This window comes from Chanos chanos, chromosome 8, assembly GCF_902362185.1.
Source record: "Chanos chanos chromosome 8, fChaCha1.1, whole genome shotgun sequence".
Classification (NCBI taxonomy): Eukaryota; Metazoa; Chordata; class Actinopteri; order Gonorynchiformes; family Chanidae; genus Chanos; species Chanos chanos.
This window is the reverse complement of record NC_044502.1, coordinates 30255548-30399726: the sequence shown is the minus strand read 5'-3', so window position 1 is coordinate 30399726 and position 144179 is coordinate 30255548. Positions and strand designations below refer to the sequence as shown.

At 40.3% G+C, this 144179-nt stretch overlaps 6 protein-coding genes across 14 annotated transcripts; 1 reads left to right on the top strand and 5 right to left on the bottom strand.

Annotated features, from left to right (window-relative positions):
• Positions 1 to 19463: 19463 nt before the first annotated feature.
• On the bottom strand, positions 19464 to 20717 carry adra2db (adrenergic, alpha-2D-, receptor b). Its single transcript, XM_030782640.1, has one exon. It carries the CDS (start codon positions 20715 to 20717, stop codon positions 19464 to 19466), a length of 1254 nt encoding a protein of 417 aa, XP_030638500.1.
• Positions 20718 to 35100: 14383 nt separating this feature from the next.
• Positions 35101 to 39861, bottom strand: LOC115818534 (heterogeneous nuclear ribonucleoprotein A/B). 6 transcript variants are annotated; one of them, XM_030781921.1, is made up of 9 exons: positions 39828 to 39861; positions 38785 to 39096; positions 38020 to 38188; positions 37763 to 37921; positions 37521 to 37676; positions 36841 to 36934; positions 36548 to 36718; positions 36369 to 36454; positions 35101 to 35827 (listed from the first exon to the last, which is right to left on the bottom strand). In XM_030781921.1, the coding sequence occupies exons 2-8, from the start codon at positions 39075 to 39077 to the stop codon at positions 36384 to 36386; spliced, it is 1113 nt and encodes a 370-aa protein (XP_030637781.1). In that variant the 5' UTR covers positions 39078 to 39096; positions 39828 to 39861; the 3' UTR covers positions 35101 to 35827; positions 36369 to 36383. The 6 variants fall into 6 exon arrangements, with proteins under 6 accessions (XP_030637781.1, XP_030637783.1, XP_030637784.1 ...); XM_030781923.1 differs by having other exon boundaries at positions 36554 to 36718; XM_030781924.1 differs by having other exon boundaries at positions 37545 to 37676.
• Positions 39862 to 41381: 1520 nt separating this feature from the next.
• LOC115818320 (guanine nucleotide-binding protein subunit beta-2-like 1) lies at positions 41382 to 46344 on the bottom strand. The gene is made up of 8 exons (XM_030781674.1): positions 46142 to 46344; positions 45261 to 45432; positions 44786 to 44933; positions 44185 to 44280; positions 43550 to 43660; positions 43185 to 43325; positions 41660 to 41770; positions 41382 to 41460 (listed from the first exon to the last, which is right to left on the bottom strand). The coding sequence occupies exons 1-8, from the start codon at positions 46248 to 46250 to the stop codon at positions 41395 to 41397; spliced, it is 954 nt and encodes a 317-aa protein (XP_030637534.1). The 5' UTR covers positions 46251 to 46344; the 3' UTR covers positions 41382 to 41394.
• Positions 46345 to 48748: 2404 nt separating this feature from the next.
• col23a1b (collagen type XXIII alpha 1 chain b) lies at positions 48749 to 109403 on the bottom strand. Its single transcript, XM_030783063.1, has 29 exons — positions 109367 to 109403; positions 108831 to 109015; positions 108351 to 108420; positions 68737 to 68772; positions 65098 to 65105; positions 64160 to 64186; positions 61898 to 61924; positions 61534 to 61560; positions 60187 to 60213; positions 59845 to 59871; positions 58335 to 58394; positions 57119 to 57235; positions 55183 to 55209; positions 54999 to 55025; positions 54817 to 54870; positions 54218 to 54271; positions 53789 to 53824; positions 53366 to 53410; positions 53114 to 53158; positions 52835 to 52924; positions 52382 to 52435; positions 52144 to 52209; positions 51838 to 51864; positions 51649 to 51717; positions 51159 to 51221; positions 50681 to 50707; positions 50526 to 50579; positions 50333 to 50419; positions 48749 to 48823 (listed from the first exon to the last, which is right to left on the bottom strand). Exons 1-29 carry the CDS (start codon positions 109401 to 109403, stop codon positions 48749 to 48751), a joined length of 1548 nt encoding a protein of 515 aa, XP_030638923.1.
• Positions 109404 to 110005: 602 nt separating this feature from the next.
• Positions 110006 to 117146, bottom strand: clk4b (CDC-like kinase 4b). 4 transcript variants are annotated; one of them, XM_030781658.1, is made up of 13 exons: positions 117029 to 117146; positions 115991 to 116148; positions 114128 to 114356; positions 113310 to 113400; positions 112849 to 112915; positions 112483 to 112599; positions 112119 to 112285; positions 111735 to 111829; positions 111501 to 111630; positions 111194 to 111276; positions 111004 to 111083; positions 110736 to 110826; positions 110006 to 110383 (listed from the first exon to the last, which is right to left on the bottom strand). In XM_030781658.1, exons 1-13 carry the CDS (start codon positions 117029 to 117031, stop codon positions 110234 to 110236), a joined length of 1461 nt encoding a protein of 486 aa, XP_030637518.1. In that variant the 5' UTR covers positions 117032 to 117146; the 3' UTR covers positions 110006 to 110233. The 4 variants fall into 4 exon arrangements, with proteins under 4 accessions (XP_030637518.1, XP_030637520.1, XP_030637519.1 ...); XM_030781660.1 differs by lacking the exon at positions 117029 to 117146 and adding an exon at positions 116267 to 116315; XM_030781659.1 differs by lacking the exon at positions 117029 to 117146 and having other exon boundaries at positions 115991 to 116202.
• Positions 117147 to 137057: 19911 nt separating this feature from the next.
• LOC115819836 (rho GTPase-activating protein 24) lies at positions 137058 to 140574 on the top strand. Its single transcript, XM_030783346.1, has 7 exons — positions 137058 to 137151; positions 137435 to 137642; positions 138051 to 138183; positions 138301 to 138374; positions 138521 to 138642; positions 138910 to 140008; positions 140337 to 140574. The coding sequence occupies exons 1-7, from the start codon at positions 137058 to 137060 to the stop codon at positions 140572 to 140574; spliced, it is 1968 nt and encodes a 655-aa protein (XP_030639206.1).
• The last annotated feature ends 3605 nt before the right edge of the window (positions 140575 to 144179 follow it).

Below are 144179 nucleotides of genomic sequence, written 5' to 3'. Positions count from 1 at the left end.
GGGAGGCACTACAGGGATTTAACAGTCTTTTCTTCTCATATAGCTTTGTTTTATTTCGTGTTATGGTCAGATAAGATCTCATATTATTTGTTGTTTTGGTTTGGTTTAATTTTTGGTTAGTTTAAATAAATTATTAATTAATTTAAAATAATTCTGTTGATAGCTGGTGTTTTGTTTTGTTTTTTGTTTTTTTTAATTGTTGTTTAAACTATTATTTTAAATGTTCCTTTTATAACAACTACAACAAAAAAAACACAAGTAATGTGATTCATGAACTGATGAATATTTATGTTATGCTTAAGTTCACTGAGGGAGATATGAAATGTAAGTTGAATGAGCTGCAAAAACAGAACATTCATTTTGTCAAATTGTGTTTAAAATTCACTTTGGTTGATCAGATTGGCAATTAGGGTGAGCATCGAGCACAAGAGGGTTTATGAAAAATGTCTTTTAATTTTTAGATACAGTCAAGGGATACATGCAGTTAAGGGTTCAAAAAAAAGAAAGAAAGAAAGAAAGAAAGAAAGTAAAAAAGAAAGAAACCATGCCAATGTAGCATCACTATGTCTAGAATGACAAATTCACATTCATCTTTAAAGAGGAGGAACAGTATACCTAATTGCCAATACACTGAAAGCAAAGGTGAAATTCCACTGCTGTAACACAGGTCCTTATTTAAGGACCGGGCTTGTTTCTCGGTGAAAGAAGAGGTAGGAGGGAAAAACAAACCTGACCCAAAATAACAAATAAAGAAGAAATAAACACATGCCAAATCTGTCAAAACAAAGTAAGACACACTTCCTACGTTCTAAACCTCCAGTTAACAAGGGCCCACAGTATACCAGGTACAGTCAGTACGTGACTGGAAATAATCACAAAATAAAGAACCCATAAAATAAGCAAACATCCAGGAGAACTACCAGCTAATGTAAACCTACTGACGGAGTATAGCACCAGCGTCGGTCCAAGACAGTAAGAAATCCCATACCCTTCACTCGGCCTAGCATTTATAGAACGCCAGCAAAATTTGTAATTCACATTAAAAATGGGGACTGGCAGTGGTGTCTGGAGTAGCAGTAGGAATCTTCTGTCTTCCACAGAGCTGTATTTGGCATTAGCAAAGGAAGCCCCCATTTGAACTCTCAGTCGATTCATCATTTATATCACCAATAAACAGTGAATGATAAGGTGACAGCTCAGCCTCCCACTCATAAGAGATCTGTGTAAATGTTATGACATATGTCTTGATATGCTGCACTTTTCCAGAAAATTCATGCAAATTTCTTTCTGAAAAAAAAAAGGCATCATTCAGAAATACCAGTGACAATAACAGCTATGCTGCCATTTAGTTCTTCCAACCACCAGACACAGAGAAATTAAATAGAAAATGATAGTTAGGATAAAATTGCAAGTCTCTGTTCCTAATTCTCACCTGTGAAACCAATTGTCCTGCCCTGTTATCACAGGGTCATATATCTGACATTAGCACTGTTCCCATCATGAAACAATGCTATATAACAGACCTGAGCAGCCAGTAGCAAGGTAGAGCACACCAATTACATTCTCCTCCATTGGAATTCTAAAACAAATACAAAAACAGTATAATCTTACTAAAATGCACATAAGTTAGACGAAGACTTTCACTGACAAAATTTGGTTTAACAATAACAGTAATAACAACAAAATGTGAGTCAGAAGACTACAAATAAGTCTAAAGTACCTGCCAAAATACAGACTGTCTGGCCTTTTTGGATAGCACATTATCTATGGATTTGAAATGTTCTTTTTTCCCTCTCCCTCTCTGTCAAGATGTGTCTGAATTTATTTAAAACCAGACCTCTCCAGTCCACACAGGCGGTCCTGTCAGGTGAAAAGAAGTCAAAAAAGTGGTAAAGGTTTTATTACACATTCAGACCACAGTGCAGGGTGAAGTTTGGCAAAGCTGGCTGACATTCACTCAGAAACCTCTGAAAAATTTAGCATGCATCCAGAGCACTTTCACGTTTGGAAACCGCATGACTGGATCCAGTAATTCTCTAAAAAGAAAAAGAAAACTTGACATTTCAGTGAACACTACTACTTATGGACGGTAACCGTGTTTCTTTTATACATATAACATCGAGATTCACCAACATTACAAAGTAAGTAGTGGATTTTTTTTATCCAAAGTTCACTGTGTAAAACTGCACGTGGCTTTCTCAGTTGCACACTGTATTTACCATCACCACCACCATAATGGAAAATTCAAACGAGGGACTCAGCCGAAACTCCAAACACTATGTAGCGGTTTGATTGAACCTCAGATTTAGTGGTGATAGCATTGTAATGGTATAAATGAGGCCTGTTCATTTTTACATTTTCTGACACTTTCATTTGTTATATCTGCAAAACTGCAAAAAGTCATATACTTCTCATTCAGCTGCTCAGATTTATTTATTTATTTTTTTCCCCTAAAGGGAGATATTTTCTTTGTTCTCATGAGAAGTATTCCTTCTGTCTCTCTCTTAACATTAAAACTATACAATTAATTTATGCTTGATGTACTATTCTGAACATCCATGTGATGAAAAATGGAGGAACACATGTCTGCTCTATTATGGTGACTATCTGAGGCATATAGTACTTTGCAGGGCACACAGCTCATTGACAGTTTTTGTTTGTATTGATGAGGGCAGCTGGAGCTTGATGAAACTTGCAATGTCCATTGATTTATCTCTGCATGTCTGAACAGCCGCCTCCTGTTCTCTTTACTGTGTAAGTCTTTTCACACTCTCATTCACTTGTAAGTTTCCCCTTTAGAAACACCGCTAATTGATCACCTACATGTTTTTTTTGTCAACCGGAAAGTGACGTGGGACGTAGTGAACGTTTCCTCTCTCCTTCTTCCTCTACTTTGATACTGATAATCTGCTTGGCATGTGTCACAATCCCTGCCTTGAGGAGTGGAAGAGAATTCTACATTCTGATAATATTCTCTGGCATAGAAGGGGGATATGAGGACAGATGTGAGCTGTGTTGCTTTGACTGCGGTGGAGTAGTTCCCAATTTAGACCCCCATTTTGACTGTAAATGTTCCAAAGCTTAAGTAAGGGCTTTCGTAATCACCCGGTAGCTTGACTTCAAGCAAGGCTTCAACTCAACTAATTAACTGCAACAGCTTCTCCTACATGTCTTTGAAAGGTTGTATGAGAATGTGTTATTGCCACAAAGCACCAAAGGAACCACTAAAACATAGGGTAGGGTAGGGTAGGGTGGCGTAGGTGAGGTAGGGTAAGGTAAGGTAAGGTAGGGTAGGGTAGGGTGGGGTGGGGTGGAGGGGGGGGGGGGCGGCTTGTCACTTGTTCAGTATTTTGTGAAAGGTCAGAATATCACTGCATTAGGCTCAGAGAGTGGAAATATGGGGAAATTATTTTGTAAAAATGCAGATGTACAGTATCTCAAAGGGGATTACGATGCATCATGTGGTCACAAATATCAAGTTGGCTTGAAAAAAACAAACAAGCATACAGCAGTTAGAGTTACAACTTTTCAAGCCTTCATTGTCATACAGCTAACATACTTAGCAGATATAAAGTTTTGCAGTAATAAGTAGAAAGATGTAAAAAAACAGAGTGGACAGAAAGATGAACTGATGAAAGAACTGAGTGAGAGTAAATGAACAGTAATAAGATCGATGGACCAGTAGAAAAGAAAAGGTAACAGTACAGTTCAGTAGCTCTAATACTTTTATATGTATGGTAAGGGTAAGGATTGCGGTAATTCGCCTAAGTGTGATCAGTGTTTACATAGCAGATATACAGCTGGCATGAATGAATGGAAATGCAGAAAGGATAGGATAAGGGATAAGTTTTGTAATAGTTATTCAGTGGAGTATGTGGAATAGCAAGGGTAGTCAACAACAGTAGCAGTTAACCAATATCTTCTAGAAGGGATGGATGAACCCATGGACGAAGAGGAACAGGATAGCTTTTCAGTTTTGAAACATGTATTGAGTATACAGACTAAAACATTAATTTTAGTTATATATATATATATGTATATATATATATTTTTTTTTTTTTTTTTCATTGACAATGTTTGTGTAGCTAATAAATTAAAATGGCTGGACAAGAGTAAGCCTAAAAACGAGGGTGTGCAGGGAACAGCACTGTGGCCTTGAGTAAAAAAAATGTGTTGAATTTGTCACGCAGAGCACAGACAAGTACGAAGAGCATGTTGAAGGGTGTGGAGCAGTAAAAATGAGGTAACAGTGTGAATGGAGTGATGGGAAAATGAAAGGGTGGAGGGATAATGAGGTGAATGGAGTAATAGAAAAGAAATGACATGGCAGCTTTTTTATCATGAGATGTGTTGTGAAAATATAATAATGACAGGAACTGTAGTCATAGATTTATTAAGGGTGCGACAGCTGTTTCTTCTTCTTCTTCTTCTTCTTCCTCTTCTTCTTCTTTCTGTCTTTCTTTCTTTCTTTCTTTCTGAATGGCTATAATGTTTTGACCTTACAGCAGACCCTACCAAGATTAGCAGGAATATAGGTCTTGGGGTTATATGGCAAGATTATGGGATGGATTAGTCACTTTGTTGCGTAACAACGGACAGTTGAATTGGCTGAGCTTTGAAAGGTAAGCTTTGTTGCCCTGTTTCTGTTTTGTGTTTGTGTGTGTGTGTGTGTGTGTGAGAGAGGGAGAGAGAGAGAGAGAGAGAGAGAGAGAGAGGGATATCTATGGTGTGTTGTAGCGCTTATGTGTGGAATGTACGCCGTGTAAAGTGTGTTTAGTTTTTAATATGTGAGGAGTGTGTAGTGTGTTTTCATTGTACATGTAGTATGTGTTGTGTATTTGTGTATGTGGAATGTATTGTTAGTTTTGTAGTTCTGTAGTGCTGACATAGACTGTAAGATATACTGTAAGCAGAGCAATGATCAAATTGTTATAATAAATGTACTTTTTATTAACTGTTCTCCCACATACAGATAATAGGAAGGATGAACGACTGAAGTCGTGCAAAAGATGAGAGAGCGACAGTTTTGCTGAAAAGAGTAAAAGGAGTCTGGAGCAGATAAAAAGTGTATACACACACTGTAGAGCAGTTTAAAAAGTATAACAGCGAGGAGAGATATGGAGATGGGAAGAGATATACAGCAAGGGCGAAGAGATAGTGAGAAGGAAGAACTGAGGACACTGGATCAGACAGGTTTGTTCTGGAACATAAGAGAGTTAGTCGACTTTCAGTACTCTATGTATTGCTTAAGCTGGATAAGACTGAGGAGTGGGGCAATTGTGACATCATCAGCTTCAGGAATGTGTAGGAAGTGTCAATTTCTGAATATCCTACTAATCCGAGTTTATACGAAAATTTCCATCAAATATGTTGCCACATCAACAAAGATAGCCGAGTAATTCTCAGAAAAGCAATAGCAACAAACTTCAGTGCGGGACAGTGATACATGCCTAATTTTAAATGAAATCCATTGGAGACACACAGTAAAAAAGATGGGTAAAAAAAAGACATAGCAGGATGATAAAGAGGGGACTGAGATGGGCTCTGAGCATCTTTAATTGTGTTGTGTCATAGGTCAGAAGCCTGAGTTTCTGTACATCTTCTGTGAATGTAAGTGAATGTTAAAAACTACTGAAAACATGTTTGAGTCATAATATGTGTTTTGCCTGTTTATTGTTTTTTTTTTGGTGGTGGTGGTGGTGCTTGTATTTGATAGACCTAGGCTGTTACAGTGAAAAGAATAGATGATTCTTTCACAGTTCAGATATTACTGACTGATTAAATCAGGGCAGAGAGGTGTGTGTGTGTGTGTGTGTGTAGGGGTGGAGTGTTTGTAGTGTTGAATGGCCATTGAATGGTTTCTGTGTGTTGTGTGTGTGTTGTGTGTGTGATGTGTATTGTATGAGCTGTTTCTATGGCTTATAAAGTTTTCAGGAATGTGTGTAAAATATATATGTAGTCTTTGAAGTACATTAATGTCAGTGCTAACATGCTTATTGCTGCTTATAACAGCCTTTTGATGGCTTGGACCCTGTTGACTTGTTACTATAGCAACGATATAGAATGAGATATTATCAGTGAGCCCACTTCTACAAGGTAACTTGATGATAAAACAAACAGTAAGACACCATGTAATACCAAATTAATAATAGGAATAAATAATTAAATGTTAAGTTTTAATTTTCAGGTTACCTAGTTCTGGTCAACTTAATTAAGAGTAACAGATTTCTGTCCTAAAAAAAAAAGTTAGCTTTTTCAAGCTAACTAAATAGGAAGAAGAAAATGAAGAGAACAGTAATTTGTCCTTTACAACAAAACTTAATTACAATGGCAAAAAAAAAAAGAACATGAACAGCTGAGTTGGTGCTTGACAGTCATTTGAATGCCTGTCTGATGAATTATATCTCTCTTTCTCCTCTCTCCAGCATCTTCAGTAACAGGTCACAGTATTAGAGAGGCATGTGTACAGAGCTCGGCATAGAAGCAGAGGTCTTTGTTTAAAAGGAATGTTCTTGCAGCAGAGCTGGGCAGAACTTCAAAAAGCCGCCTGCATCATGGTGTGCTATTATAAGATATGACTCTGTGAATATTCATGAAAGTGCTGTTGTGGCAGCTTGGCATTTCTGTGGGCACAGGTTTTTGTTAGAGAGTCTGTGTGTGTGTGTGTGTGTGTGTGTGTGTGTGTGTGTGTGTGTGTGTGTATTGAACTGTTTTTGGTCTTAATTGAGCTCCAGGCCTGTCTCACGGGCTCCCTGTTTGCGCAATTGTTTTGCACCATATGGCCAAAGCAATCAGCAATTTTTATACCCTGGCCTCTTTCCACAGACACCTGTGAAAACAGCTTTTTCATTTTTTCCCCCCCTCGTTTATTTACTTGTTGATGTTAACTGCTGGACCAAGAGCTGTGCTCTTCCATTTTTGAGAAGAATTTTTATGTCAACATTCCTTTCTTGGGAAGGCAACACGTGCAAACGTTTTATCAGCCAGATCGTTATCTCATCAGTTCGATCTTTATCAGCAGGTTAATCTACGGTCTGATTTACCTAATGCGCCGGTGGTTCTGAGCACAGACGCTTTGTGAAATCTCTCATTTTTTATGCGCCTGAAAACTTCAATTGAGTGTGTGGGTGAAGGGGCATGTCCTGCATCAGCCACATTTCCAATCTCAGGAAAAGATGAAACGGTTTGATACATGTCTTCACACCAGTGAGTCATCTCTGTTACACCTGATTGATGGTGTAGATGAATTTTTAATCTCTTCTCTGCTAAACTCATCTATTTCTCTCTGTAATATCCTGAAAGGCCTGGAGACACTGTCAAATTTCTTTGTTGTAAAAGCTTAATAGCAAATAATTGAACGTTTGATTTTCATAAAGAGATCATAACGGAGATTATTTTAAGGACGCCTAACTTGCATTTTATTGTCGCTAATTCATTTTAACGCAGTAAACCTACCACTTAATTTGATAAGGTAAAGAATGGGTTTTGAGGTGTCAGTATCATTTTCATATCCACAGTCGCTCTTACAGTTGCACATACTTTTGGCCCATAGCATTCACATCACACCTGTTTCTGTGAAAGGAGTGTACTTTCACAAGAGAGAGACGCGGTCTTCAGATTTGTTCTCTGGCTGAACTACATTCTGTGGTGTGACAAGTAAACTAATTTTAAAATACAATAATGACCTCAGAAAAACTGTGTTGACATCACTGTTTTGTTTCATTCATCTGTAGCAGCAACATATGTTGAAGAATACAACCTTAAATCTCTCTCTCTCTCTCTCTGTCTCTCAACATGCTCAGTTTATCTACAATGTTTCGCAGTCATGTTTAATTAGATGTACTAAATCATCTGCCAAACATCAACAGTGAGCTTCCATAAAAAAAAACACACCTGCACACCATACACTGCTAAGAATTGATCAGTAAAGCTTAGAAATGTGATTTTCTTCTAACTTAAAGCATTTTCAGTCTTTTCAGTATTGTGTCTGTTTGTTCTCCATTACAAACAGCGTGAGGGTCGTGACTGTAGAGCCATGGTAAAATTGCCTTTTCTTTTCTGTTATCCCACTTGGCACGTTCCTCGCCACTTACACAGTCCCTCACTGAGCTTTGCCTTCCTGTTTCTTCATCTCTCCTGAGTGTTTTTTTTCTCTTTCTCTTGCCGGGTTTCTCTCTCTCTCCCCTTCTCTCTCTCTCTCTCTCTGCTCGCCATGAGCCTTTGAGATGGTGTGACATCTCGTTTTTGTCTTTGATCTGCTCTCCTTTCATGTGTCAAGTACCTCTTATTATTCTTTTTCTCTTTGTCTGCATTGTGCACATGCCAGCACTTTTACCGAACACAAAACAAGTATTACAATTGGCCAAGGCAGCTCTACAACAGAGTTATAGAGTACTCAATGTGACATGATGATTTTTGGATTATTTCTGATTTTTAAAGTAAAATATTGTGAGCACCTGTTGTTGATGATCCTAAAACTTGATCATGCATACACTTAGTATTTTCAGAACAAATTATTACATTGTGTATGAGTAACTGTCAAAACAAAGGAAACGCAGATATATATTGCCTTGTTACAGAGGGGGGGTTTGGCCACCATGTGCTGCTAGAAGCATTTCAGTCATGTCTGGGACACTGCTGTGAGGGGCGTGATACCGCTCTTTCATGACAAATTCCATCAGTGGTGTTTTATTGATTTTGTTGAATGTGCTGTCTTAAGGCACAGCTCCAGAATCTCATAAGTCCAGGGTTTTCAACTGGGGACTGTGGCGGTACTGTAGGGGGTTGGTGAGATTGTGATGAAAACATCAATGTCAAATTAAATTCAGTTTGTCAAAATCTCAAGAGGGTACTTGTGGAAAATAATTTGCGATGAAAGGGTTCAGCGAGAAAAAAGATTTGAGAACCCCCTGTCTTGAGGTGATCGAGTGTGTTGTAGTTTGGGGATTTAAATATAAATCACCTATTATTTAAATAACTTTCACTTTCATCAAACAATTCCATTTTTTTTTAAATGCACATCATATTGTATGTCATCCATGAAATTAAATAATCAGACACAAAGACAAACATGTCATAAAACCACTAACCCACACCCCACAGGACCTTGGTGCTCAATGAGTGAAACACTGCAAACAGGGTATCATACAGCAAATGAGCACCCAAACCATTTCCTAAGCCATTCAGTGATGACTCAAACCCTGTGGATTAGTGTACAGTTATCCTGGAAGACACAGCTCACATATGGATGAAAATGTTTCACCAAAAAATGTGGAGATTGCTCAGAATGGCTTTGTATTTATTTTGTATTTGCTGGTGGGTGCTATGCCCTCTAAGAGGTTTAGTGGACTTAAGCCATTTCAGCAAACTGCACCCCTATTTATAAAGAGAGAAGCCAGGACTCAGTGGGAGGCAACTAACTGGGCCTGGAGATATCTGTTAGCACGTGCCACAAATGCACAAATCCAGTTGTTGAGTATTGCAGAACATCTGAATAATGAGCCATGTCAAAAGATGTAATAAAATATCCCTCTTCTTTTCATCCTCCAGCTTGATGAACAACCTCTCAACAATAATCAAGGACCTATTTCAGAACGATGTATCAGATTAACATGTCTTCTCGGTCAAGTCTCAGAGGAACTGCAGACAACGCGAGTATGGGTTCATCTTGTCCCGCAAATAAGTTCTCCCCGTCTTCAAGCACAATGTCTCCCATCTTCATTGCACTAAAGCTAGATGTATCACAGCAATGAACTGATTTTGATTGAAAGTTGCAGCATAGTGAGGTAATGTTCTCAAGTGTGGCTGCTCTGGTTTGCTGCTCTCTTTGAAGATATGACACGGCAAGCAAGCTCTCGCACTAGCATCACCAAAAAAAAAAAAAAAAAAAAACCCCTTGGAGCTTCAGTGCCGATTTTTCTCTTGCATCTCAGTTTGAAGCTACCTCTGAACAGACACACGGTGAAATAGCAGCAACTCTGCACTCTGGAATGGGCACTTCACGCTAATGGTGAAAGAAGGAAAGACACCAGTGGAGTCAGATATGCATGTAGAAGATTGTTACACACATCTTTTCTAGTTCTGTCTGCCTTACCAGAATGTTTAGTAGCTGTCTGAGGTCAACCACAAAGTCACCTTTCTCTGATCTTCACACTAAGCCTAGAAATCTCACGTGTGCCTCTGGTTCAGTGGTGTGTTCAGATGTACTTGCTCCTACTGGGCTTTGAGATCTGAAGGATTAAGCTCTCACTTGCTCAAATTCATACCCGTGGGAGACAGAATCTCTTTAGCATGGGTATTTACAGATTTGGTCTCATCTAAGGCAAGAGAAACTGCAAAGAGATCACCAACATCAACTTGTCAGTCAGTGTCAGGTCTATTGCTTTTATGTGCCCTATTTCTCCATCTCCAACTCCATTTACTAGGCTATCCTCTTTGATCCCCTTATTCAGTCTCACTAACCTCTTTACCTTCAGCTGATAGCACTGGCACAATATTCCATTGTCTCTCACAGTGGGGTCTATCCTTCCCAGATGGCAAACATCCATTGGATCAGCTCTGGCATTGGTTGGCACAATAGCAAGTGGAAATCTGGGTTGCTAAGCTTGCCATTGATGTGAGTCACAAATGTCATTACAGATGCACAGATGCTCCTAATGAAACTTCCTGCTCACACCCTGAGATTAATGTTTGAAGTCAAGTGATTCGGGGGTTGCTCTCCGTTTTGCTTTGCGTCTCGAACCAGTGCACAGATATCAGTGCTGAGAAGATTGCACTGTTCACCACGGTTGACTCCAGCTGATGGTATTTTTCCCTCAGGCTTCCATGCTTTCATCACTTTCACCACCATTCCATTATCAGCATGTTGAGCAGTTTTCATCACTGAAACCCCTGCACCAACAGTTATCAGCCACCTCTTCCTTTAGCAGTGTTAACCAAAATAATGCCTGACTGGGCATCCTAGGAACTTTTATTGCATGATGCAACATGGGATGTCAGTTGTTTAATTGACTGAGGAGCCACACCTGTGTGGAAGCCCCTGTTTGCAATATACTTTATATGCCTCATGTGTTTCATGTATTGTTGCATTGCATTTAGCTGTACATGTGTACTGATTCTATTGATTTATCAATATTACATTTACAGGTAAACCTGTAGATAATTCTTCAGTTACACCATGTAAGTAAATTAACCTTATAATCAATATTCTGACACAGGGGCAAATCAGGGGTGGCATGGTGGTGAGGGGCAGCGCGGTGGTGCAGTGGGTAGCGCTGTTGCCACACAGCCAAAAGGTCTCAGGTTTGATTCCTGGGTTGGCATCCAGGGTCCTTTCTGTGTGGAGTTTGCATGTTCTCCCTGTGTTTGTGTGGGTTTCCCCCAGAAGCTCCAGCTTCCTCCCACAGTCCAAAGACATGCAGGCTAGGTGAATTGGAGACACTAAATTGCCCCCTGGTATGAATGTGAGTGTGTTTCGCTGTGTGTCTGCCCTGTGATGGACTGGAGACCTGTCCAGGGTGTTTCCCTGCCTTTTGCCCTATGAGCGCTGGGATAGGCTCCAGCAACCCCCGTGACCCTGATTAAGATAAGCAGCTTAGATAATGAGTGAGTGAGGGGCAATTCAAAATACAGTGTTTTACTGCACAGATAGACATATTTATACAGAATCGCACCAAACTCTATCATATCTCTCCATGTTGTTCACACCAAATTTGAGAAAGAAAAACATTCAGTCATGAAAACATTATTAGATCATTCCCGACATAATAGGTCTCCATGACAATACAATGCTCAACACAGTTCAGTTGAGTTATCAGAGCCCTCTCTTTGAATATGTAACATATGTTTGGTGTGGACTTGTAAAATGCTCCATAACGGTATTGCTCCTGGAATTAGTATCTAGAATCATTGGAATACCAGGCTCATTTTGCAGCAAAGAGCAAAACCCGAGACAATACTTGCCCGGTCATATCTAGCTGCTTCTGTTCCTGGGGCAACTGAATAAACTTTGTGAGAAGTTTTGTTTTTAAGGATTCGTTTGCTCTCAGTTTAAATCCTGATAGATTTTCTAAGCACCTTGTGCTGCACAGAAGAACATCTGAAAACAGGCAAAGATAAAGCAACATCGGAGAGATGATTCAGGTTTGGGGGTGCAAAGACACATGTAAATTCAGTGCTTGTCTTTTGGAGGAGATCTAATGTTGAATGTCTATGGAGATGTTTTTTTTAAACATAGCTTAATTTCCATGAATTATTCATTTGATCTGATGTTACTAGTCTTATGTACAAATTATTTGTTTATGTGGTCTTTTCAATTGTTAGAGGTTTTCTTCAAGGTTTCCAAAACGATGTATATTTGTGTAGTGTTCTTTGGGAGACCATGAAGAAATAGACATTTGTGCGTTTCACTAAACACTACTAAGATGTTTACATTTTCCCATTAGTGCTTCTACTTGTAATGCTTCCTTATGGCAGTGCCATATGGCAGGATTATTACTGCCACAGCAATAATGGGAATCAAAAAATAAAATAAATAAATACATACAAGATTCTGGAACACTGAAAACATCAGAACTGTAAGCATATTTGTCCAACCGTATTTCTGTCCACAAACATTTCCAAACAGCTGCCATACAATAAACGTTTTTCTTTACAGGCTCCTACGTGAAACAGTGCCTTATGCCACACTCCAGACACACACAACCTAACCCAAAACACCATCCTGGCAATCTGTTGAGAAACTCTTGAGTTTGCCGGATAAATTTAGTTTGTAATGGCTTAAAAATAAAAATATAATGAAAAACAAACAAAAAATTTTAGTACATATGGCATATTATGCAGTATCATGTTGTTTCATTCGAATTTTATCATAAAGCAATGAAATATGGATGTTGTCTGTTAAAAGGACAAATGCAAATAGCAGGCTAACAACACCCACCAAAGTAACTAGCCAGCTAGCAATCTCATGCCGGTGTGCTGTGGGCCCCAGCTGAACATGTGATCTGCCCACAGTGGACCCTCTATGGTTGGAAAAGAACGTGGGAGTGAAAAATGGCCTCAGAATTTGAGGTACATTTGGAAAGCCCACGTTACCAACTTTTCTCATGGGCTTACCCCTACAGGCTCCATAATAAGTCTCTGTTGGCCTCCACTGTACCCAAATCTACTACAAGCAACCTGCTGTACACCCTTTATGGATCCTGCGGGTCCATAACCTATATCATTGGGGTATTTGCAAGCCTATTAATCATCCAAATGCAATGAGAACTTAAATATAACATGAAACATTTCATATGTTTGTTACTTTTTCCCATCCTAAGGAGATATCGTACAGATAAAATTTGTAATATATATGTAATATCTACAGTACACAGCTATATATATATATATATATATATATATATATATATATATATTCACACACACACACACACACACACATACATACATATACAAATAAATATAGCTGTATACTGTAAATAATGGGTAAGCAAGGAGTCTGCCACTTATGTTGCCTAGAAAATATATAAATATCAGATGAACATAAACCAATATATCACACAGTTTAAAACATAACAGATAGAGACTTAACTTATAGATAGCAACAGATAACAATAGACAGATTACTTTAGATGTACACTGGCATAAAAACATATGCATTGCAACAATTAAAACTAATATTAAAACATATTTATATGAACTATTAAATCCTGATAACCATAACCTTAAATAGAAATAAATAAGACAGTACGAAATGTGTCTGATGGAGTGTGTAATTCTTGCTTATTTTGATTGTATTAATTCATATTAAGGAAAGTCTCTTCCCTCACCATCTCTGTCCCTTGTGTTTTTAAGACACAGTTTTACTGCAGTTTCAACTTATGAGGCTGTGCTTCTGACTCGTCTTAGAACACTAACTTCTCTGAAAGAGAGAAAGGGAAAAATGAAAAACAATAGCCCAGAGGGAAGCCCTTGAGAAAGACTGCTGTTTGAGACACAAGGACATAAATCTATCATTGCGGTATATAGAATAAGAGGTTCTATAGAGTTTGTGGGCACAGAGGAGACACGAGGACGGCTACATTTTAACAGTGGTTAATAGAATGAGAGGTTCCATAGAGTTTGTGGGCGCGGTGGAGACACGATGGTGACTGCGTTATCTATATGATATGGACCAATGCAAAGATCTAATGGGATGGTGGGTTGACTGGCATTTGCATTTGTTCATTGACATTTTATAGAGTGGTATCATGACACTATTTGTTAATTATGTCGGCCGAATAAGGTTTTATCCTTTCATATGTGGCCTTCAACACGTCGATGCATGGTCACAGATGTTCAGAAATGCTGAGAGTTGGCAGTAGTTTGTCCAGTGTTCCTCTCATTTAGTTTTATATACAGATTCTATCACCCATTCTTTGTCTGATATATACACACATGCTCTCCTTTTCTCTCCCTCTCTTATGCACACACACAGAGGTGAATATAATATTTATATCCAATTTCCTACTCAAATACACAAATGTACATGTCTACATACGTTATGGCCTTACATGTACAATGAGGATGTCTTATGCCCTTATCCCTTCTCCCTTAAGGGATTCTGTAAAAGTTAAAGACCTTTTAAATCACTTGTCTGGTGCTATTTTTCAGGGAGTTTTTCCTCACCCTTTTCTTTGTCTCTGTCCTTGCCACCTTGACACAAAGGCTAAAAATCTTGGTTAGATATGGTTAGAATGCCCAATTCATTATTAAGGTTAAGGCGTACCTGTAATAGGAAGATTTTCTCAGTGTAGTCACTCAACAGAGGAACTTTATTTGACTCCAGCCTGACTGAGCAACTGTTGTAGATTGTGATTTGATAAAACTGAGCAAAATATTTTTGAGGAGTAACACGATAGGCAAAACTGCAGCTCACATATGTTATATTTTATCTCAATTGGATACAAAATACAAACTCAAACATAACATAGTGTAGAAAGACAGCAAGTTTTACACTACACAGCTAAACAAACTTGAGCCAGCTTTACTTACTTTAAATTACTTTGCTAATGATTTCTTTACAGTGCACTCACTAGACTTGTTTTAAAACATATTTCACTCACTAGCCTTATGGACAAATTAACTTCGAAGCCATTCAGTACAGAGGAAAAGGACTGAAGATACTTGCCTCTTAGATTTATGGTATTACAGCTACCAAAACTGGATGAACAATTTTTTTCTAGCATGAGGTCCAGTCATATTTTCAGAATTGTTTTCAACTTAATCATCTTCGCCCCAGTGGCATCCGTGATTTACAGGGGAGGGTTTTATTAACAAAGATTTTTCTTTTTTGAACACTCTTCTTGAAATATTATGTGCTTAGCTTTGTGTGTTTTATTTTCATACCAATATATTAGCAGCACAGAGTGTCCTGTCTGGTACAAGCATAGGTTTACAGATTTATCTCTGACATCCATTCACCTGTTGATACACATGCCCTTAAAATACTACAGAAAATACTGCTATTAAACACAATTCAAGGATACACTACAGATTATCAACTTACTGTTCAAATTTGGGCAACTTGGGCGACAGATACTTTGAAAGAGAGGAAAGTTTCATTCCAAAGCTCTAAGATTATTTCTTATTCTTGCCTTTACACAGATCCTCAAATACTGCAGATTAGATAGATGACATGAAAGCACTCTGGATGGATTTGCTGCTTTGGTGGCTGGTGATTTCACCAATTCGGCTGATATCAGGAGCAATGTCTGAAATGGAGCAAAGGTAAGATGGGCTCACTTGGTTGGAGTCCTGGAAGTGGGCCACTGAGACCTGCAGATAGTGGTCCAATTTTTCTGATGCAGTAGGGGGTGACGGAGGAAGATTTTAGAGGTGGAAAAATATCTTTAAATATCTCGTATTGAAATGTTACACCACATTGGGTGGCAGAGTTTATGTTTGACTGGAACCTGCCAGGCATTATAGTTATAACAATTAAGAAAACGGCCTTTATCCCATTTAGAGAATGCTGGGAATTTGGCATTGCTCTACCTTGCATCATATCCAGCAAAGTAATAAAATGTGGATTGCCTGGTGCTGCTCTCACGAAAGCCATTCTTTGAGAAGTATGAAAATGTAATAACTAGGCTTTACTGAGATGTTGTGGATGATTCAGTTATCAAAGAAAGCATTGCTTCTGTTTTGAGACCAAGCTCTTGGTTATTTAAGAAAAAATAAAACAACTATCATTCATGTCTCTTGGGTTAATAAAGAGAGCTGGTCTTTGTCCAACTCTGCTATCTCTGTAAGACCATGAGAAATTCCACAGGACGAAAAAGATTTTACTGTTGCCTTCTTGCTGTGTAATACAATACAATGCTGTCTCTCATCAGATTGGTGCAGATTGGAACACCCCTGTTCTCCCCCTACCCTGACCTCGTTCTGTCTCTCACAGAAAAAAAGTGAAACAAACTCTCATGTGATGCCCTCTCCCCACCAGCCACCAATGAGCTGCATCTAAAAACCACAATCCTTGTTTCTGTGTCTCTTTGGCATGTCAGTGCTTCTAAATTTATTCCCTACCCACACGTGTTTCTCTCTCTCTTTTTTTTTTTGCCAATGCTACAACCATTTGCAATCACTGGCTAATGAAATATTTATCAATTTTATTATCAAAGTCTTGACAAAGTGTGTTATTAAATGTGTCATCCTAAACATGGTTCTTTTTTTTCTGGTACTTTCTTGAGGTCCATTTTGGAGCAGAATCCTATCATCCAAAATATCTCTGTTATCCTCAAACTGACCTGAACATTGTAACCATCATCTCTTACTGTTGAATCATTAATAAAATTCTTTGTCTTGCTCTTTTAAGCATATATTTTTAAATATAAAGGATACTCTGTGATCATCCATTTGGGGGAAAGCATTTATTACCCACAATTTCTCTGAGGTGACAGCTGCATTATAACATTCCTTTGCCTTCAAAAGCGGGCCTTCAAAAGTTCACTAGTTCACTCTGTACATTCACTGAAGAGTTGTCCTACTTGTGCAGTCATGACAGAGGAGGTTTTTGTCTGTGTTCTCAATGCCATGTACAGGGAGGATAAGACTTCTTATGACAAGACTATGCCCAAGAAGCGTGAAACCATTCTGGCTGCTTCTTCTTTTTTTTTTTTTCAGATATAATGAGTCCGACCACCGAATTCCGCTTAAGCCTCCGTGGGAGCAGCTGATTCCAGCTCCAGAACTGGGAGTCTTCATCCTGAATGAGTTTTCCACAGGATAATAGGATCGCGTCTCCTAGTACACTGGATCTTTCCTTTCCTTTCATGTAAAACTGCTGTCATCACAAATAAATTGAAACATATGGGCAAATAAATGCACACATCAGAAAAATAATAACATATAGTAAAAAATGAATGTAAACTTATGATGGCGTTCAGTGCTTTATTAATAACATTAGAAATCAGAACACGAACTCCTATGAGTGATATAAAATTGCACTGCAGCCCCAGGCCGTAGCACAGATTTATGGTTTCTTCAATGTGGCAGCATGTACAGTGTATTTAGCAGCATATATCTTCTCTTGAGGTTCTCAGTCAGCCCAATGTGTGATATTCATTTCATGGAAAGAGCTCTATTCACAGTTAACTCTTAAGATATATAAGCAACAGGCAGAAAAGAAAAAAATCCAGTCACTTCACTGCCACAAGTGAAAGATGTGAAAGTCCTCCTCTTGGTCCACTTGAACATTTGCTTTTGCCCATGGTTTTGTTCTGTGCTAGTGAAGCTAAGGTTTAAAATGTACACAGCTAACACGTTCTGAGGTGTTCTTGAAAAGACTTGAGTATGCATTTTGAATAAATAATAGACGGTAAAAAGTATTTTCATGTTTTATCTGGGCTGCAGTTTGAAACTTCAGAAATAGTCTCAACGGATCAGCATTGGCAAGTTGTACAGAAATGACGGAAAAACAACCAAGCTACCGTACCTACCTAAGCCCACTATACGCAACTATAGATACTGTTTATATCAAGTTTTTCTTGCATAAACAGCTCATGAATCGACAGACATTGGTCTGGGGACAATATGAGTATTCTCCTGAACAAAGGCCCACTTCCCACTTAGTCTGAGGCAGAACAATAGAGCCCTTGAGTGTCATTTAAACAGGCCCTACATGTAAGAGTCATTATATCTTCACGTGATAATAAATGTCATACGGCAAAATTTACTTGACAAAGCATGAGCAGCCTAGTCTTAGGCTAACCTACATCCATGCTATCTCAGTCACAAGGTCACTTAAATTCAAGCCTAGCAAAACATATGACACCTCAAACACAGTGACATGTTAAGAACTTAAATCGAAACACCGAACAAATTACACTGGTGTTTAATATGTACACAAACACTCAAGATGAATTGCTATGACCTCAGTTGTTTTGGGTACTGCATCCAAATAGCTGTGTTAACTTTGATAATATGCGATATTATCAGCACATCGATGTCAAAGTACACAGTGGCCTTGGTTGGGCTCTCAGGACCAAGGACAGTGACTGGGCAGGGTGCTGTTCTGTCCACAAAACTTTTGGTTTCTCTACGATTCAGATCTGTGAGTAGTAAAATATACACTCTTTTTGTCGTAAATGCTTGTGGTTTAAGTGCAGAAAGCTTATAGCATTCAATTATTTTTATAGACAGAAAGGAGACTAAATATTTGCCAAATATTTTGAGCCCATTTTTGTAATGTTAGGTTTGCAGACATCTGCGAAAACTGCAGCGTCCACGGTCTCATACAATAGCGAACTTATTCATAGCTTCCAAAAGCACACGTGACTAAATATTATTGGCCCTGAAAGTGGAGCTGGCTAGAGGTTTCCATCAGAATGGTTCAGCTTCTCTTCTACTGACTTCTGTCTGCCACGGAAAAGTTAAAGCTGAAACCAAAGTACAGCCTTTTGCTGATTTGCCATGTGTAGCAAACACTGAAGGAAAGTAATTGTAGCGTAAAGTTATACGGGTGTCCTCTAGTCCACGATGTCTAATACGAATTTTAACTCTTTGTGGAAAATAAATGAGCGTTTAAACAGTATATCTAAAAGTATTGAGATGTACTTATCAGATATGTACTATGCATGTTTTTAATTATTTTGCTCATAATCAACTGGCAGCTATCGTAGACCCGACATCCAAAGCAGATGTATATTACAAAAGCTACCTTACCTCCAGATAATGTAAACACTTGGAGACATATGTTTATGAGAAAAGTATAAAACATACTACGATTTTGTCGTTATATTTGCTGTATTTCAGGTGATGTGTTCAATAGAAATATAAGTTGATGGATCACCCTGCGGGGACAATGCTGCTTAAAACTTGGCATAAGCTCACGCAACACATTCATACTCATGTGCTCACAGCCAACACGTACGCTCGCAAGCACGCACACGAGCGCAGAAACGCCCGCGCACACCTTGTGCACACTATTGGCGATTAGAATTCTGGCAGATGATTTTCTTGAACGCTTTCCGAAAGTCCCTATTAAAAATTGTGTATATTATAGGATTAACGGAACTATTGCAGTATCCGATCCAGAAGAACAAATTGAAGAGAGTGTCTGGTATCGTGCAACTTTCTCTACATATTGCATGGAGGCTGTAAGTAAAAAAGAAAGGAAACCAGCAAAGTACAAACACCCCCATGACTACGGCAAGGACAAATGTGAAGCGTTTCTCGCGCATTTGTGCTAGTTTAGTCTTTGACACGGAGGGCTGTCTAGTCCTTGGCTCCTGAAAGAGCTTCGCGGTTCGACTGGATGGCCACGAAACACCCCCGTTTTCTTTGGGGCACACGTTGTTCGGCTCCGCTTTCCTCTTTGTGTAGAAACGCGAGATACTCTGTTTGTGGCTCCGAGTGACGCAGCTCTCCTCCAGATCGATGTCGTCCAGCTCACCTTTCCTGTTATTACTACCAGAGCTGTGACTACTTGGGCTCTCCACATCAAACTTGCTCTTGCGCACGAAGCAAGTCTCTGACTGTGAGGGCTGGCGCTCCATGCAGTTCTTGGCGACGAACACGGTCGCTGCGCGCTGCTTTGCCACCCTGTAGATTTTACAATACACCAGAATCATGATCAAACCTGGGGCAAAAAATGAGACCACACATGAAGAAAGTATGTACCAGGTCTCGTTGTTGAGCAAGCACTCCAGCTCTTCGTGCTTGGTCATGATAAGTGGCGGAAAGGAGATGACCGCCGATATGACCCAGACAACGGTGATCATACATTTAATTCGTCGGGGTGTCCTCTTCAGGTTGTAGCTCATCGCCTTGGTCACAGACCAATATCTGTCCAGACTTATGGCACAAAGGTGGACGATGGAAGACGTGCAGAAGAGGACGTCCAAGGCAAGATAGAATGCACACCAGGTGCTGCCAAAGTACCAGTACCCCATGACCTCATTGGCAAGGGAGAACGGGATGACCAAAGTTGCGACCAAAATGTCCGCAGAAGCCAATGAGACCAAGAAGAGATTCTGTGGCGCGCGGAGAGCTCGACTTGTGAAAACGGCGACCACAACCAGTACGTTCCCCACGATAGTAACCAGAATGATAATTGTGACCGCAACAACAATGAACACGGACACATATTGTGAATGTGGTGGAGGTTTCGGCGTATTTGTGCCATTGGTATCCTCTGACGAGTTCGGTGCGGCCAAAGTTTGGTCTGCTAAATCCATTCTAAATGAATATTTCCGGTTCCCTCCATTTCATTACGCATTCCAAAGAATGACCGCAACTTCCAATGGATAATCTCCCATTGCGTTTATCAGTCGTAATAAGTCATGCCGTTTAACCAGTGCAGTGACAACACCCTGTCTAAGATTTTTTCCACGGTTATAGACGCATGTTCCCAATGATTTTAACTGTGGACATTCATCCTCTCTTCTGTTTCGTGCGCACTGGATGGTTCAGGGTGTATCCAACCCCCTCGTGTTTTACCAAGGCATCTCTAGATAGGCGACAGATGAGGAATTTAACGAGAATGACAGCCCTCAAGGAAATGGAGGTCAGTTCACAAGCTTCCCACTTCCCACTTCATTTTCGTCGTTGCGCACTGGACGCGTTCCCTGATGAGTGAGCGACTGCTCGAGTAGAAAGGGCGGTGTTATCTAAAGCAGAGAGAGAGAGAGAGAGAGAGAGAGAGAGCGAAAGAGTGTGTGTATGTGTGTGTTAGCGAGAGAGAGAGAGAGAGAGAGAGAGAGGCGGGTATTATATGAGACGTATTGTTTTGACCATTCCCAATTCTTGAGCTCACAGGAATATCAGCTGAAGACGGATTCTTGCCTTTGCGCTCCTATGATGTCGCATTGTGATGTTTTCTTGTAATGAACACGTGCTCCCTTGGAGAATGATTTACGATATTGAGAATGGGAGAGGACAACTTCATTCCCTATAAATATTCAGGCCTAATTAGCACGCCTTTCACCATTCATTTAACCATGCAAATAGGAATTTCATTCCACCACACTGTAAGGCTGATAGTTGCTGAAGACCTAGCACGAGACAGTTCGAACAAAAATCCGACAATTTAACAGTGTCTGATCTCTTAATGAAATCAGAGCATTGAGGTGCTACTGTGTAAATTATGATATCTGTAATATATATCCTTCAATACATAAAGGATACATTATCCTTTATATATTATCTTTCAAATAATCAAAATGTTCACCAAACTATTTATTTCAGTCACTGAAAAAACAAGGTATCAGGGTGGGTGACATTCTACCTTGTACCCTCTCCTAGCAAAAATATCAAGCACTTATTTCAAAAAAGTGTGTTGAATTGTCTTTGGTGTTAATAAATGTGCCACTACTCATATCAGATTAGAGGCTTCTATGGCTAGTTTGATTTTGCTTTAATGTTATATTTCACAAAGCCCAAAATGTGGTCTGACAGGGTATTCAGTCACAGCAATGTTGTCTTCAAACCAGGCATTTGTGGTCTTTGTTTTATGCAGAATTTTAAGAACAAAAAGCCAGTATCATAAAAAGGTTTTTCACAGCATCAGTGTTGGACTAAGCTCCCTTGGCTCTTTGTGTACTTTCACCCATGTGTGACCCAAATGTGCTACTCCACCAACACACAAGAAAAAAAGGCTGTTCCATTATCTATTATAGGGCAGAGTGCTCATCTGAATTAATATTGTACTTTTCAGAAGTGCTTTGCTGTTTGTTTAATTTAAGGAATGTAGTGAACTATCACACAATTTTGAAGTCAACCCGAAGAGCAGTGAGATTCGCTTTAATTGCTTACAACGTGTAACTTCCCAAAGACTGAACTGCAATTAGAGATGCTTACTGTTTCTTTTTGAGGAGAAGGCTATGGGGAGAAAAATTCTAAAAATGTTTGACAAAACACCGATTTGCTTAAGTGTAACCTTCATTCATCCAGAAAATAGAGTCTAATATTTATGTGTAGATGATTGTTCTCTCATTCAGATCAATTTTGTTGTGCCGTGATGAAAAGAAAATGATTTAATTCTCAGTTCATAGGAAATATTTGTACTGTACGGCTGTTTGACTGTGTGCTTTTTGGTTCCAGTGGAACTCCTGTTCCAAGCATACGTACTTAATCCCACATGTAAGTGTCAGAAACTGACAACCACATTCACATTAAAGCCAATATAACACAGAAAGAAAGAGGAAAAAAAAAAACAAGAGAAGCACTGCATTTTAGAGTGTTTCTGCATTATTGATGGTTGAAGTTTGCTGTTGAAGTTTGCTGACTCAAGCACTCACTGTGTATGAATTCTCCCTCCATCCCCTCTTTTTTTTCTGATAGGGCAATAAGAAGTGCATTTGCTTGTGCACTATCAGTGCTTTGAAACAGAGAAGCTCCACAGTCTAACTGTGATTCAGAACCCAATCATCCTTTGTAATTTATTCTGGTTTTCAAAAGCAGAAGCTCTTGTGCTCATTGCTATGATCTCGTCCAGTGACGCTGGTCAAGCGTAGCACAGACAACAAAAGCTGAGCTTATTTTGTCATTATTCTGACACAGGGCAGGATATGGTGTTATAAGGTCACAAAGGTATGGATTATCCGTGAGTGTAGCATCACAAGTTTTGAATATATCAATATCATGTTTTTTCTCCTTCACTCTATATGTCCCCCTTAATCTGAACGTTAGTGAGAAACTCCACGTAACTGACTCCGTGTGTGTTCAGTTGTTTGATTTGTGAGATTTTTTTTTTCTATGCTCCTGTCACACAAATCTTTTACGGGATTTTTTCAAGGTCACAGAGAGACGAGAGAGACTGAAAGAGAGAGAGAGAGAGAGAGAGAGAGAGAGAGAGAGAGATTGTTAGACAGAGAGAGAGAGAGAGAGAGAGAGAGAGAGAGAGAGAGCGAGGGAGAGGGACAGTGTGGGTAGGAGAGAAAGGGTCTATAAAAGTCAGCAATAGTGAATTCCCCCGTGGTTTTGATGGCTGGCTTAGTTTACTGCTTTGACAGATGTTAGTATTCTGTTCAGCCTTTTCTCCAGATTATATCTAACTTTAATGAACCATGGGATGCACACAACATTTCTTTCAAGGACCACATCGCTTTTATGTATTTTAATCCATGGAAATTTCTTCTGTCTCTAAAAAATCTTGGTTGAGTTGTTTAGAAACAAACAAATTAAATGTTTTTTTTTTTTTTTTTTTGGAACACAATGTGAACAAAACAAGAATGCAGCCTGTTTACACTGCCCTATAATAACTCCTCTTTCCATGCTTACCGTTCAGAACTGCTTGCTCTCTCAAATAGCACCCTGTGAGAGACAGGGATATAAAATCTACCACTCCATTGCAGTCTATAAAAAGGGTAATAACTGAGAAAATGCAGGGTAGTCAATGCTAACAGAGTGGGTAGATCGCTTACGGTGAGAGGAGGTCTCCTTGTCAAGGTGGTGGGGAGGTAATTACTCCCGTAATGAGGATGATCAAAAGGAGTGAAAGGGGAATAGCTTTACTCAGTAGAACAAGATTTCTCATAGGGACTTCCGTTTCCTAATCAGTTTTTGATATTCCGGCTGGGCTCTGACTGACATCTGATTTAGGCCATGTCCTGGAAAGAAAGTGTTTGATTAAAGGAATCAAGTTTGAAACATTCAAAGAAAGCGGTTGTGTAGTGGCTAGTTCCCTTTGGTTATGCATTTTTATCTAGTTTGATCTTATATGCAACGATCAGTGGGCAAACATTACAAATAATAATTACAATGGCTTAGAAATGGATGCGTGCTATGAGTTATGTTACAATTCTTGATATTCCTTTAATTTTCCTCTTGGGAAACTAACCCCAGAAGAGGCAGTAGTGATGATTACCAGACACATGGGACTGGACTGGGAAACATTGGTGAGACATGCGGAGGCAGGAACTTGGGATTTGTCTGAGCAGGCAGTATATAGCTAGCCTGCCTGCTCTTAGCCTTTTTTCTTTTTGTATATCTCAGTAAGCAGAGACACTGGGAATGATGAGGGTGAATAATATCAGTGAGTCACTGAGCTTGTTTTTTTTCTCTTTCTCTTTCTCTCTCTCTCTCTCTCTCTCTCTCTCTCTCTCTCTCTCTCTCTCTTTCTCTCCATGTATGTCACCCATAGTCATTTCGTGACTTGTTTCCAGTGTGGCCAATGTTGCACTGCGTATGAAGCTACCCAGAAAAACACTGAAGCCTAATGCTAATATATGTGTGAGTGTGAAACCACTGGTTTGTGACTCACTCTGAGCTGAAACTGTAGTGTTTATAATGTCACCGCATGTGGCGATGGGCATGTCTGAAATATAAGGGGAAAAAAAACAATTGAATGATGGGATGGAAGCCCTGTCAGATATGTTTTGGACAGATATGAGAGATGAAATATGATAAGATGAAAAGGGGTACTGGTCGTGACCCATCTGAGAAAAGCACAGTAATTCAGCCACAAGGCAAATTAAAAAGTTCACCATGTGGCATCGCTTACCCGCCCGTGTACTTTCAGTGTGCTGATTGGTTCGCAAGATCAAATGGATTAGTAACACTGGCTGCTGATTGGTTTCTCAAAGCCCAGCTTTTCTTCAATGATCTATATATCTAGACCGTGACATTGCCTTACTTATGTGTGATCCAAGGTTTAATGTTGGAAAAAGAAAAGAAAAAAAAGCCCAAGAAGACACAAAGTCTCAGAATATGTTTTGAATATGTCTTGTTTGAATATGTTGCAATAATTTTAATTGTTTATTTACAGCTATTATGTTTGAAAAAATTCCTTACAGAATTGGTTTGTATATACTTTTAAATTTTATTTGAACATCAAGTAAATTATTATTGACTATCTGCTCCGCCGCATAATGTTTTGTGTCAGAATTTTGTGTCATAGTTTATTGGCATGTCAGAACTCGACATATACCTAACTGCAAAGGCTCCTGTTTGCTAAAGGACTTCTAAAGGTGAGATTACAGGAGTGTAAATGCATCAGGAGAGAGAGCAGAGGGGAGAGAGAGACAGAGAGGGGGGGTGGGGGGATCTGGCAGATGCCCTGTGTAATGAGGAAAAAAGTTGACGTTCTGAACTGTTTGCCATAGACTTAAACTTGACCTCTTACCTCCTTTGTGGAATTCTGTATCTACTGTTGCCTGGAGGGTAGCCGTGGGGTTAACCACGTAAAGTTTGTACACAGACACAAACAATGTCATTGTTCGGTGTACAACGCAGAACCTCTCTTGTGACTTGATTTAATGTAACAGCTGCTCATATGTTAGAGAGTAAATTGGTAAAAAGGGGAGAGAGAAAGAGAGAGAGGGTATCTTGTTGATGCTGTTGTGTTCCTGAGTTGTTGTTTTTTTTTTTGCGAACAGTTTGTTTGGCAGACGTTACATTAGGCTTTTACTGATGTGGATGACATTTTGAACAAAAGGTCATACGTACATTATTTTGTCAATATTGGCAGTGTTGGGGGCAGTGTGAGGCTGTGTGTGTGTGATAAGGTACATTACAACCACTCATGAAGTGACACTCATCCTAAATATTACAGCCATTGAAAAAATATATTAGCATTCATTAATGATAAATATCATATCATATGCAGTGCTCTGGATTCCATTGTTGACATGGATATTTCCACTGAAACATGACTTCACTGGTTTATTTTTTAATGAGCTTGGGCATGGACTGAGGATATTCAGGACTGTCAGCATGAGAAAATGGAAGCTACCAGCATCTGTTTTCTATCTGATATATTTATATCTGTCACCTCAGGCCTAGCAGATTATCATTTCCGTCAGCTTTCAGGGAATACATCCATCGCATGAATATGTATTGAGAATTGAGAGGGTGCATTTAAAAGGAGAGGTTTGGAAATTCAGTGGAGACAATAAAAAAGATAATGTTTCAATGTCAGAACTTACCATTAATCATTGAATCATCAAACCCTGTCAGCCAGACACAAAGACAGCGGGTCAGACGGACCGGGGGAGGGCTGCTCACCTACTTTTTCTTTTTTTTTTTTTTTTGAAGTTTTCAATTGCCGTCACCGCAACTTGACCTCGGAATCTTTTCTCAGTAATTAGAATGAGAGCACATGGTCTGACACCACACTTTACCTAACATCCTCAGATAATTACGATTTAAAAGAGTAATATCAGAAGCAAAGTAGAAAACAGCTTATAGTTTTAATGATGCTGCAACTTCCACGCTATTCAAATGTATTCAGTGCGAAGCAGCAGGACTCTTCCTCCATTAAAATGCCTCTTATGACTGTTGATATGAATCGACCCCTTTCCAGAATTTGAAAGCATACATCTGCACAGTCAGCTATGGAAGAAATCACTCTAGATGTAAGACATGAAAGGCCCTTGAAGTGCACTTCGGTTGTATAGCGTTCCGATAACGGCAGCTCCTCCAGAATTTTAATAGCTTGACGCTAGTGTGGCAAGTGGGCTAAAAGGGAAATGGGGACTGTGTGGGTGTAGTTAGTCACTGAAAGTATGTTCAGTATCAGAAGTTGAAAAAGATGCTTTCATTCAGAAAGACACATCTGAATCAACTCTTCCCTAAATTCTTGTGATGTTAATAAAAAGTAATTGTGCTGCGGCTTTGATCCGCCATTACAACATTTGGTTAAGGGAGTGTTTCGACATTTTGTATTATTGCCATTAATGGATATGAGACACTGAGAATAGTACCTGTCATATTACTAATCTCAGAGGGTAGCTGCGGTGTCAGATCAGGATCTCTGAGGTTGTTATGTTGTGGAACATTTTGAACTCGTGAATTTACAGATGCAATTTCTGACTTGGGTAATGTGTCTCAAAAAGTGTAATTGTCCAGACTTAGTTCTATTCCACCGTAAGGTTTTATTGTGTGTGTGTGTGTGTGTGTGTGTGTGTGTGTATATATATATATATATATATATATAAAACTTTTGGAGGAAAAAACCTGTTAAAGTCTCTATAGTTTCGTGAAAAATAAACTGTGTGTGTTTTTCATATGTGATATGGTAGTTATTCAGGGTTCATTTAGTGGTACATATCCCATACCTGACCTATGACAGATATGAATCAGTGACGTAAAGGTGTCATTACAAGTGAATTCATCACATTAATTTTTAATTATATAACAAAACCGAGTGTGTCTATGTGCAAACCAACCAAATTTTAACATGAATTATCAAAGATGCTAAAACAAACATCTTTGAAAAGGTACCGTTCAACGTGAATTTGCCTACAGTAGCAATTTGTTTTTGGTCTTGCCCCCATGTCTCTTTCCCACTGTTGAGATTGAAATTGAATTGTTGGAGAAACAAGATAAAAAGAAAAAAGGAAATCATCATAAATTATAAAGATGATAAAGATTATAAACTGTATACTTCTTAACACAAATAACCCATTTCAGTTCATTATGTTTTTGTCAGAATGTATTATTTAGTAACACAATGATATTTGTATTTCCCGCAAATTACCTGCAAGGTGGTGCTGATTTTTGCCTTTTTTTTGGGGGGGGGGGGGGGGGGGGGGGGGTGAGAAACATCTTTCATATCCTTAGCCAGGGGAACACTGTCTGGTTCAGTTATAATCAGAGTGGAGACTGACAGACTTATGGCTTGTTAAAGCATCACTGTGACACAGTTATGTGACAGCTACCTCATCAGGAGAAAGATCCCGAGAATCTAGAGCTTGTTTTCCTGCTCCAATCTGTTGGACCACATCCAAACCATGCAGATGGTCCATAAGATGTCAGTAAAAAAAAAAAAAGAAAAAGAAAAGAGAACAATGGCCCTGACTGATTGATGGGTGCATATTTAATTTAAAAAAAAAGCAGAAAACATTCATACCACTGAAGACCGTGTGCATGCACTACACACTACATACTGAAATTGCCTAATGTTGAAAGAACATGTATATATATATATATATATATATAGTTCATTTGTATTCTTGTGAGCATCTCCAATGTTAAACTACCATCAAAAGTAAGGACACCCAGCGGCTCTACCTTGTCAAGTCTATGATTGGCCCCTTGTGGTATTTTGCCCTCTGGGGACATGGCTGTCTTTCCTATGCTTTAATGTGACACTTCTTCAAACACAGTGTTAATAATGACATTTTGAATACATGTTGATTGACATGTGACTCAATAAAATACATGATTATGATCATTTATTATTATTTCCTTTCAATCCATGAAAGTTACCAATAATCCAGTTATACACTGTGGCCTAAAACCAGCCTTTTTCACCACTTGCATGAGCCATGAAATGATGAGTTGCCACTACCAATTTTTTTTTTTTTTTTTTTTAAATGAAGAATTCGTTAAATACAACTTTGGACTTATTTACCACTTTTTTCAGGGTCTTAACCCTCCGTAGTTGATCCTTTCTATCTTTTCGTATTTCTCATGACGGCTTTGGACTGAGCATCACTTTTTTTTACTCCCCAAAAATATTTATATCCCATGTGAGTCAGAAATCAACGGAAAGGCACTGCTGGATGATGTGGGTGTCAAGAGAATGATTAAATGTTCCACTTTCAAAGGATTGTGTGCGCCTGCCCACCCTGTCATCTCTTATGGATTATCCTCAGCACTGCTAAAGCTCCAGATCTGTAGCGGCGAACTTTTCCTCTTCATTGGCATGTGTGAGCTACATAACATGATGTTACAAGATATGAAATATGGTGGAAAAAGTACTAAACAGGAGTTTAATGGTGCTTGGGGATGATTTTAAAGATGTGGTTTTCTCTGTCTTTGCGGGTGCTATTTGATTCCTAATGTTCTGCCATTGCCCGTGGTTCTCAAAGAAGCAAATATAACCTGTGGAATGTTAATCATCTCGTAAAATTCTTGAGAGTATTTCATATTTTTCATAATTACGTTGCTTTAATGCTGCAGATCTGCTTCAGTTTTTCTTCTTTTTTAATTTTAGGGTCAACTTCTTGTCTGACAGTTTAATTGCAGATAATGGTCCCTGGCACACTGAGGTACCACATAACCAGACACGTTCAGTAATTATTCAGTAAATGTTTGACTCATACCTTTTCAAGTCAAACTGGACATTTTTAAAATGTTTTCATTAAATAATGCTCAACTTTAAATTTTCTCCGTCTTATGGGACCGCTGTTGGACACGGTTTGCTCTACATTTAATTTAACTGAGTGGAGGCAGTGGTGCATTGACCAGATGTCCCTGAGAAGTTCTCACACAACTCTAAAACTCAATAAAGGCTGTCCTCAGGTGCTCCTGAATGTCTTCAGACAGTAATCTTGACCTGTGACTTTTCACAGCACTGAATGAATGTGTGAACCACTGTCTGTTACAGCATAGACAGTCCCTCTCTCGTTACCTGCATTATCTTCCCATTCCTCCCTCTGTGTGTATATGTTAGATAGTGCAGGTGCATGTGTAGATTGTGTAGGTTTCAAATGTAACCAAAGCCACTGCACTGTTGTGGCTGGATGCTTGAATTGTGTCCCTGCACAGCTGATTAAAAATGACAAACTATTTTGTAAGTGGCAGTAACTATGCAGAATTTTTAAAAAAAAAGGAGAAAAAAAAATCCTACACTTGTATTAAAAACTGAGGGAATGCTGAACCCAAAAAACCTTATTCAGATCAGGGAAGGCCTGGTGTTCAGTCTTTTTATCGATGTCCCTTGAGCCTCCATTAGGGACTGCATAATATCACTCTTCTGCAAAGTTCCTTTTCAGGAAAGCTCTGCAGAATCTCCAGTATGCACTCCTCATCAAGTATTCAGCTGGTGATTGGATTCCTGAACAGAGTAAAGTCATGGACCCCACGGCACGATGAAGTACCTCAGCAGATTTATATAGAGTCACAACTACTTCTTCCACAAGATTAATCCTTTTCTGTTCATTAAATACCGTAAGGCGGTTTTGGTAAGTGAGTTTGGGGAGCTCTGACTTTAACATTATTTAAAAAAAAAAAAGTTTTTTCAAGAATTTTAAGTCACATTCTGAGGAATTATTCCATTGAAGGTGAACACAATTCAAAGAGTTAGGTAACCAGTATCTGCAAATTTAATGATTTTTATGATAACATAAAATGGTGAAGGGGAGACTAGTGTTGCTAAAAGCCTCATCTCTTCTTACTTTTAAGACTTGATGTCATTAATCCGTCAGAGTTTCCCGCTCTGTTATACTATTTAATTAAATCCAATTAAAATTGGGCACCATTTTATATCAGGGAATTTTACAGTTTCTCTGTCAGCTGTCTTTATGTGCATTTTATTAGCATTGAATATTGTGCGGTGAAAAAGCTGGTACTCAGGTATCTGATGTAGTCCTCTCAACTCGTCAGGGTACAAACTCAATGTTGAATAAGCCTTATACTGCCCCCCAGAGTATGTTATGCATGGTGCATCATATCACCACGATTTCTGGGAGGACAGAATATTAATTTGGTGCAGGTAGTAAAATGGGTTTGGTTAACAGGCCTAATATGGGTTTTGTTAGTGCCCAGATCATCTTCTCACAAAGGCTGGAAAAATAATGGATTGGTTTGTCATTGCTGTCCAGATGAAGAATGCCAGGGCAGTCAGTTACACGAATTGGTGGCTACAAACAAATAAAATAAAATGTCACTTTTTGGTTAAAATCTAAACATGTCTAAAGTGTTTCTTGTACTTCCAGTTTTAAACAGACAAATATAAAAATAAATCAGAGCACGACTTTCCAGGCTCGACATAGCACAGAAAAAAAAAGGTAATGGTTGAGATGAAAGGTTTTATCAATAGATGTTTTTATGGACACATTAATCTGATGAATGACTTCCTGCACAAAGACTTTTGATATTTCAGGACGTGGGCTTTCTTCAATGGGCGTTAGCACTAAAACATTGATGTGTACCTGCCACTACCCCTCTTGAAGGTCATTTTGGTGTCAGAGCTGGTTTTAATAACATAAATAATTTGATATTAAGCATGAGGCTTAGCATCAGGCTCTGACATAAGAATCACACTGAACTCTCACCATAAAATATTTAAAGTCCTTCCTTGCTGGCCTTCCTGTGAATTTGTCTTCTGTGTTTAAAAAATAACATGAGAAATTCAGTAGATTATAGAAAAGTAGAAATATAGATATTCTGAAATGTCTATCACTATGTATACTGCAATGTGTTGAATGGATATGGATTGTCTAAAATATATCAGTTCAAAAGATTGTATGTTAAATGTGATTAGGGATTATGCACTGCATCTTGCAAGTGCTCTTAATATAATTTAATTTTACAACTTTTCACAACTTTACATAATGTGTTTTTCACATTCTGTTATCTCATTTCTGTTTTGTTAATAATTCTCCACATAATTACCATTTAATGTGCATGATAATATTCCAAATGATTACTCTTTGATGGGAATGACTGTGCAATTTAAAATATTTTAGATATGGAAAATACAAAAATCAGATACTGTTCATTAAAATGAATGAGTAAGTAAATAAATTCTTTCACTAAAACTGAAATGTCAACATAAATAATTTAATATACCACACAATTAAATTGCTCAGCATCATCCATGAGAAAGCCATTGGGTAGACTAACATTCTGGTGAATTGTGGAATTGTCCTGTAATGAGTAAAGTTGGGATTTAGGTTAAGGGAACTCCACCTAGCAAAGAACGAACGGGCAAATTGGACCATGAAATCAGAGATGGTAAATGTGACCTTTGAAAGGTCCCAATTACTTCTACAAATTGCTGTTTTGATCAGGCAGAGGGTAAAGACAACTTATTCAGTGGTGCCTTCATTTTCTTTCATTAGCTCCTTTATTTCCAATGTGTCTCTCAATATAAAACCTCCTGTAGACTGAAACATTGTTCAATGATTACACTGTTGCAGACAATTTTTTAACATCAGAGAGAAATCTTGTTTAGCTTAATCAGCTATGTTGTCATCACAACATTAGACCACTGTGAAATTCGGTGCAAAACACTTGGTGCAAGCCCTACCTTTGTCTGGGGTGCTGCAGTGAAATGAATCTGCATTAATTGGTCAGTAGGGCTATACTTCAGGTGCTGCTTTATGAATAACGGGAATAATTCACCTTTAAAAACGACGAAACTCTTTTGAGTCCTCAGTGTTACAGTGCAGGATACTGTGATGAGCATCTCTCTTATGTAAACGCAACCAATTTTATGTTGTTAAACTTGAGCTGACATAGAATTTTAATCTAAAACCCCAAAACAATTAAGTAAACTTCAACAAATACTCAAATGCCAGGGCCTGCTACTGGCTTTTGATGTATGATGTTAACAGATTTAATTATTAAGCTGGCTTAAAATGTCAGTTTAATGTTCTTTCCATTATTAAGTTTGCTTGAACCATCCTCTTTCTTCAACTCAACATTTCATTATTTTTTATTTGTTTAATCAGAAAAGCAAATTGACTGTTTAATGTCTTTTTAGTAGTAGTAGTAGTAGTAGTAGTAGTAGTAGTAGTACTGCAGAATGGACTCAAAAAGCCAATTTGCTATGAATTGTAAATAAACGTCCTATTACATCTTTCAAGTGATTTTCCTATTCTTATTATTAACCGCACATATTACACAAATGTCACCCCCGCAGTTCATAGTACACATACACAGACAGAGACACACAGAGGTTCATACACAGACAGAGACACAGAGGTTCATTTGTGTTCCTTCCCTCCATCTTATGCTGATGCTTGGCATTAAACAAAATGTTCCATTTAGTGGCTGGACTGGAGGTGAGAAACACTGTCTAAACTTCCCTTAAAACCCCTCTTGGGATTTTAAGGGTAGAAACACCAGACTTGGTAATAACCTTCATACTATTGCCCCACAGTACGCTTCTACTTTTCCTGCTCATTGCTTACTTGTTTTTTAAGCTACTACATCCACAGTTTTGAAGGTAGAGCCATAAAACTAAGTGTGCAGCTTCAGGCTATGATAATGTGGGGATGTGCTCATTTCTGAGCTCCGTTGCCTCTTTCATCATTTTTAATTCAGCCCTCAGTTCTCCTCAGAACTTTGTTCCTTTTGTTTTATCTAAACTGTAAAGCTAGGCCCACAATAATTCTGCTTTCCATGCCTGTGCTAGTTACTGTTGCAAGTGCTGTTCATTCTGATAGGTCTCTTGCTTTTTTCATTCCTCTTTTCATCTCTTTTTCCCATAGACTTCCTGTGGCCATCATTTAAGACAACTTCCGTTCAGTATCACAGCTCTCTATTCGAGCCCTCTGTTAGTCCACTCCAGTACCTTCTTTTTCATCCTTTTCTCTTTAAACTCCCATTTGTCCCGTCGCGCAGTTTCACGTTGTGCTTCCATATTCTATTCTTCTCCTTACATCTCTCTATGGTTTCACAGACATGGATTTTTATTGCCGCTTTGAAGTCCTCAAATGACCAAAAAGCTTAATTCAAGTTGCGCTTTTATTACTATAAAGGCTAAGGTTTTATAGCTGTTACAGCTTTCTCAAATGAGTTTAAACTTTTCACAGTATTCACCGTAGACAATGTGCCAGTATTAATTTATTGCGTGCAGGGAAAAAGGGAAATATAGAAATATATTAGCGTGAAAGTTATTAAGCGTCAAAGTAGATAAATGAATAAATGTTGAAATAAACAAATGATTATTTCACTTTTTAAAACATTAAATGAATGAATTATTCAGTGAAGAAATATGCTGGAAAAGCACTTGAGATTGTAAATGTACTACTAGCACATAGTCTAACATGAAAAAAAAAAACTGTTCACCTATCTCAGGATGTTTAAAACAACAACAATTTAGAATTACTTAAGCGTGCAGCGACCTATAGCTGGGCCATTCAGCTTCATTTGTCCAGCTTCCTTATGTGTCGGATTGGACTGCTGCTCCTTTGACATGACAGTCTCACACTACAAATCTTTAAAAACCCTTTGTACAATCCATGTGTTACAAAAAAGTTTCCAAAACTGATTAGTCTAAGGGACCAATCTAATTTTCGAGTATTGACCCTCAATTTCAGTTTTGTAAAATCAACACCATTATGTTAATGTTTTCTTTATCCCCATTATCTTCTTTAGTGAAAGCTCTACTGAGAGGGTATCACTGGTGTGAGCTGGTTTCACAAACTTTGATTACATCACACCTCCCTCACTCACTAAAATTACTATAAAACACCCTGAGATTAGTCACAGATGACAAACACAAGATCTGTTCAGTGTTCTTAGAAGAATTCTGACTGAAAAAGTGATTGCTCCATTATATCTGAAACATTACTTTGGAATCGTCAGGTTCTGGAAAAATTCCAAACACTAAACACCCATGAGCTCTGCATTTTCAAGCGTTTGAACATCAACTCCAAACCATTCTAAATAATGTTCAAACAGGTACTACCTCAGGAATTTGGGCCACTGAAAACAATGCAAAGAACCCCCCCCCCCCCCCCCCCCTCAAAAGATGCCTTACTACTTCTGAGGTCAAGTAAACAAACCAATTGAAGATTCAATGTCAGCCTTTGAGTCTACCGGAAGATAGCTAAAAAAAACAGGAACAAGAAACAAAACAAACAAAAGCAAATGACCATTAACATTAACCAGTTAGCCAGAGAGAAGCAGTAGAGAATCAAATGAAAAAAATTGAGACAGATATTATAAACAAAATGTTTATTTCTAATAATGTCAAAGACACCATAGGAATGAGATTCCGGTCAAAGGCTGTCAAGGCCTCTTGCAATTTTCTTTTGCAGGCTGTAAGATACTTTATCAATTACCATCATAGCCACTTAAACGCAGGTCAAAAAATCCAAAGCTAAAACTTCAAACAAAAAAAGGAAACCAAAACAATAGAAAAATGCCAATTGTCTACTACCCAAAATGCTGACATTCACTAGACATCTTACAATGAAATCGATCTAGCTCAATCCCTTTTAAGGTCACCCCTCCCCCTACTCTGTACTGGTTTGCAGCCATGCAACTTGCAGCGACTGTGGAAAAAAAAGCAAATCTAGAAACACTGGAAAAAAATTACTCAAAATGGTTTTATTTTCAAAAAGCTCTGCTGTCTCCCGATTCTCATTTACGGCAAATCCAGTTTGACATGTAAAATACAACCATACAATACATTAGATTCAAAAAAGGTACCAAAAAGTACAGTAAAAATACCACTTCCACTGCTGGAAATGTATGGACAAAAAAAAAAAAAAAAAAAAAAGGATAAAATAAAAGAGTGGAAAAAGTGACGTTGCTTCCCCTTATTCATCAGCTGTCTGTACAAATTGAGCAGGAGTATGGTTATGCCCAGAGGGAAAGAGTCGGGGTCCGGCGTGGACTGCTGTTGCGGCTGCACCATTGGCTCTTGGTTCGACTCACTTTAATCCTAAACGAGACCACACACACACAAAACAGATATGATGTGCCGTGCACCGTGCATCAACAAATAAACTAGATCACATTGGTTAGGTGTACAGCGGGGCATAAAAAGCATGCTTTGAAAAGAGGGGGGGGCAGGGGGGTTTTAAAAGGAAGCGCAGCCCGTTAGATCACATGCAGCAGAGAGAAAAATACAAGTGGTTGAAGCGAAACATTCAACTGTGTTCACTTGCAGGTCATTAGGTATGAAGCAGGCATAGACCAAAGTCCCTTGAATTAATAGCCAATACAATACAGTCCACCGCCACCTCAACCCTTATTGATCAAGTAGTGTGGTTGTAAATTTTTTTTTTTTTTTTTTTAAACAGCCTTCCAAAAGGCATGATAAATTTGACTTCAATTTCTCCTCTTGCTCTTAAGTACCTATGGATATACCCCAATCAAATTAGCAAGACACAAAATTTAGGTAGTCACAGCCCAAATAGCCTTTCTAACACTGTCTGAAAGCTACGCTTTACTGCATGGTTACAAAATACCAAAATGCATACCTGCACTACATGTGATCAGTATGGCTTGTAGCTACTCTGGTGGCCTCCACGTCTTGGACTTTTCCCATAGCTTGTATTGCCCTGGTCTGGAGGATGAGAGAAAGAGGGAACTGGGTGCTTCTGCGCAAAGACAAGTTATATACGGTGATCTGGTAAAAGCTAATTAGGAAGGCCCGTACACTCACTGTAGTCATATCCTCCTCCGTATCCGTAGTAACCAGATGAGTAGTCATAGTTGCCATAAGCCCCATAGCCGCTGTAGCCTTGCTGGCCTCCGTAGCCATAGCCTTGGTTTCCATAGCCCTGGTTCCAATAGTTGTTGTAACCCTGGTTCCAGTTCTGGTTTTGGCCTGAGGAAGATGGGAAGAGATGAGTTCCAGGATTGTCCACACCCTTTCCATTGTTCACTGGTGCAGACAAACTGCTTTGCTCAAAGTTGAACTGTGATCAGGAGAGACACAATGTCACTCACCACCTCGACCTCGACCCCGTCCGCCGTAGCTGCCGCGGCCACCGTATTGCTGCTGCTGATACACCTCCTTGGGCTGGGCTATTTTAATCTCACACTGGAACAGAAACCGAGGCCGCACACATGAAAACGGACAGTTCTACCAAGCAAAGCAGACTCTAGAGAGGCATGCTGTTGAAACACGGTTAAACACACAAATGTAGGCCCTGGAGTCAAGCAAAGACAGTAAACTAAACTGAGGATGCAAAATGTAAACTCTACACAAAGTAAACCCATTTTGTAACCAATTAATACAATTGTTACTAAAAACTTAATGAGGCTATCTGACTGGACCCATATTTACCCTGGCAACCAAAAAGTTCTTCACTAAAATCACATCAAAGGGATTCTCCTATAGACAACTTTAAAATATTCTATCCATATTTCAAAGAAACCACAACGAACTAAGAAAGAGTCATTTACTGTCTTTCAGAACATTAACAATCCATTACTACCAGTGAAAAACTTTTACCAGCTGCCTGTGTAAGAGAGAGTCCAGACAGTATCAATATCCAACTCATTATTAAGGTCCCACAAAAGCTGTGCGTTTAGCATGCACATTTTAAATGTACCCACCAGAATATGTTTAAGTGCCCACCCTTCCCCCCAAAAAGTGTTAAAAGTAAAAATTAAAGTATACATACAAGGTCTTCCTTTCCGTTTGTTACCTTGCTTCCACTAACATTATGGTACTTCTTTTCTAGTACTTTTTTGACAGGAGATTCCTCCTTGAAAGTAATGAAGACAAACCCCCTTCTTTTGTTTGTTTTTGGGTCTGTGGGAAGTTCGATAGATTCGATCTGAAAGAGCAAAGGGGCAGGGAGTTGAGCAAGGCATGGAAAGAGAGCCACAAAGACATCTTGTAATCAAAACAAATGTGACCCACCTCTCCGAAGGTACCAAAGTACTCTCGAACTTTCTCTTCTGTTGTCTCAGGATTAAGGCCTCCGACAAAAATCTTTTTGACTGGTTCTTTTTTCATCGCCATTGCTTTCTTTGGGTCAATCTGTCGTCCATCTAATCTGTGCTCCTTTTGCTGGAGTACCTTTTCATTAAAAAAAAAAAAAAGTTTTGTATTCAAGACGTGGGAAATGTTTACAAAATTAAATGTTATTGTATTGTAGTCAATAAACAAGCCCGTACCTTCTCAACACTAGCTGCATCTTTAAACAGAATGAACCCAAACCCACGCGACCGTCCTGTGTTCGAGTCCATCTTAATTGTGCAGTCAGTCACTTCCCCAAATTTTGAAAAGTAATCTTTAAGGTCTTTCTTGCTTGTGTCCCAACTGAGTCCACCAACAAACATTTTACTGTGGAGAGAAAAAAAAACCAAAACAAAACATTGAGGTACTTCTGAAACATAAACATTACCACGGCCCCTCAAAATGTGAACACAACTGCACTTCTAAAGAGCACTTCAACTGCTGACAATTATAAACAGATAACAAAATAAAAGGGCAATTAATACAACAATAAATGAAAATAAGAGTCATCACGAGGACGTAGCCATAATTTTTGGTGTCAATTATCTCCCTTACAACGAATACATTCAGGGCAAGCCCTACAGGAAGTGGCAGAAACACTGCTGTGTTATAAACTGCACGCAACCTGAACAGAGTCCGGAGACCGGTGAAATAACAAGCTTTCGCCCGTAGCTGAAAGATTTGATCATGCTACCGTCCACCCATGGTGTTGGTAAAAGCTCCTGAGCCATTTTTTGGTGAAAATTATTATAATGCTAATATACTGTATCCGAATGGCGCTCCAGAGCAGCTGGATAGCGTTTGCCCATCCCCCATGCATTAGCACATGGCGCCAACAAAGACCGCAGGAACAAAAGACCAAAGCAAGCGATATTTCCGCAAGGCTCTGGAGCCAAAATAAATGCTCTAAAAACTATTCATACCCTGCATCTTCTTCTCCTTTACTCGCGTCAATCTGTCCTCCCTCTGTTGCTCCGTTCTGTGACTCATCCTCCACCGCTGCCTCTTCGCCCGTGAGCGGCTGTTGCTCTGACTCTTGATCTTGCTCTTGCTCTAGCTCTAGCTCTGCCTCTGGTTCTTGCTCCTGTTCCTGCTCCTGCTCTTGTTCTTGCTCTTCCGTCTCGGGCAGTTCTGCCGTCTCTGCTCCATTTAAATCTTCCTCCTCTTCGTTCCCATTCTCGGAGGTTTCCATATACTGTTGTTCAACGTCAGACATTGTGGTCGTCTTTGATAGCCTGGCGAACAAAAACGGAAAAGTTACGGCCACATCTCAGGGAAGATTAACGCGTATCTATGCAGTTAGCTTGTTAGCTAGGATACAATCAATAACTCCACTGTCCGTATGAACTACCAATGCTAACATACTAGCTACTAGCTTATTAGCAGTTGCCTGGCAAGCCATTTAGACTTGGGTTTCCAACCAACAGCAGAAGACGAAATGGTAAACAATTAAATTCCGGAGCAGCTACGTAAACAAAAATAACTTTAGAGAGTGCGACGACGTATCAATCATCATGATAACATTTAATAAAAATGATAAAATATTTTAAGCAAATTTATATACATGTGCCTTAATATGCAAGCTAGGCCGCGGTATTGGTGGTTACCAGTGCAGAGACGTATGCTAGCGCTAACTTCGAATAGTTACGCCTCAGTTGGCATTCGCTCTTCTCGATCATGCTAAGCTAACCTGGCGTCAATTCAGGAAAGTTAGCTAATGCTAGGGTTACTATCTTTCTAACGTTAGCTTGGTTTAGCTTGTGATGCTATTGTTAGCTTTTTGAGTATTAGCCACCATGGCTAATTAGCTAGCTACCTGAACAGCTTCGAGGCTAGAAAGATTCGCTATCTCGTACTCTCCCTCTGCTTGGAGTAACACCATGCAAAAAAATATCACTGGGCGAAACTCTCGAAATGCATGCCTTGGCGTGAATATGTCAGTAAATATAAAACTAGCTTACTGTACCAAACTCCGTGGCAAAAAGCCGCTCTCCAAGATGGATTCTCTGCTATACTGCCAACTCGTGGCAAACTTTATACCATCGGATCAGCGGAACCATGAAATAAAACAAACCATGATTTGGTGTACTGAGATGACAGGCACTCTATAGCGTCCTCCTATTGGCTAGTGGCATCAGAACGCCAGCCCCCATTCGTTTTCTTATGCGTACTTTTCCCTTGTACAATCAACTTAGCACAAGATGTTCCAGCCGGGACGAAAATTGAAATTGTTCCTACAGTACTGCGATGCAACATGTGCTGCAAAGAAAGCAATACATGGAACCACAAGTTTTACGTTACGACAAATACGGTTAAAATGCTGTGTAATTCTCCCCAGTATAATTTGCAAATTAAGTGCATAACGCACATTTATGCTGTTTAAGTGATATAATTTAATGAGATCTATTCTTGATTCAATCAAAACAAAACGCACAAAATATCATTCCGTGCAAACGCCGCACTAAAGGCCATCGTGATTTTTTTAGGATTCCATTATAACAGATTGCTTGTGATTTTTACTTATTACAGTATTACGAATTACGAAAACAACTGTTTCGTGCCAAAAGATTATAGTTCCAAGAAAAATAAATCTGTCGAAACGGCCTTCTAGCAGTTGACTAAACGCGTCTTCCACGTCCTGTTTTTATTAACGGTCAGCCTAGATGTGTTCTAATTTCAAAATGTTTCATTCCATATGGGTAGACCGGCTGCTTCTTTGACACTGTATAAGTCCCTTGAGAGCATGCAATGGAGTTAAAGGTGTTGGCAGACCCTGCAAGACAGACGCTACCCACGGCCATAATTCAGCTAAAAGGGACGTCTAATTTGCATACTAGGTTTTCACAACCATTGGTTTGATCTTCATCTATTACTAGCTTTACAAGGTAATTAAAGGAGAGATGTCATGTTAATAAACATTCTTAATTTCTCACATTGTTGATGGAAACTCCCGACATCCAGACTCAGATGCAAAGTAATGAGGTCATCAGAGAGGTCTGATGCTAATTTAGCACAGCCATATAACTTTTACCAACATATCCATTCCCATCAAATAATAATTTAGTGCCAGATGTGTTAAGGGATTATTGTGGCACTTAAAAAACAAAATCATTTGGCATAATAAATGCATTTTTATCCCAACCTTGTATGTTCTTGTCACTCTGGAAGCATGTATGAAATTAACTATGCAGGTCTAGACATGCACAATGCAGGACATAATAAATTATTGAATAATGGTAAATTGCATTAACCCAAAAACAAGCATTACTTAGGAAGAAGAGAGACATCTAGCAAAGACACAACAACACATCCTATCAACCGTGCCCTAGCCACAGGACTTGTCATTTTACACAGCAACCTCAAGTCAAGACAGAAGTATGCAAGAAGATTACAGTTAGCATTAAGGAGAAAAAAATACAAATAATAAACAAGATAAACGTGTTCAGTTTTTTTAAATTTATTTATTTATGCTTATCCAAGTTCCACATCTTTCTTGAAAAAAAAACAAACAAACAAAAAAAAAAAACCAATCTTTAGCGGGTTCCGATGGTAACCTGCCACACTCTGATGAGGTTGTCAGTGTAGCCAGCAAAAAGAGTCTGGGGGAATGGGGGGGGAACAGATATAAAAACAATAGTTTTAATTATAGTTCTTCTAATTTGCCCCTTTCAAAAGCACACACTTGCATTTAAAACCTTAAACTTAAACACCATCCATAGTTACTGGAAGCCACCAACTTGGGTGTTTAAACCTTTGCCAAGACCAACTCCAAAGGGACTGAGAGTTTTAGGCTCTTACCTGCCCATCAGCTGACCATGCCAGAGAAGTGCATTGAGCAGGCTCAGCCTTGCTGTTGGTGCTGATCACCTCAGGCCTCAGCTCATCCACAATGATCTTGCCCTCCAGATCCTGTGGAGGTGAACAACAACAGAACTTGTAAGAGGCACAAAAGGAAAAGTGCGATGGATAAAACAGTATGAGAGCAGGATCTATTAAAAAGCTCACAGAGGACATCATGGAGACTACATTTAACATTCAGAAGCCACGTGACCATCCATTCACACCCTGTGATTGAAATATCTTTCCACCAAGACAGTTGGAGACTTCAAATGTTCTGTTGATGAACGCAACCACGCAATGGTTCGTGAGTTTACAACTCGGTGGCCAGTTTATCAAGTGCACTAATCTAGCACCCAGTCAGACCCTCCTTAAGCTTCCCACCCATCTTCAATTCTTCAGGGTACGGATTTTCCTATGTATTAGAAAGATTACACCAGAATGCTGGTCAGTGGTGACATAACGGCATCAGGCAGCTGCTGCATATAGCACAATAGTCCTGGTGTAAATAGCCCATTCTCAAAGACATACTTTTGGGTCTGAGACCTGGAGATCAAACAGGACAATCCAGTAAAATGAACTACCTGTCAGGTTCTTCAATCTATTGACATGATAGCTGCTTTTTGACACGGCACATGATCCTTCTAGAAATATCCACATGACAAAGGGTAAAGTGTATCTGTGAAGAGATGCAGCAAAGGCATGCTGTGTCTTCAGACTGCGAAGGGACAGAGTGACAGGAATGTCCTCCCAATATTACACCACAACAGCCTGCAATGTTCACACCTGGCTGTACAGGACCGTGGCTCCATCAATGTACACCAAACCCTGACTCTGCCATCAGCAGACAGGAGATAGGATTCGTCGACCCAGGCAATGTTTTTCCACTATTCTAGTTTCCAGCGCTGTTGACTGCATGCCCATAGAAGCAGCTTCTTCTTGTTTTCAGTTTGCAGAAGTGAAACCTGGCGTGGTGGTCTGCTGCCATAGCCCATCCGTAACAAAGAACGATGAGTTATACTTTTTGAGATGCCCCTCCGCACGCTATGGTTGTGCTGCATTTTAATCTACCCTTTTATGGTATACCTCACACAATTTCTGAACTACTGTTGACTGGATATTTTTTTGTTTGTCGCACTATTCCCAACAAACCCTAGACACTTAGACCCCATCCTGCATGAAAAGCCCAATGGGGCAGTTGTTTCTTTGATTCTATAACATTTGTGCCTGGCACTGATAACTAAACCATGTTCATTCACTTTTTGCCCATTGTTAAAATTGTCATTAGATGTCATATTATTTAACTTACTGGACTATTTTGCCCACTGTAGTGTCCAATCACACGGTAACTGTACCATTTGATGACTACCTCTGTCAGTTCTATATAGCAAGCCATGGGCATGTTACTCTATCTTAGGGAGCAATCAAATTGAGTGCATTGAAAATTAACAGCATTCAGATAGAGAGGGAATGAAAGCTGATATACCCAGATCTTGATGCTGGGACCAGTGGCAGCACAGAGCCAGTATCGGTTGGGGCTGAAGCACAGAGCGTTGATGACATCTCCACCATCCAGAGTGTAGAGGTGTTTCCCCTCATTCAGGTCCCACAGCATAGCCTGCCCATCCTGTAGGGGGAGACAAAGCAACTCCAAGTGGTTTAGCTCAACCACACCAAACAAGTATGTATTCCAAGGTACCCTGGATAAGCGATGTATTTTTGTTTAATACTGTAGATGAATTGCCACTGAAGGGCACTGAAGACTGAAATGAACTCAGTTTAACTTAATGGCCATTCAGCTAGGACTTGACTTGTGGAGACGCTAGGCTTGAGTTCAATGGCTTTGCATACTTTTCCTCCAGAGGCACACAGGGAACCATCAGGGGAGACAGTCACTGTGTTCAGGTATCCAGTGTGCCCAATGTGGTTGGTCTTCAGCTTGCAATTGGCCAGGTTCCACACCTGAGAGCACGCACACGTGCGCGTACACACACACACACACACACACACACACACACACACACACACACACACACACACACACACACACACAGTACAAACAGATTAATATTCACACCTTTGGCATTTATGCCACCAGCAGGATTTCCCAGTTAGTCGGATGACTTTAGTCAAAAGTGAAAGCTGTCCAGTAGGAATGTTCTGTAACAATTCTCCTGTAGGACAGGTGTAATTTATTCCCTAAGCTATGTGCTTAAGTTCTGCTTTGTTGAAAACATGACAAACAGCTAGTCAAACAAAAACATTTTGTTGTCCAAGAACCTCTTGAATTTAATACTATGATTCATGTGTACCATTTCAAAGGTTAGTATGAAACAGTCAGTATGAAAAGTCACCACACAAAATAAAGTCACCAAGATTCATCACTTCCCTGTATATATAAAAGAATACATTTTAACAGAGTAGCCCTTCAACTTTTGTAATGCCGTATGATGTTTACTTAAGATGTGCATACTGTTGTTGTTTACCTTGACCATCTTATCCCAGCCACAGGAGACAATAATAGGATTACTACTGTTGGGGGAGAAGCGGACGCAGGAAACCCACTCAGTATGGCCCTCATCCTGACAACCAATCAAAACACAAGCATTCAGAATTCCAACAGCACAGTCTTACCAGCGAGGCCAAGCATACACTGTGCACAGGTTCCGCACCATAGCAAAGGACAAAGCTTTCTGTATGTTAGTAAATATTCGTGCACTGTAAGGTCTTGAGCTTTGCCTGACTTTTGCAACATTTCCCTCTCTTACATCTGAGGACAATATGTAAAAATATCAGAGATGCCCTTTTAGAATCCGACATCATCTAATATGATTGCACATGATATGCAAAGAATGCCACAATAACTGGTCTAGTATTTGAAATCTAACAGCACTACCAACGGCAGCACATGCGGCCCAAAGCAGTGAATGTGAATCAAGATATTATTATTATTACGAGATATATTACAACTGACTATTTTGGCTAAAACATTTCCACATTGTACTGTGTCATGTGAACTGGTAAGCCCTTTCCATTGGTATTTGTAACTGGCCATTTTAGACTGCACAGGTTGTCAAAGGAAATCACCTGAATGGTGTACTTGCAAACACCCAGAGTGTTCCACAGTTTGATGGTCTTGTCCCGAGAACCAGACACGATTTGGCGGTTATCAGCAGAGAAGGCCACACTCAGCACATCCTTAGTGTGCCCGACAAATCGGCGTGTTGTAGTTCCCCTGAAAATGTCAGGGAAATGGGTGTGACAAAGGCATGGATCTAGTGTGCGCCCGCACGCACGCACACGCGCGCGCACACACACACACACACACACACACACACGTCGTCCCACACCTTATGTGTAAGAGTGAGTAGACTTGGGAGACTGAAAGATAATTACTTGCCTCCCATTTGAAACACAGAACATGAACAAGACATCTGCTGCAAACTGGGAACAAGCAAACTTCTACGCAATGGATTTTCCTGATTACAAGAAGGGAGTCGACTCCACGGTGAATGAATGATGATGAATGAAAATCCAAACTGAGACCCCAACTCAAACTCACGTGGTAAGATCCCAGAGTCGCAGGGTCCCATCCCAGGAACCAGAGAGGGCAAACTGGCCGTCTGATGAAATAACCACGTCGCTGACAAAGTGCGAGTGACCACGTAGGGCACGCTGGGGAATGCCATAGTTGGTCTCATCACGCGTCAGCTTCCACATGATAATGGTTTTATCTACAAAAGAACATCACAGATGTGTAAATGGAGCAGAGTCATTCTTCCAAGAACCACTGTGATTTGGGTGTTTACTGGTTCAACCTGGCATTTACTGTACATACAGAAATATTAACCAAATGACAATATAATCGGCCACTGTGGAAACCTTTCAGTGCCAATTTAGTGCCATTAAAACTGTCACTGGAAATATTCCCAGAAGTATATTAAATACCTTCATGAATTATAATCACAGGACTCTACAGTTCCACAATGTTTTCAGTACATTCAGCTCTTAGGCTAAGTCACCCTCTGACAGAGTCTGTTTACAGACTCTGTCAAGTAACTGCAGCACGACAGCTAGGATTCCCAAGCATCCTCTTAAGGCCGAAAGTTAGTACAAGTTCAGTTTATCCCGTGCACGAACGTTTAAAAGTGCACTATACAGTCAAGCAGTTTAAGCTGAACGCCGGGAAACAGCGTTTTTGCCAAGACATTTGTTCAATTGAACAAAGTTGTATTCGTCAACAGCCAGAAACCTGCAGTGCAAATATGACATTTAAGCTGGATGCACGGGATTCATGACTACTGGCGCTAAATACTGAAAAGTACTTCTATGAGAAATACCATAAAGCACAGTGATATCTGGTCTGTCAGTACGTAGCAATGAATAGGCGTGTACAAGCTCTCCAGGCTAACCGGCAGAAACTAAAGGCTAAAGCCGGGTTACCTCTGGACGCTGACAGAATCATGTCGGGAAACTGAGGGGTAGTGGCGATCTGGGTCACCCAGCTACTGTGGCCCTTCAGGGTACCCCTCACGGTCATCTGTTCCGTCATTTTGGTGAATTTACACCGTGCCTAAGTGGGTCGATGGTGTTGGATTAAAGTAGAAAGCTGGTTAGGCCTGCTCACTCAGACATTTAGGCAAAGAAAAGGGACGTGACGTCACCGGACATTCGTGTTAACTCCGAAAGCAATGAATGCTGGGGCTTTGTAGCTACTGTGAATGTAGTTCAAACGATTGGAGGCGTAGTGGGTGTGTAGTGTCAGAATACTAAACTACGGATCACACTTTTACTCGAGTGACTGAGCTGTCTTCCAGTCTCAGCAGTCTGTCGTCTAAGCAGTCTAAACTGCTGTCAATATTGCAGATTTCTAGAGTAGATTGCACTGTTATGTGTCAGTGTTACAGATGTTGAAATCTGAGCAAGGGACAGTGTTTGGATCAACGTGAATAAACTGCTTCAAAAACGGCACAGTTTCTGTCCCCCATTTGGATCAGTGTTTCCCGTTTCGGATCATCTCCAAGCGGGGAACATCCCGGGTGTGAAGCGAATACAATTATCTCCGCTCCAAACTCTTTTTGCCCTTAGGCATTGTACCTACAATGTGATTTACTTATTAAGATCACATCAACGTAAAATATAAATAAAAATATGTATAAACACATTCATCAAGTCTTGTATCTCATCTAGGAATATTTTCACAATTTCAGTGCTGTAAGGGGGAAAAAAATCAACTAAAGTTCAATTTTAAGGTATTTCAGGGATGTTGGAAATATTATGAGTCCACAAGAAGCAGTATTGACATGTGGCCTTAACAAGGTATGAGGAAACCTTGACACAAGATGACACCAACAATAACAAAGTAGTTTTCTCACAGTTTTGTGCTCAACACTTTATTTCCATGCTTCAGCCGATCCAGAATATGTGGTGAACGATGTGGAAAAAAAACCCCATTTGTTTATTAACCACATAACAGGTATCATAAATCGAAAGTTTAACAGCTTGTGAATGGGGTGGATTTTGGAGTTTCTTTATCGAAAACAAATCATTAAATATTTTCAAATTTATTGTTAATCCACAATGTGGTAGGGATACACATAATACATACTTGAATAAATGGATTGCTAAGAGGAATACACGCATTAAATGACACAGTATCTCAAAAATTTAATTTTATATACATGATCTAAGATATTACAATAATTATAAACCTGTACATCAATTTAAAAGAAATATTCATCCAGCTACAGCCAATCCAAGACCATCTTTTCTTTCAAACACAAGAGAAAGAACAAAACCATTCTTTTTCCTTTTTTGGAAGCGATTAGATTTGGATGCCATTGGTAACCAAATACACAAACACATTTCATTAACCTTGAACAAATCATTCACAGGCTATTTTCATAAGCTATTTAACATGTACTTAATATCAAAAGTGGTGCATCATTTGTTGACAGAATAGTCAGATATTCTCATTTTAATGACAGTCAAGTTTTTTTCCCTCCTGAGTACTGAGGAGTCCTTAGATGGACATGACGTCCGTTGCTGATTTTGTCGCAGTAACGCAGCACGGCTCTGTCACAGAGAGCAGTCATGGGCTTCACTGCAGCGGTTTGGGTGCATCTTAACCTGCTCACCCACTGAGGGATGCCTGCATTTAGTCCTCTGATTTAGTGTCTCCTTCTTTCAAAGCAAACAGTAATTGGAATATGGCTGGAGTTAGTTATACTTTTCTTCTATTGGTGGCCATGCAAGTGATACATCCCAGTGTAGCATTGACCTGGAGACACAGTCTGTTAGAGGAGAAATGGTTAACCTGGTTGAGGATCCATCCTGGCATCAAAGGCCAGTGGCAGCAGAGTGAAAATGAACCAGTCAAGAGCAATGTTGTGGGTACACCTCCTCTCCTTTTAAGACATCATGCTTTTCAAGCCTTTAGCTCGCTTGCAAGGGCATCTGACTCCCAGCCCTGAGGTCAGTGGTTTGAGGCCGGCTTGGGAAGAGTCTGTTACAGCAGCGTTATCTGTCCTTCTCCCAAACCATTCAGTTTAGTGGCTATGTTTTTTTTTTTCTTTGCTGTAACTGAAGTCTCTCCACATTTTTGATTCGCTTTCTTCTCTCTCATATTCTAAACTATAAGAGCCCCTTTTGTATAACCAAAGAAGAGTAAGAGCCACAAAATGTGTATGGGCTTCAGATTTTTTTCAAAGTCTTGTATTAAATCTCAATATGATAAAGGAGAATATTATAGAAAATCAGGAAAAAGCAAAATATATATCTATATGTACAGATCCATACGTCCACGGTGGTTATCACTAAAAGAGAACGAGAGAGAGAGAGAGAAAAAAACTGTTAGAAAACGCTAGAAAAGCAGTAAGAACAGACTGTGCTTTCACAGGCTAAGTACTCAGTGCATTTTACAAATGATCGTAATAGTCAAACTAAGAGGATCTCATGCACTACCTTACAAACTGTTACCTCGGTAACTCCAGCAGCCATTTCAACTCGCTGCCATTAGTAAGATTAGTCACTCAAGGCTCACATGTGGCTTTACTGAACAATGTATAAAACACACATTATACAAACCTTATGCCAACACCCTGGTATGGGCAGTCCATCTCTCCCCTAGAAATAAAAGAGAGAATAAAGATCTGAATGGTCTGAATGAAGAGGGACAGGAGCAGGACAGGACAGGTATCACACAACATCACCACCACCACAATCACCACAAACAAACCACTGAGTATTTAACAGGATTTCTCGAATTAGCAGCACCCATGAAGAGCTATTTCATAACTCATAGTACCACAACACCAAGCCATCCATGCTGTCACAAACAACATGCCATTTGCTTTCATGTTGTGGAGGTAAATCACTACATGAATACATGACAATGCAAATGACGGGGTAATTAAAAAAAAAGAAAAATGAAGCTTGATAAAGGCTTAAATCTTTTGGGGCTGTGGTTCCCAAAAATAGCTGATCTTGGCAATCTTATTTGGATTACAAATAAATATTAAATTTAAAAATAAAGATTAATAAATATTCATTGAAAAATATTCGTTCATAAAATCGTGCACCTATCTTGTAATGCTAAATCATATCTTATGTGGTAACACCAATTCACAGTTTACAACTTTGCAACTAAGAATTAGTGCCTAAATTGAAGTATAGACAGTGAGGATGCATCTCTTTAGAACAAGTCCCCCATTATTAAAATTAAACAGCCTTTATTTGAGGTTATTGCGCTGCAGAAGATTAAACACAGCACTAGTGAAATTTTTAATCGGTTGCTATCATAAGTCATAAAAATAAAGGCTGCTAAATTTTAAGAGTGGGTGATTTGTACTTTTTCTGTGTTGCGTGTGCTGCGTGTACACTCCATCTTAAACATAATTTTTCAGCATCTCAGCCTCTAATTAGCACCCCCATAGAAAACAGAGTTAACAGAGTTACTGTTATTGATCCAAATGCAATAATATGTTATTGTTCGATGCCCTGGTTAAGAAAGACATTTCCTTTAATCCCAATTCAATTATATATATGAGTTTGTGAGTGATTAATCCCAAAAGATTATGATCCTTTTAAGTACATGAACAGGATTTGTCCCTGGTGTAGGTTGGCACACCTTTATCAACAGGTATCACAGCATTCATGAAGTACTGAAGGCCCTCGAGGACAGGGAAAGCACCCAGAACAACAGGGTTATCCACAGGGAAATGAGGTGAATAAAGGGAAGGAGAAACACCAAGAGTGAGAGAGAGAGGTACTATACCAAGGGGCAGGGGGTGTCTGGAGGTAGCCCCTCCTCCCCACCATGTTCTCTGCACCCGATGGTGCCCTGTCAAATTCATTACATATTCAACATTCAGTATTCAAATTTATTAAATATATGTGGATTCCCTGGCACAGCCAAGCACACGTGTTCTTGAAACACTCCAGCATCTGAGTAAATGCTGAAATTAGGTTTGGCCTTCCCAATAACACAACTGGAATATCTCATTGATCAGTAAGGTGGACTGGTGTCAGAGTGCCACAAAACCTTAAGGAATATACAAGGAGTAAATCCAAGTTACAAATGTAAAATATGGAAGAGTAAAGAGGGACTACAGCAGATGTGGTTCAGATACCTACCACAGGACATGGTTGGTCCAGTCCAGGAGGTCCTTGCTCCCCTTTTTGGCCTTTAAAGCCCTTCTTTCCCTGTAAGCCTCTTTCACCCTGTGAGCAGAGCGAGAGAAAGAGGAAAGAAAGTTGCCACACAAAGAGTTGCACATGTTGTCCAGGGATGCACAAACAGGAGAGGAATAAAGACCAGAGTCCAAACCTTCTCTCCTTTCTCTCCCCTGCTCCCTTTTTCCCCTTGTAGTCCCGGAAAACCCTGGCGTGAGAGAAAGTCGGTGTCACAGGTAAAACAACAGTAACTGACAAATGGCAACTGAGCAGAGAAACTGTGTTCATGAAAACTCTTAGCATACTCACGTCCAGTCCAGGTTCCCCTTGCTTTCCCTGTGTGCACACAGACCCAGAAGTTGACATTTTATTTTGTAATAAATTGAAACTGAATTCAGCTTCATTCAGGACATGAAGCTCTCAAGACAGAGAGACAGTGTGGAGAGGATTCATAACATGGCAAAACTGGGATTACGTAATAAAAGTAAGACTCCAATACTCTTGAATCAAGATCCCCCAAAGTACACAGATCAATGCGTTTCTGGACTCTAGGCCCAAACACATGAACACACAAACACACACACACACACACACACACACACACACACACACACACACACAGACAGAGAGAAGACAGCATTCAAGCTTTGCGCCTAAGCGCTAAATTCCCCCATTCAAGAACTTTAATTAATAACTTGCAACTGATGTTTCATTGTTGAGCAAAGGCCAAAATATGCTGTCCAATTAGTTTCTAAGAGCTGATAAATTCTAACTCAGGCATACCAACCTTTTCACCTTTTGCTCCTGGCAGGCCAACCAATCCTGCTGAGCCCGGAAAACCCTGAAGACCCTGTGCACATGTAACGTCATTACCATCCTCCACTTTTGAGGAGCTAAAGATTGAAATTTCCCCTGGTCTACGACCATGTTTCTAAGCAGCTGTGGGCTACCCACTTCCTAGAAAACCAATTACTGCACCTGCCTTTGACCCAACCCTCCAGAAATACCCACGAATCAGCTAATCAAAGTCCTGAGGAAGCCCAGAACATTCAATTAATTTGTTTTTAATTAGAACCAGAACAAAATCCTGTAGAACCTCCTGACCTTCTGTCCAGAGGTTTTTAACTCTACCCCTCCCTGCTGGAGGTACATTATAGTTGCCTGGGCTGGACACCGAAAGGAAAGTTTTGTCAACATTTCATGGGGTTGCGCAGACAGCGATAATGATGGAAAAGGTCTGTACGCTATGGAAAGGGTTTCAGAGCAGAGAAACATACCCTTGGTCCAGGTGGACCTCTCTCTCCCATGTCTCCTTTCTCTCCTCTCACCACTTCACCTGGTTCTCCCTGCGTTACAACACATATAACTTACAATCCAGCAATAACTGGATTTAAACATTCAAAATGTTATCTCTACACCTCCTCACTTGTAATCCTGGAAATGTGAAAATAGACTTAAGATCTTACCTTAGGCCCAGGCATTCCATGATGTCCCTAAACAAATTAAATCAAAACATTTTGTCACTTTGGGTATGTTCGCGAGTTTTGTGTATAAACCACAAAACAATGAAGACAACCAGTTGCTAGGTTCACTGGTATGCTATGATGAGCTATGACTACCAGTTTATAACTTGCTCATTTTATCATGTCTTTGATATTGGTAATGGTGATGCCTAACTGCAATACCGAGGCACTATCTCTCTCTAAAGCACCCCCATGAACCAGGCAGCTGTAAATGTGACATTAGCATCCACACCAGTCTTTCCCACTTACCATAGCACCCTGAGGCCCTGGAGGGCCAGGGGGCCCTGGGGGTCCAGGCAGAGAGATTATCTGCGCCTAGAGAGTGAGAGTGAGCATGATGATGAAGTGATAATCCTTAACAGTGTAACATTACCGCTTTATACCAATGGGACACGGACTTCAAGAGCCTGCACATTTCATAGTCGTCCGTATCAAATAGCCTGTTGTATAATATGTTAATCTGTGTCACAGAGACTAGGAAACAGACCAGACTGTCCTCAATCCTCGAGTCCCCCTTCTCTCCTTTCTGTCCGTCAGATCCCTGAAATAACAATGTTGGAAATGTCAGCCTTTAAAATATCCCATGTAATATATCAGTTAAGAGTTTTCCTATGCAACACCACAATGGCTACATCCCGAGAAGACTCTTTGCATTCGATGGGTACATCTGTTGCATGGGACCGTGCGTTTTGGAGGCAAAACAGGGGCAGAGGCTCATGTTCTCTCAAACACTTGTCTCAAAATAAAATATATTAGAATGTCTATCTGATGCGCAAAAAAAATTCCCATTATTCTTAACCTCTCCATTTCCAGGGCTTCAGTTCCTCTGGTCTCTGTCCCATGTTTGGGATGTAACCTGTGAGTGTGTGTGTGTGTGTGTGTGTGTGACTGTGACACTACACTAGGTAATACACATGTTGCAGTCCAATATAACACTCACAGATGTCCCAGGCAGTCCAATCTCTCCTCTCTCTCCTTTCTCTCCCATGACTCCTTGCTCTCCAACATCACCTTTCTCCCCTTTAAGGCCCTGCAGAGAGAGACAGCACATGAGGCCGGGAGGGTTAGGACTTCACATCAGTTTGAATTTTCCTTTACATCTCACTGACATCAAGAACACAAGAGTGAACATCCACGTCTTTTATCTCAGTCAAAGAAGTTTTATTCCACTAATATGTATGGTGGGATGGAATAGACTGTATAGAGCCCACAGTTTTACCTCTCTCCCTTCAAGTCCAGGTAAGCCAGGCAAACCAGTATCTCCCTGTAACCACATACACACACACACACACACACACACACACACACACACACACACACACACACTTCAATTCTTAAAAACAGATCAGCTACCACATGCCTCAGCGGAGAATACATTGTTCCTGTATAACTGTATAAAGAACATGCTCCATGGTCTGAACACTGTTTGTATTTACAAGTAGATTATACACTATGAGAGAGAACTCCTCACCTTTGGACCTTGTTCTCCAGGTGGGCCTGGTGGACCAGGGGAACACTACAGAGATCATACAAACCATGCATCAGCAAAACAAAAAGACAGGAAAAAAACACTTGCCATTGGGATAATAGTGTAAAGTGCTGGAATCGATTTAGGAAAACAAAAGCTTACCACATGCAGGTGGCTCAACTTTTCTGTCGATTCCAAATTCTCTGTGAGACCAGAAGCTCCTTTCTCACCAGGTAAACCCTAAGACAGAGAGAGAGAACGAGAGAGAGAGAGAGAGAGAGTGAGAGAGAGAGAGAGAGAGAGAGAGAGAGAGAGAGAAAGACAGAGAGAGACAGAGAGAGAGAGAGAGAGAGCAAGAGGTGAGGACCAACACCACTCATACAATGTGTGGACAGCTCTTGTTTCTCTTCATCAATTCCCACTCACCGGAGGGCCTGCGTCTCCTACATCTCCTTTCTCTCCCTGTAAGAGGGATCAAAGTACAACACACATTATTACATACAGCACTACAAATCCACTATTAAGTTTAATACATCCTACATTCTACATATTTCATGTCTCACATTTATTGTTGTGTAAAGCTCTCGGCATGTGCGTGTTTTAGAGAGATCCCCCACATACGATTCAAAACAGTGCTCTTCAGGAATGAACAGAAAAGGAGAGACAACCAGCTGTGTCTTGCCTTTCCGGTCTCATATTTGTGGTTTGTTTGTTTTTCTGTGGGTTTTTTTGTTTGTTTGTGTTGGTGTTGACACTGATCCAGAGTTTTGAAAGAGGTCAGTAGACACAGTGCATCACAATGGGTGCTGAGCTCTGAATTCCTCCTCCATCAACTGACAAATGTGGATGTTTTACCTTCATCCCAGGATTTCCATCCATTCCTCTCTGTCCCTCATCACCTTGCCCTCCCTATGGAATGTATAAGAGTTCAGAGTGTGCATTTTCTAAAAAGGATCTAAAAACAGCACTGATAAAATACAGTTACGAGTACATGTCAAATATTAATAATTACTGAGGAAATACAGCTATGTCTCCATGTCCAACATTAATAATTACTAATAAAATACAGGTATGATTACATGCCTCACATTATTCATTGCTGATAAAATACAGTTATGATCACATGTCTAACATTAATAATCACAGATGAAATACAGTTGTGATTACATGTCTAACATTAACAATTATTGATAAAATACATTTGTGATCACATGTCTAATATTAATAATTATTGATAAAATACAGTTGTAATTAAATGTCTAACATTAATAATTATTGATAAAATACAGCTGTAATTAAATGTCTAACATTAATAATTACTGATAAAATACAGCTGTAATTAAATGTCTAACATTAATGATTATTGATAAAATACAGCTGTAATTAAATGTCTAACATAAATGATTATTGATAAAATACAGTTCTGATTACATGTCTAACAATAATAATCTCACCTTAACTCCAGGAGAGCCCTGCGGTCCGGGCAGGCCATCGGCTCCAGTCTCCCCCTGTATGAAGGACAATATGCACGACAAACATGTGAGCTCATCCCTCTGCTCAGTTAATTTACCCACTGTAAACAGAGTGGTAGCCACAAATAATTAAATACAAAACAAAACTATTTAAAATTCCTTACGGGTGTGCCAGGAGGCCCTGGTGGTCCCTTTAAAATAAAACAGAAAAACAGACAGGGTTAAGCAAAAAGCCAGCCCATTTACATTTACGTAATGTCCATGAAATGATTCATGTCAAATCATGTTAGTGAGATGAAGACAAGAGAAATGAAACAGCACTGAAAAATCTGTAATGTGAGTAACTACCTCAACGCCATCTTTTCCGGGCATGCCCTGATGATGAGAGAGAGACAGAGAGAGAGAGAGAGAGAGAGAGAGAGAGAGAAAGAGAGGATCAGTAAATAAGCAATTATGTTTATGAGATTATTTGGAGATGGCACGCTCTTCTACCGAGTCTCCACTAGGTGTCAGTCTTTTACAAACCTTTGGGTTCCATTCTCTTGGCCACAGACTTCTATTATAGGCAGGTTTTTCCACTACCCACTGACATTCTCTTGCCACTAATGAGTACAACTTAAATAGTCTAACCCTAACCCTAACCCTAACCCTAACCACAGAAACACCAGCAGTAGCCACATAATAGCTACTCCTGGCACTTTTACAGACACACACACACACACACACATACACACGCACACGGTCTGTAACAGTCAAATTAACTAATGTGTAATGTACATATTCATATAATATTCATATATCAGCTTGAGATGTCAGACCCTGTATTGTCAGAGTTAAGGGAGTAATGAGCGATGGACGGCATCCATAACATGTCTTCATGTATGAGTAAAATGCCAGTGATTGTGAATAGGCAATACACAAGTTTCCTTTGAGAACCAAACAAGAGTCGGTGATGTATGTCAGTTTAAGGCCCCCATTGCGGAAGTGAAGAGCATCACCGGGAAAATGCATTATAAGACACACACACACACACACACACACACACACAAACATATGAACAAACACATATTTATGTGCTCACACACAAGTTCATAAGATGCTCAGTTTTAATTCAGCTGTGTCATCATTTTAATCAGTGACCAATAAGCAGAGAGGTCCTGGAGATCACTCAGCCCTGCGCCTTGGCACCCCAGAAACCCAGAAGCCCACACACTGGTCCTCTGTGAATGAATTGGAACTATGCTAATCTCAACTGTCTGTCTACAAGGTCATCCTCACTGCAGGGCTGTACTATGCTTTGTGCAGGCAAAAAAAGCTACTTCATGTCCATTATAAAAACAGCATAAGCACCAAGCTCCCCAGAGATGGAATAGGACATCTTAACTTGTTCACTACACCTTTAATTACAAGGCCCAGTACTTAGTGTCAGACCCCCCAGCTGCTAATGAGGGACTTTCACTTAGTAAAGATAAATACAATTAGAGAGACAAGCACAGGAATCAGCCCCGGACCCCAAGAACATCTGCTCTCAATATGACTGGCACAGTGAGCTCTGTCATCTGCCGCATTACCAGTCACAAGGGCCTCTGTGCCTGGTTCTCAGAGACAGTCCAAAAAAGGTACAAGCACGCTGTCTTTCATTTATATTTATAAAATGAGGAACTGTTCAGTGGTGCTGGGTGGTTTCTATTTAATGCAGAGTAAAGATACTTGCAGAAAAATGACAGAATGGATGTCTGTCACATCTTAAGGAGGTGAATATGACCCAACAGGGGTATCCGATCTGAGTACAAGTATACCAATATTGTTCTCACATACCATCAGTTAGGGTCATTTTCACGGAGATAGAGACCGAAAGTAACATTAAATTATCTGCAAGGTGCAAATACAACATTTTTTAATGATTCTGTGAATATCTGGAAGTGAACCCTGAATGTCTCAGAAGTCAGCTGAATTGGCACAAAGTGTGAGCGTGGCCATTACTGGATTTAGGTCTATGAGTTCAGTCACTCTGCCCCACTGTGGAATGCAACACCTGTGCAGCTGAGAGAGTGTTTTCTTGAGTATGTGTGTTTCTCTCCGCCTCTGTAAGTCTGTGTCTGCGTGTATGGGTGCGTGCCTGTTTCTGTGTGTGTGTGTGTGTGTGTTGTGTGTTTGTGTGTTTGTGGAGGGCAGGTGTTGTTTGACCCATGTCTGATATTACCTGACTGACTGATCATGAGAGTGACATCAGTTTGAAGAAGAGAAGGAGGAGGAAGAGAAGTAGGAAGAACTGCTCTCTTACTGGCTCTCCTGGGGGACCCTGGGGCCCATCTCTCCCTGTGTTTCCGGGAGGCCCTCTGGGACCTGGAGGACCTGGAATCCCTGGAGGGCCAGGAGGTCCTGCCTGACCCTGATCACCCTGCTCACACACACAGAGAATGAGAGAGAGGAGAGAAATAAAGGTATACAGAGAAGAAAACAATACAATCATGAAACCATCAAATCTTCAGAAGTGATTCCAACTCCTTTCCATAATTCCTGTTTGTTACAATTGTGGTTGGATTTTTATTTGAGCGGGCACACTGTTCCTTTATGTCTGAGAATGATTTGATCCATATATTCTTTTTTCCCTGAAATTTCAAAAAATGTTTACTTCATCTTGAAGGTAATTTGTCCTTAATGAGATTGAAGGCTGCCAGGGATTTGATGCCCCAAAATGGCTTATGGTTTACACTACACGTTGACTGGCATTTCATAGGCAGCTGTCTTTGCCAAAGACAGAGACACACAAACAGTTCCAGATTGCCGGTTAAGTGAATTTTTGTCTAAAAAAGGATTTCTAGGTAGTGGTTATCCCCAAAAATAGTCATTAAATGGCAACTGGGATTTATCAAACAGTAAGACTGGCTGGAAAAAAATATTATTTTGGTTTGCCTGTTAGCAGGAATTTTGAGAGGCATGTTTTTCTCCCTTAATGCTCATAAACAAAGCATTCATCTGATCTTCTTTTCCTCTGTGACTATGCTACTCTCTCTTTAATTCAGAGCAGGCATCTCAACACCAGATAGAGCCAGAGAAAGCTAAATAGAGATGGTTAGGGCCAGATGTTAGGAGAGAAAGCGAGAGGGAGAGAGAGAGAGAAAGTAAGAGAAAGATGTCAGAATCGTGCTCTACCTTTAGAAGTCGCCTGTGAAATGTGTGTTGGTCACCTGTGACTGTGAGAAAGCCATGGTCATATCGTGGGAAGACCATCTAAAGCCAGGCAGGCAAAGAAAAAGAGGAAGAAGAGGAAGGGAGAGATTGAAAAAGTGAGTAAAAAGATAAAGAAATTAAATAGTGAAATCTGAAGGTGTAAGACTCACTGGAAGGCTCATTCTGAAATGGAAAGAAAGAATGAAAGACTGAAAGAGCGAAAGAGGAATTTGAAGCTTTAAAACCCATGCAGAGTGTTAGAGGAGAGCAGCAGCGTATGCACTGTCAGAGCTCTGGCCTACGACAGGATCACGGGAGGAACAAACCTTCACAGTGAGGATCTGATTACTGAGCAGGCCTGCGGAGTTAGGGTACGCGGGAGGTCCCTGGGAGGGGGGGGGGGGGGGGGGGGGGGGGGGTAGAGGCGAGAGAGGAGGGTATGAGAGGATCAGAGAGGGTGACACAGAGGGATGGGTAAAGGAGGAGGTGCAAAGGAAGAAAGGTGAAATGGGTTATAATGGAAAAATGTGTAGGGGAAGGTTACCTCTGAAGCATGAATCTCAACATGGGGTATTACTGATGTATGTTAATATGATGATGGTCTACATTAAGGTCAGGGTATAGCCATAAACAACAACCATGCTCTTCACTTAGATTTGAGTTATTACCTCTTGAGCTACTGCACACCTCTCACATAGCTCTGGATATGATTAAGTGTGACTAAATAGTACTGGTACCACAAGGAACCACAAAATTTGTGTTGGTATTGTGGTTTGCAAAGGATAACATTGAATTCTTCCAACAGAGACACTCATTCCCCTTTGAGAAGTCCCTGCTGTTTCTCTCAAATGACAATGCCCCTTTGAAGAGTTCAAACAGCTTACAGAATAACTTAGCCCTAAGCTACAAACTAACACATATCTGAAAAGGTCATGTTTGGAAAAAAGAGGTTTGTTCTTGCATCTAAAAAGGTCAGTTTCAGGAAAATAGTACTCTTTTTTGGTGCAGCGTCTTATTCATTAGATAGTTCCTGAAGGTACAACAGAATCATGACAGTGGCACATGAACAAGTCCTCGTGATACTTTCACTGAAGGTATGTGCGAAGGCAAAAAGTCACCAGTAAAAGTTCACTCTTGGAAATCCCATCCACCTGCACTCAAACCTCAATGTTACCACGCCTGCCGAGACATTTATAAGAGAGCTCAGACTACCATTAACGTGATTCTAGGTCATGTTGGGTCAACACACCCGAAAGAGCTTTCAGTCAGGGTCACGCTGTAAAGTTTACACATTTTAGAGTAATTTAGAAAAAAAAAAATGAACAGAGAGCAACACAGCTCCACGTCACGATGTCTACGTTTTTCCTCAAATCACTATGTGCCTTCTTCAGTAAGCTTCTGAAGGCAAGGAGGAGAAATGATACAGACCATACAAAGCATATGATAATCACTCCTGAAAACTAGCCAACTAAGTCGCTTGTTTCTAATAAAACCCAGTTAGAAAGCGGTGAAAGTTTGGTGAGGAGGTGGAGGGAAGGGTTGGACCACAGGCGCCAACTGATGGCTTTGGATGGTTCTAAATATAAGTAGGTGTAAGAGCCTGCTGTATCTCTCTCTCTCCAGACTGGGCCCAGTGTAACGTTCTTTTCCCCCCTGTTTGTGGTGGATGGAAAAACCCATGGGACGTATAACATGCAGGACTTAGAGGGAAGGGTAAAAGCTGTTAGCACAGCATGGGAGGATAATGTTTGAGGGCTATGATGACAGACAGTGGTTGGCCAGGCTCTCTCTCTCTCTCTCTTTCTGTCATGTTTGATGTTTTTGATACACACTCACCCTGGGTCCCATGTCTCCTTGGTCACCCTTCAGAGGGTTAGATATAAAGAAAAAGAGAGAGAAAGGGAGAGGAAGAGAGAAGAGTTTGAGGGGAGGGAGGGAGGGTGGATGAGGCAGAGAGAGAAAGAGAGATAAAGAGAATTAACTGTGACTTCTGAACTACTGTTTTTGAGGATATAGAGGATATAGTGACAACTAAAGTATTCTTCCAGCCCAAAGTCTATTGGCTATAAACATGACTATAACATGGTTTCTAACAGTTGGCTTTATTACTGTAAAACAATTTCCACAACTGTATCATCATAGTATGGAGAAGGGATGCAGTCTGAAGTAGGTTTATACCTTATCTCCTTTTGGGCCTGGAAATCCCTGGCAATGAAAAAAAAAACAAAAAACAGAATCATCAACAGGCATCCGAAAAAGATGGATGTTATCTGCATTTCATAAAATTCAGTAACCCACCTTGGATTTTCAAAAGGTCTCAACAGCTTTTAAGTTAATTTAATTATTGTAAGTCGCTTTGGCTAAAAGCGTGTGCTAAATACCAAATTGTAAATTGTAAATTGTAATGGTAACAGCAGTGTGTCACTTTTTTTTTTTTTAGGATAGAAGTATGAGCTTGTGTAAGTCTCCAGGTCCTGTTTTAATAACTGCTGAAAGTATGTAGAGTCTCCACCAACTCTATCTAAACTGTGAGGGGTAGAGATTTTCTATAAGTAATGTACCTCTATATTCTCTCACATATCATGTACTATCGTTTCATAGAATTTGAGCTTGTGTATTTGTATTTGTGGTTAAAGCCATTGTCTTTGTCTTTTCTAACCATCAAACAATCAACTCTGCACGGATTAACATTTCATTCCGTGGATGTGGCACATACAGCTTCACTCCCAAGTGCACCCTTTTGACTTTCATTCATTCTTAGTGATGTGACTCAGCGGTAAGACCAGAGAATGTGGTGAGATTGCCATGCGATCTACTGCTTTTGTCTCCATAAGAGGACTGACATGAATAATTTACAGTTGCTTTCTTCTCTCTCACAGATGGGAGGAGTTTTCAGCAGTCCAGAGATAAACAATTAGCGTTTGAAGTGCTAATATAAGCAATCTAAAGCCAAAATGCTCACTAAATGCTTCTACTGGGGCTTCGTTTTTTTTGTCCAGGCCGAGAGAAGTGATTGCCTCCAGGTGCAGAGCGTCTATCCATCAGAACCTAATTAGCGATTAATCATTCACGTTAGCTCGGCCGAGTATTCAGTTAGTGCTTCTTAAAGGTAAACTGTCATTTGTATTATGTGGGAATAAAGGCAATTGCTTGGTTACGCCTGACGCCCATGTTTACACTGTAGTGCACTGATAGTGACCTTTTGAAGAGGCTCGTTTGAAGGGCACAGTCCATTCCCAGCGCACAAGGCAACGTGCACTTCTGCTTGTCTACATCTGGCCTCTCTCACGTAAACACAAGCGCATGTGAGGGGGTGTGAGGAGGGGTACACTGGTTAATGCTAGGTAATGGGACACAGGCCTCCCTGCCTGTGAGTTGGGGAAGCTGAGCTGTGTATACTAATTTCATCATACATCTTCTTGTTTAAGTGAAGCTGATGACAGACAATTCAATTATATGCATCTATTTTGGTCATATTCAAGTTCAAAAAGTTGTAATCAGTTTTATTTGAGACTTAAAACATACCTGGCTTCCCTTAATACCCGGGAGACCCTATTAAGAGGGGGAAAAATGAGGAGTTAATATCAGCTATTTTAAATTCATAGAATATTGTTATATATTCATTATGTCCTCGCTTCACATGAAAATTGAATTCCTATTCAATCTTTTGTTGCTGCTCTGCACAGAAATGTGTCTCTTGACTCAGGGGAACAGCCAGACCTCTGAGTAACCGTAACCCCCTGAGTCAAGAGGGGATTAGATCAGAGAAAGAGGCTGCAGAAAGAACGATTAAATATAGATTTGAAAGACGAATCACCCGGACACTGTACGCACAGTGCTATGTAACACAGGGAAAACAGTTCAGCAGAATAACAGAATGAGTACTTACAGGCTTACCGTCCATGCCCAACGGGCCCTAAAACACACACACAGAGAAAGAGAGAGTGAGAGAGAGAGAGAGAGAGAGAGAGGGAGAGAGAGAGAGAGAGGGAGAGAGAGAGAGAGAGCGAGGGTCTTATTATACACTATTTAATGAAATAAAATGTCACATCCTGACCTTCTTTATGACTGAAACATCTACGAGCCGTCAGGAATAACATGCGTCCTGTGCAGTATTATAGCATAGGATTACAGACTATAAAGTGAACCATGGTATTCTGGGAAAATTTCTAGTTCTCTGCTGTCTGGGAGACAGTTTTTTTTCCCACATCTCTTTTTTTTAATGTTTTAATAAATATGTGTTTCTCAGTTTTGGATTTATTTAAACAAAGGCAAAGGGGGAAAACAATTTACGGATAAGACGAAACTGATGAGTAATCAAGATAGTAGCTGACTGCATGAAATAATCTTTCCCTGAATATAAAATTTACAGTCTCTGAAGCTGTGATTTATTTGTGCTCCTCATAAAAAGCTATGGTAAGACTCTCCAGATGTGTGTGTGTGTGTGTGTGTGTGTGTGTCTGTGTATGTGAGAGAGAGCAAGTCTGTCTGCGCGTCTGTGTTTACACTACACTGTCAGACAACATTGCATAAGATCAAAGGAGTGATCCACTGAGGACGGAGATAAACTTCTCCGCTTCTTCACTGGAACTGACCTCAGTCTCTGTAGAACACATTAACACGGCAGTGGTGCTGCACTAGAGATTATTACTCAACACTTCACTGCTGTGAGTCAGGGTATATCCATCAACACAGACTCAGTCATGATTTGGACAGTTAAAAAAAGGTTGCTGTTAACTTCAGCTGTGGTGCTGAAAGGACCAAGGGAGATCTAAGTGATTTGATCCAAGCAATTGTAAATCAACTGTTAAAATCATGAAGCTCAAAGTCTGTGCCAATGTCCAGTGCAACGCAACTACAAAATGCAATCATATCACTGAACAAAGAAAGAGGGCATGGTTTGGAATGCTTTGAGATGTCCTCAGCCAATCATAATGGTGCAATGTCGACAACAGATAATGGGAAACAAAGCTGTCAAACAAATTCACAAATTAACGTCAGCTTAGCAAGGCTGATGATCAAAATGATCCAGTGAAATTTCACACTGTTGGACATTTGCCTTGTGATCCAGTGGAACTGGATACATGTCTTAAGCAGCCTGGCAGAGAAAAAAAAAAAAGCTGTCTGGCAGAGCAGATAGATAACTCCTTCAGCTTCAGAATTTTCTCTTCAGTGAAAATATCCACAGAGACAATCCTGTTTACTGTGACAAGAACACTACGTTTCTGTGTAATGAGTAAAAACCTACTTTTCCAAATTAAATCAATAGATGTGTTCTTCTCGTGCCCATCTTACCATAACTGCACTATTTAAATCTAGTTCAGTAAAGCTCACTGCCTGGAGGGGCAGAGTGTGTCTGTGTGCGTGTGTGTGTGTGTGTGTGTGTGTGTGCAGCACTGGCCCACGAGAACGAAAGGTGCTTGCTATGACCAAGGGAGACCTTTGAGTAATTGGACACTGAATATGAAGCAGTAAATTTCTCATTTTTAAAGCGCTTCCAAAAACAATCCAAAAAGAAAAAGAATTAAAAAAAAAATCATCTGTGTCTAGAAAAATAAAAAATGCCATAAAACAGTTAAAGTGGAATTGAAACAGAGTCACTCCGCCATTGCATAGGAAAGTACTTCTTGTGTACTGTTCTCCATTACATTAGGTTGGTAAGGTTTCATTGATGTATACATGCATTGTGATTGTGTGTTGGTAATTTCTGCCTTGACTGACCAGGTAACTCAAACTCAAACTCAAGTGTACTTGATCTGGGCAAGAAGAAAAAAAATCAAACATAAAATGTGAGAACCACAGACACTCAGAAAACCTGTCAACACACATATTGAAGGGTGATTCTATTTTAGGATTATGTTAACAGTCTCCTTCACATTTTTTTCAGTGACACTGATCAGCAGACATGAAATCATCACGTGATGTGTTATATGTTAGGAAATAGTCCCCACAGCTGTGAAGAATACCTTATGCTTCTCTACCCAGTTCTTATTCTGTCCAGCAAGTGGCGCCCTATGGTTGTCTGAGAGTTACAAAACCACTGTATGTAGTCTGATCTATCCACAGCAAGAGAGTCATAATATTTTGTAAACATTTGTTGGGTATAGATAGAAAATAATTGCTCAGTGAGTAGATTTAGGGAGACATTTACCGGATATCCGTCACGTCCGGGAGTGCCCTGGGAGGATTAGTAAAAATAACACAGGAAAAAAAAATCAGGATTAGGATTAGACGTTGCAATTTTAAAAACGAGCATCTCTAGGACTGATCCAGCCCTCAGCATGGTGCCACGACTCACTCTCCAATTCTAGTGTGAGTGAGACATGGCCTAAAATGACCAATAATCCATCATCATCTTGTACAAACACTTCATATTACCAAATCTTCTCCATGTTAATCTGGTAATCTGTGTGAATGAGTTTATGCCAATACTCTATCACATCAAAGACTATTAATGAATTCTGATCATTAACTGATTGATTTCAAAGGGCTACATATTTAGTAGAACAGAACAGGGAAGAAAATTAATTTATTTCCCATTTTACTGGTATGGTTTTAAACCGCTGCGAGAAGAATGATGATTTGTGACATAACGATAAGCTTTAAAAGGCTTTGTTTTAGTGTTGGGAGAACAGACACACAACTTTTGAGCTTTGAACTTTTCAGCACTATGTGTGTGTGTGTATGTGTGCGTGTAATAAGAGATTGGGGTCAAGACTGTGAAATCTTTGGTGCTAGGAACATTTTCTTTGTGACTTGGGAAATGCTATGACAAAGATGTTTTTAAGACCATGGACGTGCTGTGAATGTAATGTTCTTGTTTAGGAAACCGGGGGAAGAAAATCCACTAAATACACAGGAAAAAATGACATGTCTGGCAAAAGTTGTGCATGACCAGTTATGCCATATGCACAGTTGTTTGTTCAGATTTTACCTTGTTTCCAGTTCATTCCACCATTACAAGAGCTTGGACCGTAGATTAAACTGCTAATGAATCAGATGAAAAAACTGGATGCAGCCATACCCCACCTGCCCACACTTACAAACATCTGCTCTGAATGATCGTCCCAAGAAAAACAGGGTACTTACAGGAATTCCTGCAACACAATAAAAGACAAAAAAAACATTACTATAAGGCGTATGAATGTTCTCTGAAAAAAGAAAATGGCGGCAGGGCTTTTGACAGTTTGCTCTCTCACTGTCAGTAAGTGTTAACACAGTAAATTGGATTTTTGAAGTACCACTGACATAAATGAAATGTAAGTTTCTGCTCTCTGCTTTCACAAAACCCAAACAAAACAACGTCTCTTCTGCGCTCAACGCTCATTACTTTCATTAGAGAAGCCTGCATGTTGTTAATTAAATCTCTTTGGGCGTTGTTAATTACAGAGCTAATAACACTATCAAATTATGGCCCACATGGTATGCCTTTTCAGGCTTCTCCTCCAAGTCTGTTGACCTGTGATCTGATCATCTGATTATTTAGCCCTTGATTAGTTGGATATGGTGTTAATGCTGGACCACAACTAAAAGACACAGAGCTACGGGAACCCAAGGGAATGGCATGAGAAACACAGCTGTGGAGGATCTATAAGGTTCAAAATCCTCGATCAGAATCTCGATTTCAAATACGATAAGAGCTAAAAGAAAAAAAATTACAGGCATCTCCACAGCACAAATATTTAGCATCTTTTTCCTTTCTAGTCAAATATTTCCTTCAAACATGTGCTTCTGTGGCAGCAGGATAAACCTGGATTACATACATATAGGCACAGAGCTTGGATCGCTGATGGTCCGATTAATTACATGGGATTGGTGTGTGAAAGCAATCTGTCACAGAGTTTAAAGCTGTGGGTCAAAGTTCAAGAGCACAGATCCAAATGAGAGAACATAAACTTGTGTAGATTTTCCACCAATCTGAGGATTAAGGGTCTCCGTATCAACACCATCCACTCAGATCAGCTGCTCTGTTTTTCAAAGCCAGCCTTGGCCCTCTGACAGAATTACCAGACCCAAGGAACATGTGGTTTAAAAAAATGACTGGATGCAGACTATACATACAATATTAAATGCACATGAAAAGAAAATGAGAAACATTTAAATGTAATGCGGAAACAACCATGATCGGCAAACAGAAAACTTTTGGAAATATTAACATCCAAGTTACATTTTACATTCTTACATTAACAGCTTTTCTGAAGGAATTAATTCAACTTTTTTTCCAAGCTAAATGATATCCGCTACACTGAGATTAGATACAATCAGGAATTTAAATGGAAAAGGCAGGGCCTCGCGAGAGATTATGAGGCCAAAGATGACTCTAATAGATTTACATGATGGTAAAGTCATAGCAGGACACTAGATAGATAGAGAAAGCCATCTGGTTAATTTCCTACAAGTCAAGCCTAGTGTTCTCTGATTCTGTCTACCAGTCATGATGCTTTTAATAGAAGACACATGAGTAGGTCAGTCGAGATGCTCTCTGTCCTGTCTGGGGTCTTCGGAGATCTCATATCTCTGAAGGAATGTGACCCTGAGAAGGGGCTGGAGTGTATGCATGGCTTTTTGGGTGGATGCGGAACCTCCCTGCTCAGCATCACACGCACACCAGACTCAACACATAAACAAATGCTAAGTCTTAGAGACGACCAAACAGACAAACCGTTCATGCACAGGATACTCTTTTGCATGCCCTTTTGCTGCAGTCACAGGAAAGCTTGAGAGTTTGAGACAGAAGAAATGATTTGTGTCTGTCTTGATGAAATGGGAGGGGCTGAGAAAGAGAGAGAAGGACAGACAGGGAGAGAGAGAGAGAGAAATCCCCTAGTGTCATATCAGGTCACTTTGAGTCCTGAGACACGAGAGAGAGAGAGAGTCTTGTTATGGAGATGCTGCTGTGCTGTGCTGTGTTTTGGAGCCTGTCAGAACCTCCCTTTACTAGCAAAACCAGCCAAAATCATCAAACAAAGAACAAAGGAACAAAGACACAGTTCTTCCATCTTCTGTCTCTGTGTCTATATGTGTTTTCATTAACTTGCTGCCCCCACAAAGTCTGACAGGTATGTTTTGTTTTTTTCTTTTTAATTTTTGAGGAAAAAAATAATCTTTTCATAGCAGCCTCCCCACCCTCATCCCCCTTACGCATTGATGATTTTTTGGTTCAGGACAGATGACGATGTCCAGGTGAGGGCTGAAAGTGAGTGTGTTAAATTGGAGGTGTTGGTACAGGGGTCAGGATAAGGCTGCTCCTCGCAGGACCACCAGGGAAGAAACCCGTGGCAGCAATAACAAAGACAGTGATTTAGAGTCTCTTCCCTCTACACACCCACCATTGATCAGGGGCCGCCGAACATTTGGAGCCCAGACACGGGCTCCAGGAGGAGCACAGCACTGCAAGGATTACCAATTCGGTGGTGTATCTGAGTTTAGCTCCCATCTAAACTTAGCTGCTTATCTCAAACTCCACATATGGTGGTCTGGCCCCAAAAGTGTGTAGGATCTGTCTCTGGGAATTTGGCATATATATCATAAGTGGGAATAGACTGGTCCACTAGAAAAGATTCAGTGCTAATTCCACTAAGAGTAGTACTTGAAAATACATTTACAAGCACCGAAAGGAGAGATGAAAGACATTCTAGGTAAATGACCGACAAGGTTAACTCATTTGCACTTGGATGTTACAACTGCCAAGTGTCTGTTAAGTATCTTACATCCTCCTTATGTACCCTCTCCCACACAAATTCAGGTCACCTGTATGGTTATACTGATTTGCCATATTCAACTGCATAAGAGATTAAGAATTCGATGCTAATCTCTCCTCTGCAGTACTCTAAATGCTACGCTAGGATAACTTTGTTTTGAGCCAGAATGAAAATGTGTTTAGATACATCATATACAGGAAATGCTTGTGTCTGGACATGTAGAAGCATCCATCATGGACTGGCCAGTTTGGAGCTGTCCTCTGTCCTCCGACATGTTGAGAGGTTTCTCCACAGAAACAAACAACATAGTTGTGATGTGACTCAAACATAGGGTGTGCTTTGCAGTCATCTACTGGTTGACACGGTAGTGTGACAATGTCAAGTAAATCCAATGCCTCATAAATATATGACAGCTATGAACATACTCTTTTGTTAAAAATACTTTGAAGAAATACAAACTAAAAGAACACCAAACACAGGATAAAATAAGAGATTTGGACCAAATAACTGAGCAAAAGTGTCTCCCACAGAAAGCACAGGAAGGTTTTTTTTTTTTTTTTTTTCGTGTCTTGGACTTTTGGTTTTCAAACAGCCGAAATGACTCAGGGTTTCAGTGGTATCACAGCATGAAGTGTAGGTCTCTTTCAAACACTTGAGCTGCGTAAAATTATTCAACTTGATAAATGTTGCACTGCTTACAGATGAAGCACTGTGTAATGAGGAAAATAAATGATCAGAGAAAGAAATCACAGCTGCTTTCAGTCCTGCTTTTCGCACAGTAAAGGCATGAGGGAATCTAAGCTGTTAGCCCTCATTTAAAGTAAGCAAGGAGAGAGAGAGAGAAAGAGACAGAGAGAGAGACAGAGAGAGAGAGGACTTACAGCTGGCTACCTTTATGTCAATTAGACTTGACGTAAAGGTAGCTAACCTGTTAATCCTCATTACGGGTAAGCAAAAGAAAAGAAGTCAAGAGACTGAGAGTGCATGAAAGAGAGAGGAAAGAGAAGACAACACAGAAGGCACTCACCAGGATTGCCTTTTCTCCCTCGTTTCCCAGGAGGTCCTGCAAAAAACAACCAAAAAGAATCACGAATGTTGTTCTTTGCACATACCAATGAATCATGAATAAGTTACGAGTTAGACAGTGGAAAGCAATAAAATGGAAAAATGTCTCTTTGGCTCATCAATAATATTTGTTAGAACATTATACTTCAGCTAGAGCTCGCCATTATTTGGGTGTGTATAAAGTTCAGATGAGTTCAACATAAATCAAATGTATCATTCTGTATTTTAGCACACTTAGTCCCTGATACATTCTTAAGGTTGGCAATGTACTTAGTTTCTCTTGCTAAGATGACTAGGAGGCTATCAGAATTCCAAAATCTTCCCTTCCTGTCTATTCCATAGGAAACCCATTATCCTAACACAGAATCATTCAAAGACAATTTGGCTTTGGACTACAAATGAAAGCCAGTACGCCGCAAATGCATTTGCTGGTTGGAGAGCATGACCTGTTCGATAAGGTTCAGAGAAAGACTCTGGGTATAGGTCAGATAAGACAGGCCATTGCTGATGCAGAGCTAAACCAGTGGAAAATGACTGTTTGGTTGGTTGGATTACTGATCCTACACTACAGTGAAGAGATAACATCTCCAACCAGCCTGAGGAGGTTTAAATATGATCATCTACTCAGCGTGAGAAAAATTGGCAGAGCTATTTCCCATTGGTGGATCCAGACTGGCCGATAGATTGCAGAAGGGAGGGAAAGACTTCCTTAAGAGCATCCACGCCGAAGATAAGACGGGGGTAGAAGAAACTTAGCCTGACAGACATAAGGAAGTCTACCCCCCACCCCTCCCCAAATCTGTAAGATGAGAACGGCCAAGAATGACATCACGACCACCAAACAAACAAATCTTTTGCCACTGTCACTCTACCTATCTGCCTGAGGCGGAGGGAGTCTTAGGGAGCTCCTGAAAGCAATTTGTCTGTATTAAGGGAACGGACACAAACTACAGATCTCACATCAGCTTCAAGAGGTTTCTAAACTCTGGCTTTAACTGTATTGTGCTAATTTGAACTGTTCATTGAAACTTGGTTTGATAAATGTGATGCTCCAAAAGTTTGAAATTATTAAAGAGGACACCATAAATAAACATGTTGAACTGTTTACTCTGCGATCCCGAAACTGTTGTGTAAACAGTGTCGGAGAAAAACAGGTGCTTTCCATTTAATGTAAAACACATGGAGATGCAGACGTCCCAGTGGCTTTGACTAAGGCTCCTCATCCTTAGCAATCTAATAAAAGGCTCAACGGCCCAACGCCAGACTGAGCTGTGGATGCCATTTGGATTGTTAACTGTGTATCTGGAAAAGGACGATGTGGGATATGGCAAAAATGTAATATCATACCACATCCAGGTCTTTTTCCACAATATTCAAGACCATATCCTAATGTCGTAAATTTTTTTTAAGGCTAGCTACTGAACAGGCACATTAGAGCCAGCAACACATTAGACCCCCATTCAAAAAAGGATATAAAAAAATGGAACAGAAAAGGGTCATATGACATGAATTTATATGATTTTCTATTCAGTAGATCTGCAAAAAACTCTCTACCAAAGTGTATTGGTGCACCATCAAAGAACTGGTTGTCATGTGTGCAGTTTGACTAAGATGCACTGTGACAGGATTAGCTGAAATATCATTGTCAAAAGTAGACTGCCTGTCAAATTTAGCCATCTTTCCTAAATTTTGCTAATTCATAACAAACAAACGGCGCAGACCACAAATCTTTAGATAGGAACAAAGAAAGCCTTGCTTTTTGACATCTAATTATTTAATTAATGACTGATTAAGAACATTAAAGTAATATGAATTGGCAGTAACGTTTTGCTAAAACCTTAATATATTCAACTTTAATATAGTAGTCCTTACAGTAAATGTTCCAAGCAGGACAACAGTATCCCCCATACATAAGTAGACTGTGATAATCTATACCAGTGGCATTATCGATTATCACCCTCTGAAGAGTTTTGATCCATTTGATTTTCTGAAGCAAACACATGTTCTAGTGAATTCAGGCATCATCATTAATACTTACATAGAAACCTTGTCAAGAACTAGAAAAATTAGAAAATTGTAATGTGCTTCAGGAAAAGTCTAAGGAAGGGGTGGGGCGGATATGAACGGAACTTTTACTGGGTTCGTGGTTTGTTCTCTCATTTACTGGAAAGGGACTGAACTTATCATTCAAACGGCATATCATTAGTAGCCACATGAACAGATGTGGTTAGTAAAATAGGGAATAACAGGCTGCCTGATAGACACACTCCATAGCAGAGATAAAAACTGCTGGCATGCCTTCATTCACTGTCATTTAGCTGCATGCCATAGTAAAGAGCATGCCAGGAAAAAGAGTCAAATTTCTTAACTTTCAGACTTTACTAAAGTATTCTATGGTATACAATTATTTTAAGCTTCTGAAAACTAGTAATATGACTTGAAATTGTCACTGGATCCAACGTGCACCAGTAATCAGCTGTTTAGTTATTTCATGTACCCACAATTTTAGTACCCACTAACCCTCAAGTCAGCGGTACTTGCTTTATATAATGGTGTATTAACCTAAAATGCAGGGGGAGAGAGCATCTCCAAACCTTTCAGCTCATATTCTACAACATTACTGCATTTCGTGCAAGCTCAGAATCCAAACCACTTGGATTAGGATCTCTTGAACCCCCCCCCCCCCCCCCCCCCCCCACACACACACACACACACACACACTCTCTACTCTCTTTAATTGAAAAATTACTATCAAGACTGACAAGAGTGCTTGTGAAAATGATGAAGTGAAACATTCTGTCTTTTTGCCAAGTAACATGCCTTTAGAAGAGCACAACACAGTCCTCACAGCTAAAAATGAAGAAGAAGTCATTTTCACATCATTGTATATACCCCACTTAAGCAGAGGGAACTGTATTACCAAAACAAACACTGAGTGAGTGTGTGTGTATAATATATCTTAGCAGTTCATTTGATTTCATCTTTAAATGTGATACTAGTTTGGCACTGACAGAAAGAGCCAACATACGTGTGTAACTGTATATTGTATCAGCTATTTGAAAACCAGCTAAGAACATAGGAAAAGAAAATGGAGAGCACGTGCAGAGGGCATGGGTGTACCATGATGTATGAAGAGAACTGGATCCTTAATGAGCAAGGTCTCTGAAACCCATTTTACCCTGGAGAGTACCAATATGGTTAGTATTTCAGCAGCTATTTGTGAGAAAAGAGTACTTTCCACACCAATTTTATCGGATCTGTAGTAAATTCATCTTCAATAACCCTCAAGTCACTCAAGTAAACATTCTGTGATTCACTGGCTATTCTCCAGAGTGCAACAGATGGCCAAACCTGATCTAGAATTGCATATAAAGGTTTTTGGCAAAAAAAACATACACACACCACATTTTATATTACAGCTCTTGCAAAGTTGACATTAGGCTTGCTAAATATACACCGCTTCTATAAAACACAACCTTTCCTCACACCTACCACTATGGTTTCTTATCAAAAGTTTACTTTAACATAATCTTCAGACCAAAAACAAGCATAGCGGACCCAAACAGACTGAAAGTGGAAAAAATGGAAATCATAAACACCAACAATCCAAGTGCAGTGATAGGTAAAACAGATGACTTTTAGCGCAAGTTCCAGTTTACTGAAATACCACAGTGTTTTCTTAGGTTTCTTCCTGTTAAAGACCCTGTAAGTTAATACAGGTTGTGATGTGGTAATGAATAAAGTTTGAATTCAGGTTTCATTTCTGCAAAGTCCTGCATGCCATCTGCAGATACATTTTACTACAAAAATAATGGTTTCTATGTGATTCTCACATTTTTCTGACAGTGAGAGAGATCTCTCATTATTCTTCACTTTTGACACGTTTCTCCCGGTCTCCTTTTTCCTTTTTCCATTAGTCCAGTGCTTTGATAACCGGTTTCCTTAGGCCCTGAATGACAATCAATCTTATGAATCCATACATTTTGATCAGCCATTGGTAGCTTTGTAATTCTTGGTTCTTGACCATGAAAGGAACCTGTTACAAGCCCTTTTGTGATGGCTCAAAGAGGTCCTTTCCTCAAATTCCTGCATAATCCATCTGTTCACAGTTCAGATTTACAAGAAAACTCTATGGTCAGAGGCACAATAGCGCACCCACAATAGTCATTTCAATGCATTTCCATTACCCTAGCTCTATATCCGGTAAAATGTTCATTACACACCCAAGACCATTAAGTGATTCCTTTCAAAGTACACATCTGAAACTGAAACTACCAAAAAAAAACCCTACAACTGGTTAATGAAAGCAGGCAAACCAATAGCAGCCTTCTCCTTTGAAATGTCTGAGACCAACACAGGCGAGGATAAAAACAGCAAAGCCACCAATCTCTTGAGATAACATTTACACACGGCTTTCAAAAAGCGTTAGCTTAATTAATACCGTCAAACAGTTCAATTGCAAAGTACTGTCAGGTGTGTCCAAAGCTTGAGCCACCATCGGTATTAGATTAAGAACAATGTCAGAGCTGGAGTTAATGACGGTTTCTCGTTGTTATGCTGAATTCCGTCTGCATTAATTGAACAGGTGTTCTGTGTTAAGATGTTTAATTTGGTACAGTTCAGAAAAAAGCTTATTTGGCACAAAGGGTGTGAAAAGAGGGAGGAAAGAGCAATAAATGGCTCCAACGTTCTCCACCCACTTTGGATCAAATTCAGACCAGACTGAGATTAAACCCGCTCGTCCACATCTTAAGATAACGAAGCAGGGGAGGCAGAGTCCCTGCCAACACCAACTAATGGGAAAAAATGACTTACGGAGGAAATGATTTCTTTTTTTTTTCCTTTTTTTTTTCACTTCTTTGGATTTTTGGTCATGTTTCTCGCATCCCTAAGCGATATTCAGTGATTTTCACAATGACTCCATCGGCAATACCCGTAAAATGTCGTATTGCAGTGTTTTAGTGCCTTTTTGTGCTTTAGTGGCACAACACAGCAGTGTTTTAACGTTTTAAAAGTGTCCAAGGAGAAGAAGAGAGACCATGATCTCAGAACGGGGCAGTCAGACATCTCCAGGAGTAATTCAGACATATCAGCTCTCATCATTCTGTTTCGTAAGGAAACCAAAGCATAACCTTGGCCAGAGTCAGTGTCTCAGGACTGGTTGTCTGCTTTGATTAGTATGTTATCATTTTAACTGTGATATCAGCCCACTGTTACTAAGGCTCAATAAATATGATCGACTCAGTGCAACCTCAGAAAATCCACATCAGATGTGAAACTCCTTGTGGAACAGAATGTATTTTTTTTAACCTGCCTGTTTGTGTTGTTACTTGGGCTGTTGTATAATCTCACACTGTGTAAATCTTAAAGTAATAGGGTGCTTCTAAAGGAACATAGTGTATGCAAAATTTATTCTGTAAAAAAAAATCATTGCTAAGCTCAGGAGATGATCTGAAAGCCAGATTTGTCCAGTCCTGATACACACTAAATGTCTCCATCATACAGGTGTCGTTTTTTCACTAAACTTTCAAGCAATCATTCTGTTTTTCAGCTAACTTTAGCTGACACAGGATATTATTACAGGCGAGACTTCTTTTCAAATAGGTAAAGACTGCGGAGATATAAGTTAGCTCCGAAATTCCTTTTCAGATAAAGAAATTGCAGCTGTTCTCCCCTCTGATTTTCAGATCCAATTCTTGTCAATAGGCAAGGCGCCACTCACTGAGACAGAAATCAAATATCTGGACAGGACCCATCCCTATCTCCTTCTCTCTCTCCCTCTCCCTCTCCCTCTCTCTCTCTCTCTCTCTCTCTCTCTCCTCTGTTTGTCGAGTAATTGATAGCACTCTTTTGATTTGTCTAATCTAATTCATCCATTATCCTGCAGGTACTTACAGAGACTGAAAAACAAACCACATCAAAAAATCAACCTGATCTAATTACAAGTACAGTAAACTAATTAAGTCCCCCCCCCCCCAAAAGAAAGCAAATGGCAATATGATAATCTATGTCACAGGAGAAAAAGCGGTAAAGCAGAATTCCCACGCAAACTCTGCTACCTTAATGTTTATTCATTGTATAACATTTTTGGCTCGTTGTCATTGTCTGAGGAGCATGTGCTCGAACAATGTGCATTGGACATACCACAGAAGGTCAGCAGGTCATCAAGCCTGTCTCATAGAATGAGTGTCTTAGTTAAATACAGTGAAGATCTGTAGACCGCAAGATATTATATCCAACTTCAGGAAACAAGAAAAAGGTCTATTCTTTCCCCGAGGCTTGGTTTGCGAATCACACACACACACAGTTTGTTATGTTCTTAGTATAGTGGTCGAAGTGGTTGGAGCAAAAAAGAAAAACAGTTGGAACCTTATCGTAATTGTTTATGAACGGCCTGGAATTATTTTAGCTAAAAATAACCTGACCTGCGTTGAGTCACAGTGTGCTAGTAAATCTTAATGATATACAGGAACAGACAAACTTCAAAAGCGCTATGTAGGGAAACATTCACTTGTTTTTGTTACAATAATTTGTGATAATAAAACGTGACACATGTTAATCCCACACTGTTATAAGGTTAACAGTTCCAATGAGGAATTCCATATGCGCTATCCCCAGCTGTAACTGTCATTTAACATAACTTCCATTGGATGTTTAGAGGACAAAAATTTAAATTTTCGGAATTTAACTCGTTCATTTAATGAGACCTAAGACGCAGTCTTTTTTCTTTTTTTTTTTTTATTGACGCTCTGTGAAAGAGGTTGGAAAGAAGGCAGTAGCTGATCCAATTTCAAGTGGTATTGATTTGGCTGATTATGCTGCTCTCGTTAGGGTTGCATACCTTCAGAGAACACACACACACACTCACGAACCTCTCAAATGACTTTTTTCTTGTTTTTGTTTGAGACATGAAATGTAACCAAATAAGCAAGACACAGAAATGTTTTTGAAGCATTTATAAATTTGTCGGGGGTTTGGGAAATCCACAGACAGTTGTTTTTGGCCACACTTTGTACAAAAAAAAGCATGTTGAATTGATTGTGTTTATTTGTACTTTAGCTCAAGGAGGTAACAATAATTATGTTTCTCAATAAAGCATGACCTGGCTCTGTCAGAATACTTGATTAAAATTATATTTAGCATTTCTGTTGTAAAAACACACTGACAACAGTATTACAAATTCTGATTGATTCACGCCTTGGAATCTTATGTGTATTTCAGAGAATGCGCGCATTATGAAAATATGAAAGGCAGGTTGTGTGAAACTAGTCGGAAATGAGAAGATAACACAACTTTAGGTGGAGTGCAGGTTGAAATGGTCTAGTGAGCATGTGGATGTGCCAATACACCCCAAAATGAACAAATTTGAAATTATGGCTGTGTCTGGATGCACTCCAAGTAGACTACAGTTCCTCAGAACAGGGCCTTGCCTGATATAAAATCAGTCATACTTATTAATATCTTGTTTGGCTCGACACCCTGCATAAGTAAAATAAGACTCAATTTCTATAATGTGTACAGCAAATGCAGGGGTCACTGACTGTATATGTTTTATGTTAGATGCATATCAGATCCACATCTCTTGTTTTAACTGATCAAGGCCCCCAAAAAGTGATACAAATACAAGACTGGAAATATTTTACCTCTGTAGTCAAAGTAGTCCAAACATGCTGTCATATAAAAACAGGGAGATTTAGTTTGTGGAGACTGAGCACTCTCTCTCCCTTCATCACTTTGTCTTTCAGGGAGTTAGAGACTTGGAGCTCCATAAAAACTTACAGAGGACCACTGGTTAGCTATATATATATATATGTAAAAACAAATAAAGGAATCAAGAAAAGTTTTACTGGAGATACATGTGGTAAAACATTAACCAAAACATAAAAACATAAAACAACTCTTAAAACGCACTCTTGAAAAACTTGTCAAATATTTCAATGACTTTATACAAATCGAGCTGATATATTTGCTTTGGAGATACTATTCACTGTACTCCACTCACTCCTGGAGATTTGGAGATCAGAGGGTGTTCTTAAAGCCAAGAAAATATAATTGGTCTTACAGATGTCTTTGATACGTGATCAGCATATGTAATAATCTGGTACAAATGGACCTGTCTCAGATAAAGGTTACCTGTGACAATTTTCAGTTTAAAGAGCATATTTTGACAGTGCTACAAGAGGACAGATAGGTATTTAATGTACTTTTCATAACTGGGGCACTACGGATTCTCTATGAATTGGACACTTCCACAGGACAAATAATGGCTCTTCTCATGTCAGACTCTGGCTGGGGTGCTGTCAGATTTAGGAAACTCAATCCTGTGTTATGACTGTCCCAGATTAAAGTTTGAGTTGATACAGGAGTAAGTCACTCTACTCCCTGCTGGGCTGGCACTCAGGCTGTAGCATAAGGCAGAAAAGAAAGAGACCAAAGCTGCAATCCATCAACAGACCTGTGGAAAAAAAAAAAACGCTATTTCTTCATGAACCAAGAGTGATAAATTGTGATAACGGTCCCCAAATCCCCACCACGCTGGTCAGTTGATTTATATCTACATTATTTTGAAATCCTGTTCCCTATAAATGGCAAGTCTTTTTTTAACAGTCTGCTTTTTCTCAACCATTCAGACCACCGCAATATAGTACAACAAAGATACTGTACATTGTGTCTCCCAGTGGCTTGAAACCATGCCATTTCTGAACCTCACTGCTTCTTGTATCTCGAACACTCTGCTGTTGTTCGGATGAAAAGAGGCAGGTTTCACTGATGCCTGAAAAACAGGAGACCAGTTTGTGAACTTACTAGGATATTTTTCAGAAAAACTTGACACAAGCACCTCTCCTTCAAAATGTGGTTTCAGTCCCCAAAAGCCAGGAAACTCAACAAAACCCCAAGGACTAAGCATCTGACTACACAAAACCAATGCACATTATGTCACAGAGTAAAGCTCATGTATATTTATTCAAGGTATTCCATGGGTATTCTTCAACCAATAGTCTTTCCCACCATTGTAAATCAAAAGCTTGTTTTTCAGAAAGCGAAGTTGTGGGAAATAATAAGAGGGGCGCATAAATGTGAAAACGTGCCTGTTTACTACAGGAGCTCTCAGGTCTCTAGAGGAGGCTTGTTATTCTGAAAACAATGCCATTGTATACAGAATGATCTTCCAGTGAAAGTAAATCTGCTCCAGTTGTAAAAACATTCCCTTTCCTCGTTATACTGGCCGACAGCTGAACATTTCTGCTAAGCTATCGCCTAAAGATACGGTCTCCCAGCAGTCCAATCGTGGCTGTCTCCGTTATAAGCCATCTCCTCTTGTCCCCAAGTAACACAGTCACCACAGATGGAGAGAGGGGAAAGGGGCCACAAGAGTGTCTGGTGCCAAGAGCGTCAGTCTTGCTTGTCGTTTTAACTGTTGGGATGCTGTGGATTTGGGCCAGGGTCCTGAGGGGGGAGGTTTGTGCTCTGTGGGCATGTCGAGGGGTATACAGAAATCTCCTAGACCAGAATGAGCTCTGTCTGAGCATAAACAGGCAGAAGAAGACAAGAACAAGGCACAGGAGGCCAAACTGACCGAGAGCTCCATTTGGTTCGCAGGTCATAAACACCACCCCAAGCTAAAGACATCGCGCTAAGAAAGGAATGAGAAAGGTCTGAACTTTAGTCTGCTGCAGATGAAACAACATCACTCTTTACTTTTGGAAAAATGAAATTACAAGAGTCAGACTGTCTGCTCATAAAGCCAATGATTGCACTAAGTTTCAAGAATCAGATATTGGAAATGTCTATTCCATGAGCCAGATGTAGATGATCCTCCTCTACCCAGAGAGAAAAGGGTATGTTTGATTGGGGAAAATAAGTAGAGATTTATCCTGTCAGACCAAATATGAAAATCTGTTAATTCAATCTTTTCTCCTTGCATCCAGGGCCAGTAAGGCTTGTGAAAGTACATTTTTACCATTTCAAATTCCCGAAGAGCTCCAACCTTGTCACTGAGTAAAACAATGCAGTCCCTTTATGTGCTAAAACTTTGGCCTCCATAGCTTCATCAAGATGGCTCCTGGCTTCGAGCAAATCTGTTCTTTGGCACTGCTGAGTTTATTTCTGCACAGTATGTCACCCGATTATGACCTGATATTAGAAAACAGTCTTTTATATGATTAGGTTGAACTAAAAAGTTCAAATATCTTTGGTTTTCTAATTCCATCTCCATTATTCAGAAAAGAAACCTTATTTCTGGCATTGTGAAATTGTCCAAAAAATCTTAATAGATGATGTAAAGTGCATTAACCTGGTGACCAAGCTGCAGCGGAAGAACAGCGTTCAAACTGAGAATTAACCCAAGCTTTGACTTCACCTGTGCCTTTCTTTCCTGGTGTAAAAGACACACTTGAAAACATGCACACACATCAAAAAGAGAATGACAATGGAGTTTCAGCTAACATCAGAATTTTCATAATGCCATAACAAGGCATGATGACTCTGCGTTTTAAGTGAAACCACTCGACAAAAAGACAAACCCCAAGCACAGTTTATAATTGAAACCATGGCACAGAGTGGACTACTTCTAGTCTTTGGAGATTTATGTGAGTCTTTGCCATCAACCCAGCACAAACGTAGCCACATAATGAAGGTTTAGAGGTATGTTTATCTAGTTGAACAATACTATCCATTGTGTCCCTTCAAGCACACTTGAGACTGACTGTAATTGTAAAGTATGCAGTTCTCAATGTGCCTATGACTCTCTTTTTCAGTGGTTCCAGATGCCGAACTGCAGCTTTAGAGGACAAGTTATGCACCTATTGTAGGAAACATGAATGCTAGTCATTGCAGAGAGATGATCGCTGACAGACAGCATCATAGAGAGGTGAGGTGAGAGGCTGTACCTAACAAATCTGGACCTAAACACATCTGTTGCTACTCAATGCAAGAAATGCAAGATGCAGTTTACATGCCAGAGAGAGCTTCATCTTTAAGACGTGATAAGGAGCAGGTCCATGGACAAGTAGTATTCGGTACAGTGAATTCAGAAAGGGTAGCTGTGGAAGCATTATGCTGAGCGTGAGGTTATTCAAACCAGTGGATGAGTTTTTAGCCACAAAAAATCTTGCACAAAATCATTCGTGACATTACAAACAAAGAGGTCTGGTTATTGAGTCCCTATCCACTCATTTTCCCTGTCTATTGCTGTTGTTTTCAGTATCTGAATGGAGCTGATATTATTTCAAATCTCAAATATATGGCCTGCGAGTTAACCACGGTCTTGTCTGGCAATTGTGTTTCTTATCATCCAATTATAATCCATTTGTGTCCATGTGTGACACAAATAAGGTTTTTCTCTGATTTATGTGAGAATATGACGGCTGTATCTGATCTGCTTTCTGACGGAAAGGGAGGATAACAACATATAAAGCTGCACTGCCTTACTATTTACAGCACAAGAGTAAAGGCAAAGCAATTGTTTGGCACTACATTCCGTTAAAAGATGAAATGTTTGTGAGTTTAAGCTATTTTACACATCTCAGATACATCTCTAGTAATTCACCAAGGTTGGGTTTGTTGTTGTAACCCTAACTGCCAGGACTTTTTCCGATGAAATCACTTTCTTCTTTCAGTAATCCACAGATATTACATAGATAAGGGTAGGAATTTAAAATGTGAGAGCAGAGTGGAGAAAAGCAGAAAGTAGCTTTTTCTTTTCACATCTTTCCAGACTCTTCATCTTGTGTCTCAAAGGGAGCTATTGGAAAATCAATCAAAGGATGCCGTTCAGGTTGATTTGAAGAAAAAACAACACATAAAAAAGTGATTGCATGGGAAAACATATGAGCCAAAGTTTAGAATCAAAAACATCTCAGCTGACGGATGTCCAAACAACAATTTTGAATGAAAGAATGATTCCTTTTCCCCTCTTTCTGTTTTACCCAAGTTATAATTCATACATTGACTTGGTAAAATTACAAGATTGTGAGAACACAACATAAAATCAGTCACTTATCAGGCTCATAAATGTCGTGATTTAATTACAAGGCTCTGAAAATATGTATCAACAAATAAACTCCAAAATGTCACGAATGAGACAGACTAAATAAAAAGTTCTCGGATTTTATAAATACTTGTAATTCATGCTACAACATCAGACAATCACAGAAGAAAGACAAAGTCTACTAACCAGTATAGTATGCATATGATGCTAGGTGCACATGTACTCTGAGATGAAAGGCTTTGAGTGAGTAACCAAGTGTTCATGGTGGGGTCACTCAACACTCCAGCCTGCTGAGAGTTAGTGTTTTAAAAACACAGCAGTGGGAAGGAAGTTCCCCCTCATCCTTTGTTACACCTCTGCAGGGGGAGTAACCACCAGGTTTTCCTGTGAAGTAACTAGGATCAGGCAGCAATAAGAGTTAAAGCATTTAGGCTGGTTGTCCCATGAACAGAAATACTTTGATAAAACACTGTTTCTTATCAGTGGGTTCAACTCTAATATTTCAATTGGGAAGTTGGAAAGTTTGTTGGTATTCTTTTATGGGCATTTTGTGAAAATTATGTCCACCACAGTTTTAATAAAGATGGAAAGTACTTGATAAAAGTAGCACAGTAACATAAGCTTAGGAATGTTCAGTACTTAATGCACTACATCTGACATCTGACAGCACTTTACGATAGAGATAACCAAACGAAAACATGAGCATTGGTTCTTTTCATTGAAAATATCTGTGAAATGTTGAGTTCCTCCAGTCTTGTAGATCATCTGGGACTTTCTTCAGCAGCAAACCCTCCCATTGCAAGCCAAAAAACATAAGAGTATAAGCTAGCTCTTTCAGTACGTCTTTCTTCAACCCTTTTGAGTTTGATCCAAGTGAGAGTTACTCATATCTGAGGGTGATTATGCTAAGCTGCAATGGAAGAATCCTTGGGTGCTGACCCCAACAAAGAGATGACTGTTTGGCTTGAAGACATTAGAACTTCAGGTGAAAGATGTCACTGGACACAGTCTCTGACTGAAATGTTGCTTAAACAATTGGCAAAAATAAGTAATTTAATGTTTTAATTAGAAACTCCTACATTGGACACACTTGGTCAGCAGAAGTGATGTTTTAGTTTATGAAATCAGCTTGATTGAATCTATGAAAAACAGATATTAATTTATATTGTCATTATGTAAAAGTTGGTGTCACTATTCATCCTCTTATAAATTGACCTGACAAATGATTTTGGCTTTTGTTTTCCTTGAACTATTTGTCTTCAGCAATGATTCCACCGACTGCCAGCTGGCTGTTCAACTGCGAGCAACCATTTGTTAAGGTGAGGATGAAATATAACATGCAGCTGATTTCACATATGCCTGTATACAAAACTATAGATCACATTCCAAACTATAAAATGCTGTTTGGAGGATATCATGCTCAGAGAGAGAATCATGCCATATTTTAAAACTTAGAAACAGGATTATAAAGAGAATCAGAGAGAATGATCGTCCTGTAGGACAACTGTGGTAGGTGATTTTTGAGACACTGTGGTGAAGAACATAGGGTTTATGTTTGCAGCTGAGGTTAAGTAGCATGACTTGTATGGCCCACTACAATGGTACTTTGAAGGAATATGGAAAAAATGTATACATTCCAACTTATTCCCAGCAACACAAACTATAGAACAATGGAGGAAGCAGTGCCAGCTAGTGCAAATAAATCATCTGAAAACAGCTTTTATATCCTCTTTATCCATCCCCAAAGAGTTTACAAGCAGGTCAACCACAAGACCACTCTGTCTCCCTGTTGACCTTCGATCTCACATTAGCAACAGATGCAGCGCCCACAGAACAGTACAGTTTGAGCCCCCTGAATGTTGCCATCATACATCAACACAAGACAGGAGAGAGTAACACGAAAAGACAAGCAAAGTCTTTTTTCATCAAGTTATCCTTCTTAGGCACAGGCAGCTGGCGTCTTTTGTTCTCATCTTAGGGCTTTAATCGAAAGTAGAGCACGGGGTCTGTCCACACCACGTCAACTCAAACGGACATGTCAGGAGAGCAGACTGACAGTTTATAAATTGAAAGTGCGTTTTTTGAAAACTCGAGACACACAGATGACTACGTGTTGGGGGGCGGTAGTGACGGAGTAGGGGATACTGTTGTCTCTCATTTCTCTCTGGTCTCAGTTCCGCTGTTCTCCTGGCAGAAGTGCGGCATTGCCGAATGAAAAGCAGGAGAAAGACCACACAGGGCATCTGTTTCATGAGGAACCATTTAAGAACGTGTTAGAAATTCCACTGTCTGTACTTCACAGGTCCTCCTTATAACCCCCCACTCCCCAACCCTTTCCTAACCCACTGGAGAAAAAGAAGACTCAAAGCAGCTCCCCCTTAGGAGACAAAAGGACTGAGAAAGTTTTGCAAATGAGTTAAGAGAGATTTGACTCTTTTACTGTGTTAAGCTAAGCATGACAGGAGGAGAAATCTATTGATTTTCAAAATTTACAAAATAAAAGCCCCCAGACATATGGGTCCTAACTGTTCTGCGTTTTCAGGAAAGGGGGAAAGGATATGAACACAAGAGGGAGCCTTCACATATTATATACACGGCAAGATAAGAATCCATGTAGAGAAATTTTACACTCAACGATGTTCAGCTTAAAGCTTCAACATGACAAAAGGACTTTAACTTATCAAAATATCTAAGTCACGTTTTAAAAAGGTGTGGATAAGGTGCCCTTCTTATGTGAACCAGAGATGTTGTCTCGTAAACCATACTGAAGTTAACAAGCTGAAACTCAGGTGAAATTCAAAAGGACCAATAAAAGCAAAGAGTGAATAATTAGGAGCAGATGGTTTGAAAATGGAGCGCCAATGCATTGGACATTAAAAGAACTTCTTTCCACATGTTATCCTGTAACAGATAATAAAGCAGCTCTTTGGGTGCCCAAGGTTATTGGGTGGTAAAGTTTTTACACTTTGCTCTGAATACTAGATGAATTATAAATTATAAATCCATTTATTAGACAGCATGAAGCCTGCATAATACCTTATAATGCCAGTAGCATTACAAGCATTGTAGGTCATGAGGAGTTGGACAATGCTGTCTCATAACTATGAAACATATGCCAGGTGGGAAAATGTGGTTTATACATTCAGGGACAGTGTAAAACTCTTGTTGTAGGGTCCTTTAGACAGAAAGGGAATATATTCACCTGTCTGTTAAGCCATTCAAGTGCTTATATGAGATCTGGCCTTTGTTGTGGCGTTGAAAGAAAGCCACAGTTCTTGGTAATGTCCTCCCCGCTTTCAGGTAATTGTTTAGGTTTAACATTCTTTATGGATACATACTGTTATAGAGGCATGCAGTAAATAACGGTACTAGGTTCTGTTAGAAAATGCTCAGCAACTTTTAAATTCTAAAATGTTCAAGTTCTCTGTAAATCTGAATATGCCGGCACAGTTAGCTTGACTATTTCATGAAAGTTACCTCATATACAAGATCTAGATGTTACTATGCCACTTCATACTATATTTTACATTGGGAAGAAAGCACTTTGTAAAACTGTAATGTTTGTTGAGGTCAAGTGTGCTTGGATTAACACGGAGTCTGCCACACTACCATCACTCAGTGGCCTCATGATAAGGACAGGCACAGTGTGTGGTCCTCCATTTAAGATTTGGTGTCTGTGTATGTTTGTCCATGCACACTTTTGTCAGTGTATCAGTAGTATTAATGTAACTTTCCATTGTCTAGTGCTCTGAGCTCAGTTTTCTTTTCTGTAGATTGAAATAAGACAAATGGTTTGTATATCACATGTATCTTTGGAGATATATGCATCCACTTTATCCACACTGTTAGCGGTGACTGTAAAAGATGACATTTATCTGCTCTGTTTGCTATTATGGTGTCCTTGATTCTTAGTATCAACAATAGCCATGACTAAGTTTAAACGGAACATGACCTGTGTCCTCTGCCATGTGTAATTTGTTCTGTAAATCCCAGTATATCAAAGCTCAATTACACCTTTGTCATTATTACAGGTGCAAGATTCATATGTAGATATGTAGTAATTCTTTCCCTCATTAAGGACTAAATATAGTTAGTGTATTATAACAGACATGCCAAAGACACATTGGGCTGTATGTGTCATAACAGCTTACAGCTAAGTGCTCTGAAATCATGTCAGAATTTGTGTAATGCATTAAGAAATTAAGAAACATTTTGTTACATTATTCTTCAGTCATTGGGCCTTGATGTAGTATTGGTCATACTATATATATATATATACATATATATATATATATATATATATATATATATATATATATATACACACACACACACATAAGCATGTGTGTATTTACACACATGCATAAAAGCAGATTTATTGTAATGTACACTCACAATAAAGAACCAAAGCTTGGCAAGGTTCTGACATCCTGGTAACATTAGAGTTTATTTAAATTATAGCTTTAATTTTAGATCCTGCATCCTACATACTCTGGTGGAAATAAAATGAAAAAAAAAGTACAAACACATCCTTTTGCACTGTAGTGACTATCATATTATTCGTTTGCACGTAATAACAAATTTGTCTGTTTCTTATGATGCACTGTATAGAGTTAGTGTAAAATGTGTTTCTGTTCTGCTAAAATGTCTTAAATAGAGTAATAACACAAAATGACCACTTTTGAGTCCCTGTCTGAAATTTTATAATGTGTCACGCAAGCACTTTAAGGTATCATGAATGAAGTCTTTATTATGTGTTAAGTGCACGGTGCCAGAACGAAGTGTTTTTCAATATTTTGAGCCTGAATCAGGGTTTACAGAAATAAGTCTAACACTTTGACAGTTTCATGGTGTCGACTTTTACATGACATCTCTGTTTGACAAAGCGAAGGCTGTGAATGTGTGGTTGGAAGAGGATATTACTGTGGCCGGCACAGAATCTGGCCACAAACACCAAAATATATTTTGGATGAATCTGCACGTTGAGTTGCGGGAAATCAGCATAAATCTTCCTAATCTTCTTAATGCTTCCAGAAGGCGCAGAGATAGCAAGGGCACTAGAAACTGTGTAAGTGATACTAACTCTAGTCTCTCCACACTTCCTCTCCCTTTCCTGCTTAATAAAGCAGCTCTATATAAACAATGACTGTGTGAATAATTAACAATGTGTTGTATAATGTGAGACAACTGTTTTGTCAAAGTGTGTGTCTTTTAATTTGCAAAATAAATCATTAATGAATGAATGAATTAATTAGGTTATTTAGAGAGTTAAGTGTAAGTTTGGAACAGCAATAGCCAGATTAATTGTAACCATACTTGACGTTTAGATTAATCAAGCATGTTACTATTTGGATTACACATACAGGATTTAAATAGCATTTGTTTTATTTGACGGTTCGATACAGGATTTCATGTTAATATGTGCAAGGCATTTCATGGCTAATGACAGCCATCTCAGACTGATTTAATTTGCTATGTCGTGTTTTATGTTAATGTCGCCCTCTGAGTTAGAGGGAGCATTATTCCTATTATTCCATGGCATAAAATTTTATGTATTGCTTATGATGTGTTTATGTAGACCTAGATGAATGACAATGCCCTTGTGTAGCAGCCTCTCCGATACTGATGTTCAGTCCTACATGTTTGGTGACTGAAACACCTACAGTTGTCTACATAAACCACATGGGAAAAAAAAACCAGACTATTTATGTCTTCTAAGAGACTTTATATGCTTTGGGAATGTTTTATAAGGCCCTTCAACAATGACCTGATATAAATTTTTACCATAAATTTAACATTTTAATTATGTCGATATTTCTTTTTAGAACGACCTATTAGTTTGGCTAAAAAAAACCCCACTTTACAACACCAGTTGCAATGTTTAAAATCAGAAGAATAACCGTGATGTGCTCTTATGCACGACTGGTTTTAGACTGCTGCAGTGCTTCACAGATGTCATGTGGAGGTATCTAGTGAGGTTCCTGGACAGAGCCTCTGATAGCTTTTCGCCTCCACTAACAAAGCAGCTGGTTCAGCCCAGACGTATAAGCCTCAGAACTGTTTACATTAACCCCCCGCCTGCCTCCAGTCACCGCGGGACAGACAGCTGTTTGACCTGCTTGTCTCCACCCCGCCCAGGTTACTGCAGCCCCTCTGTGTGAAACAGCATATTTTGCAATGAAATGGATTTAAAAAAGGCTGATTACAGACGTTCCTCACCGTCCACAATTCATCTGGAGTTTTACTGTATGTTGCTGTCACTGTTCTTACAGCACGTTGACGTGCTGAATCCAACAGTGATTAATTTACATTAAATAAACCTTCAATCTTCAACATTTATCATAACATGAATGTTGTTACACTGCACACATTTCAATACATTACATAGTACATCAATATAAATGCAGGACTAGACCTGCTCTTAACATGTTTCATTAGTGTTCGAAGAGGGATAAATTCACAATACTCCCTATAAAAAGGTCTGGTCTTTTTCTAGACATAACCTATGGTGGCAAAACACCGCCTTCCAGTACACACATACACTTACACACTCTATCTCAGACACAGACCTATCAAATCCCATTGCTCCAATATTTTCCCACCCAGTCCAGTGCTTTATATCACCTCCCACGGCTATTTTTTGTGTCAAAGGTGAAAAGGAGTGAAGTTGTACTTCACAGCTGAGGTCTGAACCAAACCTTACTGATTTATGATGCCCTAGGAGAAACAAGACCAGGACTTAGCTATGCTGATGTTAGTCAGGTTCCCTTCCTGTCTTATGTCCACCTTTAAATGCTCCACAACGACAGGTCTGCTTCCCCCAGTTCTCCTCCCTTAAGTTCTCAGTCAGGACAACCAAACATGATGATAACAAACCCATCAGACTAAGTTACCAAAGCTTCTCCACAGGCAAAAGCTACCACTTCAAACACATTCTAGAACCTTCCAGTGAATAATCCGCTGTATTTATGCTGGGTCCGGGATAAAAAAAAAAAAAATTTTAAAAAGAGGGAAGAAAAGCCAGAATCAGCAAATTTTCAAAGAGAACATCGGAATTTATAAATAGGTCCATTGGTTTTTCAGTCACCGTTGATTTTGAGACCGGGACAAAACATTTTATTTCCTGAAACACTGAACAGAACAGAAAACAGATACAATGGTTCTCCACATTACTGCATAGTGCGGAGGGTAGAGCATTAGGGGGTTGACTCTTGTGGTTTGGTGGTCCACAGTAATTCCCCAGGGTGGCAGCATGTTGGCAGAAAACGTTCATACGGAGAGCCAACTGCAACTAAAGTAAGAAAAACTAAAAATTGTATTTATCTTGGAGACCCCTATAATTTTAACTCTGCACTGCTGTGTTTGTTTCATACTGTGTTGTGTGTAGCCATTATGGATGTGTCCTTGATTGCTATTATTTCATATGTGCTCTCCCATTGTTTTTAGAAATCAGGCGAAAATGCCAGGGTAAAACCCACCGCATGTGACACTGAGTGGAGATGAGGTTGTTGACTTGCGGTCTGAAATCTCAAACCCATCTGCCCAGAGAAAAGATATTTGAGCATGCATACACACACACACACACACACACACACACACACATACACACACTCTCTCTCTGTCTCTCTCTCTCTCTCTTGCTGCCTCTCTCTCTTTTGATCAGGCTCTTGCAATCTGTTCAGTGTCCAACTGGAACCTCTTTAAATGGAAAACTCACACACTTTTGACACATTAGCTTATTGCAACTGTTAACTTATTGCAACTCTTAATTAATGCCTGTGTCTGTGTTGAGAACTCTTGGCAGTACAAGATGTTATGTGTTGTTATGTTAGTAGTGATGTCTAACTGTGTTCATGCTATTTTCATTCGTTCTCACAAGAGGCAAGGCGACACAGCATCATTTGCTCTAGATCTATTTAGGTGCCACAAGGTACACAATGATAAATCTACAGCATACCAAAACAAATACAACAGAAAACATTAGTAAATACTGGTTTGCAATTGAAAAGATTGAGTGAATGATTTAATCACAAGAAGGCAAAGTTATAGAGGATAAGGAGAGCCATGTAGGTACTAAAAGGAACAATTGGTACATCGATAAATAGCTCAATAGAACAAAACAAACAAACAAAAAAAGGATCAATCAAAAAACAACACAGTAAAAAATCAATCAGCTAATAAAACAAACCATAAATAAATCCATAGATATATCAACTGATTAACAGCCAATAAAACAGAAAAAAAAATCAGAGAGGGTTTAAGTAATAAGACGGTCAAGAAATCACTGTGAACTAAATGACAATTCACAAATCAGTTACTGCTCCTCTTCCCTTCTGTTTCTTCTTTTACTTCATGTATTTGCTTTCCCTTTTGCTACCATGTCACAAACTTTGCTACTACAAACTGTCAGTCATGCTTCCAGCATTCTACACAATTCTCTCATTTGTCACTTCCCAAAGAACCGCCCTTTCCTCTTGCACATTGCCATTTCAGATTAGCTATCAGCAGTGTCGGAAGCATAGAGAGAGATTAAAGGCACTCTGACTGCAAAGGAGTGAGTGCATGGAAAAGCAAAACTAAACACATGGAGGGAAAGGAAAAGAAAAAGCAGTTACGTGAAGGAAAGGAAAGTGGATCAGAAACTGTCTTTTAATTTGCACATTGGTTTATTAATTATCATATTACTTTATCTTTTTTCAAATCTGTTTCTAATTTATATTAGAGATTCTCTTAATAATTGATTTCCCAATATGATGCAGATGTGGTTTTATTAACTGGCTGATTAATTTTTGCATTGCTTTTTTAGTTATCTATCTATCTATCTATTTATTTGTTTGTTTGTTTGACTGACTGTTTTCAATTTGCAGTTTCCAAATTCTTAACTGATGAGCTGATTAGTCATTTAATATGTCCAAGACACTCCTCAGCTACCATACAAAACGAACCTATACTTGAGGAAGGGTGAGCCTTCTCTACATGTGGTGTACCCTGAATGGAATCCAGTCGGCAACCAACACTGGTTCTGAGAACATGGCTGTCTCCCATACCTCATAACCATCATCTCTTTGCCCAAACTCCACCACAGGGAATCACTCCTCTTTAAGGATGCCTTCACTGAGTTTTTACACTTTCTGTGAAATAGTTCCATGTGAGTAGTCCATGTGTCCATTTTTCACTAAAACGTGCTATAACAGGACATGAAGATTAAGTGGGTCTAATCAATCAATGAATAAAAAAAATGCCACGCCAACTACCATTTTTCATTGATGACAGGCCTCAACCAGCTGCAGAAACTTGGAAATGCACTAAAAAGATCTGACAACCACTGGAATTACAGACTGAAAAAGAAAATCCAGCCTAAGTCCCGATACCTCAAAGTCCATGGAAGAAAGAACAACATTTTTCAGCAGCTCCTGTGACCAAAACCCTGGAGAACATTAGTGTCAGGAGATTCCAATCCAGAATTAACAATGTATAGACTTTGAATAAAGGATGAGTGATGGTATAAACACAATTCATCAGTGGACTCTTCAGCTGTCATTTAGTCACCAAGCCAGCCATAACACTATGGGTTCAGTAATACCACAAATATGTTTACACCGCCCTTCAGTGGAGATAATGGTGATTGTGAAAGTCCTTAGATGTCTCTCAATAAAAACTGCTGGTCAGATGTCATTCATCAACATCATTGCAGAGTGTTCTGTACTGTCATGTCCTTCGACACTCTCAATCATTCTGTTTCCCTGGTATTACACCCCACTAGCAGATGAGGATTCATAGAGCATGTGGAGAGACAGAACACTAGTGAAGTCTGGTCCCAGTGTTCTATAAGAGGCGCAGGGAGATTAAGGCAATGAGGTGCAAAACTGCAGAGTGAGTCATTACAGACTGAACATTGTACAAGTGCTCTTGTTTATTAGCTCTGGGATGTTACAAGCACTGAACAGACTAATGGAAAACATACAATAGCCCATTTTCACTCACAATCAGTACAGCCTTGTTGTTTAATGTGGATTGAACCAATGCCAATTTGATGAAGTTAGCACGATACACCATTTCAAGGAATCTGTTTGGAAAACTACACATCACATGCATGGTTTTCCCAAACACTTTAACACGCAACACACGTACAAACATATTAACATCTGTTAACCAAAAATATGTGTTTATATGTAACTGTATTTACATAATGCTGTTTGAATGGGCCTATATAGCTTTTCAGATGTGTCCACTCAGAGTTGTGAGTCTTGGGCACTCACTGTTGCTGTTCTGCTGGATGCAGCAATGACAGGTGGACAAGTAAGGCCATATGGAACAAACATCAACAAACGAAAGCACAGTCGCAATAAAAAAATATATGACACAGCCTTTTTTTCTTTTTTTACAAAACAAAGGCAACAAATTTATAGCTCACCAGAGTTATAAAGTTCTCCCCAAAGAGGGCCACTGCACTCCAGAGTACTCATATCTCCATATGGCAGCACTGTCTTCAAAAGTGAAAGATTGAAAAGCTAACATAAACGTTTATGTTTTTTCTTCCCACAGGGTTCATATGTTGAGTGCTCTAAAAGGAATACGCTATTTTTCAATGTTCACCATTACACGACATTTTTTCGCTTCACAGCCGTTTTCCGTGTATAAAAGCGTTCACTTTTCATCCATATCTCGTACATAAAAGTGAATATAACGAGGCACCAAAAGTCCTCATTCTCTTTAAAAATTTACTAATAACTCACTAATAACTCACACTTTCCAACTTCATATTTCATTGGATAATGTCAAGAGGAACTCTTACTGCAACAGAAGCTGTGTGATTTATGTATCCCCTTGCTTATCTCTGAGTGCCAAGAGGCCAAGAGTGCAGTAAATATGTTGAATGACTCAGTGACCTGAGTGTAACAGAAAATGGGAATAATTATGCTTACATCAACAATGCTGCCATCATTTCTTATGGCTACAAAACATTAGCAAATGATATGTTTGCAGCGTCTGTGTGAATAATGGATAAAAAAAATGACATGTTTGACCTTCATGCGTGCAATAGCGGAGGGGATACTTCCTTTCAGCTCCTTTATATCCACTTAGAATTTCTTCAGTGTGCCCCAGTATACGATGACAAAAGTACTGAAAATATGACGTGCTTAAATAACTTAAAAAGCTGAAATTTTCTCGTTCATAAGCTGAGCATCATGGAACAAAATCTGTACTGCACACTACCCACCCATGACAAATCCTAGAAATCACACATTATTGCAGTGTTGGAGCATTTGGTCACGTCCTGAGAAGTTTTTAAAAATGTTCTGTAACTTGTTGCGGTGGAACAGTCCTCAGCACTGGTGTCAAATAGATCTGATTAAATATATGCCCTTCCATGTTTTGGTGAAAAGCTTTGTTGAAAAATTTTCTTTGTTCTACTTGTTGCTCTAAGAACCGTCACATGTTGTGTGTGAGTGTATGTATGTGTGTGTGTGTGTGTGTTTGTGAGTGAACTTTCTGACTACTTAAATTAGAATGCATTTCAAAACTACCAACAGAGGAACCAATAAGTACATCTGTATTTATTCATTTGGCAGATGCTTATGCCCAAAGCGACTTACAATGGAAGGAGCGAGTAGGTTTAATTCAACATGTCTGAACCCTGTTCTCCACTAACTGCACCTGTTCAAGCTGCCCTAACGTTATGTCATATAGCCTCATGCTGTTTTGTTGTTACGTGTAAATCTCAACTCACCAGCAAAACAACTTACAGCTGCTTAAATTCCAGTTTATCAATTCCGCAGTAATTCTACCTTGTGAGATGTGATCAAAATTTACTGGAGTCTGTGGTCAAATATTTGGAAACATACTCACCTAGTTCAAAACTGATTAGTGTCCCAATGGTAAAGATGTAAAACTATGCAGAAATCATTTAATTACGTAACCTATCTAGTGGCATGTCTACCTATCCATCTCTCTGTCTTTTATGAGTTTTAAATTTATTGCAAGACAAGGAACCCCTGGTGAATTGAGCTGCTTTTGTTTTCCCATCATGCACATCAATTCCACATGCCTGTGTAGAGCAGGAAAGGTCAAGGGGATGTTCAAACAAGAGAAGAAGAGCTATCTACCACTGGCCTCTCAGAGCCCAAAAACCTATCATATTCTTGCACATTTCTGTCTGACAAGCCAACCAGAGGAGAATGTTTTGCCTCCTGTGGATTCCATACCTGGATCAGACACCTCAGAAGATGAAATATTACATTTGGGAATGTAAGGAAAGATCAGGGGAAAGGGAAGATCAAATGTCGGCAAAGGAGTTTTCCTGACATCCAAAGTTAAGTGAAAAACTGTCAAGCTCAAGCAAAGCCTTGTGTAATTGAAGATAGATTAAAACATTAAGAAACAAATCCTAACTGAAAAATTTATCATTTCTTCGTTTTTCAACCTTTTCCCCCTGAGTGACCTGGCACCTCATGCCAGATGTGAGGTCAAGAGTTCAAATAAAGATTAACAGACTCATAGAAAAACTTCCTCTGATGCATGTGAAGCATGGTACACGGGCCTCCTGATAGGCCCACATGGCACAGGGAGGCTTCCTGCACCTCATCACTTAAGCAAGGGGCTAAGAAGGATTGCGTGTTTGTTGACCGGGTAGTGCAAAAGGAGAGTATGTGGTGACAAAACCAATTATCAGAGGTTGAAAGTCCCTAAGCAAATGTGTCCCCAAAGTCTATGCGGACACATCCACACAAAGAAAAATTCACAAACTGCAGGATCTAGAGTGAAGCGCACATTTAACTTACTCAAGGATAATTCAAAAACCACACACTTTACTGAAAAAAAAAACATTTCACTAAACAGCAGCATAGCAATGGATCATTACAGATCATTCAGTTACAATTTAGACTCAGAGAGGGACAGAGGAAAGGTTCTCCAGAGGGAGGAAAAAAGAAAAAGGGAGAGGGAGGGCTTATGCTGTATATGCACTCCAAATTTTGTTTTCACCCGCCCCCTCATTAAAGACAGTTTTTCTGTGCGAGAGGCTGTTTTGCATGAATTCACCCTGAGCTGGCCTTGAGCCACTGACTTAGAGCTATGGATACAGATGACCCACAAATGAACCAAAGGCTGAAGCTTATAGGGCCATCACCAGCACAGCCCTTGGCTGGCTCTGTTACATATACTTACATTCCACCAAAAAACATGCAGTTAGTGGCAGTTCAGTGGGTTAAAACAGCCTATTGATGAGAGAGGTCAGGGGATAACTGTAAGAATCATGTACAGGCTAATACATAGGCTACAAACAATAGCAATGTGCAGAACAGCAGCATCTCAGAACTTGCTGGTCCTTGTCAAAGATGGGTTATAGCAGCATTTTATCTTGCTAAGTTCTGCTCCTGTCAGCCCAAAGTAAGAGACAGAAACTCCAGTGGGCACAGAATCCCCACCAACAGAGTGCTGAGGTGTGGAAATACATGGTAACAAGTTTGACTGGTACCGGCCGAGTCATGTTGATGGCAGAGTAATGAATTGGGATAAACAGTTTGAGTCTGGGGACCCGTCCAACCTACTATCGACTGCATCAGCTAGTGGTGGCAGTGTCATGATGTGGCAGGTGCTTTGCTGATGCATGCTATGCACCTCCATTACCACTGATGAGGACATCACATTCAAATCTGAACACTGTTTCTGACCAGGTGTATCCCTTCATGGCGCCAAATTTACCCATTATATAAAGCAAGCATTTTCTCAACAGAGTTCTGTGAGCATGACAGACAGTTCACTTTACTTGTATAGCGTTCGTGTAAGTGGTAGGCCTCAAACGATTATCTTTGAGATAAGATTTGAACATAAATCCAATCTTTAGTGACCAAATGATGCCGTCAATACTAACCAACATCTCAGTGAAACATTTTCAACACTTTGCAGACTACACTAAAAAACTCAGGTGATTCGAGAGTCAAAGCAGGCCCGATGCATTACTAGATTAGAGTATCAAATCAACCTGGAACTCAGTGTACACAGGCAATGTGTTTCATCTCAACAGTCGACATAATGTATTTGCACTGTATAGGATTTCATTGCTAGGTTCAATTCGTTAACCTGTACTGTATAGAAGCATTTACGGACGCCATGAGCGGAAAAGCAACATATGGCACTGGTTACATGTTCTCTTCTTTTTATCTATGTCTCTGTTCAATGGGCAAAAAGCCATTACTGTACTGTTTATTCTGCCTGAGTTCTTCAACACACATTTCTCCTATGGGTGTCGAAGATAGGGACAACAGTCATGAGAAATAAGTGATTAACATATTATATACTAACAACCTCAAACACAGGTATAGGAATATAGTCTTAGAATTACAGGAATACTTAACAAAGTTGACAAGCTTCTTTTTTTCCACATGAACTGGAAAAGACCTGAGCACAAGTTGAAATGCCATTAAAAACAGCACAAATCACAAAAAAATAGGTCAAAGATGTCAAGTGGCTTGTGTTATTGGGCTGGAAAACTCACTGTCTGAACCGACATTGAAATTCACCGCAGTGGTGTTGCAAGTTGACTGGAATCCTCTATGGAGACCCTAACACTCGACAGCAGCAGATACTGGAGTAACATTCAAACCAGTGATGGTCCTGAGGGGCCAAGGCAGACAATCCGCAGGGGGAGAGGTTCAAAAACCCTGACCGACATAGTACGCTCCAACCCACTGCAATCCACAACCATTAGAGAGCCATTAGACATGGAGGAAATGCTTCTCACAAAGTGTTCCACTTTTGCAGTGCTGTTCCAGAACCGTCCTTGTGTAATTACAATAAGTGGGGCCGTAATTAATGATAGGTACACAGCTCTGCAGCTGCTAAAAACATCTCCCATTCTAAAAGACTACTTTAGCCATTTTGTTTAAATTTCTGTCTCTATAAATAGCAACTTGGTGTGACTATTGTATGCAAACACTCCTAAATCAACTGTCGTCTAACTACAGTTCTTTGTGGATTTAATCAGCTGTGGTAAAGACCAAAAGACAGCAGTACTAAACTGTTTGTTCAGATTGGGATAGAGAAACACCCTTCAGCATTACAGGCACAGTGTAGAAGAAAGCAAATGGTTTGGATAAAAGCTGTGTCATATAACATGTCATATAATGGCATCTGAGCTAATATTTCACCAACAGAAATGATCTGCTCACTGAAATCAAGAAACATAACAATACATAGGGGTATTATTTATGAATTGTTTAATGGATTTATTGGTCCATACAGTTCAGGATTGCTGTTTTCTGAGCAGTTAAACATGTTGTCTTTGATTGGCTTCCCTTTGCATGATAATACAAGAAGAGTAAATCCCATCGAGTCATAGTATTCACACTAAACTCTTTCAGTGATGGTGTGATTGGCACTGTTATTTAAGAGACTCTACTACAAAACTCTGCTACTACAAAACTTAACTAAACTAAACAACTCTCTTTTGTTAATGTTATTACAGACAATTGGGACCCAAACACACTTTCATCTGACATGAAGTGACACGTGCTTCGTTTAATGGGCAACATTACATTAAACGCACGTGTTTTGTTTAGAAAAAACTGAAATAACTATGTTGACTATCAGGAAAAGAGAAAAAAATAGCTTTTTAAAACGACTTAACGACAACTGTGCTCAATGGTACTATGGACATTTTAAAGCAGTATAAACTCTTCAGGCATGTTTTATTTGGGTAATTAAAGCAATCTGGTTTCGAGATGGTGAGAAGGAGAGGGAGATAACACAATAACAATGTCCTGATGTTACGACAGGTGCTGTTTCTGCGGCTCCCCTACAGCGTGGGTTGGGTTCAGAGCTGATCTCATGGTCTCTCCACCACTGCTCAGCAGCAGATGTCTCCGCTGACTCCAAGCATTCCAGACATACTATGCAACGCCGGACAGCCTGACCCTCCTCAGGCAGGTAAAGAATAGCATTCCACTCTCCTGCCCCAAACCCCTACTGACAGCCATCCCATTGCCTTTCACTCACGGCACCACCTGTACACTTTGTTTTTCTGTATGTCCACAGGAGGGAAAATTGAAACTGGACTGTGAGGGTTGCGTCTGGCAGGAGTTGAGTGACGGAGCTGGGCAAAGCACAAACAGATATTGGAACTACTAAAGCTAATCCTATTTTTGAGCAAGAGTCTTCAGATCAACGACTGTCAACACCTACTGTTTTCACTGCTTGTCGAGTGCAAATCAAACTAGCAAGTTTTGTTGTTTTTTTTTTTTTCCAAAATTGCGAGTGGTACCTTGTAAATATCCACCTCAGAAAGTAACTACTTTAATCAAGGACACTTCAGTATTGTCATAACGATACTCAACAATACTCAAGTCCACAGCCACGTGACAGAGAGAGAGCATGCCTCCTACTTCCCAAGGGAAGATGGTCAGTTCTGTTCCATTTCACCCCTGGCCAAAACAGGCATGTGTGGTGCAGCTGAGTTTTGAATGACAATGCCATTACTGTATATACCTTTCGCTCATTTCTAAGTGCTGCTCTATGTAATATGCAATTTGTTTTTTTTTTTACTGGACAGAGCAGCAAAAGGAGTGGCATATACAGTATGTATGAGCTTCATGTGCTCATGGAACAATATTAAGCCAATCCTGTCTTAAATGAAATGCCTTGAATGCTATTGTCACTCATTAATTTTATTGCTCAGCCAAAGCAGAGAAAGCTTGCCTGCCTCTGAGCTCCCCTCGCTATCTCCCACTTCTACATGGCCGTTCTAAGAGCGACAACTAGATTCATACACAATGAAAGTAATGGTCTTTTTTTTAACCTTTTTTTTACACCTCTGATGCGTACTCCTGCTGTTTACCACGAATGAAGCTCGTATAATATTCAGGATTTGAATTATCTACAGGAAATTCATGAGATGACTAAGGATCACGGTATGAAGCAGAAACTGGGGAATCCTTTATCCCTAGACACGCTGTGAGTAAAGGAGGAAGGAATAACACAGGTACAGGGAAAAATTCAAGAAAGACAGATGGGAGAAGCAGGACACATGTAAGGAAGAGCAGGTGGGCAGTTTAAAAAAAAAAAAAAAAAAAAAGGTGCTAAAAAGATAGAACAATGCACATCACCAGGAAGGTTTAAAACCCCAAGGGTTAAAGAGCAACGATTAGACTGAGAGAGCAGAGCCACATCTGATAGAAGAAGGCCCAGGGTCAAGCACACAGGAAACGTCCTGGTTTACTGGCTCTGTTTTTATTGCTTTTACCGGGGGTGTCCTCGTTAACAGGGGCCTCGGCCATGATGACAGAAACATCTGTACCGCTGCGTTACTGTCAACCCTCCTAGGTCGTCTCTAACTCAAAACCGACTCTGACACTTTTCACCAGAGAGACAGAAAAAGCGGGGGCTCCATGAATGTTAAACTCAATGACACTGAACTAATGAAATTTACAGGACCGGGTTCTTCTTGGTGTGGGTAGGTACGCAACAGTGCCTGGATGTCTTTACACCTGAGGTGTATTTGTGCTGGATTCAGCTCACTGGAAAGTGGCTGAGAATTTGTTTATGTGAAGTGTAAACATTAGCCTTTAGATATTTAGTAGAGCTTAATCTATGTCACATAAACATCATTAATCAAATATCGCATGGTACAGCTGGCAGGACAATACTCATGCAATTCCAGGCCTTATCTGTACCTTATATACTCACATTTGACAGCATGATAACTTAAAGGGATTATTAATATAACTTCATGCTTATCATTATTTTATGTTATCATCAAACAACATGTGACATGATAAACAGAATAATCAGTAATAAGTAAACTGAAATATGTTGCATGTGTTAATGTATTCTCTTTTCCATACTTGCTGTCCTAATTAGAACCAGCAGAAACATCCATCCACAGACTGGGACTGGTGGGACAGGGTAAAGTGCTGGTTTTTCATTTACATGTGATACACAACAGGAGGGGATTCTGGGATTGCAGATTCTCCTCCTCTTGAGGACTGATCTATAACACACTTAATTTCGCTTTATACGTGTTTCATGTTTTGTCCTAAGGTTCTGATACACTCAGTCTTAACTTTGTCTAAATGAGAATGGCAGATGACAAATTTAAGTCCACATTAACGGCTTTCAGGATCATTGAACAGCTGTCTTTGGTCACAATTCCACTCTGTAACTTCAACCAATCTGTCTGACATCCAGTTGAAATGCTACCCATTGTGGATGAGACTTCATAGAGAATTAAGCCATGACTGTCGCAGACCTCTTGCCTGTACTGGAAACTGAAGATGTGAGGATTGAGCGACTTTTAAATGAGTTGAGTGAGACACGATTTCCTGGACTGTGGATTAAGCTTAAATCCCAGACACTGTTATCACAATCAGCTGTGACTGTCTCGAAAAAAGAAAAAAGAAAAACAATCGCCATTCTGTTATTTCCTGCTATTACCAAGTCAGAACAGTGAGACCACAAAATGGAACTGTGTGTAAACTTAGTTTAACCTTTATCTGTTCGACATGAGGTGACATTTATTCCAGTGATTTTGAGTCTGATCCAACTGGCCTTCAGCTGAAACCGCAGTATGTGAAGCTGCAGTATGTGAAGTCCCTTGACTGATAGTCACCGAGAGGAGGGTTTTCTCTCTGTGATGGCAAATGTATGGCATGGGCTGGAATGTTCTGATGTCCTGTGTGGTTAAAAAAATACCTGACAGGTCAGAAACACACATACACACGCGCGCACACACACACACGAGGTGACAGAGAAAGAGAGAGCGAGGAAAAAAGAGAGGGAGAGATAGAGAACTCGTACAAACACTCAGAGGCGTAGTCACATACTATAACAGAAATGTCAACATTTACAGAGGCCTACCTTCATTGGTGAGTGGAGTTAAGGTGGACCAGAGTAATAATAAAGCCATACACACAGTTGGTATATGGTACTGGACCGTTAGATTTCTTGGCAGGTTCACTGCCTTCCATTTCCAACAGTTGCAAATTTAACATGCTCATGTATTTGGCTTGTTAATCACTCAGTTTCATGCTTCCAGTAAAGAAAGGGCAAATGGAGAGTTGGATAAACATGAGCCTTAAATAACCGACAATGTTTTCAGCTTGTGAGAAAAGAGGAGCATGGGAAGTGACAGACATAGGCATTTGCTCTATCCTCATTACCTTGTCATTAGATTTTGTTCATTCAAACACTTTAACTGTGCTCAGGTCCGTGGTAAACAAAGCTGTTGGAGTGGATCTGAACTGCATTGCAACACCTCGTTCTGGAGGATGTCACTTTGTTTTGTTAATCTGACCCCTCATTGACTCGGCATGGCTAACGTCCAGTGTGACAGAGAGAGTCACTGGGAGAGATAAAGTCTGGTAATGTTGGGGATATGGGTTGAAGTCGGTTTTATGCCCGGCAGTAAAAGAGGCTCAGATCATTTTGATGTTCTAAATCTGTGGATATTCATCTCACACACTACGTGCTGCTAAAGGCTATTAAAAAAAAAACAAAACAAAAACAGCACAGACTATCTCACAGTGGATTTACAGATCTACCATGGCTGGTCCAGAATCAGCCCTATTGACCTTTTGGAGTTAGGACACCCCGACGCCCCCTCAAACAGACTCGTCAGTTTCAGAGACAACAAAAAGCCAGTTGTAAGGGAAGACAGAGACAGGAGAGAGAGAGAAAGAGAGACGGAGAGAGAGAGAGAGAGACAGAGAGAGAGAGAGAGAGAGAGAGACCATCCCCTGCTCACATTATTTGATTAATAATATCTGATTGGACGTTCCTACATCAGAATGAAATTAAATGACCACGGAGAGAAGGAGTGACCAGCTCCTGAACCTCCGAAATGCTTGAGGCTGAGGCACCCCGCACAGAACCGCTGCCCCCACCACCACCAACCTTCCCTCCTCAACCCCCACCCTTCTCTATCGCTCAGACGACTTGAGCGCTGGAGGGACATCCTGGCTGGGAAGTGTGCTGTTGTTTTTTTTTTTGTTTTTTTTTTCCCCCGCCCTCTCCTCAGAGTCACAGCCTGTGTCATCAGCAGAGCCTGCTCGCGTGTGTTTCGGCATGTGGGTTGGTGTGTTTCGGTCTGTCTCGCCATGCGTCAGCTGCATTTACAATGATGCGATAACGACACATGCCTGTCCTCTCAATCCAAACGATACTGCCCCCTCCTCTGAGGGGTGAGGAGATGCTCAGAGAGGGCCTGGGAGCTTAAAAAAAAAAAAAAATTAAACGGAAATCACGCGTAGGAAATGCATCACTAAAGGAATTTTGGGACCGTGAGGATTTTAACAGATCACAAAGGATGTTGATGTGAGTCCAGATGTATCCTACATGAACAGTATGAAGTGTCAGAGTAAGAATAAAACAAATATCTCAAAACTGGAGACTGTTGTGAATTATCAAAACTATCTTTCTGGTTTTTATGAAATCTGCCCAAACATTTTCAGTTTTTTCACTCTGAATAAGAGTATTAACCGGTATATATATATATAACAGGGGTGCTGCAGTAATGCATTGAGCTACGTAGAAGCAGTCTAATAAATAACCTGCCAATGTAAGGAACTCTAGAGCTGAAGTGCTGGGTCTTTGGAATTTCTTGTACGTGCCAGTAAAAGTTTATATTTGTCTCAGATATCCTGGCGTTGGCAGGCATGCTGACAACAATCTGAACCCTTCACATGGTTCCAGCAACCTCTCTGAGTTAGCAAAGACAGTCCACAAACAAACAGAAAACTCCACAGCCTACACTGACACAAGACAAGGGAAAACCACGTACAATGTTTTATCTTAACAAATAAATTGCAAAATTTAAATATATATATATATATATATATATATATATATATATATATATATATGTACAAACAGATGTTTTCTCAGCTTTGGGTACAAAAACAATCCATCTGTCACTATAAGTGTAATATAAAAGAATGTTTTCTTAATAGAAGAGGAAGAATTTTAATGGATTCATAACTGTTAACATTGCAGCACATTATAATATTGTTGCATAAATATTTGGCACACTGAAATATCAAAATATGCTGTCAGTACACAAGCCAGTTTGACCTCTTCTTTAATCTATTTGGGCAATGGTGGTTTAGGTTAAAGTTGAAGAATGAACAGCATGTGGTTTAAAGAACTGTTTTTAAATGAACCCCAGCCCTCTAAATAGTGTTCTGGTTTCTGAATTCTATGTCGTTTTAACAAGAAACGACTTTAAAATTGGTCCAGCCTCCAGGGGGGCTAGAACCGACTTGCTTGAACAGAAAACATATATTCAGCCAAAGCACTTCTCTAAATGTAAGCATCCCTGATAACTTTCATGCAAATGTGAAAATAGCAGGCTAGTGGATAAATTTGATATTTTTCTGTGAATGGAAGGGATTGATTTATGCTCCCATGTGTTTGATACAAATTTCTCAGAAAGAATTGATGTGAATTCTTCTCATTCTACAGTTGATAACAACTGTTAAAAAAAAAAACCTCAGATGAACTGGTGAAACACTATGTCTGGCAGTCAGATGCCTTAGAAAGAACATTACCGTGGTAACACCAAGAAGCGTAACCCTGTTGAATTCTTAAGCCCAGAAACTAGGCTACGCAGCTCGTAGGTTCCACTTGTAAACACACAGTCCACAAGCTCTACCCTACTGTCAGAGGAAAAATTCATTTTGAGATGGAGGAACAGACAACAACAACACAAACAGAAAAAAAATACATATAAAAAAACTAATCTGGTACACTGTAGGCTCTTGGGAGATGAGTAATTAAGATAAGAGCTGATGAGATTACATGTTAGCTCTAATCTACAGTAGCCTACGAATCTGCAGACGAGCTCACGCAACAAGACAGTATGGTGTTTCAGGTTTCTAGCAGATCCCAAGCTTAGAGACGCTCTTTTTTTTTTTTTTTTAACCTGGAAGGACAGGGGAGGAACATAAAGAAAGTTACTGTAGTAAACAGGAAAACTATCTGCATAGGAAGTAAACTGATTCAGACAAAACTGCCCTAAAGATAAAGGAGTCCCCTTAAAAGGATACCCCATGTCCTTTCGCAGGTGTTTTTCGAGGGGCGCCAAAATACACTCGCAGATGTGATGAGAGCGTGTGTCAGTCGGCTGGTGGTGCCTCAGCTGTGGAACTGGGGACACATTGTGCAGACTGTTTCTGATCTAATCCAGCACTATCCTACCTGATTCATCTAATGAAGAACTCAGTGATTAGAGGCTGGGATCAATCAGGAGGATTAATGCGGAGTTAGATTAGAGATATCTTGCCTACTGCATCTCCAGCACTGGAGCTGAGAAACACTCGTGTATTCCATGTTTCCGGTCGACCTCTGAGGTCCAGTGCCCCACACAGCAGGGGGAGGAAGTTATTTGGAATGAACCCTCACATAATGGCAGCTGTACTAGATTGTGCGACATTCAAAACATACCACAAATAGAGAGACAGAGCGAGATCTAACGCCACATAAAGTATCGCTCTCTCCACTGTTTTCCGCTACACATGACAAAAGCCCAAGTGATCAACTAAAATGATCTGGATATGGGAAACAAAGAGGCTGCTCATATTAATCAAGATTTCTCAACAAAGTCAGGCTGTCACAGGGAGCATTAAACAGATGGTCTCAGTGAAACCAAGGCTTTCCTTAGAGAGAGAGAAGGCCTGCAAGTCTTACAAACCACAAGCGCTTAACGAGCATTTTAACATTTGTTTAAACAAATTAAGAAACCAACAACCCTGCCTGTTGCAAAACCAAAACAAACAACACAGCAAAGCCCAATGATTGAGAAAGAACAACTCAGCTCCACTAATAACACAGCTATGGACAAAGTGTGTGAAAAGGCAGTGCCATAGATGTAGCGCGTATTGGTCTGTAAAGTAAGCGTGTAAAGTTTAAAAACTTTTTTGATCCAACTCTTATGCAAGACAGAAACTTCAACAGCGATATCACACTCAACAGGGCATATCCTGTGCAATGACATAACTGCCAATCAACAAGCAACTGTCGCAGAAAAATATGTGAGCAAGTGTGGGTATGTCTGCTTTTCAGCATTCAAGTCAGATGGTGATGATGGCTTCCACATTCATTCTATAAGAAGGTTTATTGTATCAAAGCAGGAACCTATGTTGCAATGTGTATGCCGAATGAGAGAGGGAACAGGAGAGAGAGAGAGAGAGAGAGAGAGAGAGAGAGAGAGAGAGAATCTCTCTCAGTCTCCCACATAATTAACGATTCAAACAGTCATTTCTTTTTTCAGATAAGAAGACTTAGCATACCATAATTGTTTCCATACCTCCTTTCCTTTTTCTCGGAGACTCTAAAATGGCCTCACATTTCATTCAAAATGAAATTGTGAAATGTTGCAGCGAAACAAGGGGGAGAGTTTTTACAGCAGAGCTGTCACTGGGCCAAAATGCCCTCCTACAAACTATGGACAGATGAATTCAATAAGGCAGGGGTACAGCTCCATACTGTTATCATTTGGAGATTTTTATCTGGAACCTGATGGAAGAGATACATATACACCAACTCGTTACCTCCAGAAAGAAAGCAGAAAAATGAAAAAAAAAATTCTGGGCTCTTTGTCAGTATAGAATTATAAGACAAGCTTGTTCTGAATATTGCTACATGTTAAAGCTGCTCTTAGATCAAAATATACCATATGTCTAAACATGTCAAATAAATGTTTTAGAAAACTACACAAAGTAACAAATGGCCAATTTTGTTACAAGACATTTTTAGTACTTAAAGTCAAGTGTAACATTTGACTGACACTTGGTTCATAATGATGAGAAGATTTTGTGAGCATTTACTTCGAGACTGTTTTTTGATTTTTTTTTTTTTTTTTTGCTGTAAGAAATTTTGTGAGGACGCTTTCTTCGCAAAACAGAGGAAAACAACTTGGAATCTGGGTGGTCTACACAGAAGCTGAGTAGCTACCTCACACTGCTAAGTACCCTACATTATTTTGTGCTACTATGATCAGCGTCAATAAAGAATACTTAAGATATGACAGCACAAGTCCCACATAGCTGTTAATGTGTTAAATTATATGACTGCAACAGCATAGTCAAAATACGTTAAAATAAACAAACAAATAAACAAATAAACAATACAGTCAAATCCAATGATCTGTGTACTCCAGGGACTCCTTGTCTTGCTTACCCTCTCTGACACACGCAAATACCCACAAAGCCCCTTGCATACCAGACAGCTTCTGGAGGAAGTCTTAAACTGACTACGTTCTCGCTGGGGAAGCCAATAAAATGGGAATTACATACTTACGAGCAACATTTATCTAGGCAGATCACCACTACACTCAGTGTGTGTGTGGCTTTCTGACCTTTGGGCTAAACTAGCATCCATAACAGACTTTACACACCATGCTGCCCCTCAGGCTGGGCTCGCTAGGTTTGGAAACTTTCTGCTCTCTTTTTCTCCATATCCCTTCTTTTCTCAGAGAATTATCTGACATTTTTAATAAACATAGTTGAGAAATACAGATTAACACTCAAGGTTAGACTTGGTTAGGCAGCAGGTTCAACAAGAAAAAAAACAAAAAAAAAAACAAACAAAAATAAAACAACAACAACATTTTTTTGGTAGATAACTGCCAAATTTAAGTACAGCAAACTGAAACACAGTATTTAGGTAGTAACTCTCACCTCTTATCTGTCCTCAAAAACACATTTGATGTAATTCAAGACATCTCCTGCTCTTTCCCTCTCCATAATCTACTTTGATTTCAATAAATGGTCTAATTTGACCATATGCACACAGAATGACAAGGACAATGGTATCATCCAAGTGTTACAGATGTATGTAAAGCTTGTGTTGGTTTCAATGAGATACTGTACAGCAGTACAGCAACCTGGCAAACAGGAGGAGTCTCTCAGATAATTTTACCCTTATGGACAGTAAACATAAGTAGCACCTCAGCTTTCTCTTCAAGCTGCATACCAACAAAGGAATTGTGAAGAGTGTCCTCCCTTCATAGCACAGTGCTCCAATGCTGAAGGGGCTTAGTAGTTGGGCTTATTATGGGTCTGCTGCGATGAGTCCCTGTTGACGGCTAGAAGAGCTAACTGAGATTTATCATGGGATTGAGCTCGGAAGAAAGAAAACCGAAGAAACTGTTGAAAGTAATGAAAAAATAGAAAAAGGACTACTACTTTGACTATTAAAAAATAACCCCTTTGGGGGGGGGGGTTTACATCATCAGTCACGGTCTTGAGAAATGGACCATTTAAATGTTCTTGCAGATCTAAACCCATTAAGTGCTTTGTAAGACTCATTAGCTCATGCGCTGTAGGTCCCCCGTCCTCACTGGGTCAATGGTTCAAGTATGTTTTCAGGTTTTCTATGAAAGGAAGCCTATTCACCACAGCTATACATTCTCCAGGAGCCTGAACCATTCAGTTCACAAGTCTCCATCTAAGTCACCTAAAGCAACTTGTTCTTTGAAAAAGGAAGGGATAAAATATTTGGAGAAATGGACCAATAGCAGTAGCAGCCTCTGTTATGACTCAAGAAAACAAAAAGTCTAATAACAATTCCAAACTGCATACGACAACGCTGGAGGCACGGACACTGATTTTAGAGGTTTTTGTTCATCTGTTATGACACAGTTGTTGGCTAAAGTACTGAGCACCTAAGACCTCTGTATTGACCTCAGGAAACATTTACATGGTAGTGGTAAAAATTAAGGCACGTTAAAGCAAGTTATTACAATGTTCTCATTTCACTTGAAGCAGGACTGTAAACTGTAAATGTGTCTTTATAGCTGTAACTGCCACCTACTGCATTTTGCGAGGTAGCCGGTTAAGAAAAATAAAAATTTTAAAGGTGTAGGGATTCTTGTGAAGGACATTGTGTAGTTGTCTGTTGGACACATGGTTAGGTATCAAGCTGAGTTCCCGGAGTGCTTGACGAATCCTTCTGAGTACTAGTTACATAGCCTATATAAACTACTATCTTTGGATGTTAGTAAACACAGTAAACAATTTTCACTTTGCACTTTGTTTCACTGACGGCAGATAAGGAAAAGTAAAGTACACATATGCGTCATATGTTAGAACTTGAACAAGAGGAAGAATGTATGACTCCAAACTACAGACTACATAAAATGATATATTTGAAAGAGCGCCAGCAGACGGAGCACTCTATCGTAAGGTTAGGTATCTCAGTATTATATTCAAAATAGTAGAAATCTGAGGAACAGTCAAAAAATTATTTGATGAGCATCACTAGAGGTGAAGTAGGGCCTGTTCTTGTTATTTGTGGTTAATGTAATACACAGACCAAAGTATAAAAAAAAAATAATGGTTGCTGTGGCTTCCAAAAGCATTTTGATCGCCCAAATATACAACAGAGTATGAACCTCAAAACTGAGATACTAAGGTTTAAAATACCCTCCAAAACTACGATTTTAAGTGCACAGAACAGCAGGGCTGGTAGTCTTATGAAAAAAAAAATCAAATCAAATATAAGAAGCAAATTTAACGCGAGGCATGTATAATAGGCTATAAAGTCAAAATGTCAAAACAAACTGTCGTTTGGCAGCCACAGTGTGAACGCCAGTTCTTTAGCTGAAGCTGATGCCAAGAAATTACTTGAATGTGCTACACCCCAACATCCCGCCAAGCATCATTCTACTAAGCGTTGACAGAGTTCGTTTAAACAGGGTCTCGGATGAAGTTCGGTATGCTCTCTCTCTCTCTCTCTCTCTCTCTCACACACACACACACACACACACACACACATAAAGAAAGAAAGAAAAAAGCTCCATTGCCAAGGAACAAAACAAGAGAGCACCACAAAAGGTGTAAAATTCGCGGACTCTCAGACTTCCATTGTCTTATAAATTTTAATGTCCAATAGTCAAGGTTTCTCAATTCATCCAAGCCGGCAAACAGCCTCGGTGGACCGAAGAAACACATTATATTTATAACTACCACATGTGAGCGCTTCTTATTGCATGAGGAGTCTGGTATTCCGCTCGCGGTCATGGCAATACGTCAGTCAGCAGGGCAAATCGCAGTTAGGTTTCACTGCATAATCAGCAAACACTATAACACAAGCTCAATCAGCAAAAGGCATGACATGACGATTGTATGCTACAGACTTCTAAACCCAGATGAGAGAATTTTAAGTTTTATAGAAACACGATATTCTAAGCTTTCAGTATACACCAAATAAAATAAAAAAAAGAAAGAAAAAACTATTATTACTTGTCGGTGCTGTCTCACGACAGAGATGTGTGTTTTAGCAAGCCACAATCAGCTAAAATCTAAACAGGCAAATTAATTCTGAGCTTAACCATTTGCCACCTAGATACTGACATTTTAGCAGCCCAAAGTAATGAGGACATCTCATGATGTAGAAATTGTTTTGCACTTGAATTTTAACTCAAAAAGAGAAGCTGGGTGAAGTGAACCTCAGTAAAATAACATAAGCCATATCATTTGTTTCTCCAGTTTACAACAGGTAAGCATACTGTGCAAAGTTTCGAGGAAATTGCTTGTACACAAGAGCGTTCTCTTAACAGACCGATTAAGTCGGATTTCATTAGCTAGGGGACAAACCTGGTGGACAGGAGCATTCTTGCACTGCTTCCCTTGATGTTCGAATTTTCGTAAAGGTAGTTTTGAGTTTCTGTAAGGAGAAAACCAAGTCAGAGGATTATTTGCTGTTATTTGCGCTTTTGCTACCTGTCTTGCAGTTGCATCACGCTCTTACAATTAGGATGATGGAAACTTTGGCATCTTCATCACCACCACCAGCAGCATACTATTATTGCTGTTGTTGTTGTTATTTCTTAATAATTGACTTGATGTATATTACTGTCCTCGCGCCAACAAATTTACACGGTTGCAGATAACCTGCAACATAACGCCGCTTGAGTTTAATGTAGACTATTAATTTACGTCGCACGAATATTAGTGTCATTTTAATATTACACGGGGGTTAAATAAAAGCGCTGTGATAATAAAATGCACAGGTTAATAAATACTGAAAGGGGTACGTCTTGAAACAAGCTGTTGAAAGTATCGATTAAAACTCACCCCTTGAACAACTTTTTCAATGGCATCCCTTAGCGTCCCATTTACCTCGAGCGCCCCAGATAAAGAATGGAGAGAAGAGACTCGTTCCATCTCCAGAACACGCACTCTGTCCTCCAGGTGAGTAGTCTTGAGGCTCATCATAAAACAAAAAGTCACTGAACATGCTGACAGCAAGAAACACAAAGCTGTCGGCAAACAAGGTAACACAGAGTTACACTGACCGTTGCTAGTGGATGCTTTAGATTTTTTAGATTTTGTCGCGTCCATCCTACACTGATGTTTGTCGAAACTGTTAAGAAGTTGTTGCTGCAGCTTTACTAAATCACTTGCGCCTCGATGTTTTGAACCGCGAGCTCACCTCCAAATGAGAGGGTGCAGGGGAGACCCAAGTGCGTGTGTCACTCTTGCGCAATTTAAATAAACTGAGGCACAATACACCGTGCGCTCCAGACTGCGGCTGCACGAGGAGCATGTGTAGTTGAACGTTTTGCCCATGAGCAGAGGTTAAATTCTTTCGCCCACAACCAATTCAGTACCGAGACCAAACTCTTGGAACCCAAAGTCTGTCAACATATCGAGCCATCCCCGAAGGCTAGGCAAAACGAGGGGCGAAATCCATCAAAATGACAACTACACCACTCTTTATTTACATGAATGCCGAATGGGATATGGTATGTGGCCATGCACGCCTGCTGTAAGGCAAAAGGTAACTGCCAAGTCATTCTGCGCTGCACATCCAAATGCAGTTAATATCCATTTTAACATAATAAATATAGCAATGACAACATAATTTCCCACAATTTATTAGACTTTTTGTGAATAACAAAACCATTTTATCTTTAATCTTAATCACAAATCATACCATTCAATCAGTCTTAGCTTTATTGCATGTCTCGTTAAGCGCTAATGGTCTGCCATTCCATGCCTCGGTCGGCCTGAGGGCTATAATGAGACAGCAGAGGCTGTTCAGTGTCGTATTGCCATCCAAAGGACAGACATCGCTACTGCAAAAGAAATCCCGTAGGCGTTTCGATTTGCTTCAACGTCTGCTTTATGCTGTTCTTTCAAATACGTGTGCTTATTAATCAGCACTGAGTTCAGTACGAACTAGCTAGATCATTAGCGTCTAAGAGTTCGAAAAAACTTGTGAATATCAACAGTGACAAAACAGGGAATGTTTGTGAAACTACTTTTATTAAGAATGAGTCATAATCAGAAATAACCAAGTCTTATCAAGGAACAGATAATAACAGTAGAGGTCAGTTATCAAATGGATAATAAATAGGCAGAGTTTCAACATGCAGGTAGTCTCATGGCAGACTGATACAGTCGGCTATAGTCTCCCTGGGAGCTGTAATGTGGGGTGGGGGGAGGAAGGGGAGCTGTAAAAGGGTGACCAGAGGTCAGTTCTTCCTTTCTTTCCTGAGAGTGTCAAAGAACGGGTGTCGAATGGCTTCCTCCAGCGTGATCCTTTTGGACGAATCATATTCCATCATCCTCTGGATCAGGTCAAACAGCTGCTCATGGTCTGCGCTCTTGGAGAACATGTATTGCTAAGGAAGCAGGAGGCATACCATTAAGTTTAAAAAAAACAAAACAAACAACAACAAAAAAAACAAGACAAAACCTAAATCATCATAGTTTAAATCAGAAAGGCAAGCTGTAACTGAAATAAAATAGTGTAAGAGAGAATTACTTTATTTGATTTCCTGTTTCTCTTTATTTATTTCTCCATGTTGCCTCACTATACATAATTTTATAACATTACTACTATTTTACTATAATTATTCACTACTGTTTTGTTGACGTTAATTATATTCATAAAACAATCCATGAGAATCAGCTGGTTTAAATAAATGTGTTCTCAGTGGCACAGAATGTGTATACAGGTGCAGGGAGTTTCACCTTCAGTGGTTTGCAGTGTTTCCTGACATATCTGCCTGAGGAACTGTGTTCGTCCCAGTCCAGTTTGTCATGGTGCACATAGTGCTGTTTCCTAAACATGCACATCCAGAGAGGAACTTCATTAGCCAGCCAAATTCTATCCACAAAACTTATACATCTACAAACATTTAAGCAGTCTGATCCAGTTGACTCCTGTTTGCTGATGTATGACAATTACTGACCCCTCACCAACACACTCATGTCAGATACAAACACACTCATTCTATACCTGGTTTTCCTGAGTAGGTGGCTGGGAATGGGTCCGAGAACTCTTTCCATCATGGCCAAGTGCTCCTTACTGTCATGAGTCTGTGAGAAGACAGAGGACGGTTTTAGTTAACGAGGTGTATTGGAGCTTCTGAATGAAAATGGTGGTATTGTGGTTGGTTCAGGGATTCTCTGTAAGCTCCATCTCTGACCTGGAAGAGCGTCAGTCCCAGGTAGTACTCCACCAGAATGCAACCGAGACTCCACACATCACAAGCGTGGTTCCAGCCAAGCTCTGACAAGACATCAGTGGGTTTAAATATTCAGGTTCATTTAGATCATAACATCATACAACAAAATTACTATCACACAAGGTTGCAAGATTTCAGCAGACACTGACATGGCATTTATTTAAACTCTCTTGGATACTCTCCACAGAACAATCTAGGTTGAAGAGTGAAACCATTCTGACCACTTCCTTCTACTGAAAGTATAGCATGAACACAGAGTCCGGTTTACCTAAGATCACCTCTGGTGCCCTGTAATGACGAGTGGAAACTACTGAGGTGTGGTGTTCATGGTCATACGTAGCATTGCCGAAATCCACCACTTTCACGTCCAGCGTCTTAACAGTTTTCTCATCCCGTTTCTATGAGTGACAGTACCAACAACATTTCAACTTAATCCATTTCCAAAATGGACAGTTAATTTTCGGAAAACCAAGCAAAACATCAGCAAAATGATGCCACTCACGAGTTTGGCGTTGTATTCCGTGTGGTAATCGGAGTTCACAAACAGAATGTTTTCAGGTTTCAGGTCAGTGTGAGTGAGCTTGTTCCGATGGAGGACTGAAGACAACAGGGGAACACGAAAGACTTTAACATCCTCCGTTTCATTTTCAACTCAATTTTGCACAAGTACATCTGAAATTCAATTGACAGCAATCCACTCAAAGCCCTGGGTTCAAACAAAATAACATGGACCACATTGGGTCCTGTCTAACTTTCCTCTTAAACTTGTGCCTTCTAGCAGGGTTTCTATAACTAAACTTGTGTTTCAGTGCTCCAAAAGAGCTTCAATAGCTCCATCAAAATCTGTCAAAGAAGAATGCGGAGAGTATGGAGGGAATGAACTTACAACACACTGCTCTGAAGATCTGGTGTGCCATGTGTCTGATCTGATCCACGCTGAAGGGCATAAAGCCATTTTCTTTCAGGAAGTCGTAGGTACTCAATCCCAGCAACTCAAACACGATGCAGATGTGACCATGGTGATCAAACCAGTCCAACATCCGTACACAGGCACTGGGGGAGAACGTCAGCCAGTAAAAATTCATTCAAACCGGCCTGAAACTATTACCAGCTCTGTAGCTGCTGTCAGACTTAACCAACACACTGGTAACTGGAAGTTGAGAAATACTGTCTCAGTCACTGATGACTGAGCCAAAAGTTCTACCCCTACAGTGATTCAATTACTGCACTTACTACTGTTATTTACTTACAATCTCTCTTCTGAGTCCAGAGAGTTCACTTCTTTTAAAACGTCAACCTCAGACATGGCAGCTTCACGGTATCGCTCCTCATTTTTGACAATCTTCAGTGCTACTCTTGTGCCCTCTCTGAAAACACAGTACGACATAAATCCAGACACCTTCAGCAGTTCTTATACATGTCAAACATGTTAGCTAAAGCAAAAACATGACTGACACCTATCAGATCGCTATACTACAATTAGGGCTTCTGACTTTTCCTAAATTTTAAGTGATGTCAATTTTAACAGGTGCTTCTTGTTCATCCCAAAGTGTCTTAATGTGCCAACTGACACATTCTACAAGAATCTGAGACACTGTTGTTTTTGAGTGACTTACCTAAAATGATCCACACATTCCACCACTTTCCCAAAGGCCCCTTCTCCCAGGGTGCTAACAATCTCATCTACACACAAGACGAAGAGGAGTCATTAGCAAAGGACAGCAAAGCCTCCAAACCATTCCACAGTCTCAAGAGTTCATATAACTAGTACAGACTTCAAACTTAATCCAAAGCACAAGACATATACTGATTTAACTCTAAAACATGAGAATAACAGATATACATCAAGAGTCTTCCCCACAAAATAATAAATTCAAACTGAAAGACCTTCTGCAGGTCTACTGTTGGCAATAACAAACAGACTTTTGAGACTCATGGAATTCAAAACAGGTGTGTAACTGTACATTTCTCTTTATTTGCCCATTTCCTTGCCACCCCCAGCCTAGTTTAAACTGACAATCCTCCCCACCATTAGACACAGGACAGTGACAGAGAGAGAAAGGTATATGTTCTATACATCTTGCTCTTAGCATGTATCCATTGTGATAGACAAGGTGACCATCCTCATCATCCTCAAAACTTCGGGATCTTTTCCTGCGATGACTTCTCTGGAGAACGGGGGGAGGGAGGGCGTTCACAGGCCACGGGCACGATCATCATCATCAACACCATCATCACCACCACCACCACCATCATCACCACCATCATCATCATCATCATCATCATCAAAGACCGGTCGGAATCGGGTCAGAACACGCGTCATTCGTTCGTTCAGCGCGAGGGTGTCGATGGAGGGGATGGGGAGGAGTTTTGGCCCGTTCAGAAACCCACGCGCAGGCCCCCGGAAGCAGCAGCAATTTGAAATTCATCCCCCGAGCAACGCACAGGGCCAACATAGTGTGTGTTACAGAAGAAAAACATGGCAACACATTTTCAGACAAGACACTCGCTCATGGTGGATTAATAACACAGAAGAGTTGAATGTATCCTGAATGCAAGAGATACCCAAAACTTTCTTCTTAGCTACATAATCTATTATAAAAAAAAAAATAGGCCTTTTTTTAAATCCATTTATGGAGTCCAAAATAAAACAGCAAAATAAATAGAACACCAAATAAAAATCTTCTATTCTGACCTGAAGTAAAGTATGAAGCACTAATTTTGGAGCTGCACCTACACCCAGAAAAGGCCAAGGGAACACCTTCTCTCAGCCATTTTCTACCTCAAGACAATATCTAGTTTTGGTTTACAGTTTTTTCATGTTCTCTATGGTTTTCAGTCCATGTATGAACCCAACATGAAGTCAAGTACAGGACTAAAAGGATGGAACTTTACCGAGTTGGACTGTCGAGAACTATGTGGGTGCGACCGCTGGTCATCGCGGCTACTCCGTCTGCTGTGACTACTATGTGCCGATGACTTGCTGTAATAATGCTGTAATAAGTCTCTCTCCCTTCCATGCATCCGCAAAGAGTCCACCCTCTCCCTATATCCCACCGGCTCTAGACTGGGCTCTCTGGCCCTTCTCTCCCGGCACTCCAGCCTCTTAGGGTTCAGGTGACACCTGTAACAACAACAACATAACACAAAGTTAGCAAGGTCCATATACAGGGCTGTAAAACAACACATTACAAATAACTTTTTTACATGGATAATCAAGTTAAGCAAAAGTGGGAGTTATGGCCTTCAAATACCGCTTGCCAAACATTATTTTGACATTCTTATCACTTTTTTTGAGGTTTACTGAAAATATACCAAAATGTGATGATGAAACCAAGTTGTGAGACTTTTGTGTGCTGTTAGAGCTCTAAGCAGAAACAGTCAACCCATGACTGCATTTTCAATTCAGTACAACATTAGCTGAAATTGATACAGTCAAAGCAAATGACTACATTCCGGAGATTTAAAGTAGTGAACATTTTAAACTTAAAAGGAAACTGAGTAATGAGGCACGATGGCATCACTCTGGTGTGTAACTGCAAAATTCCAGATACTTCACTACCACAAGAGCAGTTCAATAACAGTTTCAGTTTGGTTTGAATCAATATCAAGGCAAGTGCAGATGTTTCAAAGCACTTGTGAAATACTCCAAAGAACCAATGTGTTTCTCCATGTTGTTTTCTTTCAAACTTATTGGCTCGTCCAGCAACCAAGCTGGGCGGGCGGGACATTTTATCTTTCCTGGCCAGGTGCCAGCAAGACCAAGACTTCCCGAGGAAGAGAAGGAGTTTTAAGGTGGTCTAAACTTAGCCTAGGTCAGAGAGACAAGCCTAGGAGAGAGCCCCCACTTCATCTCTCACATACAGATACCAACAGAGGGCAACACGCCTTAGCCTGTGAGTGTTGTAGCTGTAAATCATTTAGTGAGGATGCTTCTCCTAACACCATGCCAGAAACTTGTGTCTCAGTTTCACACCTTGCATTCCAATGGTTAATGCCTAGAGAGGTCATTCCCTGTAAAATTTACTTTGAAAAATATTTTCATACATTTAACTTTCCAGCAACCTGTATGTTTATGGAATAGCTCTGGAGTGAGATCCAAGAAAGATTAACAGCAGCATTTCTACTGGGAGAAAAGCTCGTTCTGCATATTGGGATAAAGTAGTTATGTATGGCCCTTGCCAAGATGTAATTCAAGGGCTCTAGGGTTTCAGGTCCTTGATGTGTTCAACTAGAACCAATTACGCAGTTGTTTATTTGGTTTATAGTGATTAACACTTCTCTCCTTCACATCTGGCCCCAAAGGACAGACTACTACTTATGTCTCAAAACGTGACAGAAACACTTTGAAGGCAAGTACCAATGAAGCATGCAGGCACAAATTAAAGAATATGTTCACAACGTAGCATTACCTTTCCAAATAACAGACATTCTGTCAACTTAGAAAACAATCTGACGAATAGAAACGGTATTCTTTTAATTGCGCGCCCCAGTTTCGTTTGAGACAGGCTTCGTTACATCATCCGTCAAACTGACAGTCTGTTTCTCAATCCAAGAATATGCAACAGTATACGGTATTAAATCATACATAAACACAACTTGAAGACAACTTATATCAAGCACTCTTCTTGTGTGGTTAACTAGAATGCATCTCTAAAAACATTTTAAGCTTATATAAAAGTAAATAATTTTTTACAAGGATGGATTAAATTAAAATGTTAGATCTACTTAAGATCTCTAATGGTATGCCTAAATTACCTCTCGTATGTTCTGTAATGGTGGTACCGTCCTGGTCTCCTTTCCCTTTCGCCACTGTGAGAACTTCGCTTTTGCCTCTTGCGAATCTCAACCCTCTCCTCCCAGCTATACTCGGTGATCCATCCATCCGGCGAGCGAATCCGCTTCGAACGCCGCATCTACCGAACAAGAATAGAAAAAAGGTCGAAGTAATAAAAATCACGATGGGGAAAGTCTATCCCAACACATTCCTCACATCTAGGTTGTAAAATTCAAGACAGCTGAAATGATACTAACACGCGGTACTAGCCCTCATACTATGTTTCAAGAGGGAGTTGTGCCCGAGGTTGTTACCCTGGCTCTTCAGAGATGGACTATGAACAGCTTCAGGATCGTATTTATTTGCTTGGGGTTATTTTGAAGTCGTAACTCCCGGTGATTAAATAAAACGACCTCAACACTAGCTTGCTATAACAGATCACACGTTAGTACTTCATTCGAATACAGAGTCTGTGTTTATATCTTGTTTAAGACAATACTGTCAAAATACCGCTTCTCTCGCCAAACGAACTTTTGAGTTCTTATGCTTAATCGTTATCTACAACCACGAGATTCATTACTTCATCGATGCTGTCTAGGATGGGCCTTAATTTCAATGAAATGTTGATAACCGTAATAAATATAGTAAACTAACCAAAGCTGTTACCAGTTATTTATGTTAGACTGACAAAGGCACCAAGGAAGACGGCTACGACAATTTGCTAGCAAACTTAGACGAGTTAGCAGTTGCTAAAACCAATGAACAGTTTTGTGGTTATTTTGAGTAATTCAAACAAAATCCAAATCCATTAAGAAACTGTATTTCCAGATTAAACTGTGATATAAATACGTCGCCATTTACTTCCATAACGATGACCCATCCTACAAGCACATTTCTATGATTAGCTTAAGCTAACTGAGCTACAGCCTGTCTTGCAGTAATCTTAAAAAAATTAGCCTAGTACGTGTAAGGCACAATTCAAATAAATTTATAACATGCCGTGTATGTTTACATCTTACCATTAAACCTAAATATCGTCACCTCAAAGAACTTGTTATTTCAAGGCGTGAAATAAGACACTGTTCTTTCCACTCGACATCCAAGGCTCGCTAACGTTTCTGTCTTCCATCCATTCGATGCCCACAACCAACTTCCGCTTCAGTGCTCACGCCAAACCGCCTTAATAAAGGTCCTAATATGAAGGGCACAAAGTTATTAGATGGAGAAATTTCAAGCACCAGATTTCAGAGGGGCAAGAAGATAACCTGATCTTACAGTCGCGCACTGCTGTCACTTTACTATATGATATTTATTAAATGTTATTGAATTATATCTGTTTGGTCTGCCAATCACATTAACTACATACTCACTTGTGCTCTCAGGGTTTGAGTGCGTCCTTACATTTCTAACAACAAATCTGATTACTCAAGACAGCTCGTAATAAAATTTGGTTACCCCCTGAAACTGAACCATGACTAATAAAACACATGAACTGCGTTCGATTGACCACCAGCTGACGCACCTGCTCGCAAAATGAGACGGTAACAAAGCCACTGCTGTCTTAGCTTGATTACAAAATTAACCTGAGCTGGAGTATTCAGTAATACTGTTCCTCTCCACTGGCAGTCAGAGAACTTGACCAACCTTCCTCAATAGATCTGCTTAAAATTCGCTGCGTTCAATAAATACCACGGCATTCGAGGGCTCACCCAAAAAGCCGCATAAAATGACAAAATCACCAGCTTGTATCATTACAGAATTTTAGGTGAGTGTACAGCTAAGGTGGGACTGGTGGTACTCACTACGTTCACTGAATGATCCAGACTATTGTTAAGGCTGTAATTCAGTTAACCTTTTATTGGGTAACATGATGGACTGGCTAGAGTTGGATTAGCAGCCGACCACTGCCCTGTACCAGATAATTGCCTTGTCTCTGAGTGGTCAGATAGTACTGCTTTTGTCATAACCAAAATCTTACTTATTTTGTCCGAAAGAGCATTACTAACCTGTTAACCTGAACTTATGAAATAGTGGCAAATATAATCAGCTCGTATCTCGGAATACCAATGTATTTACGGGTGAGCAGACCAAAGAGTGGAAGCACCTAACCAAAAAAAAAAAGACTACTATTTTGAAGATCATGACTCAAACGCCAAATTGTATCAGGAAAGAAGAACACTGCGCCCAAGACGAACTGCATTTACAAGGACACTGAAGAGGGTACTCTTTGAGGGTGAAGCTGCAGATGAGTCAGTATGCTATATAAAAACACGTATGAGCGAAATCGATTACTGGTAGATCTAAGCGAGGAGTCTGACGAGTACGAAAAGGCAGCTGAACAGAAGTTTTGCGTTCCATATGTTCAATATAGTGTGTGTGTGTGTGTGTGTGTGTGTGTGTGTGTGAACGAGAGAGAGAGAAACCTGTCTCAAAAATTTCAAACATAGAGCAATCAGCAAACTTGTTAAACATGTAACCAGAGCCAAAGCTGAGATGTGAATCTCCATGGACTGCTCTGTACACGGTCACAGTGATAGGCCTACTGTAGGCTATATTCTGTCACTGATACATGTACACATACACGTAGACATACACGCGCTTTGGCACTGTGTAGATCTATGTAGGCAGGTTTTCTGACATGCATACATTATATGTTGATACATTATTTTTGAAAAAGACAGAAACAAAAAGCCACCGTGTGAATAAACAGAAAAAAAAAAATAGAACAATGTAATAGATTTACACAGAAGAATACATTGGCTGACAGTGATGCTCAGTCAGACAAAAGAAAATAAGCAAATTCTTTCAGATGTGTTAAAATATGTTCCTATTTTTTTTCATACACAAAGTAGTGTGAAAATATTCATGGTAGAGTTAAGCCTCATACATGTAGTGGTCACCAAGTCACAGTGATGACACTTAATGGTGACCTCAGCACAAGAGATGATACTGAATTTCCTGTGTGCATTGCAGCCTACATTGAAAAATGGCTATTCTGGTTTAACTGTGGTTGCTCTGTTGGTGGACGTTCCAACTGTATAACAAGCAAGTAAAAACTCCCTTTGGCTGTAGTAAGAAGAAAAGGAGGAGCCTAGACTCAGCTCCTCTGGTTGGCACAGGATCAGCTAGGGTACGTTTGTTGGTCTATTACAGGGAGTGAGAATACAAAAAAGTTTAAGAGACATGACAGAAAATTGTAGAATGAATGGATGAAATACTTCTTCGGAGATTGATATTAAGTGCAAAGACACCATTCTGCGGGGTTAAAACTTACATGTTGTACAGTACGTTAGTGGTAACTGTCCACTGTCTTTTTCAATTTTAGGATAAAGTAATAGCATCTGGGTGGCACGGAGGCACAGTGGGTAGCGCTGTTGCCTCACAGCAAGAAGGTCTCAGGGTCGATTCCCGGCCGGGCAGCCAGGGTCCTTTCTGTGTGGAGTTTGCATGTTCTCCCTGTGTCTCCAGTTTCCTCCCACAGTCCAAAGACATGCAGGTTGAGTGAATTGGAGACACTAAATTGCCCTTAAGTATGAATGTGTGTGTGAGTGTGCTTGTCTGTGTGTCTGCCCTGCGATGGACTGGCGACCTGTCCAGGGTGTTTCCCCGCCTTTCGCCCTATGAGTGCTGGGATAAGTGGCTGAATAATAGCATCTGAATATGAATGTGTTCTAATTTTTTTCATTATTATTATTAATTATATAAAGATTATGAATGTCACAGGAGATGTTCTTTTTTATATCTTATTATTGGGTAAGGGAAGTTTTTTCTTACAGTTTGATACAGTAGTATAGTGAAGCAGGGATTGTCTTTGAAATAAACTACTTCTTCTTCTTTTGGCTGTTTGGAGGAAATTACACTCAGTTTTTTTGCTTTCTCTTTTCCATTTACAAGCTCTTACAAGCACTCCCAATGGCATGGTTCCAAAATTCATGACTATAGCTGACCATCTGTGCTGCTCCATTAGAACACACAATGTGTTCTTCTGAAGCTTCTCATAACCCTTTGTTGTGAATCCTGTGCCAAAGAATTGCCCAGCTGTTTTCCATATCAACACTGTCCAGACATGAGTGAGGAAGTGATTGGGCTTTGTTATGTCTGCATGTTTGATTCATTAACTTAAGTGATCATTTAATTCTTTTACAGTGGCACTCTCCCCTTGATTGGTCCTCAGTGTACACTAAATTCTCCAAATACAGGTAATAAAATCCCCCCAAAACATCAGATGGTATCCATTTGAGACTACACCTGAGACTGGATTTTCGCATAGTTGTGACAGTATAAGCTGATAAATATTTAGCTCAAAAAGTCATGCTGGTGACTAATCTGACAAATGTAGAATGACGTTGATTTAAACACACACACACACACTCACACACACTTTTCTGTGATATCATCCATCTGTGTAAAAGAAGAATAATAAAGCATTTCATTATCTTGGTTTCCATGTTCACAATGAATACACAGAGGCAGTATAAAATGTGAGGTGAGGTGTGTGTGTGTGTTTGTGTGTGTATGTGTGAGTGAGAGAGAGAGGGTTAGACACAGTTGAGTCACCTCTGTTTAATTCAGCTTAGAGCATTGCGCACTAAATTAGGTAAGAGTCTGTTTTTGGTTTTGAAATTTAATAGGCTTCTAAATGTGTCCTGGTATTCTGATTCACTGGCAACATATCATTCATCTCAAATGTATAATGTATAATTGCCCAGACAAGCAAATGTACTTTTAGTACAATGAAAATACTGACATACAAAAAATGTTGTTGTTACATGTAACATCTTTTTCAAGGCAAGTGGTTTAGTGTAACACTAGATATACATTGTCTTTTAAATGTATATCCAAATGTATGTCTAATGTATGTCTAAATTATCACATTTAGCCATAAAAACATAAGCTCCCACTGCATGTGAATCTTAACACAGAAAATTACTTTACTGATTATCCTTGGCAGGTCAGGGGTTGATAACGACCTTTTAAAAGCTGTTTACATGTGTAAAAGGATACATGAAAGGGAAAGGTTAAAAAGCAGCAGCAGCAGCAGCAGCAAGCGAGATTTTGCTCAGTGACTAGGATTACAGAAACCGTTCAGGTAAAGGTGGCTGTCTTTGCATACATGAGGACATAGAGCATTTACAGATGATGGCTTGGAATGAATATGTTGACCTGATCTGATCCCATGCTGTCATCATCTTGCTCAAGCGAGGAGATCGTTTTCTGCCCAACACACGTTGTCACGTCAGGTACAGCCTCTGCAAATCTGTGCTCCAGCCACGCGCTATAAATAGCTGAAACTCAAGATGACACAATGGTTGTGATGGCTGTAAAACATATTGTTGCTTACACTGCAAGGCACATGTGTATTAGTAAAAGCTATGCCAAATTTTGAATATAAAGCGCCAAGACTGTTAGTAGGGTGATCTGTAACTGTAATGTCATTAACCCAAATCCAGTCTATGTGAAATTTTAGGCAGTGGAGGAAAGAAGAATTTAATTAGTTCTGGAGAAGTGCGCACCAGACTGGAGATATGAATTAATAAGACATCATGTGGCCTGAAGTCATTAAATCTGACACTACAAAAGACTGGGACTTGGGAATTGGGTTCAGAACCGAAGGTTAAACAAAGGATTTTTTCCTGTGAACGAAAAGTAAAACCTGTCTCACATTCACTACCATGGTGTACCCTGGTATTTGTTCCATTTTCCAGGAGAAAGCAGAACATGGAATTGGAAAGAAGGAGGGGCAGTATAAAGATAAAGTGCATGCAAGTGTTTGCGTGTGTGTGTGTCTGTGTGTGTGTGTGTGTGTGCGTGTGCGCGCACGCATGTGTGTGTGTGTGTGTGTGTGTAACTGGTCTCATTTTCCGAAGAGCCATTTCTCAAGCACAATAAAGGTGAGAGTTAGTCAGGGTTTATTGACACAGGAGGAGATGAAAGCTCTCAGTGGTAATTGAAATGGCCTTCATTGTGACCACAGTAGTGAACTGATTCAGCTCCTTTTACAGTGTGGCCTGAGAACAGATCAAGTCAACAACATGCCTTGACAAGGCTTTCTTTATCGTCAGCAGCACTCTTTCTATGTGGAAGATCATGTAAATGTATCTGAGAAATCAAGAAGAAGAAGAAAAAACATGCACGAGTATATCCTTTGGATAAAATGTGCATACGGTGTTGAATATGACACTTTGCTTGTGGGGCTATGCCATTTAGGGTCAACATAAGTACTCTGCATCAGGGACATTTTTAACAATTTTGCAAAACTCAACTCAAAGTCGTAACTGCTGGTTCATTGTTACGCTAATGGATCCATTGCATATGGATCCTTCAGCAAACTGCTGTCAGATTTGCTGAAGGATAATGACACCAACAAAGTAGCATGTTATTGAAAGTTTAGTATGGGAAGATTCATCAAATTACATCAACAGGAACCAGAAAGGAACACTTATCAAGACTGAGAAAAAAGAAATACAAGGAGTGATTGACACAGTAAGAAAGAGAGAAAAGAGCAGGAGGCAAAAAAAGAGGCAGCCATGCCCAACCAGATGATGTCTCAATTCCTCTTTCCTAAGAGAAAACATAAGTCTAAGGACTAGGACTGCTTTCAAGGACACTAACTGAAACAGTCACCGTACGGGGCAGTCAGGCCACACAAGGTTGGCTCAAGCTCCTTGACACAAGATGGGATGTGTAAAGTCTAATGAGAAGCCCCGTTCCTTTAGCCAAATGAAGTGAGCCTCTTTCATCAGGATCAATATATCCCCGCGATTCTGCCAGGGCAGGCATCATAAATCCGACATGCTGGAAGAGGAGCTATGGAGGGAGGGAGTGGAGAAAGAGAGAGAGAGAGAGAGAGAGAGAGAGAGAGGAAGTATAGTTGAAAAGGAGAGATCAGCTTCCTTCAGCGTAATGGAGGACGGTTCAAAAGTTTAACGCGTTGGGTTCGGCGCTCCGGTCTTTATAACCTCTTGAGTCATTGCGTGTGAGGCTGAGGGGGCCGATCACGTCGATGGCCATTAAACCAAATGCCTGCATGGAGGGAGGGGTGGGGTGGGGTGGGGTGGGCTGGCGGAGGGAGGGAGAGAGAAAGAGAGAGAGAGAGAGAGAGAGAGAGAGAGGGAGGGAAGGAGGGATGCATTAGGGAAATTGGCCCTCTCTCCCTGAGACATCATACTGTATTGAAAGTAATTATGACCCTGTGGTGGAGGGATGCTGAGGCCAGGCTTTGAGCAGCACGCATATGTGTGTGTGTGTGTGTGTGTGTGTGCGCGTGTGCGCGTTTGTGTGAGTCTCGTCTGCCGCAGAGGCCCGCACCCTGCCCCACCCACCCTCAGCCCCGCCAGAGGGACGGGTGGTGGAGGGGGTGCTCTGGATGTTTATTGATGAAGAGGATTGGGGTGGGGGGGGGTGATATCGGGGGAGAAGGAGAGGGAGACGGAGACAGTTGTAGGTGGCAGTGTTTGGGGGCCGTGGCAGTGCTGGGGAGTAAGTTCTCAGGGATGGAAGGCACGAAGGCATGTCTGCTCTCCTCAGTAAGTAGAGGGAAATATCCTGGAGTGAATGGCAGAATGGCAGCCGGACGGGGCTAAACTTGTTGAGGGGATCTGAGTTCTGTCAAATCTCGGAGACCACTCAGAGAGAGAGAGTGAGAGAGCGAGAGAGAGAGAGTGAGAGAGAGAGAGAGAGAGCGAGACCTTAGAGGACTGCCTACATTATGGGACTCACCTGCTTCAAGTCGTGGAAGTATGATAGTGCCGCGCAGAAAGGTGAGCCAAACAGTTTGGTTAGCGCTGTCAGCTATGCAACCGTCATCACCCCATCAGTGAGACTCTTCCATCAATCCGTTCATCCATCAATCCATCCATCTATCACTTTGTATCATTATCGCTGTGCTAGCTTGAACCAGACTGTGGTGTTGGGGCATGGAAAAGTTCTTATACAGAGAACTTTTTCTGACCTTTTTTGTGAGAAGTCTTATGGCATTTCCTCATGACATATATACTGTGGAACCACTATTTTGCATGAAAGAGAGACATATTTGAAGTTCTGTTATTCATATTTATGCATTTTTATGACCTATCTGTGGGGGGAAAAACTCTCAGAGACTGTGACCTTAAACCCTTTACATAATCCTTTAGAGAATATCACATCTGACCTACTGAACTCATTCTCCCTACCCTACAATGAGAAGGGCACCGGCGTATGAATGTGTGTGTGTTTGGTTGTATGTGTGTTTACATGCTCCCAAATGTTCATGATGAAAAAGGAGTGTCAGGGGTAGAACAGACCACTCCTGTAGTGTTACCTCAGCGTGTAATTTATAACAGATCCCAGATGGATGGATGTGGGACACCAGTGAAGGATGGGGTACTCACAGTAATGAAGCAGAACTGACTGAGGCTAGGAAATAGAGATGAGATCAACTGAACTGTTTGAGTGCCAAAGAGAGGACCAAAGATGTTGCCTTCCAGTTCAGTCCTATTGACCTGCAAGACTTGACATAGCTTGATTGAACCATCCAAGGACTCGTTGACAGATCAATCAGCTGAATCATGCCAGGCTGGGCAAAATCCAAAGTGATGTAGTTGTATCAGGTCATGAACTGGGGCCAAGACAAGGGGCCAACGCCTCGAAAATGTGATTCCTAAGGGCAAAGGTAGCACTCAAGAGCTGTGTGACAATGGCCCAGACCTTAATACCAGGAATAAGGCATGTAGATATTTTTGGAAGGCAGGATTTTCTACTCAAGATCCTAGCTACAGAAGCAAAGCTTTGATCGAGGTGGATAGCGAAAGATCTCAAACCTACCTCACTTCCATTTCTCATTGGGAAATAAACAAGAAGGTGGAGAGTTATTATATATGTTAAAAAGTGTTACTGAAGTACTTAGTTGCTATAGACATTTTCAAAACACTTAATTACTTGGTTGTCAGGAAAAACATACTTTCAGCTCACTGCCAAAGCACCACTGACTCTAGCCTGTGCTTCTGTTCCTTATGGCTTATCTAGAATTCAGAATTCATTAACAAAAACAAATCATCTTCTTCTTCGAAAAAGTCATATCCACTGTTGGTGTTGCTTTTAAGTACTCTTGTGCAGACTGGCCCTACAGAGGGGCGGATATTGATAAAACACGTAACCATTTTTTTACAGCTCCTGCCTTGTTAAGGAGAGTGTCCTCCCAAAATTAATTACTGCACTCTCACTGCAAATGTGAGTGGAATCTGGAGCAAGGAGGTTTAACTGTGCCTGAGACCCATCGAGTGATTTATACATCCAGAGTGAAATGTATTAAAAAAAGAAAAAAAAAAGAAAAGAAAAGAAAAAGCAGCAAGACTTTTAAATTAAATTATGAAAATCAATGCTCTCCTCTTCCACCCGCTGTTGAACTCTGGTAGTTCCTGAAGATAAGAAATGGTTCTCCAATTCATCTTGGGTTGTCATCCACTGATCACACTGACTAGAAGGACAAAGTGACCGTGAGTCTCTAACACCAAATACATTCTCAGCTATGGCACGTTTTAAAGCCACTCTCTTTTATTTGAACTTGAAAGGTCATTATGGTGTGATAAACTGAGGGATAGGGCTTGGCTAGTCAAATAACTCTTATTCATAGTCTGACAGCTATGGACACATAGATTGACAGTCCATGAGTTTCACATGATTCATAATTCAATGCATAATTAAAAGTTGCTGTATTCCAGTAGACTGTCAGAAATAGCCTTAACCCAGAACAAACGCTTTTGAGAAAGTATCACACTCCTGCTTCAGTCTGTTCCAGTTTTAATGTAAAACACCTGAATCTAAATTACAGAGGCTTGACGGGACCTTAATCAGCTGAATCATGTGTGTTTCTATTTGATTCAGGCAAAAACCTATGTACACTACTGCTCTACAGGGGAAGATCATTTACTTCTGATATGATGATAGAGAGACTTGAACAAGGATTAATATGGATTAAAAAGAATAGAGCAGGGTTCCATTTCCATAAATAATACTCCCCATGAATTAAATCTGTCAGATCTTGGATTTAGGGGAGTGAAAAGAGTATGCGAACCAAAGTTCATAACCTGCCAGACTAAACAGATGCAATAAAACAAACAGACGCTCATTTTCCATTTACTATCTGTCTGATTCCCGCTTCCCGTAACACATCACAACAAATCTTTATCTCTTCCTCCAGTCACTGATTTCACAGGGAAACTGGGATACAAATCGTACAGAAAACGGAGAATTATTTTTTTTCTTTTTTATGTCTTTGGAGGATTTGTCATGTATCACTGGCGCACTGGTTCATCGCATTTGGTGGGGGAAGAGGTCTTGGACATGAGCCCACAGATCTGTGTCTGCTGGAGACTGACTCAGAACAGATTTACTCATGCAACTGACCAATGCTGTTCTAACAGCACTGGGAAAAACCCATTAACCTTCATCCAGTCACATCCCATGCCTTTAACATTAACATTAGCAGCTCAGTCATTTGTCGTTTGTGAGGGTTTGTGTGTATTCAACATTTTTGTCAATGCTTTATATACTCATAAAGCTTCCTTTTCTGAGTCTCCAAAGACCATCAATATGGAGAGAATAATACAGTCATACTCACTGAACAGTGAGCAACAGACTCACTGGAATGAAATGTTTGACTGACTTTGTTCAAAACGTACAGTTTTGAAAAACACATGTCTCAAAGCCAAAGCCAGAATTGTACTGCAATTGAATATAATTAATTTACAGTGATGCATGGAAAGACTAATAGAAAATTCCTGAAAAATGTCTCTGCAATCTCAGTAAGCAATTATGGGGAAATGCCCCCATCAGTCTAGCTCTCTGAATGTTTTGGATTACTTACTTATCCCTAAACACAATACCAGGCATATTGAGCAGTGGATAAATTGGACCTCTGAAGAAAATCAATAAATATGCCATATGTGTAGTGTGCTTGGACTTAGAGAGATGCTATGAGTAATCTTAAATAGTTCTCCTAAAATCCATGCATGGACCAGTGCTGCCTTTTTTGTTTTGCTCCTCCTCATTTATATAATAGATGAATGTGCACTGTTAAAGAATGATGAGTGAAATCTCTCTCTCTCTCTCTCTTTCTCTCACTCACAGGTGGGAACAGGGATGTGCTGGTCAGTCCTGGTTCATACTTCTTCCTGTCAAACAGCTGTGGTCAGGGGGAGGAGTGGCTGAAGAAGCTCAGCAAAGGTGTATGGATACCTTTCACAGGTCATTAGTGGACACACATACACACACAAACAGAGAGAGTGAGAGAGAGAGAGAGAGAGAGAGACAGACAGACAGAGACACTTTTTGTGGGCCAGTGACCTACCTAATGCATATTTTGCAAGTCATTCTCCAGATGAATCTCTTTCTCTGTCTCTTTCTCACAAATGCACATTCACACACATAACTGTGATATCAGTGTGTCTAAGCCTCCTTGACATCTGCACTATGTGACTTCAGTCTCTGAAAGACCTTTTCAGTTGATACAACAACCATGACACAATATACCACAATACACATTCCAGTCATTTTCCAGACACTGGGCAGGCACTGCACAATCTTAAAGACTCACCCTCTGTCAGAATGAGACCAAAACAGTCACCATCTTACTAATACTATGACCATTCAATACACATAACACTGAGACCACTAAGCATAGAGGGCAAACACAGAGGAGGGTTCTCATGATATCTATAAACCCTAATTATTGACTCAGCCAGTCAAAAAGAGGTCCATATGTCATCGGTATGGCTGCTGGTTTCAGTGGTGTATCCGTAGTGTTACTCAGCGGTCACATGTTTAAACTGTCTGAGTGAGCTCCAAAATAAGCCCCTGACAAACAAGACCAATGCAGATACACTTCCTGCTCTTAAGCTATTTCAGTTCTAGCACCCTCCTCTGCATTAAGCTCTGTGACGAGAAGGAGAGTGAGAAAGAGAGGGGGAGAGAGAGAGAGAGAGAGAGAGAGAGCAAGAGAAGGTAAGGTAGGTTGTGTGTGTGCGTGTGTGTGTGTGTGTGTGTGAGAGAGAGAGAGAGAGAGAGAGAGAGAGAGAGAGAGAAGATAGTTGTCAGTGGTGGTTATGGAAATTTGTCAGAGCATGTATGTCAGAGGGGGGAGTGCAACCCATTAGGATACTGTGGAAGTGGGAGAGGTGGTGTGTGTGTCTGTGTATGTGCTGGACAGGGTGGTATGAGTGTGTCTGTGTGTAGGTGTGTATATAGATTCTTTAAGAGAACTCCTCACCACACTCCTGCTGTGTTTTTCACACCACATAAATTGTGGCCATTCTTACTACAGAGGATGTACACCCAGAGCTAATTTTTTCTGTTTTTGATGTGTTTTTATTTTTATTTCTTGGCAAGTTGAGCTGAATAAGGAGTCAAGTTACACTACCACATTTGTCACTCCAAAGGGATGTTATCAGTGGTTCCACAAGGTGAAGATCTATCCAGCCCGAGATTTCAGCAAGAGAGCAGGACCAAGCAATGAAGTGAAATGAAACTATTGCTGATGGTATTCTGAATGTGGGAAAGGGAAAGACAGTGGCAAAGCAGACATCCTAGACCATGATGGAAAAATGAGAGCATTCTTAGTGAGAGTAGGGAGAGTAGTGTTACGCTGTGGACAAGGTTATGCTTAGAGTTTAGGAACTGCCCTATTTCAGACACCTTTTCACATCAGACAGTTTCAAAGCGCACTCAGCAAATCTTCTGGGGGCAAAGCAGAGCCTGAATGGAGACTGAAAAATGACATGCAGAGACAGAAGAACTTTTGGCTCTGTTTTTTGCAATGTTAAGATTTCACCAGTTTAGTGTTGGAACCGTAACACTTACAGTTAGTCTTACACTGGTATTGAGGGGTGTCGAAGAAGTAAATGAGACTGTGTCCAATGACAAAACAAATGGGAGTAGGTCAGCACAAACCTTCTTTGTATTTAAGAACACGGACTGTGAGTGTGGGAGATTCTTATAGTGCCTAACTCAAGGGAAAACAATAAAAGCAGGGGCGGTATTAGAGTGGCACAGCAAAAGATCTACCGAACCTATACAGAGGGAACAACTGTATTCAGTAATCCATCACCTGCCTTCAAACAATGGCTTCTTGTTGTACCTTTTGTCAAAGCATTGGATATTTAAGAGTCTTTTTCCTTTAAAAAAATTTACTTCATCAGCAACTTGTAACATGATGTTGTCCAGGCCTTTTGTATTTATGAGTGTCATCAGAGCTTTGAGGCTTGTCACAAATCAGACCATGCATGTGCTTCTCAAATGGTGTGCAGGCCCACGCGTTCGCCAGTCATTCTTTTTCAATTCTTGTATAACTTGTCTATGTATCTGTCAATCATCTGGACCACTGAGTAACAAGTTAATTCAGTAAGAGTCATGGGTGAGTGTTATATTTTCTCAGAAGCTGTGCCCTGACTCCTTTCTCATCAATAATCTGTCTAAGAAAGTGGATTTAACTTTGCCTTCATTTGCATTTTACTTTATTTAGAAAAGGACCTGTCAGCTCTATCCCAGTGATTAACTTATCCATCCAATTACTATGTTCCTGTGCTTTATATCCAAAATGGCAGATGCTTGAAACAGTATCAAACAATAAACGTTGGTAATAAACATGGTTAATCTGCCACCGTCCTCATGCAAGGACATTTGATAGAAGCCTCTGGCGACATCAAAAGACCCGAATGCTTCTGCGCCAGCAATTTTGAAAGAATCTGCATACAGTTCTTGCAGACAAACAAACCTTTCATATCTTACTACCCGGTTCATTTTTTTTCAGATAGTAAGAGATGCACATGTTTTACCAGGCCTCTGCAAAAGCACCATGGCAGGTCACTGTTCTGCTGGATGCAGAGCCTTTTCAGTGGCACGTTGTGTTCCTTCCTTCCAAGCATCTTGATTTTGGACCAGCTTGATGAGCAATACCTTATATGTTGCATGCACCAGATATAGTTGGAACCTCTGACTGGACTATTCTAGGTGGTTAGGCCTTCCGCTTACCACCCAATCCAAACACATCTCTGAGCCCACTGACCTGCTTCAGAAGACCTATCTCAGCTAATGCTATACAGCTTGCTGATTACAGCAGACGTTGTTTCCTTTTCCTGAAATCACAAAGATAAGCTTGAAGGACCACTGGTACTTGTAAGGTGATTTTACCTTGAAACTTGCCAAAGCATTTCAACTTGTCTTCAAGGCTGCTTTGGATCACATTTGAAAAGCACAGCTCTGCCTTAGAACAGAGCTGCTGTCCAAAGGCTTACAGGACAACAGGACCAAGGCTTTCCTGGCAACAGGACCAAGTGCTCAGGATAATTGCAGAGGTCGTTTACAGTACTATCAAGAGTTGGCAGAAGGCTGCTATGGTGTTGTAGTATCTTCAAATAAAGACAGCAAGAAGAGTTAAGAAAACGACGTTTACTGCAAACAATAATGATCAGCATACATAGCCACCGTCTTATCACATCCTTCTTCTGCCCGTCTTAACACAGATCACTCACTCATCAGTACTCTGTGGTGCCTCCTAGTGGCATTACAAGATAGGCTCTCATTACAGGACACAGCTGCTGTAGATAGAAGTTTCAACCATAGGTCAAAATACTTGAAGCAATCAATCAGTTGGAGCCGGAGAAAGGCCGAATTCCACACCTCGTGCAGTGGTCTCATCACCGCACAGTTCTGGCAGTTGATGGCAGACTTAGCCAGGCCACTAAAGTTCACCCGGCAAATCATCATTCTCTGGTGATGGTGTTTGATGCTAAAAGACCCCAAACACCCAAGGATCCTGGGTTACACCGCTGATGATGTGCCCTAGCATAGAATTAGAACAGGTTTCATCCCAACTACCTTATGTTTAGTAAGAGATTCGGTCGCCATTGCGGCAGCTCTGGTCCGACTGTGCATTTATTTGATTTTTGTCATAGTTTTCTTATGCGCCTTTTACAGTTGCACTGATTAGTTATGATCAGAATACCCTTCGCAACATTGGATTAAGTTTTACCCATCTGGCAAAGTCTGGACATCCCTACGTGGCCACAGGAGATCCTTAGGAACACCGGCCAAAACAACAAAAATGGAGGCACGTCTCAGAGGAAGCGCAGGTAAAAACACATGGGGAAGCAAGCGGGAATTTGGAGCAGACTGAGGTTGCAGGCACTATGCCCTCCTCTGCCCGGTATCCTCCTTGCAAATGTACAGTCTCTGGAAAACAAGCTGGACAACATCAGGGCATGTATCCAACTCCAAAGGGACGTCAGGGACTGCAATATGCTTTGTTTCACTGAAACATGGCTGTCCCCCTTGGTGCCAGATAAATCCATACAGCAGACAGACTCCTACTCCATCTTGTGTATGGACAGAATAGCACAGTCTGGTAAATCCAAGGGTGGTGGGACCTGTTTTATGAACAACAACAACTGGTGTGATCCTAGGACTGTTAAAGTCATCTCACGCTCCTGTTAATCCCATCTGGAACATTCAACCATAAAGTATCGCCCATTCGCCCATTTTACCTTTCCCAGGAGTTCACTTCAGTGATTGTAGTGGCTGTTAACATCCCACCCCTAGCCAATACGGATATAGCACTATGAGACCTTCATGGTGTGCTTAACTGTCACCTTGCAAAACACACAGATGCAGAACTCATAGTGGCCAGTGATTCTAACAAAGCAAACTTAAAACACGTCATGCCGAATCTCCATCAACATATCTTATGTCCCACCAGAGGAGAAAATACCCTGGACCATTGTTAAACTCAGTTCAAGGGAGGTTACAAAGCGAAACTCGCTCCTGCATTTGGAAAGTCTGACCATGCCACCATTTCCCTGATTACAGAATATAAACAAATACTGGTACAAGAGGCTCCGGTGACGAGAGAGGTCAGGTGCTGGACCACCCAATCAGAAGACATGCTACAAGACACGTTGGCGGATGTAGACTGGGACATGTTCCACTCCACCTCCGATGTCGTCAATGAATTTTGCGGACGTAGTGACGTCCTTCATCGCCAAGCTTGAGGACGATGTCGTCCATCTCAAAAGTTTGGACCTTTCCTAACTGAATCCATGGGTAGACAAATCCAGACGTGAAACACTGAATGCATGAACTGCTGCCTTTAATAACAGACTTCTGAATGGGAATATGGACGACTACAAAGCGGCATCATAATAGCCGCTTTGTAGACATGAGAAGGCCTATCTTTAGGAGGTGGAGGACCTGACAAAATGGTGCCAGGTCAGCTGGCTCTTCCTTAACACCAGCAAAACAAAGTAGCTGGTAGTAAACTTCTGCAAGACTCGACAGAGGAGCTACACTCCACTCTCCATCATCGGTGCCTCAGTGGAGAGGGTGAGCAGCTTCTGATACCCTGGCGTACTCATCACCAAGGGCCTGACATGGACCACTCACCCTATCAACCTGGTGAAACCACTCTCAGACTGTTAAAGACATTCAGACTGCCAAAACAGATTTTAAAAACCCTCTACTCTGGTGCCATCGAAAGCATTCTGGCAGGATGCATCACTGCCTGGTATGGGAACTGCTCTTCACAGGACCGTAAGGCCCAGCAGAGGGTGGGGCGACTAGCTGAGTGTACCACAGAGACATTTCTAACCCCCCTCCAGGACTGCAGTTGAATAGTCTTTTTTGCTTAGGAAGTTTCCTAACTGAGTGAAATGACCCGGAAGTATCTAAGTGGCAGCAATGATAAGAGGTGGTCGAATTCTCTAATTAGTAAGGAAAGGTGCTTCAGTGCTTCCTTTCTTATCTGTTTTAGTATAGGGTACACTGGCCCATCCTTTATTAAAGGAAAGGAGATAATGCCGTCCCACAATTCCATTTAAAGCAACGCACCATTTGGCCATTCACGAAAACAAACTATCAACATTTTCAGCCAGATGACATTTTTAATTCAGCATGTTTTAAACTTGAGAGTGATATGTACAGTAGTAGATTTGTAGGCCTAACATGTTATGCCTATTTTGCAAAGATTTAACAATTGTTTTCATACAATCACACTAATTTGGATTCATGTCAATAAATATGAGTGAACAGGAAGGTGAGCATGAGCAACTATTCTCAATGTGACAACCATTTTGTTTCACTTTTGTGACTGGTAGCCTATATTCCTTTTTTTTATTTCAATTCCAACCATGGTAATGAAGTAACATTTTTCACCAGGTTGTCCATGTTTATATAGCCCACATGAAACAACACAGTGAGAATGCATAGGGCAAAGTATCTAACATGCACTTTTAGTAGTCCATCTTCTGAACATTGTAGTTTCACCACGGCAGACCCACATCAATAACATATGCCATCGCATAATTACGTAGCTTAGTGTAAGTGCTGTTGGATTCTCTTAGCACCGTGGCTGTCTTTTCCTAAGTCCTTATGAATTCTCCTTCACATCTTTCCTTGACCTCATGATGTTTTCCATCGAGGTCAAGGAAACGTGGTTGGGAAAAGATACAGGATGTAATTTTCTTGACTATGCAACTGCAGGCCAGGACTCGTACACCAGGCGGTGCAGCACCAGAGCAGAGGGATTATGAAGGACACCATCACCCAAACCAAGGACTCTTTCAGTGGCTACGGTCAGGCAGATGCCACCGCAACCTCAAAGCCAATACTGAGAGGCTCTGTAGGAGCTTCTTCCTCCAGGCCATCAGAACACTAAATGCAGTGCATACTGGTGTCTAACTTCAGTACTACTACTGCACCCCATATATATATATATATATATATATATATATATATATATATATATATATATATATATATATATACACACACACACACACACTATGTATATTTACAATCATCCCCCTGTATTCTAACTGGTATCTCAGTCATTTATCCTGCAGTGTGGTATAATTCTGACCTAGCTGTCTATGTAGCTTTTACTTTACTATCTAGCTTCTTTCTTCTCTTTATAGTATATCTTCCTTAGTCATATTCTTTTAAAATATTTTTTTCTATTGTATTCTATTTTATAGTATATCTTCCTTAAGTTTTTTCATTAAATTATATTTTTTCTGTTGTGAGTTCTGCACAGTCTGCCCTGCTGCCGACCATCATTTCACTGTTGACTGTACATTGTACCCTGGCATGTGACAAATAAAACTTTGAACTTTTGCACTTTTTTTTTAATACTCCATGGATCTTCAGTAGCTTTCATGCTAAGTGAGTCTGGAAAGCGAACTTGCTTCAGCAGCTCTGAGCTTCACAGTCATCAGAAAACTCAAAAGGTGCTTTTATGTACATTTCTAGCTTTTTTCCCTGTTTGATTTGTAGGTAGAAAAATGCCTATTCATGAATTAAGTTGCGTTTGGGAATAAAGTACTTGTCAAACTCTCGTGATAACAAAAATCATTCTTGGAATGAGATATTTTCTCAGCTTCAGTGCTTATCGCATAGCTTATCAGACTGATCTAATGTGTCTCTCATCTTTGCCTAGCTTTATCTGTATGTGTGCCAGTCTTCAAGTAGCAGAATCACTGTCCCCAACTCATTCAGCAGGGTACACTGACAGATTGAATATTGCCTTTTTTTTTCTTTATAGAAGCAGGTCCACAGGACTACCATGCAAGGTCTGTTCTTATACCATCACAGGTTTTCCACACCAAGTAAACCTGTTTTGATCCTTATTTGTAGTTTTAATCAAAGCGGCAAACAAGTTTGGCACCCAAGTAGTATTGAATCACTTTCACCTATTACCATATCCCTTTAGTGGTCTTAACAGGCTGGAAAATTAACCCTGTTGCAACAACTCCAACATATCTACCAAACATGAAAAGAGTGTGACTCTTCTTTTGTACTGTAAAACCTTCAGTTTTTAAAAATTTATCATTAAATACAGTGAACTCAATCATTTGTTTCTTTTAAAATGGTCTGTGTGATTGAGTCACACCAAAAACGTTCCATCTTCTGTCATATCCTGTGATTTATTGTCTGATCTGATACAGAGTAACATACACACATTTGTGCTCAAGCACAAAGCTCTAGCTTAGATGGCTACTGTGTCTATCTTAGAAATCTGTTGGTAGAGATGTCAGCTAAACTCATCTCTGAGACTGACCATAGCTCATTTCCCAGGAGGGATTAACATTCCCAATGAATTCCCAGTGCCACCTCTGAACCATTATCCCCTTCTGCCTTGGGGCTCAGAACCTCTCCACAATGTGCCTGCATCTCATTGGGGAAATTTTACCACCAGAGTCTGCACTGAATAACTGTATACTTAGTTGGGTTCCTAGAACCACTGAGGTCATGTTGGGCTAAAATTGAGGCAGAAATTGAGCCAACCATTTATGTTATGGAACCTCATTAGTCGCTAAGTTACACAAACAGACACAGGCATGGAACATGTAGGGGATGGGCTTGTTTGTATCCTCCAAATGAAAACGAGCAGGCAGAGTCAACCACGTGAAGAGGGGAGTAGAGTTTGAAGGGTTAAATAGAGAAAGTTCCAGCTCGTTTATTCTTAGTCAATAGGTGACACTTCTGTGCGGTGTTAATGATTCATAGGGAGAGATTGGTGGAAACAGGGGGAGCTGGCGCCACCTTGGCCACGCTCCAGTGAGCCTGAGATGAGTGGTGTGATACAGGAGCACGGACACAGGGAAAAGGGAGGGGGGGGGGGCAAGTGATAGTATGTGTCTGAATCAGAGTAGTAAAGAAGGGTGAGGCAAGCAGAGTAAGAGAGAGAGAGAGAGGGAGGGAGGGAGAGAGAGAGAGAGAGGGAGAGAGAGACACAGAGACAGAGAGAGAGAGAGAGAGAGAGAGAGAGAGAGAGAGAGAGAGAGGTGTATAGGTGGAGTTAAAGACAGCACTGTACTTTGCAAGCAGTCTGAGGAGTTTCCGATTCACGTCACGTCAGTGTGCTTTGTGCTGTCAGTGCAGGAATATCTTTCACTCCCAAAAGAAGAAAAACATTGGCACACTCTTGCTGCACGAGCCACTGTCACCAGCATTGTTTACCTTGGATACCTCCCCCAAAAATACGCTAATAATGGAGGAGTCTCAGCTCTCTTTTTTTCTCTTCCAATTGACTTATAAACACCGAGAAGAAAGTTTGTGAGCTAGTCCGGCATACTGCTTAAGAGCATGGTGAAGACAGAAGATTGACCAGAGGAGGTGACAGCCCAATACTGTTTTCATCAGCCCTGGCACAGAGGATACCCACTCAGGGTCCACAGACTCAAAATCTCTATCTTGCCTTGGACAACCTGTACCTCAACATTGCTTCAGTTTTGTCAGTGTGTGCTAGAGTGAACTCTAAATATCAACACAAGGACTGGATTTTAGACTCAACACTTATTTATCAGCTTCAAGACGGGCTTCTTCTTTCCTATCTCATTCACTCTGTTGGATTTCTGCGGATACAAATAGAGAAGTGTGTGTGTGTGTGTGTGTGTGTGGGGGGGGGGCATGGCTGCTGTTTTGGAATGTCTGAATGAGGGTTTTGGCCATAGGAATGCAGATATATCTGATTAGCGCACTAGAGCATATCTGGAGCTTGGAGACAGCATAGCTCACAGCCAAAGAAAGACTGCCTCTCCTTCAGTCCAGAGAAAAAACTGCCTTTCCCTTCGCTCCAAACAAAGACTGGCTCTCCTTAATGTCAGGGCTACCATAGCAGCAAATTGTATGTGTCTACCTGCAGATTCCTGGAGATTAGATAGGGAGAACTGGGGAGAGGGGGAAGTAAAAGTTTGTGTGATGTGTCTAAGTGAGAAATAGAACATGCAGCAATAGTTGGAGCTGCAGTTTACAAAATAAAAGTGGCGCAGAGATACAATTTGTTTGCGTGAGTGAGTATGTGTGTGTGAGTGAGTGTGTGTGTGGACTCTACCTGATAGCTGAGACAGTGACTCTACTTTGAATATCTTTCTGCAGCCATATTGCAAATTCTGCGAGAGAAACCAGGCAAACCAGAGAGAGGAACAGAGAGTGCTAAAGAAAAAGAGGGAGGCAGGAGCATGCAGACAGTGTGTGAGTCAGACAGGCTGAGGACAAACAAATAGAAAAAGACAAAGGAGCAAGATGCCAGAAAACAAGCAGACAGTGCAGCGTACCAGCAGCTATCTCTCACACTCGGCATACAGGAAAATCAAGAGAGTGTTGAGCTTCAGGAGGCGTGAGTACTTGAGAAACCCTTCAAATACACACATGACAATACACACCGCCCCACACAGACAAATCCTAGTGCAGCATGTTTCAGACAGACTTGTGACTGAAATACGAAAGACTTGCTGACATGATATAGCACAAGACACACAAGACAGTACTACATCAACACTATACTACATCTGTAGCTAAACAACTAGTGATCTGTTGTGATTTAAGAACATCCTGACACAACACAATCACCATATGTCTTTCTCTCTCTTGCTCTCTCTCTCTCTCTCTCATTTCCTTAGGTGTTTTTGGCCAGAGGTTGGAAGAGACGGTTTTGTATGAGCGCCGCTATGGAGATCACATGGCCCCTCTGGTTGTGGAGCAGTGTGTGGACTTCATCCGAGAGCACGGCCTGCTGGAGGTGGGGCTGTTCAGGCAGCCCGGCCAGGCCACGCTGGTCAAAGAGCTCCAGGAGGCCTTTGACGCTGGTGAGAAACCCTCTTTTGACAGGTAAATGACTCCAAATGACTGATTTGCAGAGAATCAATCTGTTATTGCAAGGAAGTAGCTGATGCCATGCATTATAATGATGAGTGGATGTATCATGGCATTAAGATGAATGAAGTGATGTTAGTGTACCCATACACTGAAAAGCATACAAACATGTATGGCAATATACACTGAGTGTGAGACATGGCATTCAGTATTTACCATTTATTGGAGGTATATTTATTGAAGCAGACAGTAACAACTAAGTTGTATTTTCATTCATTAGAAACAGGTTTTTTTTTTTTTTTCAAAAACGAGAAAAAAAAATAAAACTCACACAAATAAGTGATAACAAGCCTGTCAGTTATCATTCCATGGGCATCTGTGACTGAGTGTGTGTGTGTGTTTTTTTTTTTTTGGTAATTCCAGTAGTACAGATGTCCACACTGTGGCATCTCTTCTGAAGCTGTATCTCAGGGAACTGCCTGAGCCTCTGGTGCCCTTCTCATGCTACCAAGAATTCCTCACGTGTGGCAAAAAAATCCCCACGCAGCGAGATCTGGTACATGCATTACCTTAATATAGCTAAATAACACGTGCATTTTGTGAACCTCAGATGTGCAGCTACTGAATTACAATGACAATAACATTTTCATTTTTTTTCTCTGTCTACATTAAGGCTTTGCTGGAACTAAGGAATCTTCTTCATGAGCTTCCTGTTGCCAACTTTAACCTACTGAACTATATCTGTTCGTAAGTCCACAGGGTACTGCCCTGTTGTATTGTACATTCAATTATATTCTGATAGAAGAACCAAGCTAAAATCAGACATCAGTTAAAGATCTGGAACTGAAGTGATGTTAGTATGAGGTGGCACAGAGTCATTATTTGTGTTGTAGGTTTTTGAATGAGGTCCAGTCCTACTCCAGCACTAACAAAATGAGCATTCAGAATCTTGCAACTGTTTTTGGACCAAACATCCTACGACCCAAAGCTGAAGATCCAGAGAGTATAATTGGAGGTGAGATTTGTGTCTAGATGAGACAATGAAAAGAAAAAAAGAAAGATTGTGAGTGTGTGTGTGTGTGTGTGTGTGTCAGAGAGACACAGAGAGAGAGAGAGAGAGAGAGAGAGAGAGAGAGAGAGAGAGAGACAGAAAGAGGCAGTGTAGACTGTGTTTAAAATGAACACAGCACATAGATTGTGTAATGCAATCTGAGATAAGATTGTTTGACTGTTTGATATGACAGCAGCCAAAATGACCCAGATGGCTTCTCTTTTTGACCAGGGGCAGCTGCAGTGCAGAACCTCATGTCAGAGCTGATTAGAGAGCACACTCTGCTCTTCTCCAGAGAAGTCCAGTGCGACGTTTCCAAACCCTCACCCCCTGCCTCCCTGTCCTCACACAGACACTACAGCCAGGTGGAGTGGATGTCCACCAACCCACTCACACAGCCTGACAACCAGACACAGCCATGTCTTAGCACTAACATTCTCCCATCTCCAACCCAGGCCTCCATCTCCCACAACGCTGAAAGGAGGAAGCCCTCTGTTCAGGTTCTTTGGAATAAAAACACAACACTCCACCCCTTCAACAAAAATCATCATATTCAACAGCAGCAGCAGCATGACAAAACTGAGGCGTCCTCTTCCCAGACGAGCCCCACCCTAATGTATGAGAAAGACACCCCACCCCACCAATCACATATTTATCAGTCTTTGCCCACTGGACTTCTCCCTCCTCCTCCTCCTCCATCACCTCCCACTGCATGCCCCTCTATAATGGGAGAGAGTGTAATTGCTGAACAGGCAGAGGAGCAGGCCGATGGCAGAGTGGAGTCCTGTGACTGGGCCGGTTCGGATGAAAACAGCTGGGAGAGGGAGAAGGGGTTGGGGGGGATGAGTGGGAGCAGTGAGGCACAGGACAGCACCATGTCTGTCTACGACAACATGAACGCTAGCGAACACGGCGGGGAAGAGGGTGGGGAGGGGGAGGGGTTTACAGCAGGGGAGGCGGAGCAGAAGGCTGGCACTGCCAGCGTGGCGGGGAGCAGCAGCTCCTGGTCGTCCTGCGAAGTGCTGCTCCCGGACGGCAGAGAGGAAGGCAGGAGCGGTGGAACCGGAAGTCCGTGCCACAGCGCCACCCGTTTCCCCTCCTATGGTACGGACCACAGAGAGGCGCAGGGAGAGCTCCACCCCAACTCCCCCACGTCCTCCTCTGTTCCCACTGATGCCCCTCTCAGCACGGGCAGCAGTGAAGTTTTCTTGCCCTCAGCTCCTCCAGATCCCCAGGGCCCCATTGCATCCCATGCTATACAATGCCTCCTAACAGGGCTCCAGCAGCAGATGGCCAGGCAACGGGCTGAGTATGAAGCCAAGATTTACAGGTCAGAGCACACCCATAGTTTCACAGTAATAAAACAACAGACAATCATAAATGATCAAAACATTTATACTTATTGTGGCAGAACCTGCAACACAAGAGCCAATTGCAGTTGCATTTTTTCCCCAATCTACAATATCCTCATATTTAAGAAAAAAAAAAACTTTTTTGATGGAAAGAATTGCCAAAATAACAGAGGAAAATGAACCCAGACAAAATGCATTCCTTTTCCTAAGAGAACAAGACATTACTTCAAGGTTGCTAAAAATGTGTGTCATTCCGATTTCCTAAAAAAATGATGCTACAAAATATCCGTGTCTCTCTCTCCCCAGGCTAGAAAGGAAGAACGAGGTCCTCCAGGGTGAAGTGGCGGGACTGCGTTCCAGTCTCGAGCAGCAGCGCCGCTGGGTCAGCATGGCCGAAATCAAAATGCGCAATGTTGAGCGAGCTCGTGCAGATGCGGACCGCCGAAATGCCACGCTGCAGCAAGAGATGGAGCAGTTCTTCGACTCTTTCGGAGAGCTCAATTCCGAGGCGAGGAAAGCCGAGCGCATCGTCCAAAGTTTTTAAAGACTCTAAAACCGATCCGTGTTAATGAGAGAATGACGTCAGACTGCGTCTAATGTATACCTGTGTTTAGGCACAGATGATGGCACTCCGTCCCCTAAAGTGAACACATATGTTGTATCCAGAATATAGTGCCAATTTGTCATGTAAAGGAATCAGGTCTGTGAAACGAGGCTTTAAATCAGTGACAGCGGAATGGTCTTAAATTATTTAAGATGTAAGTATTTCTTACAAGCATGGATACTTAAAAGTGAGTAATGTAAGTTTCAGGCAGGTCTGTCTTTTCTACGCATTGATGGGTAAAGGGTACTATGGAGCACTCTGTGGTAGACTGAAGGTTTATTTACTACTACTGACATTTGGAGCTCCTACTGATATATGGGGCATGTTATCAATTTATATAACTTGAATTATTCATCTAGATTCTATATTATTGTTATACAATATACTGTATATTCATATAGACTAAACACACAAACTGACTTTTCATTTCTATGGTGCAAAAGAGGTGATAAAACAAAGAACACTGCAGTGGACACATCGCGTCTCCTGTCTAAGCAATTTATTGGCCATTGTTACAGACATTTGTTTATTTCTTTTCCCCTTTTGCTCAAACAGAAAAAAAATGGATCTGATCCATTGCTAAAGACATTCTCGTTCATTTTGATCGGTCTCTTTGAGATTTTGCATATGTTTCAGACCGGGTGCCGTCATGGACATTCACCATGTTCCGTCTAGAGGGCGCCCTCACATAACACAATACAAACCACACAGAAAGCAATACAGAAAGCAATACATTACAGATACATAGCAGTTAGTAAATATCTTTCTGTTTTTAAAGGATTTGATGAGCAAGTTTTGATAAATGAAAAGATAAATGATTAAAAAAAAGAAAAGAATGAAAGCTTTGATTGTTTTGGGGTTTTTTTTTTTTCAACTTTTCTAAGCAATCCGGTCAGAGATAATGTGTGTCCGAAAGTCAAATTAGGGTTTTTGGAGAGAAAAAAAAGATCTAGACATGTACTATTGAAGCCAGTACTTGTTCCATTTTTATCTTGTGATATAGACTGTAATAGTGGCACAAGCACTCATTCATACAAATAGACACTCTCCCCAAGGAGGGTGGGTGGGAGATAACAGAAGCCCTTGAGATTTTGTGAGCATTTTCACAGTCAGTGTGGAGTCATAAGATGACAAAATCCAAATCTAGTGTTCATTTTAGAGTTTCAGTGACAGAAGTCTAAACTAAAAACAAAGCCAGCAAATAAAACCCTAATACAAATGTTAGAAAATTAAAAATGCACAGATCATGCCTGATTGTGATATTAATATACAGTACAAAAAAAAAGCACCAAATGAGACTATGCAGGCAAGAGCGCAAAGGCAAACTCAACTCAAAGACACTGCACTGTGATCAAATCCATCTCTCTGCCACAAGTGAGAAGCATGTAACATTTGTAATGGCAACTGTTAAATAGATAGATAGATAGATAGATAGATAGATAGATAGATAGATAGATAGATAGATAGATAGATAGATAGATAGATAGATAGATAGATAGATAGATAGATAGATAGATAGATAGAAGGCAGTTCTGTAATGGTGCACAAACCAACCAGTCAAGAGAGAAAAAATGCTTTTTTCCCCCCATTTAACTGTCCCACCTAGAGCCCTGGAACAGACAGACCCTCACGAGTGGCTTAAGGCATGGGGGAGTGAAATGTAAAGCACTGTAATGGTGGGTAGAATGAAGGTGTGGTTTTGATTGTTTTACAAAGACCCAATTCATCAGAGAGGGCCCTGATATCCATTATCTAAGCACTACAGCTCCACTGGGCTTAACGTAGAAATAGCAAAAAAAAAAACAAATGTAAAAGAAGGAAAAAAAAAGAAAAAAAAAAAGAACTCCACCCATCTCCCCAAGCAGGAGGTAGATCAGAATTTCACGGATATCTGTAGATCGTCATGTACTTAGGTTTTGGGATGGTCTGGCCATCTGTCAATGGAGTTCCGCATTGGACAATGGGACTTAAAAGTACAGTGTAAAAATATATCGGTAGGGTTGTGACAAACCTCTAAAGTGAAAGCTAAACGGAAGAGACATTGGCTGGTCAGTACCTCATTTAAAAAAAAAAAAAAAAAAAAAAAAAGATGCCATGGAGAAAACATCAAGATGCTGAATGATTGAAAGGGCTATGGTACTCTAAAGATACAGTGAAATGTAATGTCTGTCTACAGTAAGCCCAGGGGTTCATCTTGATATAGTGCAGTATGTCCATCGCGAGCCGGACACTCCTAACCAATCGTACGTGCCTTTTTCGGGAAGGACAGTGATCTTTAAAATGAGGCAACCAGTGGGGAGGTGCTCAGACAAATCTGATTGACAAACAAAGTTCTACATTAAATTGCATTGGGGAAAAAAAAAGTCAGTCACTCTTGACTTGATAAAAACTCAAATCAGTGGTAAAACAATAAAAGCACTTGGTGCATCCATTTAAATGTACAAATCTTGAGATATCTAATCAATGGAGTCTTCAGATATCTTACTCTGCTCTGTCTGAGGTTATGTGTGGAATGACTAAGAGTACTACTGGTGTTGAGAAAAAGACTTGCCTCCATAGTTTGTTGCTTTTCCATCTGGATGAGAGCACAACAAAAACATTTCACTAATTTCACGAGGATCAAAACTCTCTGCTCCTGTCTGTTCCTCTCGCTGAAAAGTGGTTTATTTTCTCATTTCCTCCAAAATGGTTTGTTTCAAATGATCGGACGTGTAGATTTGTATAGTGCTTCTGCCAAATCATTTTTGGAGCAACTGTAAAATTTCCACAAAATAAAAAAAGTGAACATTGACACAAACTTTACATACATATATACATTACTACAATATCTATATATGTGAGATGCAAGTCTCTTGTTGGAATTGAACACATTCATCTATGTAAAGAGACGCAGGTACTACTGCTGTCTAAGTGGATAACAACAAACGTGGGATCTTGGACTCTCTTTTGTGATTTCCTGCTCAACTCTGAAGTTTGAATTTTTTTTCCTTTCAAATGCAAAGTTGCTGTCTGTGGCCTGTATCATGCAAAAAAAAGACATACATGGGCCCTTATATTACAAAAAAAAAATAATAATAATAATTCCCAGAGACTGGTAACAAAGTTGGATTGCAGATGTGGCCTCAGAATAAGAATGATTGTAATAGTAATTTCTGTATTAGGAATGTATGTTTGTAATCCTAATTGTATTTTATATATACTGAAAATATTTTTTGTTCTAGTTCTCAATCAAGTTTTACAATTAAAACAATAATACAACAGTACGCAAAAAAAAAAAATCCATTCTGTATTTCACAGACATCATTTTGAGCATTACTAAATTGAAATTTAATTTAAGATTTAAGGCCAAACCAATCGCTGATCAAACAAAAGATGTTGCTTTTCCACTGACATTCGCCAAGGCCACTGAAATGTGTTTGCATCACAATTATTACAGCTCAGTTTTTGTGTGGCATCGCAACACTAAGCTCTAGGGTGAATATTTTATTCTCCATTGTTAGTAGCACAGATGAGCCATCCAACTTTGCTGGAGCAGCCTTGTGTGA

Coding starts and splice junctions, on each gene's coding strand:
- adra2db (XM_030782640.1), bottom strand. CDS start 20,717: ATGGATTTAGCAGACCAAACTTTGGCCGCACCGAACTCGTCAGAGGAT.
- col23a1b (XM_030783063.1), bottom strand. CDS start 109,403: ATGTTGACAGACTTTGGGTTCCAAGAGTTTGGTCTCG. Junction 53,825..54,217: donor ATGGAAATCCTGGGATGAAG/GTAAAACATCCA, acceptor TCCCTCTTACAG/GGAGAGAAAGGAGATGTAGG. Junction 53,159..53,365: donor CTGGAGAACAAGGTCCAAAG/GTGAGGAGTTCT, acceptor ATGTGGTTACAG/GGAGATACTGGTTTGCCTGG.
- LOC115818320 (XM_030781674.1), bottom strand. CDS start 46,250: ATGACGGAACAGATGACCGTGAGGGGTACCCTGAAGGGCCACAGTAGC. Junction 45,433..46,141: donor GATTCTGTCAGCGTCCAGAG/GTAACCCGGCTT, acceptor GTTCTTTTGTAG/ATAAAACCATTATCATGTGG. Junction 41,461..41,659: donor CATGGTCAGCTGATGGGCAG/GTAAGAGCCTAA, acceptor CCATTCCCCCAG/ACTCTTTTTGCTGGCTACAC.
- clk4b (XM_030781658.1), bottom strand. Junction 112,916..113,309: donor ATACATGCTAAGAGCAAGAT/GTATAGAACATA, acceptor TCTTGTGTGTAG/ATGAGATTGTTAGCACCCTG. Junction 111,084..111,193: donor TGGGACTGACGCTCTTCCAG/GTCAGAGATGGA, acceptor GTCTTCTCACAG/ACTCATGACAGTAAGGAGCA.
- LOC115818534 (XM_030781921.1), bottom strand. CDS start 39,077: ATGTCTGACGTTGAACAACAGTATATGGAAACCTCCGAGAATGGGAAC. Junction 38,189..38,784: donor AAAGGAGAAGAAGATGCAGG/GTATGAATAGTT, acceptor TTCTCTCCACAG/TAAAATGTTTGTTGGTGGAC. Junction 36,455..36,547: donor AGGATATGACTACAGTGAGT/GTACGGGCCTTC, acceptor CTCATCCTCCAG/ACCAGGGCAATACAAGCTAT.
- LOC115819836 (XM_030783346.1), top strand. CDS start 137,058: ATGCCAGAAAACAAGCAGACAGTGCAGCGTACCAGCAGCTATCTCTCA. Junction 137,152..137,434: donor AGTGTTGAGCTTCAGGAGGC/GTGAGTACTTGA, acceptor TCATTTCCTTAG/GTGTTTTTGGCCAGAGGTTG. Junction 140,009..140,336: donor TATGAAGCCAAGATTTACAG/GTCAGAGCACAC, acceptor CTCTCTCCCCAG/GCTAGAAAGGAAGAACGAGG.